General features: G+C 40.2%; 3 protein-coding genes across 5 annotated transcripts; all 3 read right to left on the bottom strand.

Moving 5' to 3' along the window:
• Window positions 1-79,448: 79,448 nt before the first annotated feature.
• rassf8b (Ras association domain family member 8b) lies at window positions 79,449-100,207 on the bottom strand. 3 transcript variants are annotated; one of them, XM_087830640.1, is made up of 9 exons: window positions 99,879-100,207; window positions 87,635-87,791; window positions 83,970-84,320; window positions 83,652-83,857; window positions 83,300-83,503; window positions 83,067-83,141; window positions 82,054-82,176; window positions 81,250-81,376; window positions 79,449-80,714 (listed from the first exon to the last, which is right to left on the bottom strand). In XM_087830640.1, exons 2-9 carry the CDS (start codon window positions 87,744-87,746, stop codon window positions 80,599-80,601), a joined length of 1,314 nt encoding a protein of 437 aa, XP_087686766.1. In that variant the 5' UTR covers window positions 87,747-87,791; window positions 99,879-100,207; the 3' UTR covers window positions 79,449-80,598. The 3 variants fall into 3 exon arrangements, with proteins under 3 accessions (XP_087686766.1, XP_087686767.1, XP_087686768.1); XM_087830641.1 differs by lacking the exon at window positions 99,879-100,207 and adding an exon at window positions 99,352-99,787; XM_087830642.1 differs by lacking the exon at window positions 99,879-100,207 and adding an exon at window positions 89,243-89,398.
• An 11,280-nt stretch (window positions 100,208-111,487) lies between these two features.
• pkp2 (plakophilin 2) lies at window positions 111,488-127,753 on the bottom strand. Its single transcript, XM_087830893.1, has 13 exons — window positions 127,453-127,753; window positions 124,979-125,049; window positions 120,209-120,828; window positions 119,982-120,120; window positions 119,673-119,880; window positions 119,273-119,450; window positions 117,296-117,413; window positions 116,898-117,059; window positions 114,754-114,936; window positions 114,324-114,477; window positions 114,027-114,219; window positions 113,319-113,400; window positions 111,488-112,544 (listed from the first exon to the last, which is right to left on the bottom strand). Exons 1-13 carry the CDS (start codon window positions 127,634-127,636, stop codon window positions 112,485-112,487), a joined length of 2,352 nt encoding a protein of 783 aa, XP_087687019.1. The 5' UTR covers window positions 127,637-127,753; the 3' UTR covers window positions 111,488-112,484.
• Window positions 127,754-129,380: 1,627 nt separating this feature from the next.
• Window positions 129,381-143,925, bottom strand: nudt4b (nudix (nucleoside diphosphate linked moiety X)-type motif 4b). The gene is made up of 5 exons (XM_087830648.1): window positions 143,439-143,925; window positions 134,309-134,419; window positions 133,279-133,323; window positions 133,037-133,124; window positions 129,381-132,333 (listed from the first exon to the last, which is right to left on the bottom strand). The coding sequence occupies exons 1-5, from the start codon at window positions 143,535-143,537 to the stop codon at window positions 132,113-132,115; spliced, it is 564 nt and encodes a 187-aa protein (XP_087686774.1). The 5' UTR covers window positions 143,538-143,925; the 3' UTR covers window positions 129,381-132,112.
• Between the last annotated feature and the right edge of the window lie 254 nt (window positions 143,926-144,179).

Genomic DNA, 144,179 nt, shown 5'->3' with positions numbered 1-144,179 from the left:
CATGGTGCAGCAAAAATGACATCTTTATTTTTTTAATGGGGTTATGGTGTTATACATACATATATATGGCAATTTTGTGCCTTAAAGCAGCTTTAACATACTCTGTTAAACAACACAAGCAATTATGGCAGTAATATGCTGATTAAATGGCACTTACTGGCTCTTTATTGAGCATTTCCATACCTCATATCTATCATTAAACCAATTATTGAAGCATATGTACAGTTAAATGTGCTACTAATGTGCTCCTGATTATTACAGCTCATTGTTGGGCAAATTGTGGACTTAAAGTAGTCTTGAGTCAAGCTTTTAGCGAATCCAGTAAGAAATTAGGAGTTAAATCATCCCATCTTAATAGAAAAGAGCTCTCCAGAAGCTTGCCACACGAAGGATCTAATGCGTGCTTGTGTGTAGATTTGGGCTGAGATTGTGCACAATTTGCAAAACAACACAGAAAAACAAAAAGAGCACGACAGACAAATGAAACGAGAGATATGCGGCAGGTTGAACTGGCGTGATTCATAATTTATTGAGCAGCACTGAGGTTACAACAGGGAACAAATGAAGCACAGAACACAAAAGAGCATTATTTATTACAGGAAAATCAAAGTGTAGCCTGAGGGGGGTGTTGATAAAGTAGAACAACACTCGTACATAACACCTACTGTACACAAACGCACTATATTATTGCAGCTGTCAGATGAAAACCCCATTATGCTGTTGTGGATGATTTTCATGTTTTTTTTTTTACCTGAAACTGGGAATTATGTGACCTTGTATAGGACATATGAAAGCGTTTGCATAATTTAAAGTAAAATGCACGGCTGTCACAATGAAAATTAGGCTGTGCCGTCTTATTTCTCTGATCATTTTGACATTTTTGGAAAGCTGGGGTCTGCACGGCAGCGCAGTCGTAACTGAGCATTGCAGGAAAAGACATACACACCCTTAGGCGAAACAAAGAATGGCAGCAATCTATTCAAACACAACTTCCCCTGCATGCGCCAGTGGTGTTTTAAATAATGCAGACTCTTTCCCATAGATGCCAGGATGGTTGATTCCCACCTTTACATTCCCATGGCCCCCCGCTGGTCTAGGATCAAATCCTCTCTCACCCCCCCCTCAGTCTCCCCTCTACTATTCTCTCAAGCCTCCTCATGTCTCTATAAAGTAAGAGAAAAAGCCAATGTAGGAGTGGGAACCTGAAAAATAAATTACACTGATAATGCAAGCAAAAGAAACTTCCCAACCCACCCACTGAATATTAGATCACAACAACGTACAGTCTTAAATAAATCATTAAACCTCTGCAGACCTCCTCTATTACAATTTCATCTTGAATAATTATCGGCCCCGTTATTGGTGCTGGAGTAATGTCACACAGTTGCAAGCGTCTGCCAAAATCTTGTAATATCGTGGGATTAATAATTCATTATTTTTTGGGGTTCTCAGCAACAACCCATTTGGGTTTTATTCAGATTCTGTCCAGGGGGAGACTGAATGAGAACAGCTCATTGCACAGCAAATACAAACAGAAGGTTGACATTTAAACCCAAGCCCCCACAGCACCCTACTGGACCCAGCAGCAGGATAATTTGAATTTCTTGCTTAATTGGTTGACACTGAGTTCAGCTCAGGCAGAAAGTTACCGCTGATGAATGCCATTATTAGCCATTTTGAGCTGGTGAAAATTTGGACCTAATTTGTGAGCAGACAAGGGGTTCACACTAAGCTGAGTCACTGTTTTCGCGCTGGCGCTTAAGAGTTTAAAGGGGTTCGATTTAAAGAAATACACCCTCACAAAGAGGGGTGGGCTCTGATACAATGTATCAGAATGTGTTCGTGGTAAGAACTCCTCAAGTTTTCAACCATGCTACCTATGTCCAACTACAGATGGTGATGTCATTGAGTCCAGACTTGAGTTTCATTCATGGTTTATGGTTCTCAGATGGAGAATCCTAACACTGGGAGTCTTATTACTTCTCCTCCGGTGCCGTAAATTACTTAACTTTTATGGTTTTTCGAAATATGCTTCCACTTCTACATGATGGATGGGAATTTTGGTGTAGACGTTTGAGACCCCCTCGAGCTGAACTGTAATTACTTTGGTGATCCTCCGATTTCTCATTTAGCTCTATTACTTAGTCAAGAGCAAACTTTTTTTTAAAAAATACTTTGGCTCATGAGCTTCAAAACGAATGACATTCTCATCTCAGTAACATTTACCTGTTAATTACCAAATGTCAGGACGAGCTAAAATAAAGATGAACCAACTAAGAAAATGTTTTTTTTAAATTAAAGGGAACTGGATTTATTAAAAACAAAAGAAACATACAAAAAAGAGCAACTGTTTTACCCTTGTTTTACACAAGCGGAAAATCCTTCTAAGGACATATAAAAGGATTTAAAACATCAGTCCAAAGAGGAAAGATAATAGCAAGTTCTTTTCAAACCTTATGGCCTTGTTTTATTAGATCCTATTATTTTAAAAATGTGTTTTACTTGAATTTTAAAGTAACCTATGAATCTATAGTCAAAAGTTCTTTATTAATCTAAGAAGAAGAAAACAAATGTAGAAAAATGTGTTTGATTGTGGAAGGATTATGTAGAATTAATCACAAGTATTTTCATTTAACTCAAGTTTAACCTAGAGGATTAAATAATATAAAACTTTAAAAGTTAGGACTATTACATTTATTATATTTACTATAATCTCATCTATTTTAATTATATATAAGGCACCTTCATGACTGATGAGGGAGTTACAGCCCACAGTTTTAATTAGTACAGTAATAATATCATTTAACTTTAAAAAATAATGTTTTTTCTTGTTTTTTTGCTTTGTTAGGTTCAGTTTTGAGTATTGACTGTTTGTGTATTTAAAGGTTATTTCACTTACATCAATAAAAATCACTATAACAACTTTAAATGTTCTTTGCCAAAGTACAACTTCACAGCCTCACAGCTTTACTTGGATGGCAATAAACTATTTTAAACTGAAGCCTTTTTCAATTAAAAGTTAAATTAATTTACGTATATATAGTGCCAACTCACACCTTCCTCTCATGGCACTTTATACCATTAAGTAAAATGCAAATCATGTTAGACCTGATGTAAAACGTATTTAGATACAGCAGCCTGTAACAGCTTTTCGTGCATTTTATTTGCATTCAAAGGAGAAAACAGACTACGTCACGTACGCTACCAAAGAATATTGATGACCTACCTCTGCACATTGTTTCACTTAGTTTTCCATCCTCATCTCTATTTCGAGAACTCGGCACAATGACCCCGGGGCATAGGAATGCAGGAATGAGTTTGAAATTCAGGGCACGTGCCAGCATGCAGGTGGAAAAAGTAGGTCTGTTCACAACCAAAGATTGACTCGTCAGCCCTTACTTGCTGAGCGTTCTGCTTAATTGTTTGCAATTAGCTGTTTAATTTTCGATTTTTCCCCCACTAAAACTTTCATCCAGAGTGGTAAACACTCTCGGCAGGGATCACCCATGTTCTATTTATAATGTGTGTGTACATTCTTGATAATAGGCAGGACATTGATGTGAACATGGCAGCTGTCATATCCGCAGGAAGCTCGCTGCATGTGTTGGCCAGCGTGTTGAGCACTCGCCGCGTGTTTAGTGGCTTCTACTCCTACATGAACCCATCTACCATCACGTAGGAATAAAAAGCCATAAGACACAACAGCAATCTCACAGGAGGAAGGAGAAAGAAGGAAGGAAGGAGGGAAGCGTATTAAAAAGGAACTTCACGTAGCCAAAAAAGGAGATAGGTTGTTCTCTCAGCTGGAAGGACGAGGAAAAGGAGGAAAAGTGATTTACAAGTGGGTAAAACACAAGGAGGGTGGGCGAGGAGAAAGTTGATTTTGCAAAGGGATACAAGGAAAGCAACAAGGAGTCATTTAGAAGGCAGAGGTAATCCACAGTTGATAGGTATTCAGAAGGCCATGCTCTCTGTTTGTCTTTCTTTCTGTTTGATTATGTGCTTCTGTGTGCAGCAGATGACTGTACTGCAGGCATTACTAGATTCAGAAATTCCTCTGTGTGTAAACTATATTTGATATGCTGGAAGCTGCTCTGATGAACCTAACCAAACTCCATCTGCTCTGCTTCCAAATACACACATTTTTCTTCAGGCAGCCGCACACGGTTTAATGTGTATTTCAAACGAGAGCCTGTGTTTCTTTAGATGTTTCACAAATAGATATCTGCTTTTTAAAACTAGACATGCTCCTATTAATATCCACTTCACAGTCTCTGTTCGCAGCCCTCTTGCAGTAGAAAACCACTCTCCCTTGGTTGCAAAAGGGGTTACAGTACGAGTGTATGCATGCACAAGTCAGGCAGATAAATATGTATGACTCCACGGCGGTGGGTTTCCTGCTTTGTATGCTAATGATCTTATTCAAGTTTAATAATGCAACGTAGGTGCACTGAGGGTAGGGTGGTGGAGGAGGGCTGACGAACCGAGGAAGGACCTCGTGGATGATCCGTGAGGAGCGAGAAAACTGATTAAATTTTTTCTTAATAATCCGTAGAAAGACTTGGCTTTCTATGGAAACCACAAAGACTGCATTTGATAATCGAGACTACAATGTATGTGATTTGACATTTTTTAATGGCCAGTAATGGTGCTGTTCAAATTAGTGAAAAAAATTCAATTGATTGCAAGGATTCATATGCAGGCTTCTATATGCTGGTTAGATGTTTTGCAACCAAAGGAATCAAAGTGTAAGTGAATTATCTATAGACTGTATATAAAAGATGGACGTGACTACTGTGACACTGCTTGTTTATATATGAAATCCCATTTGGAAATCTTGAGGCGAGTATTTTGTTCATCAGGGCAGCGATAGCTAAGTAGGTAGAGCGGTGGCCCCATGATCAGAAGGTCAGGGGTTCGAATCCACTGAACGGCTACCCTGAGGTGCCCCTGAGCAAGGTACCGTCCCTACACACTGCTCCCCGGTCGCTAGATTGGTGGCTGCTCACTGCTTCACTGAGTGGGTTAAATGGAGAGATGAATTTCCCCACAATCAATAAAGTACATTCTTGTTATCTTGGCTTTTTGAAACCAAAAACTTACCTTGCTTTATTTGATGTCTGTTTCACTTTGAATAACAATTTACAATGTGAACATCATGCTGAATGAAATAAGTGTTGAAACCAGGAAAACATTTACTGAGGTCATAGAGCTAGTGACAAGTAGGCTCATTTGCCTATGAGTTTTTTTATCTTCTTATACAGTCTTTGACTAAAAGAGTGTTATTCAGGGAATTCAAGCTAAAATCTATTATTTATTTAATGTATTTGAAGGTAAACTGACTGTCTTTCTTTTGTTCGAATTTATATTTTTACTTCATTACATTTTATGTCATTCCCATATCATTTAAAATAGGGTGTTTCATCAAATTACCCCACTTTAAAAACTTTCTCATGCCAACCAGCAAAAACACTAAAATGCATCACTCACGTAACATGAAGTTGTTAATAGTTTCATCGGTATATTACAGGTTTATGTGGTTAATATTCTTTTATCTTTAATCGCAGTCTTGCAGCAGATGACAGCGATGGAAACGATTTTCATTAGCAAAACAAAGGGAAGTATGGCGAGCGTCTGTGTTGGTGTACGTGTGTGGAACCATATGTGATTCCCTGCGTCTTTCATCTACACTCAGATGAAGGTAGACGTCAGTGCTCATTCGCAGGTCTCTGCGTGAAATCCTGAAGGACCCTGGCACAGAAACAGAAGAGAAAGAAGAAGAGCGGAGATGAGAGGTGCGCTCAAACAAGAACTCATCCTGAACAGTGAAATCCTTATTAATGCTCTGCAGCTGTTTGGTCTTTTAATAAGTCAATTGTAAGGTTTTAATTATTAAATTAGAGATCATTATGAGTAGCTGCAATGAAAAATGTGCACCCTGGAAGAAGTTTTATGAGTTGTGCGTGTGTGCTTTCAGCTGCCAGTCTGAAAAAGCTGTAAATCTTTAAAAAGTGCTTCTCCCCGAGAAAGAGCTAAAAATGGGATTTTACAGACCCACCGACACAAACAGGCATTAACCACAAACCAATTATGCCAAGTAGGAACCTCTTGGTGATGACTTGTGCAGTTTACGGTGCCTAATGAAAAGTTAATAGCAAGCACACACACGTCGACGTTTCTGCACCTGCTAACACCTCCACTGAAGTAAAAAGTGGGAGATGTCAACAAGGCAGCCATAAAGCGTATCGATAAAACTTTATGTTTTGCTCAAAAGTTTAGAGCGCCTACATGTTTTGTTCATACATGTCTGCGAGGACTGACCATCCCGACGGCCAAAAATAAACGGCTTGCTTTTAATTTATCATCTAAGAGGCGAGGAGAATTGTTTAGGATAACTCTTCACACAATGAGCTGTGACATCTTCATTGAAAAATGATTGATTGGTCTGCCAGGGAGAGGAGCTGTTTGAGAGACAGATCAGTCAAACAGTCAAGCTGTAAAAGCCCAATAATATGATGAATGGTCTATTTACCCAACAGATGAGGGGAGACTTGCATAAAGATTAAACGTGTGGTTTTTGAACGTGTCCTGGTCACAGAATAGATAGAAATTTGAATAATATGTCTGTGTTCTCTGTCAGGCAGTAAGTTGGAAATAAATTTAAGTTGCGAGTGATTTTCAGCTTTGAATAATGCAGCTTGGCTCATTCATCACTTCGGATTGTCTTGCAGCATAAGAAAAATGGATTTATCGATTATGATGCATGCATTTCACACCTGTGTGGATTTCCACCTGCGCAAATCCCACAAACTCGACCCGCCGAGGATCCGAAAGTTGACGGAAAAAGTGTGGTTCTCTCTGATTAATTTCCCCTTCCTATTTCCCCGTGCACAAAGAAAGTTTCAGCCGCATTATCATTGCGGCATAACCATTATTAGTCGTAACATTATTCTCCTTCACCGGAGGCCATTGCATCTATATGCTCGTGTATCATAAATGGACCATTTAACGTGCACAAACTGTATCTAAAGTCGAGCCACTAATCACTTAACTAAACAATGTCTCTGAGGATCGGGAGCAAGTGTTGATAGAGTGACCCAATTTTTTTTATACACGGCATTTATAATTGATGTGCAATAGATGTAGCAGCCTCAGATCTGATAAGGGCTTGGCTCTGATGGATCTCCAGATAGGCTTTCGTGGGGGGAACAGATGTAGAGTCGTGCATCAGAGAGGGATGAGGGTTGCCTGTGATCGTTTCCACCCTGCAGCGAACAAAATAGCCCTCATATATCCCTGTAATCTGCATTAGCGCCAGAGCACAAGCCAGGAGACAGCACAGAGGGGGATGAGTAATGGGGCTACCACTGATTTGGCAGGACTATATTACACCTCAAAACTGAGGCATGCCCAACTGGCAAGAATATGAAATGAGGATGTCATAAATGAACACCATCCCTCCAAACATGATATTCTTCAATCCATATTTTATGCTTTTAGTAGGCAACAGGCAGGTATTGACTTTTTTTGGTGAAATCTACCAGACTTTGAGTGTTTTTATTTTATTTTACTGCTTTATTTCTATTGATTGGCATGTTTCATCACATATTCTGTTTCCGTCCAGAAACCAGTAGGTTGTGAGATGACTAATGACCTCACAATGCTTTGGCAACTTCCGCCGGTATGAAAATTGCAAAACTTGAGCCACAAGTAACTCTCTAACTGGCGAGGGTATGAGCACGAGCCCAGAGCCAGAGGAAGAAATGAATGTTCCTGTCCAGCAGCCACAGTGGAGTGTACATGGTGAAAAAAAAAAAAAAATCATCCAAAATAGTGTATTGCACTCCACACCCAGAGGGGGAAGGCAATTAGTTACATCTACTTTGTGTCTCTCATTTTACTGCTTATTCTGAAGCAGCCTTTAGAGAAGAGAATTAAGCGGTGAAGTTATTTCCAACTGAATATTTTTAATCATGGGAGTAAATTTTGCAAGACAAGAAAGCCTAGCTGGAACCCAAATAGCAGAAATCTTTTCATCGCATCTCAAACAGAGCTAAAACCTAACAAGTGAGGATATAAAATGAGAGCATAACAAACACCATCCCCAACACGGCGCCTGGCATTAAAGCCTTGTAATGGCTTGTAACAGGATATGCTCACTTGGTATCTGAAATTAAAGCGTAGATATTACATCCCTTGAGGCCAATCAAGTAATTCTGTGTATATTCTGCTGGGACGCTAATGCACTACGAACTGTTTGTTTGTGGGCTCAGTCTTAGTTGGTTCTCTGCGAATGAATTTAGTTTAATTTCCTCGTATAATTTATGCTTTCTTGCATTGATAAAGTCTGGTGCATTCCTTTTTCTATTTACAATTAAAATATCTCATAAGCAAAACACACAGCTGAAGGAAAAGAGCTCAGCATCTACAGTCTGCTAATGTTGTTATTTTTGCTCCACTTTGAACAGAAATTTGATTAGCAGGAGGAGACAGATAGCGCGCCGCAACATGACAAATGATGCGAAAACTTTACTTCTTCATCAGATAAAGCCGAATCATTTAATCAACACTGGTGCAGGGAAACATCAGCATATGGTGGTATTAAATTTACATCTTGGTTGATTTGTGGTGCAGGCGCCACACATCAACCCATCAGCCTCTACAGGATATGCACGCAAGCTTCTGCTGCATGGCTTTTCATTATGTGAACGACAAAGCAGCAAAAAAACAAAACAAAACAAAACAAAAAAACTCCAAAAAAATCTGTGAAAAGATGAGAATAAGACGAAAAATGCAAGCAATACAAGCTAAAGTTGTCCCTGAGATAATGAGCGATTGTGTTCGTTTAATCCTTTCTTGCGCCTTTTATGTTTTGTGACGACGACTTTCATTAGAGAGCTTGCTTTCACAACAGGCGAGCCTTTTTCGGCTTTATATAAACCAACTAAAGGTCCAGATCAGGTCATTAGGAGAGCGGGACTTTCATTAGATTATCGTTAAAGTGTGCATGTGTGAAATTCCCTCGTTAGTGACCTTTATACTCCAGCTAATAGCCTCTAAGTTTCTGCTGGAGCTGTTTTTTTCCACTGCAGGGGCATTAGAAGATTGCTTTTTCCATTTCACATGTTTCTACGATAAAAAGTGCTTGTGGAAGCATTTTGGAAGCGAGTAGAAGATTAGCTTTTTGCTCCCTGCAACATCCGGCTGACCTGAGAAGTTGAAAGGTGTTGGTGTTTTTCTGTTGATATGTGTTGCACTGCTTTGGAGGATGCCGATTAATGAGAGTATATAGGAAAAAAATGAAATGAATAAGACCCCCAGGATAAAAGATAAGGTTAGAATGCAGTGTGTTGTGCTTTTATTACTCAAAAATAAAACGTAGCGCGGACACTAAACTTCAGGGAAAAGTCGACTAATCTGATTTTCACCAATTTATTGCGGCTATAAGAACATGCTAATATTTTAGGCTATTAGTGTAATTGTTTTAACTTTGGTTTGATACATCAAAATGCTATACTAAGCACAAGCTTTTGAGATAGCTGTTACATTGTAGCATTGTTGCATTGTTAAAATGCTTTTGTCAAAGCCGAGGCAGAATGAATAAGCACATTTTTCTTAATCAGCATCACAGCATTTGATTTTTTGTTCTCCATATTTCTCTGTTTGGTTTTTTGGAATTTTTGTATTATTTAGTTTTATATTTGTGGGTGTGGATGTATATGCATGTATTTCTGCTATGTTGCTTAGTTGTTTAAATATTTTATGTACTTTAATAGGTTTTTATAGCTGGAAGCCCTTCGAACCTCTGTATGTGATATTTGGCTGTACAAATAAACTGAACTGAATGAATTTTGAAAGGAGAACATTTCTATTCTGGTCAACACTAAGCTCCTGGCAACCAATTGTTTAGTCCTTTTCACAGACAGAAAATAGAAAACCCTGCAGAAAACATTTAAAACGGAGTCAATTTTAAATAGGAAAAGTTAAACTGTGGTTAAAAAAAATATTTCCCATGCAACCGCTAATCAAATGTTGCTGAGTTCTTCAGCACTTTGTACCATGCACAATGTTGCAAACACACTCACATTAGTTTGCAGAGTTTGGCTAACTTTAGCAGTGCTAGCAGCAGTAGCCTTTTCCACGTCCTGGTGAACTATGGTTACTCCTGGCCTCTGTCTCTTGGTTCTTGCCATTTTACTCTGACAAAGCCGGAATACAGCTGCTCCTTTTTTTTCCCTTCTTTTTTTTTTTTTATACTAATGCACTGGAAAAACAGCAGTGGCTAGCATGGCTGTCATCTGTTTCCTTTCCACCTATTCATAAATGGTGAGAGACCTATTTTTCAGGGCTGCACCCTGGGCAGCAGCATTGCATCATTTGTGAACAGAAAGAAGCCATTGCGCATTATTAAAATAAGAGTAATATGTTCAACCAACTAGTGTTTCTGATGCTAACTGCTTGAGAATTTTTGTGATGTGGTAGCTTTAGTTTAAAATCCATTAATGTGCATGCACCCCAGGTGCAGACTTCAGGTGGAATTCAAGGAGGTGTAACAGTAAGGACTGCTCCGGCATCGTTTCCCCATATTTGCAAGTATAATTAACGCTTAACATTTAAAGTGACAGTGACACTCATTAGTGCACAGCCATTCTAAAAAAATTTGAATCTTATTCTAAAAGTAATTTGTTAATGACAAGTTATTAAGACGTGATGAATGATCTTCTGATGCCAAGAAAATTGGTTAGATTTGTTAACGTTGACACTACAATCCAGTGCCTACCCCAAAACGTTGTGGGATTGGCTCACAAAACCCTGCATGAACCCTGCAATACATATATTATGCACAAATGGGTTCATTTGAACTTGGATTTGGTCTACTTCTACTTCTTATTTATTTATTGTCTACTACATGTTATGTTCTCTAATCCTTTTAACAGCTAATTATTATGTTTAATGACCACATTCAATCTTTTTTAGTGAACATTTTACAACGGTTATGATTTCATTTTACAATTTTAGCTGCTAGAAATACTTTTAGCTAAAAAGTCCAACTTTTCATTAGTAACTTAGTAAGCTATTTTAAAAGCATGTTTAGCTAACAGTTTCATTAGTTTACTGTAGTTTATTAGTTTAATGTATTCTTTTACAAGTTTTCATACTATCAGTTAACTGAACTATTCCTCATACTCTTGAGCTATTTTAATGTTTTTTAAAAACGTTCTTATTATTAATTTCTTTTTAAATTATTTATTTTGACCGCTTATTATGCATCATTTTAACTTAATGGTTAACTTTTCTTCTCAAACATGCACAGCTCTACTAAAGTCTTGAATTAAACTATAAGTTTAGTCAAGCTAATTTGTCTATGTACACCCTAGATGTTGCAAAATTACCCCCCAGTCTACACCAGTGACTGGAAACCACCACTGTAGTCTACCTCACATCCGTCAGTGCTGCATTACATGGAGCCACACTTGTTTAAACTCTGTTTAGCTGACTTTAAAAAATAAATTTGTGCAGTTTTTTTTTTGCAAATCATGCACACACAGTATACTGTATACTTGATGTTTATGTGGAGCGACTAAATGAAGAAATTATTAATAGCCTAAAAATCAAAACCGTCCTCCCAAATATGCAACAAATCACCCTTATCTACTCTGTCGTTCCTCTTTCTTTCTCTGCTCCCTCCCCGTTTTCATTACTCACTGAAGGTTTTCTCTCTCCCGTTGACTCTGGACTGAGAACATTTTCATGAAGGCAATAAAACGCTCATCAGCAAAGGCCTGAAATGATTTTTTAATATGACGACATTTTAATGAGGACTGAAGGAGATGGCTGGTTTGGCTGATGGCAGCACCTCTTTATCAATGAGTGGCAGGGAAGAACTAATGGCACTAAAACAGGCAAGCTGCCTCGCCTCCCTCTCTCTCTCTCTCTCTTTGTGTCTTTATGTCCCTCTCTCACACACAACACATACTTTATATTCTTTATTTGCAGGAGCTAAATTAAATTTCAAGCAGCAGAAAGATACGAAACCATTTTTTCCTCCAGCAGGATAGTTATTACTTTCCCGGGGATGCTGTATAAAACCATATTTGACCTTTTTTAGACAGTTACACACAGACTCTCCACTCTCCATCTCACTTTTCACCCAAGTAAGTGTTTACGTGTTAGGCCATTGATTGAAACTTAATCTGAGGACTGCACAGTTTAGCTGCTTGAGAAAACCTGTCAGATGTGAGCTCCGAGATTGATTGTGCTGACAAAAGGTCGTGTTATTGGACTGGAGAGGTTATGATGAAATTACAGATACAGCCCCAGACAGGGTTCAGCATTTGAAGTACACAAGTCACAGGAAGTCCACATCTATCAGCTGGAGGAAAAAAAAAAAATGCTGTCTCACATGCACTGAGATTCAGAGTTTATAAAACTGCTTTCATGCTTTCATGTTCAATGGAAATTGCACAGCCTTTGTAAAAATGACCCAAACCTCAACACCACAATACCGCTGAGACGTGTTGTAAATTAATGTCACAAAAGGTGGAACCACATATATCACTGCCAAGATGTGCTAAATTACTGTCAGAATGCATTTTGAGTATGACTTTTACTTGAAGCCTTAAACCTAATAAGTTGTCGCGCGAGGATAGAAGTCGGTGCTTTGAAACTATAGTAAAGCTATGATAAGCAGCAAATTAATGTCAGAACAGTGTCACTCACAAAGATGCTTTGCTCATTACATGCTGCTTTATAACAGTACGCGATGTAAAGTGCTTACCAGCGTACATTACACCACTACACCACTTCATATTTTTTTAATGAGACTTCCACTTTATGATCTTACTCCAGCTAGTGGCCAGACTTGGCTGACTTTACCGTCCAAGGTCAGGACGAGAGCGCTTTGTGGAGGAGAGCCCCCTGCCCACCAGACGCTAAACAAAACCGCTTTCCCTGCCTCCTTCCTCTTATGCCACACAAGGTCGTCTCATGCTGGCTACGCCTCCGCAATTAGCATGCAGCCTGTGGCGTGGCCTGTCTGGTGGCGAACACGCAAGCATGGCGCTCTGCTCTCCTAATGAGATGCCAGTCAGTGAGGGTGCCTGCGGGACTGTGAAAGTAAAATACTTATATGTGTAAAAAAATAAAAAATAAATAAATTAGAAAACCCTCCTGGGGTGTTAGTGCACCATCTCGTGGGTGGTAGAGGAGGCACAGTGGCCTGGACAGGCAAGTAATTTTACATAACACATATTATTTAGTGGAGGCTGCGCCTTAAATTGCAGAACTCTACTCATGAAGGCAATTGTAGTCACTTCGGGTAACTCCCAAAAAAGGTTTTGTTGTACCAACCTTTGCTTTGCTAAAGCTTTTGTAACACAGGATTATTGGAGGAATAAACCAGTTTCAGGTACAAATGCCAAACTGAAGTCCCACTAAATACTTTTCTTTATGTGAAATCTTAACAATAGCACAGCCTGATCTCTTGATTTGTATATTATATATTAAGATACAGGTTTGAGCGTTGGCATTGACAATCAGACAATAAGATTTATACACAATCCAAAACTAAAGTGATTCAGTTTCATTAAATCTGTAAATATAGACCAGAGTCAAACACACCCTGATCTACAGCCAATTTCCCCCTTTTATAACAGGTTCTACCACTCACCAGTTTAAATTTTAGTGAGACAAGAAGTCATGCATATTTAGGAGCAGAGATGTGTTTGACTGCCAGCCGCCAGCTACACCGAGTCACTGAACTGGACCTCTTAGCCACAATTGTGATGTTGGTGCTTTCTGGTTCACTTTTAATACAATTATCTGACAGTTAGCCTCAGTTGCGATTATATCTCTGCAACAATCTAGTACTGGTGTTTTATTTATGTGCTACGTGTCACTAATTTCCAGATGTGTTCATCTATGCATTCATGTCTCCATCTCTTCTGAATATGGCCCCCTCCAACAAAGACCAAGCTGGCGAAGCGCAGTATTGTCTGTCTCTATAATAAAATCAAGACTTTTACTTGGATGTTTGTAGATTGATTAACAAAACAACTGGGATGCCCAAATCATGTTTTGTGTTGCTGCTGGTCCTTTAATAAAGTCCTTTAATATGGAGAATCTACCCCTGTTTTATATAGTGCCCTAATGGATCTTCTGTAATATCAGTGGATTAGAGTGTGAGTGTAAATCCGCTGTGGAAGGAGGCTTTGGGGGCTTTTCACATGTCTGTGAGGCTTATTTTCTCATGAGCTGCCCACACATATGGTGTTTTTTTAAAAGAGGAAAACCACCAGGAGACTTTTGTTTCAACAAGCCGTATGTGCAGCATGACAAATGCTGTGTGCATGCAGACACAAACTAGTTGAAAAAACTGCTTTTGCCTTCACTTTGACTGTGCGGGAAAGCATAAATCAAAGAGCACGTAAAGGGAATGTTTCTCTCTTTTGGCTAGTATTCCCTTTAACTTTCTGTTTACAATGGACACAATCCCAAAATGTGTCAGGTATATCAAATACATGCTTTCACCTCTAGCTGATGAAAAATCTGCTTAATTACCCAATTTCTTGTCTCCTATTCTGTAAATAGCAGCTACTAATTGCTTCAGTTATCAAGAACAATCCAGTATAATATAACAGAATAAAAATACTGAGAAGGTGACAAATAAAATCATGAGTGAAACCATGAAAATGTTGGTCTAAATCAAGGTATTAACAGACTTCTGTGTCAGATTTTTAAAAATGTATGACTGGTAACGTGACCTTGGGGTATAAATGTGCTTTTTAAAATTCCTAGTGCCTGTGTAGAGTTTTGATATGATGACATCTGGGTGCTATCTGACCGGTCTTTCACCACACAATACAAAGAAGAATAAAGAGGAAACGCCAGTGCACCTAAAAGATATGTTATCGTTGCCGTTTTGCTTCAGTTATCTTTTAAATGCCTATTAATAGTGTGCAGATCTAACTTCTTACATACAGCATGTACTGTTCCTAAACACTGCACGAAGCATAACAAAAAAAATTAAAAAAAATCACAAAGCACATTTTCCTACAGTGAGGAAGTCATTATTATGCCGCTTCAGTCTCTAGCACTGCCTTCAGCAAAGAGAAGCTTTTACGATGGGTGTGCATCTCTTTAAAAATCTTGTGGCAAGAAAATCTGCTCAAAACATGCTATTAGGTGATATTAAACCCTGCATATGGGTAGAATTTTTTGCACCTCTTCATGAAAGAACAGTGTGAAACTATGCTTTTATTAAAAGCAAACAGGACGGTTTTGCTCCTAACTCAGTACCCAGTTCTGGGTCTCATCCTCTGAGGCACTGTGGCTACACAGTGTGCCATGTTTTGACCCAAATTGCTTTATTTTGCAGACGGGTCTGTTGTAACTAGGCCTTCAGAGAGATGTGCACCAGATGTTTTACCTTGTTACATGAAATTTTGTTTAAGTGGTGCATGTTTCATAAATGCCTTATCTATGGATCTATGTATGTATGTCTGGCTCTCTGTAAGGTTTGTCTTAAAAAAGCACGGGGGGGCTAAAGGCATGAACAGACGACACGCCTCACAAAGCCTTGGTGCCTGCTAATGGCCCCCTGTTTGTAATGGCATCCGTATAGCACCGCTTGACGAGCTGCCAAAGCGGGTGTTCTGTTATTGCGGAGCCAATCACCCACTAAGTATTTGCTGGCTCCTATTTCCTTTCTGCTAATGTGCGAGCCTCCCCAATGCCGCAGCTAAATCGACTCTTTACGCCTGACTTGTCACCCTGCAGCGACGCGCGGAGAATCCCAAAGATGCATCGGTGGAGGGCAGCGCAATGTCTCTGTTGCCATGGATACGTTTATGGGCAGGGATGCGGCTGGGTGGGTTATGATGCTTTTACTGCAACCCTAAATCATGGAAAGTGATGGCTTTCGGTGATTAGGATGATGACGCTGACGTGACCTTTGCAAGGGTGTTGTTTGGCGGTGATTGCTCACTTTAATGCGTCTTTGAATCTTCTATGTCAGACGCTGCGTGTGGGCAGAGGATGTGTGTGCGTTAACTGCTTCCATAAGGGCCAGATTCTCTGGATCTTTAAGTGGAAAATGAGAAAAAAAATATGTATGTTAGTCAGATACTGTTATGGATAAAAAGAAAACGAATAGACACAATTGTTACAATTACTGATAAATTGTTTGATTAATAATTTTCCCAGACAAAAAAAAAAAGTGGTTTAGGTTGAAGATTTTTAGGTTTTCTTTGTCTTAAATTGTTATCAAATTAGTCAACCTAAGTGGGAGGTTAATAAATAAGGTTATTTGAACTACTATAAGTAAGGAACTGTGACAGTATAACTTTAACTTTGTTACTAAGGCTTAACTATCAAATATGTCAAAGAGAATTCTGGTCAAATTCTGATCAAATATCCCAAAATATAAATACTAATGGTTGGGTTTAAAAAAAAAAAGACTTAACAAATAAACAAAAACTGAAGTTCACAGGAATGGTTATTCACAAGGAAACTTTACTGCTCACATAGCTGCTCCCTCCTTATTAGAAATCCAAGGTGCGAGTTCATTTGAACGGCCTATCCCAAGAAGCTACATCTTATTTAACATTTGCCTATCATTTGGTGCCCTCAAATATATAACTAGAATTGCGTTAACCACTTAGCATGGCCACGTCAGATGTCTCCTCAAATACTAGTGAGATTAAAGTGCAGCTTGCTAATTGTGTACGCTTTAAAAATTAATCTTAAAGTAATCTTTTAATGGCTTGCTTCACTGTAATGTAGCACCGTGTCTATTATGCTACTTATACCAGCCTCAGCCCCAAAATTCAAACTGATTAAAGCTGAACGTCCCACCTGAAATTGATATATCCATCCATAGGAAATGTAATTAATAACATAAATCTTATACGGCCTTAATTCCTGGTTATAGAATCTTTGGCCAAGGGCAGCCCCTGGTGTGGGCATTAAATTTTTGCAGTTGGGTAACAGTGTCAGACCTGAAAGTCCATCGGCAAAGTAAACAGAGAGGTGACCTGCCGATACGAGCTTTAAAAAGCAAAGCTGTGAAAGTGAGAAGCAAATAAACTCAGAAAGATGTAAGTCCTCAAGAGGTCTGTGTGGGAATGAGTATGTGAAAGCCACGTGACGGCAAGAAAGCCCAGACATTCTTTGCCCCCTGTTATCGGCCTGCACAGATGTGCCTCAGCCTTCTCTGCAGCGCTCCCATTCGCCACATCCATCACAGAAGTGCACCTTGGGAGATTGAGAGGATGGTGCATGCGCCAAACCCACCATCTGCCGTCGTTTAGAAATAAATGACAGGCCCAAACCTAGTGGGAGCCCGTCTCATTCCACTGCCAGCGTCAGCGCGGTGACGGGTCCGCCCAACCTTCCCTTCTCCCTGAAATCGATGTGTGAGACCCCCGCCAGTCATGCTGGAGTGTGCTTGCGAGAGAGACTTGGAGTGGATTTGGTCGGTGAAGCACAGCCCTTTACTCAGGGGAGCGGGCAGGTGGAACAGCGTGGTGAAGCCAGCTGTCTCCCCACTGATTACAGCAGCCAACACGCGGAGTTGGAGAACTCGTGGATTCGAGGTGGATCAGACTGGAAAGCAGCTCAAGCTCCACTTTTATTTGATTAGCAGTTTATTGATGGTCTACAGATAAAGAAACTATCAGTTACAACAATCTGGGACTTTTACAGGTTTTCTTGTATTCAAACGTGTTCCTGCTAATTAATATTTCACACACAAGTAATGTTTGCAAATGTCTGCCCCCACAAAAGTATGCTATTTCGTAGTTTTCCCAAGGTAGAGATTAGAGAAAATTAAGTACTTAACTAAACCAAATGGACAACTCAGCCCCTGTGCAAACGACAAATGAAGCCACAGGAATCATAAAACTAACACACAGTCATAACCCTCGTCAGGGTGAAAAACTGCAGCCCAGATATCGTTTGCCTAAAACACAAAAGTGCTTTTCTCTTGTTCTCTTTAATCTCCTAAAAGGATGATTTCCTATAGCTCCTCCTTGCCAGCTGCATGAATAGGCAATGTGAGGCTACACCAAGTTCTTTTATTTGACAGCAGTTATAAGTTTGGCCCCAGTATTGAGTTGGGAGGTAGACTTTATTAATTTCATGGATTTGGAAATGAGCCGTAGTGATAAGGCTATCACTCTCTTATCTGGGGATGGTGGGGGCGTAATTAAGCCGATAGCCGGCGATGATGAGGAAGTAGTGTGAAAAAAAAAGCAGCCTTGGGGATATGAGGGCGGAATCTTCAGGGCTCGTTTACCAGAGGGATGATTAGATTGGCATTTAATTGCCACCTTTTCTATTTTTAGGGCGAGAGGCGCCTCCATTTTCCCCCCTTTTCTTCGTGGTCAAGGTCAGATTAAAGAATGTTCGATTGTCAGATACGCTGAGGTTAAGTCAAAGTGTTATGTGGCAGGTTAGACTGAAGAGGGTGAATGTGTCCAGCTCCCCTGCCTGCATGGATATATGGGAGATTGGGGTCAGGAGTAGGTGGACTGCAGTGTAATAGCACAAGACAGAGCGTTTGCTTGAAATGGCTAAGTTTCATTTCTTGAACTTTACCAAGAGCCTGAAACTCTGGTAATTGTTTTGCAGCCACAATCCAGGCTTACCAATCAGTTTTTATTGATTCCTCATGTCACTGTCTCGCTGCGACAAAAAATCCCAACTCCAAACCTGGACATCTCATGGATCTTCTGAATCCTATTTCATGGCCAATAATGGCCAATACGTGTCAGAGAAGACTATTCCGTAGGCAGGCGACTGGGATTTAAAAACACAAAAACCAAATGAAATGCACTTGATAATAGTTGGAATCAGAGCTTGAAGAATGAATATGTAAAACTGCTGGCTAATCATGAGGGTAATCGTCAGAGAGACAGACGAAGAGCCCAGAGGCTAGCAAAAGTGGTTGCAATGGATGGATCTGATGCCAAGTCTGAAATCACAACTGGAAGCTGGGGGTCTTCACTAGACTGGTGGTCTGCCAGGCAGACACTTGGTTAAATTAGACAACACATGCTTAAGCTCAAAAGAGCAGTCAAATGTTGGTATTTGCATTTCTGCTAATTCCATATTTCCAGCTGTTTTTCAACTGGATTGATCCATGAAAAGAACTTAAATGTCTACCTTGTGGTAGATCACTGTAACTCTGAATTAATTTTGCCTGTCCAAGACATTATGAAGGTGGTTCTGATGGTAGGTGGGCATACAGCATGTCAGGCTTTCATGTTTGGTTTGGTCTTGCTACATTTACACTCTTTTATTAACTGTATATGCATCGTTTTCAAGTCATTCATTTGAGTAACGTACACATCAACCACAATCAATAACATAAAGTAAAGTTTTAGAATTGTTGGATGAATTATTATAAATTTTTTCCCCAGGAGTTATTCCTAACAGAAAAGAAATGTCTTACAGTAAGGTTGACTTTCACTGTTTTAGTGTTCAACTTTCTATTATTTTTCCTTCCCACTGCAATTGAGGACTATTTTCAGCTGTGGATTGACACAGACTCTTGAGCAGAAGTACTGAAAGCAGCAGGATGTTGCGCGAACTAAGTAAACTGAAATTACAGTGCCCTTGCTCCTTATAATAAAGGAACATGTCATCCAGCGCAATGATGCGACTTACGGTTGGAGTTTTAAGAGTTTATTTTTAATAGGATAATAACTGAGCTCTATGGTACGGAAGATTAGGCTCTCTCTGGCTACTCTTAATTAGCGGGATCAATTTATTGTTGGTCTTTCCATGGGATTTCTTGACAATAAGAAAAGAAACAGACATTTTAAATGTCATGAACCAACATTGCTGGAGCATGATTTGTGCTTTGGTTGTGATGCAGCTCTGCAAGAGGACAAAACAAACTCCTTCAGGTAATTTCTCCAGGAATGTCCTGGGAGTAAACTTTGATAGGGTGACTTTAAATAACCTGTCCACTAGGATATGATTGCACAATGTGAAGCAAAGCTAAAAACTAATAAAGACCTTTGTGTAAGACAGATGTAAGACTATTTCTTTGGTGCCCCGTGACACCCGTGATACCTTCCAGTGTAAACATCCCAGCCTGCAGAAAGGGGCCGCATATCGGCGGAGCCTGCCTGTAAACCCATAATCCCCGCTCCTCCGACAGACGCAGGAGAATAGAGTGTTATCACCCTGGTTGACACACTCCTGTGTTTTCTCCCAGCATTCTCGGGGGTTTATCACTCCTGCATTTCATTCCATTATCCCGAGTACACCGAGGCTGTCCTCGGAGCGCAGGGAACGAGACAACTTGTCAGGGTCGCGGAACAAAGAGGGAGCATGTCGAGCGGCGGATTAGACTCGGAGAAGTAGCGAGGGGCTTCGGGGGGAGGAAATCAAGGAAAAAAGGGGATGCAGGAAGAGAGGAAAGGGAGTGGAGGGAGAGAAGGGAAACAGAAAGGTAGAACTCTTTCTTCCAAAGCTGTAACATTGATTTCCCCCTCTGGTACCTGTTTCCTTTATTTACCTGATGCAAGTTTTGCTGTGAATTAACGAAACCTCCTTTGTTCTTATTCCAAGACACTTTATTATAGAAAACCCTGTGAGGAAAAGTGGCATTTCTTTTTCGTCTGTTGTTTGTAGTGAATACTGCCAGTTCTTTTTATGACATTGTAAAAGAGAAGCAGAGATTGAGTTGTTTTTTTTTTTACTCTAGTTGGAGCTCATTAATCTTTGGCTTTTTAGAAGGCAAACAAAGTCCAATTAATGAACGGTTGATTGACTAGCAATTTTTGTTTAGCTCTATATTTTCTTTAATGGTACAAATTCATAAAGTCGGGCCTTTTCAGCTCTTACAAAGACTATAACAACAGCGTGTTTGAGATTTCTTTTAATGTTGAGCCTGTGATTTGACTTTAAAGAATAAGATTTGGATTCTTGCTTCTATTTTGTTTCCTTTTCATGTGCTTTTTCCTAAACTGTTACAAATATAATCATTGTTTTCTATCTCTGTCTTTGTACGTCTAATGATGTGTTTGATGAATTCAAAAATCGAGAGCTTTCACAGCAGGCTAAACTTTACCATCTGCATGTTATACACACAGGTGACACATCAGCCCACAATACATCCAAAAAGCTATAAGGCGCAGACAAGTGCGCACGGCAACCCCCAGATCCCACACTTCATTACGCGTCCAGCCATCCCTGACTGGAGTAAATCGATGCAGGATAATAGCCACCACCCTCACCCCTCCATCACTTCATCTCCCCCTCCACTATGCCTCCATCCTTCCACCCATTCCTCCCACCTTGCCGTTTCTCCATGTTCTCCTTCTATTTTTCTCCCATCTTTTCGCCCTTTCAACAGTCCAACTCGATACCCTCACTCCATCCCCGTCCTCCACCAGCCTCTCGCTAACTACAACTCTGCCGCTCTTTTCCCTCCATCCATCCATCCCCTCTTTTCTCCCCATCTAACCCGTCTGTTTTCATCACTGCCGTGCATCATTCCTCTTATCAGCCGCGGTGCCTGTAATACCGCTGTCGTATATAACATGTCTGTTGTGATCACTGACAGCTTGGCCATGCAGCATCAACAGTAACGGGGATAATAAGCTCATTTTGCATGCGTTTCTGTGTCACTTTCTGTCTTTCTGGGCTGCTTCCCATAATTTAGGTGTGCTGCATCTCTGGGGAAGGAGGCGTTATTAGTCTGCTGAGGATTGTCTGGGGTGTTTAAAAATTCCATTTCGTTAAGGGTGTCGGTTATCATGCAAGTAGAGAACCTGCCGCTGTTACACTTCGTAATGGCTGCGTTATTTTCATTTAACTAGCCAAATTGATAATGGCTGCCGGCGGAGGGGCATGAAAGCCAAAGTTTTTGCAATTCTTCAAACTAGCTTTGGAAATTATTTATTGTGGTTAATGGCCCACTGCAGGCTTGTTGCATACAATTAAAGGTGCAATCCATTATTGCTAAAAAACAATAAAATGGCCTGTCACGCTTCCTTTATTCACATTCATGAGGCCGGGAAACATTTGAAGTTTGCCCCTGTTGTCGAAATACAATCTGCAAACTGTAAATACTCAGGAGGGAAGAAATTATGTTGAATTTAAAAAAAAAAAAAAACATGCCTAGCAACTTTGCAGCACATGTGGTGACGCTACATTTAATAACTTGTGAACTAAAATCTTAAGCTTTCTTTTAATGTGACAGCAGCGTTGCATATGCATTATACACGAAACAGAGAGCGCTCGCTTCATGCCATCCACAGCAGGAAAGCAACAACTTCACTTTTCTCTGTCAGTCATACCGCACACTCAAAAACACTGAATAATTGATAATTAGGCTTTAAACAAGGACATGAGATGCGATTTTCCAAGATATTCTGGTTGCAAAACAATGAGTGGATTGAAAAAGGAAAAGAAAAAGACATAAAATATTCAGGGGAACTGTGATAAAGTGAGGCTGGAGCAACAGGAGGAAGACAGCTCTCTGAGAAAAATCGGAGATCAAAGACCCCGAACCTCCCCTGCAATATTTCACACGATCGGGCTGCAAACACATTCCTGTGGCCTGAATCAAAAATTACTGCTGACTGAATATAGCACAATACGGAATAGATAATTCCGAACAACAAGCGCACGTTTGCAAATGTTGGCAAACCTGAAAGCAAATGTCAGTGTTGCATTATTAACGACCTTTGCTTTGTGATAATTATGTGGGTGGAATTTAGATTATTGAATGAGCGAGCGAACATATGTGTGCCCAAGAGGTGTTTCTCCAGTTTCATGTAGTTGTACTGTTGGCATCATTTTGACTTTGTAAAAAAAAGATTTTAATGAAGCTGAAAATGATCTTTTAAACATAGAAGATGCACAAAGAATAGCTTGGTTAATTACTCAGAGAAAGACTAGGAGGCCGGGAGATGAGAAAAAGCCCTCGGGCAGGATCAACTTTAGGCTGGAAACAGACATTTTGACTTGTCATACTATGGAACAGCACAGGTGTTGCTGACAATAACGATGGCTCAATTCTATTTGAGCTTTCTAGTAACTCACAACATTGTGTGACAATGAGAGAGCACCCACATCTTTATTATGACTCACAGCAGACATTTTTAGCAGTTTATGGAAAAAGCGCAGGGGTAATAGATAAAATGTAATTTGCCTAGTAGACTGCCTTGCTCACTTAAAGCAGTGAGTTATTCTAAACTTGTTTCACCTGTACTTTCTTGCTGCTGCTGCTGAGGACAAAATGCATGCCAAGTAAAGTCTGATAACAGAAAAATGAAATCTAAAGTAACTAAAATATTAAGTCACAAAAACCAAAAATCACACTGCTCAAGAAATTGGTTTTCTTCTTTGCCGGTTTTGACAAATTGCCAACATTTGGAGGCGTTGGTGGATATGTTTAATGAATATCTAATATTGTATCACATGCTGGCAGTTTAGCCATCAAGAGCCTGTGCGCTCATCTGGACACCTGCTGCAGCCATAAAGTAGATCTCACCGTAAGATGCCGAATCTGAAGCTAACGAGGTATCCTCTACAGGTGAGACGTGTCATTCCCCTAGTTAGCCAGTTCACCTGTGGGAGTTCCCCTCACTGCAGCCAGTGCATCCTCAGGCTAAACAAAGAAAGCGATCAATCTAAAATGGAAGGCTCAGTTCAGCTTGCCAGGCTTTGGGGGATCCACCCAGTTATAAACTATTGTTTGCTCCTTTTAATTAATTAATAAAGAAGACTTCCACAAGAAGACATCAAATCTGAAGTTAATGAAGTTTCCCTGTAGGTGAGATGTGCCACTTCCTCAGCCAGCCAGCCAACTTACCTGTGGGAGTTTCTCCACAAGCCCCATTACCACAGCTGCTATATCCGCTGGCCAAACAAGGAGATTTTAAAATAGCTCAGGTAGCCAGGCCATTGGAGCGTCCAGCAATAAAACCTGCCAAACTGAGGCACTTTCTCAGCCAGCAGGCTTTGGGGCAGCAGAGTCTCCCCATACATTTGTTCCTTTCATTTTTTTCCCATTAATATACTTTTGGATTTCAGTGCTCTTGCAAAATTTTGACTTACCGCCACATTTCTAACTCCTCAAACTTTGGTGATAGGCTTCAGGCGTCAGACCGCACCCTTAGGACAGCAGATTTTAATGACTGATACTTTAAGCAGCAAAAAGGCATTGCTTGCAACTTCAATCTAATTTCAAGTCATGCAAAACATTATAGCCTCTAGACTTCCACATAAGGAAATAATAAGTAAAATTTATGCACAACGGCACTGAGACTGCCACTCTTACTTGGTCTCTGCGTCTCTACCTCTGGTTTTACCTCTCTAAAGCTCGCCTCATTCCCTCTAATGAAGGCGTCTTCTCCATCTACATCACTGCCTTGCCTCAACTTTTGTGCAGCCACTTCTTTGGCTTGCTCTGAGTTGAAGCAGCTCTCCGCTGTGGCTGAGAACAAAACACTGGGGTGTGATATGAAAGGCAGAAGTCCTCAGTGTCCACAGAGGAAGAAGCAGACTCAAACACGTTCACTTTCTGATTTATTTCTGCAGATTCCTTTTAAAATTGTTCCCACATTATTTAAAGCAAAACCTGCATTTTTTTTTTTTATCAACTCATATTTCGACTTATCTAAAAACTTTCACTATGTGCCTCATCGTTTTTTTGCAATCTCATCCATTATAGCAAAACAGAAAAAACACAGAGGGCAGGGGAACAAGAGAATAGTGTTCCAGCACTCACCAGTGCATTGAAAAAGACAAAGTTTTTCCTCTGTGCCTTCCTCACTATCTAAATACTGAATCTTGGCAACCAACCTAAAACCACACACAAGTGTTCCTGAGCAAACTTTGGCTCAAGAGCTTCAACTCCATGCACTGAACTCAAGTTCCTGACTCTCGACATCTTCAACTTTCCACTGTTAAACAGAGAAAGATCTGTTTAATCCAGTCTCACGGCAAAACTATCCATTGTTCATGTCAGTCAGCATGTTTCTGTAACTGATAGGAAGTATGCATATAGTTGTGTCTGCAGAGATATGCTCTGCAAGTTATCAAGTATTCCATAACCAAACCAGTCTTTTGACACCCAAGAAAACAAATCAAAAACGTTTTTCTGAAGCTATTCAGGAATTTTTAAAGCCTAAAAGTGTAACTGAGTACTTTCTAATGACAAGTAACTTGCAATAACACAAATGGAATGTACGTAGCGCTCTAACTGTGGTTAACTAACTGCGTTGCCAACATCCTGCAGCCTTTTTTGCCCTTTAAAAGTGCAATATATGTATTTTGTTTACATGGACACCACAGAATGGAAAATTTGTATCCACAAATATAAATCAGTGGATTAAAAGTTGTGACTATTTTACAAACTGCTGTGCCACTTTGTTGAATTGAACTGAACAGCTAGCAGATCACTAGACCTCACTCAACAAGAATGAAAAATATTTGATTTCATTGATGTAAGGTTAAAGCCTGAAGGTCAGTAGATGTGCTACTAAATGGCCTTTGTGGATAGCAGAGTTTAATGACTGCTGACCAAGGAATGGCATGTGGTGTGAATATGGCACAGACAAAAATGCATAAGAGTCCATGGGAAGGTGGAATGTAAATAGCCCTGCAGAACCCTTGTCCGGTGTTCTCTTTTATAGCGAAACCTCCTCAGCTTCACCCATTAAATCCCGCAGCAGGTGGACATGCACCACCACTGCATACCAGATTACTCTAAGTCCAATATTTCTTTTACTTCTGTCTTTGGTGTTTGCCAGCTCCTGAGGGAAATACTGACTCCTTTGAAGCTGTGATCCACAGCAAGGCTGCGTCTGTGTTTTGGTGCTTAGAAAGGTGGAGCGCATTTGGATTTTAGAATTTTTTGTTTTTGTCGAGAAAAACAGTTGAAAGTGGTGAGAAAGAATAAATAGCTGGGCAGCTACACAAGCTGACAAAGAGCCAAAGAGAGCTCCGTTTTCACGGGAGACAGTCATTACAGAAGTACAGTCATTGCTGTTATAACATTCTGTATCCACATGTTCATTAATACACTGTCAATCATAACAATGCTCTTCTTACTGGATTTTATTGAGACAGATCTGCCAATGATGATGACAAATTTCTGGTGCATGTTGTAAAGATATTTCTTATATCTCTGTGAATGAAAGCATATATAAATTTTCTACATTTTCTACAGAATTCCTTGTATGTATATGCTATGAGCTACAACTGGAGCACTGTGTAACATTCAACATGTTAAAATAAATTTTTAATGGATTCTGTTTGGAAAAAACAAGTAAGATAAGAAATATGAGACTTCGTTGTCATTGTGTCACTGCTCAAAGCATCTCAATGAAATGAATGCTGAAGAAAAAAAGCTGCTAAATAATTCAATTCAATACAATTTTTCTTTATATGGCACAAAATCACAACCACAATCGCCTCAAGGCACTTTATATTGTAAGGTAAAGATAATACAGAGAAAACCCCAACAAACAGACAACCCCCGACTGAACAAACACTTGGCGACAGTGGGAAAGAAAAACTTCCTTTTAACAGGAAGAAACCTGGAGGGAGATGGAGATATATATAATATAAATACAAATACTATATTCTTAAATACTGTGATTTATCAAACAAATTAAGAAAAATACACACATTCAGTTTACTTTCACTTGTTTTAGACTATCGGTAAATGTCCTTCCTTTACCCTTTGTGCATTTACATGTGTCTGCTTTTATCCAAGCACTTTAACAATGTATTAGTTGTTTTATTGTGTAGCTTGAGTGTATGTTGATTTCCAATCCTCTGCTGCAGTTTCACTTTCTAAATCTAAATCTAATTCCACAAATTTAGCTTATCGTGTTAACTGACCTGAACATGGTATACACGACTTATAATTCACGATGCCCTTTCTCAAACGGCCCTTTGCATCATAGTTTTAGTAGGTGTTTTATGGCGGTATAGTGAGCGAAATATGTTGATGTGACTTTACAAAACTTCTCAGCTGGATATGTTTAAAAGATGCTTTCCACTGAGAGTGAATTCATGCCTCAGCTCTTCAAAGGACATGAAAACATCAGTGTTCGGATGAAACAGATCTTGAATCGTTTAAGCTCTTTAGAGGCCCAAGGATTAAATGTAGCATCTGCTCTTTCTGGTTAAAATAAAAACAGGTTACTCATTACTGGAGAAAGAGGTCTTTAAAATAATTTCTTACTTCTTGCTAAATTTTAACCATACCTGTCTTCTGGTTTAAACACACGGGAAGAAGTAAAATAGAGCCAAGTAAATCCTAATGCCACTATAGACACTTGTTTTCTTGTCAAAATAGGCCTCCCCAATAACGACTGATTTGATTATGATCCTTGTTACTTACTTAAAATTAAAATTCAGCTATTTTAAGTACCAGCAGTCGCATATTTACCTCATTCCCTTAGGAAATGTGTGCATGATCTTAAACCTGAGAAACAGCTCAGGAGGATCTCTGTGTGCTTTTGCTTATTCTACGCAACAAGCCAAGCCATGCACATGTGTCAGATCAGCAGTATGGTTTCTGGCAGTCTGAAAAGTCCATTAATTTTCTGCAATCAAGATCATGGATCTTTTCATTGCTTATCAAGAGCAGACATCTTCTTGGATGGAAAAGTTGTCCCCGTTGGTGGATTATTGAGCAACATTTCCCATCAGCTCATCATGTGATGAGCAGCGCACATGTATTACCTCATTTATTGCCTGGAGTCTGCAGCAACAATGCCTTATACAACTACCAGTTATCAGCTACCTCAAATCAGCCAGCGCATTGTACCAAATGTGAGCGCTATTAGCCGTCTGCAGGAGAAGGTTACAGCGGATGTCGGTACAGAACAGCAGCCAGATAAAGTCGAGCAAATCTGGACAAATTGAACCCACAGCAAAATGACTGCATAATGAAGCTTTAAAATGCCCACCTAAAAAAAAGATCATCATATATATATATATATATATATATATGGCCTTCTTGTTAACTCTGAATGAAAAAAGAAAAACTATCTAGGACTCTTCAGAAGTGTAACAGCCTTTAGGGCAGCAAAAATAATACAACTGTAAATGTCAATAAAAATCCAGTCCTTAAAGCACAAACTCATCCCAGAACTTAAAATGAACTTCAAACTTTTGTGGAGTGTGCCTGCAGCGTACTGAAAATCAAATATTCATTATCTCACCATAAGAGAAACCTATGGATCAGTCACACTGATGCTAACAAGGGGGATATGAAGTAGATGTAACAGACGGATGGCGAAGCACAGCAAACACTGCGGCAGCAGCTGCTCTCTGCAGTACAACCATTAAGAGGAGGCGACACTCCTAGGAGGAGGCACGTAATGAATGTGCATTGGTGGCGCGCCTCAACATCTGTGCACCCCAAAGCCCCGCCATGCCTTCATCTACTCGTCTCTGACACCATTTCGTTGTTTTAAACCACACCCTGCTTGTCTGTTTGTTCAATTTTCATCTTTATTCTGTTTGCTCTTAACTGCATTTTCCTGTGCGAAAGTGGCAGCGACAAGGGAAAGGTGGATGTGTTAAAAGGTAAGAGACATAGTGACACAGAGAGAGAGAGAGAGAGAGAGAGAGAGAGAGACCGGGGAATGGAAGGGGAGAGAGGAAACAGGAAGAGCATCCCCATCCCCCCAAAGCCCTCCACCCCTCCTTACAACTTTTCTTTGGGGGCTTCTTATAAACCAACCATCTATCTCCATTATGCCCCCGAAATTGCTATTTGTCGCTTTGCGGGGAAGAAATAATCAATATGTCTTGTGGGGGCAGCGAGCGCATTAGAGGAAGCAAATTGATGTCTCTCGCCCCAGCGCTCCTCACCCAGCACACTGCACCACAGCTAATGGGAAGCCTCGCTGGCTGGCAGACAGGGAGCCACTGTGTGTGTGTGTGTGTGTCTGTGTGTCAGTGCACATGAGTGAATGAATGAGCGAGTGGTCAGGCAATGGGGAATTTGTTCATGCAAAGTGAATGCCAGTGTTGTGGCTGTGTGTTTGTGCATCTGTGTGCGTGTGTGTCGAGGGCAAGTATGGCTGCATCCTGTCTCGGTGTGCGTGTGTGTGTCCTCTCTGTTTGTGTGTGTCCACTGCCGACAGAGCCTTATCTCTCCCAGCCATCCGGTTTTAGGTCTTTGGGCTGTCAGAGGCAGATAGCCCTGTCACTACCGCAGCATCCCCTTTCCCCGAGAGCCTTGAAGGCTTCCTATACCGACTGACACTTCCAGAAAATCCCCACCTGATAAGTGCATTGCAGACGGACGTGACTTGCCCAGTAGTCTATCGCCTCTGCCTGGCTTTTATTTCATTACACTTCTCTATCGTTCTCGATCACAGGCCAAAGAAAGTAAATGTCCTTTTCTCGATTTTGAAAAGACACCCCACCCTCCTCTCCCAAGGTTTCAGCTAAAAGTGCAAATTGTTCAATGTGCTCCGTTAATCTTGCCCATCATCAATATGATCTAATTTAGAAGTTTTGTGCAACGCAGAAGCTTCATTTTTTGCTTTATGTCATATTGTCGCATTATACTTGAATACCTTGAGTTTTATTTGATCGGATGGCTGTTTCACCTTATTTGAGTTTTGTTTCATTTGAATTTTCCTCTTTAGAGAAGGTATAAAGACAAAGTCACTGTTAGACTGAGGGATTTCCCTGGGATCTGCAGAAACCCCTACAGAAACTCACTCTCATGCTAAAATAGTTTTATTTTTATTGGTGTTATATTTAAAACAAACAAACAAATGATTGCATGTTTTCTTTTCTTCCAGTCTTTAATATTCTTAATTAATTAATATTCTGCACCTCAACAATGGATTAAAAAGAACAAAAAATCCAGAAACAAGGAAAAGAAAAAGAAAATAAAGGATCAGATCAATAGGATTTAGAGCAACAACATAATTAATGCACAGAATCTAACTGCTAGTAATGTAATCTGTATATAAAGTTAATAAAAAATTCCAGTTTTAACATTTTAGAGTTGCTGGGCACTGTAAACTGTTTGACTACGATCTGCGTTGCAAGTCTCTAGTTTATTGACTCACTCTATCTAACCATACGATCTTTCCAGTAGTAGTTGTTGGAGCATTCTATCATATTATGCAGTCTTCTTTGGCCAGGCTGGAATTGCACATCTGCAAATTTCCAATTTACCAAAAACCACAAGGGCAATAATACCAACTAGCACTCATTAGCTCCAAGTCCATTCCTGGAGAAGTTTTTCCTTCTCATCGTATCGGTTTGTGTCTGAGCGGGTAAGAGATAACACTGCGAGAGGTCTAAGCTTGACACATGTCCCTGCCTGTTCATCAGAGGTCTGCAGTAAATGCAAAGCCGACAACATGGAGGCAGCAACAGAATAACATTGCTGTCACTGCATTATAATATGAGGAATGAATATGTAAATAGTGTGACTGACACTACAAAACTAGAATAAATTCATCTTTCTGTCACTCTCACGAACACACATGCAAAATCAATCTCTGGCTGTGTCACTGGAGTGCTCAGATGTCTGTGCGTCTCATCTCAGGCGCAGGACGGGGGGCGTCACAACAGGATTCTCGATTATCCATTCATTCGCTGCAGAGGGCATTAGGGGCCTGTCAGTCCTCATTTAGCCAAGGCTGCACTTGCACAGCGCTGGAACCGTGAAACATATTTGGCATTGCTACTTTTAGCGCAAAACCCATGTGTCACTTTCATAAATCAGAGTATTTTGACTTTGACATGGACTGGATAGATAGAGCCAGATAATGCATTAAAAGTACAAATGCATCAACGTTGTGAGTGTGTGCCTGTCTCTCAAGACTTTTTCTGTTATATTTGTGTTTGTAATCCTTAGTTCTTCTCACTTCTGCTCTTTTTCCCTCCAATTTTCTGCACCTAATTAGTTAATCACTCTACCCAGTCCTCTGCTGTATCCTTCTGTCACTTACCAGGGCTTGTGGTAACTCGTGTTCTAATTTCTTGTTTGCATTTGTTGTGTTTTCTTTTCTTTCTTTCTTTTCTTTTGCTGAGCCCCTTTGCTGGTTTGTTGGCATCGTTGACTGCCTACCCGTGCATGACCTCGGCCTGGATTAAAGATTTGAATTTTGAATGTTTACATCTGCCTTCTGTGTCCTGCTTTTGGATTTGCTTTCCTTCTTCACCAGCGCTACTTGCGACACTATTGCACTCAGCCCTAAGCATAAATCTTTTTAAACAACTATAAAAAACCTGGGAAAAAACCTTTAAACAGAAGGAAATATAGCATTTGTTGGACTATTTCAGTCACACACACATTACACTACAGTATTTACAGCCTCAGAAATGACTTTAAATAAAACATGTTCATTATAATGAAGGAACATGTCTCCAAGTGTCACAACAGTGTGATTTATTAATGGCGTTTTATTAGTGTGTACACTACAGTGAAGCTCTTTGGCACAGTGGAGTAAGATAGGGCTGTTTAGTTTAGTTCATTTGGTGGCACATTTTAACAAGCAAATATGAAATTACTTTTGCTGCCATTAGTCGAAATGATTGACTGGAGTGTATTTTTTGCCACCATTAGCTTAGTGACATCTAGCATCTTTCTTTGTTGCAACATCTTTGGTTCTAACCGAGTGCTTTTTGTGCTGTGTGCTCAGTGCACTTCCCAGACATCACCTGTCAGTCACACAGTGCCTCCACTACTGCGGTGTTTTCCTTTGGATTTTCCTTTGATGAACTTTCGGGTGTGAAATGTGTTGCTCTCCTCGCTTTGCTCCAGGTGCTCCAGTTTTCTCCTCACAGTCCAAACACATGCGGGTTGGCTTAATTACACACTCTAAAGCCTGCGAGTGTGAAAAGGCTCCCCCCCCTCCCCCCTCTTTTCCACAGGAGTTGCACAGGTGTTTCTAATAATATTAAGGGTGGTTTCATTCTTTTTAACTTTGTCATGACAGTGCATCCACATACACAGTAACAGGTCCCCGATTTCGGTCCGATTTTCGGTCCCCGAAATGTTTTAAAGTCTGCAGTTTTCTCATGTGTGTGAGCGACACAGCGACAGCAGCGCTGTTATAAAAAACCTCCAGTTATAAAAGGGTAACACGTCCGCTTATTGCTCGGTAACAATGAGGTAATAGTGGGGTAACAAGGCAGAAAGAGGAAGATAATAATATGGACATAGTAAGTTATTACTACTTAATTCCAAAATAGTCAAATAACATTCTGTGGTTGAGCTAATTTTTTAAGCTAGAAGACAGACACTATTGCCAAGAAATGAAACATATATTAAATACAAACATACTTAAATACATTGAGTTAAAGCTGGATTTCACTCTTGGTTATATATCCTAATAACTTCACGATGAATCGCCCTCCCGCTAACAGTTAAGCAAAGATGTCATTAATAGGTTGATTAGAGTAGTGTTGAAGTCTGACTCATTTTCAGAGAACGTTTTCTTTATTAGCCAAAGGCAGCTACTGTAAACTTAAGTACCATGTGGTCAGGAGACACCTTATTTGTGTAAAAACACAATTTTATGCCTGCCAAACTGTATTATGAAAGAGCTAGAGAACTGTTCCCCAAGACCACTTTAAAAAAAGTTGGAAAAAAGTTTGATCTTAGAAGCAAAAATACAAAGAAAAGACTGGGAGTTCAGGACTTTTGCACAATACTGTATTATCCTGATATGTTAAGCTAGTATTTCTTTATTATCATGAAACTACCAGTGCTTTAGAGTCAATACGTAAACATTTTAATCACCAGATGTTACTATTTTAGCGCTTACAGATTATCATACTGTTACCTGTATATTACTATGCTATTACTAATTGGTTTTGCTTCATAGGCAAAAAATAATCAGGAGATATAATCAAGTCTGAAATAAAGTTTTAATGAAGTGAATTAACCACATTTGAGCTTCAGTATGCTTCATTTTTTCTAGCTTACAAAATAAACTCACAAAATATTAGCTGGTTATTACTTATTTATTACGTATATTTGTTACCTTCTCGTCTCCACCTTATTACATCACCATTTCTGCATTAATATCGAGCTGTAACAGAAAGTGCGAAAGTCTGAGACAGTTTTGTTTGTGCTTGGTGGAAGATGTTGGAAACAGTGGGAACGGTGCCAATGGTGTGTTTTGCTTCACTAGTCATTGGATGCATCTGTTTTGTCAATCACAAGTCTACTGATGCCAGTCTAAAGCCAATCCCCAATCCCAGTCCACGAGGGCCGGTGTCCCTGCAGGTTTTAGATCTCACCTTGGGTCAACACACCTAAATCACATGACTAGTTCATTACCAGGCCTCTGGAGAACTTCAAGACACGTTGAGAAGGTAATTTATCCATTTAAATCAGCTGTGATGGATCAAGGACACATCTAAAACCTGCAGGACACCGGCCCTCGTGGACTGGGATTGGGGACCCCTGGTCTAAAGAGTTGCTATTTTGTTGTTTATATCTAGAAGTCTTGTATGGTTTTTTTTTGTTTTGTTTTTTTTGGAATAAGCTCTTTAATGGAGTCCTCTAGGAGTACATGTTGTACACTGGTAAGTATGTGATCAATTCTGTTCACAACAGAGCCACTTGTCTGTGAAGAAGCATGGTTAAAAAGCAAGTATATGTCCTTCCTAATTGCCTTTAGCGGAAACCGCATCGACTTGTTTGTGTACACATGTCTGTCCTATGAGAGACTGATAAGTTATCTAATACTATATATTTTTGCCCTGTGAGAGCCCTGTGTGTTCCCGCGCAACAGTACAACGTTGAGATAATTTAATGATACTGTAGACGAAGCTTTGATCATTTTGTGTGGGTGGATTTGAGTGTGTGTGTGTGTGTGTGTGTGTATGTGTGGAACTTGTTTCTTGTTTCTTCCATTTAGGGCATGTTTTATTGGATACTGTTTCCATATCTCTCTCCCCTAATTTCCTGTCATCTCTCCGCTGACTGCCATTTAATAAGGGCACATAATACAGCCGCGAAAAACACAAAATCTAAATTACTTAGGAGTCATCACTCACTTTTCAATGCAACGTTGCGCTGCAACTAGTGGGCACAAACTCTTTCAATCACTTATGCATTTTTTATTTTTTGGGGAGGTGGAGATGGAAAAACCAAGGGTTTAAAAAAATGTTGCCCACATAATGTGTCAAGTCAGGTGCAAATGTACAAGAGGAAAAACATGAATGCCACCATTGTGTTGTAGGTCATGCATCCCTGGATCTGGATGCTTAATGCATGCTTCAAGAGGCTATTTTCTGTGCTTGCTTTTAGTAAACTTTTGAAATTGATTTATGCAAAATAACTCTTGGAAATGATGCAGTAAACTCCTGTTATTTATCCAAATATAGTGCTCTGTGTGACTCATCTCTGCAACAGGTGACAAGGGCAAAGAGAGCATGACCTGTAAAATAATTATAGCTATATTAATTGTGAAATAAACTTCAATTATGCTTTAAGCGTGTCGCCGTGTTTCGTTTTACCAGTTTGCAATGAAACCTTTCAGCTATTCTGTGCACAGGTGAAGAAAAACCTGCCTATTGTTCCGAATTTCTCCATCTCGCTGTAAAACTCTCAGCAGTGCCTCCCACAATGTAACACTACTGTGTCAGAAAAATAATTCCACTTCCAGCTGCATGTGACGAACAGAACAATTGCGCGGCGCCGCAGGTTAATTCACCGCTTTGATGGATGCTGAATCAAGGCTGTCGCTGCGAGCACAGAAGAAACCATGGCAATTAGGAAAGCCCTGTGTGTGAGAGTTGGCTGCTGCATGCACCGCTGGGCATAAATGAGTCTAGCAGCCCGGGCAACGTAGGCAGGGCTTTAACACAACACCACAGACACGCCTAAGACTCCCATTGTGCCTCTCGCTAATCCATTTCCATCCTAACAAGCTGCTGCCTTCGAACCCAGCCATCCAACCGCAAGCCTGTCCACCGTCTGCTGGGCTTGGTTCAGCGCCAGTATTCTGACTTTCAGCAGCCATTTTAAGCTCTCTTTGGCAACACTCGCCCTCCTCTGTGTTGAGACAAAGCTGCTTTTGCATTGAAGTGCTGTTACTGTACACGTTTAAATGTATGTGAGCAAAGAGGCTGTTGTTACCGTGTGTGTGTGTGTGTATTAATCTGTTTTTAACCTTTGCATGAAAATTGAAATCCTGGCTTCTGAAAGACGAAATCAGATTTATCCTCATGAAATGTACATCTTGAGATCGGCTGCTGTTGGAGAGACTAGAACTGGAAAGACAGCAAGCAGACACTATTATCTACTGACAATACACAGCTGTCCTCTGAATCACCCTGAAGTTTTATTATTTGGGGTGCATGTTGATTGCTTCTGCAACCAGGAGGCATTCGCAGTGTGAACGGAGCTCAAGAGACAGTTTCTTTTTTTTTTTTCACTGACAGAGGAATAAACAGAAGGGAAAAAATGTGCCTTTAGTTCTTTGCTAATAAAGCAGCTTAGACACTGCCGAGAAATCAACAGTGCATTTTCTCTATTGAGCTGAATATTGTAGAGGCACTTGAACAGCACTATTTATCGTCCCCGCAGCCGACGTGGTTTCCTCAGGTGAAAGAGCTGAGTAGCCGACAAACAAACGAAATTAATAAGAGCATCCAAGCCCTTCCTTCGTCTGGCTTTAAATAACGCAAATCTCTGAAGAAATGAAAAACAAGTTTCCCCTATCCCCCTCTCTCTCAGTTTAGCAGCATTAGCAACTTTCTGAACAAAATCTGCTTTCGCCCGAACGCACCTCTTATCCCACCTGTTTTCAAAGTGACAAACGTCCCTGTGAACATGATTACCGACACACACCCACACCGAGACAGTGGGTGTGATGAGATAAAATGATATAGGAGATAATACGGGGTGATTTCACAAGCGTGCAGGGGCGGGCAGCTTCCAGTGAGTCAGCTCCATGAGGTATAAATCCAAAGTCTTGGAAGCAAAAAGTTTTGTTGGTGTGCTTTTCTTTCTCGGGGCTGTTTCCCAGAGATGTTGTGTGCCTTACTAGGCATCTAATAAACTAAATTTAAACAAGATAAGAACTCCTTCGGTTGCGATAATACACATTCTCTTGCATTATAACAGCAAGAGGATGGGTAAAGATTTAAAAGCACAATATAGCTATTATGTGTTTGCTACACCCAGAAATATGACTGAAGATTTCCCAGTAGTCATGACAATGATGTGTTAGTTCCTTTTAAAAATGCTTGTAAAGTCTAGACATGGTCCTAAAACAGCAAGATGTTAGCATGTTACATAAACGGGGGTAAATGGTGCAATCGTTGGACTATATTGATGAGCATATTTGGTGCTTAAGTGGATACGATGACCAGAAGGATGGTATTATTTAAAGCAGTTATCACAAAGGGTGAACCTTCACACTTTGTCATTATAAAAATGTTCATTTAAAATTTTGTCATTAATTTTAACATTTATATAAAACATCAGCTCATCCATTTTCTTATATGCTTATTTAACTTAATGGGAGAATGGAGCCTATCGGAGCTGTAGGGCGAAAGGTGGGCAGATTAAATATTTACATGTTTAAGAACTGATCAGAGGTAATTAAACAAAGCTTGGGATATTAATTACATATTATTCTTTGCTAACTCGATCTATTTTTGATCCAGAGCACACCTTACATTTTGTCACTGATGGGGGAAGTCAAAAATGAGCTGTGCCTGTCAGCTGCCAAGAAGAAGCTGTTAATAAGGAATCAACCAAAGCAAGTAAAACATGGGAGGAGATCAGAAAATTTTCCATTTCAAATTGATTGGCAAGTTTGGCAATACTTTTATTGTACACGTGACTATAGAAGTATTTAATATAAAGAGTAATAAATGTCAGTATAAAAGTCAGTGAAATATAAAGTTGCAAATGTTATCTCTCCCCCCCTCCTCAAGTGGCAGGCATCAGTCCAAACTGATGGGTGAATAGTGTAATAGTAAAAAAAAAATCCACCAGTGGCTTCAGATTTTTACACTGAATGCCTTTCCTGACACAACCCCCCAAGGGAATTATGTCCCTTTTTTTGGAATTTTCACTTATTAAACAAACATATGGCCCACTATGCTATGGAGCCACAAATTTCAGTGTAACAATATGTAGTGTAAATGTCTGTATATGTGCTCAGGTACAGATGACTGTTGTAGTGTTTTAGCTAGAATAACTACACAATAACATTCTATCTGTGTTTAATAATTTCAAATACATTGTTTGCTTCTGCACCACTGTATCAATATAAGCACAAAAGCCTTGAGGCTTAAAATTAAGAGCCATTTGATTGCATTTTGGGTTGCACTTCATCAAAATGTGATTTTGCTGTAAGTAAAAATATAATAAATGAAAAATTAGCTGATAAAAGGAAGCAGGGTGGGGGTTTAAATTGCATTTTTTTTGTGGTTGTACTCATTTCTTAGTGCAGTTGTATCCAAATTAACTCAAAACTATAACTTCCAGAAAATGGAACATGAATAAATTCATTAAGGATTCACTGAGTAGGCACACAGCTGATCAGTGTAAGCTTCTGGGAAGCCGTTAGGTGTTTGCTGGTTTTAAGTCCCCTTTATAATGATTGGGTGTAATGTTCCTTTTCTAGCTGAAAATTCCCCTTTAATTTTGTTCTGTTCCACAAAATAAAGCATTAATATGTATTTGTGTCCTGAAACAATTGCATGAACTAATAAAAATGCTATCAGAGGATTAATGTGATTTCTGCAGCATATTTGTTGCCTGAAATTCCACAGCTGCCTGTGTGTCTCTGAGCCCCTCGGTGTCAGCCTGTTTAAAGTAACTGCTTCTTGGCACAAAGGCAGACACAGTGAATATGAACGGAATAAACTCCAGACAATAATAAGGCAGCACATCAATAACTGCTAGGCTGGGCTTAGCAGGGGGGCTTATTGGTTTAATTCTCAAAATACACCAAGATGGGAGTGTATGTAAGAACAAACAACTGAAGGGGGTTTTTATGTGTGTGAGGGTGTGCTCGAAATCCAACCCACCATATTTTTCAACACGTACAGCCGGCCTAGTGCAAATATTAGCACCACATCTATTGGGAAGCAATCTGGCTGTCACCATATTGTTGGGTGGGTGTTTTTTTTCTGTGCAGAAGAGTTCGCAAACAGCTGAACAGACACTAAATATTGCCTCAGTTGTTTTGCAGCTCCAGGAGAGGTTGTACTGGTAATGAGCAGTAAGTTCAATGGCTTCCATCCTTACCGCCGCAGTGCCTCAGCTGGCTTGTGCAGTGTACTGGAACAATAGCATTGCTTGTGTGCTGTTTCACTTGACTGTCATTTTGTTTACAGTGTTATAACATGAGCAGAACAGCGTATGGGGTGGCATGGCAGAGTTATCCCATTACCTCTGTGTGGCAGCTAGTTGCCTTTTGTGTTGGATTTTTAATTATAATTTAAATTGGACTATTATCGCTTCAACACGGTTTACGTTGAGCAAACAAATAGTATTATTCAGAACATTTGCGTTCAGTGTTAGCTTAGCTTCAAAACTTGGAAATGTTTACTGGTAGAAATGAAAAGGAAAAACTGAGGTTGTTCTTTGCAATTATGTTGCTAATGGGAAAAAAAATACAGTTTAGATTGTCTCATCTTGCATTATTATTGACTGCAATTAAGTATTACATTATAATATTACTATGCACGTAACAGTGGAAGCTATAAAACCGACTGGAAATACAAAGTTACTGAGCAGACATCAATATGAAGACAGTTTAATAAATTAAACCTGTGTTCACGTAACCATCAACCATTCATTTCAGTTTAATTCTGTTTATATAGTGCCATATCACAACAACAGTTGGCTCAAGGAGCTTTAGTTTAAACCATCAGTTTCTTTGATACTGATGATTGGTCCCCAGTGGATGTTACATGCTCTGGTTGCCGAGGTAATCCTCTGATGTATTTACTATCCTGCCATATGTCAGTCATTAGTATCATGCACAGACATTGATAATCACTTCAAAATGAGACAAGTTTATCTCGGGATCTTCCCACTTTAGAGTTGCCAATGGTCTTTTCACTAGTAGTTGCTTGAAAATGCCAAATGGCTTGAACCATTTGCTAAGCAGCTTAAGAAAGAAAATTGTGAAATTTCCCACTTTAGCTAGGTTGGTGGTCATTTTTTGTGTTGGTCTGAATGAGCTTGGATTTATGGTCTTAAAGCAAAAAGGACCTAGGTTCTAAACCAGGCTGGGGTTTTGAACCTCCCAGTGTTCATCCTAAAATTCAAAGACATGCATGGGTTAGGTTAGGTGATCCCAGTTTGGCTAGGATTTGGCGAGGATCAGTTAACTTATTCACTTCTTAAATTGTATATCTGTTGCTACTGGTGGACTGTCATGAAAGGGAAAGGTTTTGTTCCTAAGAGTCCAAAAAAACGTTTTGGTCGAAATGCATTTAAGTTTTTTTTAGAATAATCATGACCACTCCATACTTGAAAACTGACAGAAAGTAAGTGAATAAATTAAAAATAAAACAGAGTTATTTGATGATTTAGCCTATGTAGTTGAATAGCTGAATGTTAAGGCTATTATTTGTCCTCTAATTAGCTGTGCTTAGGCATCCAACACCTACATTGCTCTTTATCAACATTAGTGAATGTCCATCAGCTAGTTGCAAACTGATTGCTAGTTACTTCTGAATATGTAGTGTTAAAACCGAAACAGCAGTGAAGCCAGAAAACCAAAAGTGCACAGGTGATTAGCTGGGTAATAACCAGTTGACGATACATGATGCCTTGAATCGCCCAATGATCTATTGTTGCATTGTATTGTTATATTGTATACAAACAAACTATTTCCGCTCTTAAGATAAGGTATCTGTGCACACGATGTCTTCATGCACTGAAGCATTAGCATGTCACACACACACATACAAACACATGCAGAAACATCTAAGAAGCTGTCTCTGTATTGTTGCCCTCTTGAACGGATGACTTTCCTTCTGTGATAATGTGAAGGCTCTATCTTAGGCGGGAGCGCTGACGACTATTAGATCTATAAATCATGTTAGCTGAGGGGTTGGGGGGGATGGGTGTGAGAGGGGTGCGCAGTGAGAGCTCAGGGTCGTAAATCTCATTACCTGAGACTGCTGCCGACCCCCCCGCCGCCTCACCCTGTCCTCAATCTCTCCCATTATCAGCTGACCTTGACCGCCAACGCAGACACTTGCACTCAATCAGAGCTGCAGAGAGAGAAAGAGCGAGAGTGTGTGTGTGTGTTTACCTGACATATTTCTGTCTGGTGTTTGGAGCTCCACCCAACTCAAATGAGGTACTGGGATTTTTCAAATTAAAATCTCACTTTATTCTTGCGCCTGTCATCTTACCATCGGCTTGTTTTTATCTAGACTGTCTGTCAGTGCTTCTTAAAGGTGAACGCCCACATTTCACTCTACAATGCCTGCATGTTATTGACAACACCTTTAAAACCAAAGAAAATTATTATTTTTTAAATGCAGAAACAACGTACATGTTGAACTTGAGCTGATGAATTTACTCATTGGTCAAATAGCTTCAATATCTCAGGAGAATAGGCGTGAACCTTACATTATAAATCAGATCTGTTTTCTTTCTACAGTGATTAAACAGATTGCTTTGGTCCTTACCTCTGGTTAGCTGAGTCACTTTTGAAATTGCTGTAAAACGGCCAATAAATGCACACCTGTAAGCACATCATGGCTCATTTGAAATCGAAGAATCTAATGTTGAAACACAGACCTGTGGCTATGTAACGCTCGCGCTTTAACGACTACCCATCTGTCAGATATGTGGAGCAGATTATGAGAGGTTTCTTGGAACACAAACATCTCAGGTGATTGGATTTTTATGTGTTGCCAACTGCTGTTAGAGAGGAAAAACAATTCTTATTGAATTACCTGTGTGATTCTACAGATAGCACTCTGGCTCAATCTGCTATTTTGGTTTAGTCTGAATACTATTAAAATTTAATTGTTCACCATGGTGGCTCCCTCATGACTCTGTCAGTCCTCGGATTTGTTCTCTTAACACAGCAATAAAGTTGACATTTGTATTGTTGTTTTGCTTTGTTTGTTTGACAAACAAATTGGACACTAATTGGACAGACAACTTGTTAAATACATTGCAAAAAACCTGCAATAACCTATGCTGCTGGCATCAGGAAGGGCAGGGTGGTTAGCACCCTCATTACAAAGCAATGGTTCAAATCCACTGGCTGGCCTTCCTTTTAAAGTTTGAATATTCTCAAATGCACGTTGAGGTGATTGGTGATTCTAAAATGTCCATAGATGTGACTGTGTACCCATCTGAGTCTGTCTCTCTGTGTTATGGGTCCATTATATTTGCCGGATTGGACGTGTTGCGAGCAAACAACACTGGTCCAAATCAGCGCCGGTATAGGAAGTGAAGAAGTCAAAGCTGAAGGCAAAGAAATTGCTTTTCAAACTGTTGCAACATCTCCCTCTGTATAATCTGATATAAACTGGCAGTAAGAACTGACACAGTCACATACTCATGTCTTTAACCAGGTGGAGGTTTGACCTGCACGAAGGACCAAAACGACACAAAAGCACAGCTCGCATCACGTGTTTGCTGACGTCATATTTGCTGTTCATGACAGCGAGACGAGACCGCTCCTGCCTCTCATCCTAAGACAGCTCACATTGGCCAATATGAATTGGCTAAATGGAATTAAATGGATGGACGATTGCAGCCAAATACCTAACAAATCAAAGATATTCTTATTATCTTTAACTCTGCTTTGTGCTAAAGTGTTAAGACTGCCTGTCAAATACTCTATTAGCATGCCAGCACTGTTCTTGTAAGTATATTAGCTGATGCAAGCCAAAGACTCTTAGTCATGTTGCATTTATTTATGGCATTAAAGGTTATTTATGAAAATAAAAACAGTGATATCAACAGGTCAGTTAATATATTGCAAAGGCACGCATTCATAACACGATACCTGCGCTATTTCCTATATTCTACCAGTTGTCAGCTTTATTCTTATGCATTCTTCTTGTGTAATGCACTTCCATAATGCTTCAGACTCTAAAATAATTGGATTTTTAAGTGAAGAAAAGGAATGAGAGAGGAAACCACATTCACAGAAATGATATAATTACGTGGTTTGTGCTTCGCGAGCTGCGTGGTGCTGTTGTGTCTCGGTTTATTACTGTTGTTTATAAAGGCAATCACTGGGTTGAACTTAGCTATTTTCTGCTCTGCGCAATGCCAAGTAACTCTTGACTCCTCTATAATGACAGACCTCAGTGTCTTTTTGCAGCTTAAGTAAAGTTCAAACTTCATGTACTTGTTGACAGAAGTCGGAGCTGCAATCGACACAGATGCAGCAAGAATAGATGGATGCAGCGGGGGCACAGCGGCCAACATTCACAGCTCGTACTAGCGGAGTTTCCTTTTGGCAGCTGCAACTACATAAACTTGGCAAAACTTTGAGAAACAATGTTAAAGTCCTGTCCAGGTCACATAGGGTGAAATGTCTTTTTGTTGTGTAAATCAAGCCTCTGGCAGTGCCCTTGGTTCCTCTGCTGGCTGGCTGCGATCTCCTACTAAGCTCTGACTAACAGCACCAGTGAAACAGACATAATGAATGTTAGACTTCCAAACAGAGTCTGGCGCTGCATGCAGTCTCCATATTTCTCTGAGTTTGTCTTTTCTATTGCTTTCCGTCTTTTCTTAATGTTTTTCTTTTTCTTTCCTTCTCTCTCTCAAAAGTAAAAATGCATATTACAGCCATTAAAAAAAATCATTCCACATAATTACATCTGTCACTTCAAGAACATGGCAGTATGCCGTTATGTAATCAACATTGGTCTTGGAAAAAAAAAAACCCAGAAATGATTTGACTGCTGACAGAAAAATCGTTTAATTAGAATTAATGATATTAAAGGCAGCCTTGTGTAGAAGTGGTAATAATTCTGTCTGCTGCCTCCTCCTTACATCATTTCTTCAACTTTTCTGCAATGCATCTTAATGGGTTTTCATGCCTGGAGCGGAATCAAGGCCAGAGCGGGAATGTGCTGCATTGTGGTATGTCTGGCTGGTTCAATAATAACTCATATGACAACACTCTCAGCTATCACACAACCCCCAAACTGTCACCGTTCCAACCACTGCGCCTTTGGGTAGACGAGTTCACCCTGAATAATTTCACCACAGAAGCAGTGAGCGAGTTCACCCAGAGGAAGCTCCTGAAAAGTACATCATGTTTACCCCAAGGCACGATTCATGGGATGCTGACAGCTTCAGTCATGTTTGATAGCTGACGACGTGCACAGCACTAATCACTTGTAAATCCAGATATGTCACTCTATAATAGAGGACATGACCTGGGGCATCAGAGTCTAACACTAATAAGGGAGTGGATCCTGAAGTCATCACTCTCCTGCGACAGGACAGTTTGAGTACAGCTGATGGATATATACAGGTTTTATTTTTGACAATATGTTCTCACATTAGGGTGGAACTACAACTCCCACAAACAGATGCAAACGTCTTTGTGGCTCTATAGTGTTATGGATAACTGGGACTGACATTTTCCAAAATTTCAGCCAGGCTGCTTACCATAAACTGTATATAAAAGATTGACATGGCTATTCTTAGCCCCTTAGTTTTTTTGAATCCTGAATTGATTGTATTTGCCTTGAAGCAGGACCAGGACATAATAGAGAGATTATATCTGGCTTGGGAACACCTTGGTGTGCCCCTAGATGAGCTGCAGGAGGTGGCTGGGGAGAGGGGGGGCGCCTCTGCTTAGGCTGCAGAAAGGATGAACCTGACCCTTTATGGACGTGTGCTAGAAAGGCTAATCTAGCAAATGAAATTTACACATATAACTAGGGATGGGTATCGTTTAGGTTTTATCCGATACCGGTGCCAAACCGGTACTTTTGAAACGGTGCCGGTGCTTAAACGGTGCTCAAACCGGTGCTTAAAGAATGGAAAACACAAAATTGGTCCAAAAACCTCTCATGTTCAGCTGTTTTTTTGTAAAAAGATAACAATGTTAGCCCATTCTGCAGCTATGGGGCATATATGGTATCACTCTTGGCTGGAAGCAGTGCTTAATCAATGGAAAAAACACAAACTTTGTCCAAAAACCTCTGATGTTTAGCTGTTTTCCACTTTTTCTTTGGTCATTTTAGCCTTTTTGGCCAGGGTAAAGGGAGTATCTGCCATCAAACAAGAAGACAGCCGCATGTAGCTATGATGGTGTTTGCTGTTCACCTTACATGCATTAATGTAATAACGTGGTTAGCCTACTCAACCTAAATTACACACGAACAACATTAAGCTACTCACGCAGAGAAGAACGGCTGCTGCTGCCATCATCATCCCTCATCATTTCTGCTACACTGGCAGGGCTAGGGGCCAGGACTCTCCTCTTCGGGTTTTTGGGGGATGTTGCTAACTCCGGTCCGATAACAGGCAACCCACAAGCAGTAGATGTACGGTGTGAGGTCTCGCAGCAAGCTATCAAATACGGCGCATTTCTCGGCTTCAAAAAAGAACGCTATGCATCGCCAGGTGTTTCATCAGATTTGAGGTGTTACCTCCTTTGACAGTATCACAGTATCAGCTTAAAGCTCTTGTTGCAGGCTGCTGAGTTTGCATATTTTGCTGTGAAGTACAGCCAGACTTTTGACCGCTTCGCCTTGGGCATTTTTAATCTGTAGCTCTGCTCTAAAAGAACATACGTACCTGGACCCGCCTACTATCCTCGGAAACGTAAAATGATTGGCTAGAATCTAAAGCGTATCATTCCATACCAGTTGGTGGCGGTAATGCACCTTTCAGTTGTTTGCCAACCGCCAATACAAATGTAAGGAAGAAGAAAGTGTATCACAGCTCAGGAAAAAAAGCACCGAAATAAAGCACCGAAATGTGCGCTGCTTTTCGGTCTGGTTACTACCGTTTATGTCAGAACCGGTGCCATGATGGCACCGATACCGGTACCCATCCCTACATATAACGGCTCTTGAATGCTAAGTAATACAAACAAAATACTATAATTTCAGTCAAAAAGCATGAAAAAAATATTATTTTTAATTTTCAAAAGATTAATTTTTCAAAAAATTGCAATAAAATTTGCTGTCGTGCAGCCTAGCGGACTATGTTGTCACCCATCTTTTTCCTCCTCAGCTGCTCCCAATATTTCAGAACTTTATGCCTCAATATTTTTTTGATTGAGGGCCTTTAACAAAAAATTCCCCCTACATAAAGTTGTTATCTGTCATCATGACCAAATATGGTTGTAAACATGATCATGGACTACTCAAGTTGTGCCTTTTAATATAGGAGTCATTGGGGATTGACCTACTCTTGGGAGTCAGCCTCAAGTGGCCAGTTGATGAACTGCAGTTTTTGGCTGCCCCTTGGTTAATTTTTCAGACTAATTTTCCTGCTTGGTCAGGATGCGAGCTTTAATAAAACCCAAAATTACAACCTCCAAAAACTTGCAGATGTATTTTTGCTTGTTTGTCACTCTCTTTGCTTCCATAGCAACTAAATCCTGCCATTACACTCCTTGCAGTTCATAGCTACGTTTGTAGTTGCTTCTTTTACACTTTAAACCACCGTGTGTGGCATTTATATTCTGCTTTCTGTAGCTTGCTTTATGAAATGTGAAATTTTTGAGAACATTAGTAAACTGTAGTTGTTCAGCACAGTGAATCGAATGCACAAAATCATTACAGATCTAATCAATGGCTTTCGAAAGTTGCTGTCAGCTCCGCTGTGATTCAGAGCATTTCAAACAATCACCAAGCCGATGACTCATTTGTAAGTGCTATTTTATGTACAGAGCTTGTAAGTACTGAGGTACCTCTGAATGTGATTTGCAATTTTAGAGTGATGCAATGGTTATGAGGAGGTGGGGGCTGGTTTACTATCTGTTACTTTCTCTGCACATATAGCAAACTCTGCTGTGATGGACTCTTAGGGGCACCTGAGGGTATTACATTGCAGCTTTGTTTTTCCTGTATCTGCTTCATCAGAGAATAGCGGGGCTCATTAGCGTGTGGCCCCTGTAGGGTCCTGAGGCCCCAGAACCCACCCAGCCAACCTCCAGCGGCCCTTGGGCCCTGAGCCACAAACACAACAAATCATTGAAACAAAAACGCGTGCTAGCATCCCTAATGCCCGAATCTTTACACTTCAAAAACACAATTATGCTAATGCCAGGAATCATTTGCCATTCCAACTCTGATTTAATGCGGCCTTTTAGTACGGGAAGCTAATTAGAGGCTTTAATTAACATGTGCGACACAAACTGGAGAGAAGTGTGAAGGAGCCTGTCGATCACGGAGGAGCACAGCGAGAGCGATGAAACGGGGAGAGTGAGGAAGGGAAGTCTGAAAGCTATGCAAATGAGGCGAGGACGCACCGCAGGGAGGCGCGGATCTCTGCCGCTACAACGGTTTCTGTAAATATCACCGTGACCCGTAGACGGAGTGGAGTCATCTCATTAACACAGATTGGAAGGTGTTACCAGAGCTCAGCCCACGAGGGTCAGCGCCGATACGTCGCAACCTGAGCTTAGTGAGGGCACGATCATTAAAAATGTGACAAAACACAGCATTTAAGGCTGTGTCGGTAATGCGGATATTTTGCTCCACTTGCATCATCCTTTCCCGCGTAACTACCTCAGGGAGGATGAGCTCGCCGCACAGCTGGACATTCAGACATTCACTAGTGGCATACTCAGCGTCGAAAGCTGCATATATTCTATAATGCACACAATGACTGCACTGACCATCTTCATACCGGCAGCATGCAGGTTTCTGCAAATTAAACAGCAGCATCTGGGTGCAGGAGTCATCTCATTAACACAGACTGGAAGGTGAACTCTGCATAACGCAGTGTTTTTGTTGCATCTTAAGCTCCAGATATCATCATCATCATTATTGGGAGATACAAACAGATACCGAAAGTAATCACCTCGGCTTTCTACACCGATGCAGCTTCCCCCTGAAAATAGAAGATTGAATCTGAAAATAGAAAAAGTCAAGGAAATGTGGCTATTAACGTGTGAGCTTTCCACTTAGATTCACACCCTCACAAAGTTCTGCTGCACAGCCAGTGCACTTTAGAAAGCAATATAAAGATATTTCAGGACTTATTTCATTTCTCATTTTACTGCTTAAACTACCCTTTAAAGTTTAAAGTGGTTCTTTTTTAGAGTTTCATTAAAACACATTAGGCTGTCTTTTCATGCTTTCTAAAAGCGACAATAGTTCTTGCTAACTCTGTTTTCTCCTGATAAGTAGTTTATTGCTTGGCAAAGACTTCAGCACCATTGCCTTTGCAATACTTTCAATACCTTATAATAGTGTTTCATTATGCAGGGCAGCCACTGAGTCATTTCATTTACTTAATTTGATCATGTAACTTCTCATTTATTTATTTATGCCAGAGTTGGTTTGGTATGGGCACCTATGCACGGATTGTTTTATATATTCTGAGAAAATGTGCACTTTGCAAAAGCTATATGTCGCAGGAAGTAATCATTATTCTTACAGACTTTGTGTCTCTGCAGGCTGAATTCACTTTTTGTTCTCAGGAATAGACCAGATAATGGCTTCAGTGCAGTATGGGCACAACATGTTTTCCTTATGGGAGTGACTGCTGCTGCAGGCGAAGGAAAAGGATAAATGACGCAGCTTCTCTGATGGTTACAAGTGTTTAACTTTAAAATTCATAGAAAGAAGAGTCCAGCTAACTCAAAGAAAAGAATAGTTTGAGTATTGATCTCTGAGACTCGTCTTTTTCACTTATTTGATGTGTTTTTGCCCTGACGCCATGCAGACGTCTGTAAATGGCAAATGCACGATTGATTTTTAAATTTTAATCATGTTTCTGTTCCAGTAGATTACATGGAGGTGAATCAATGTAATAAAAATGTCAGATCCCTTCTGGTATAAAACACTATAAATATTCCGAGGGATTACTTGACTTATCATCCAGGCATTGCTCACACTTCACAATGTCTGATGTTAACGTTGTACTACCATCCATCATTTCAAGGATCCTTGTTATTAGGAGACAGTAAGAACAGTGAGACTCACCTGTGTGTTCAGCACGATCAGTCTTTTCAGGTTCAGTCACAAACACTCTTAGTACATCGTGTATGCTTGACCTGCAAAAAAAAAATTGCAAGAAAATTCAACACCAAGCAGACACTATTCTCATTCTCGTCAAACTAAATTATTATTATTTTTTTGGGTACAAGCTTTTAGCCCGGAGGTTGAAATCTTTGCAAGGCTGGTGTTTCTGTTTAATCATTTTTTAGGAAACAGTCTTCAGAGTTTAAGCAAACATGACAGGAAATCTTTAGGTAGACAGTGAGTTAGGCTTTTGCTACGTTTCTTCTGCGCCTATACAGTGTATGCAGTTCATCTTGGCAAATGAGGTGATGCTTTGAACTATAAAATATGAACTACACAACAACATAAACACAAATTCAAATAGTGTAACATTTTAACAAAAGCAGCTATAAAGAGTGTTTTTATGACAACAAAGAATCAAATCATCCTATCTTGGTTTGCATTTTGGTTGAAGCAGGTAGCCGTTTGCATTGAACAGCTCTGCTAAACCTGGTGTGCATTATTTACAGCAAGAAAACACAAAAGATTAACCTGCATATACACTCTATATTTAGTTTCTTGGGAAACTAGTTTTGTATTACTCACAGTGCAAAATAATCCTTCTTTATCTTGGTGCACTGGGTGTCTGACATGACCATCTATGCAGAAGATCTATCTATCTATCTATCTGCTGACCACATGAGCATCCATCAGTACCCCACATATGTACAATATGTAAGAAAATAAGTATAATGGCTTTAGCTTAAACAACAATATTTTTCACAGAAATTGGTGAAGACCAAGTAATGCCAAAAGAGGGACTTCTGGGCTTACAATAGTCATGTGGCCTGAAAAAATAAAATAAAATAAAATACTGCCACATTCTGCTACATTTTGACAGTTTCTCCTTTAGTTCTCCGATGAAGGCGCACATTAAAGATTAAAAGTCAAAGTCTGAAAGGCCACATTTGCAACATTTTTGCCGTGTTCTGTTAACAAAATATCAACAGATCACCTTACTCGCAGGTCCTAGAAAATGCATGAATAATTACTGATGTGTCCTTGCTTGCTTGTCACTTGTCATTTGATGCCACGCTGAAGCACTTGGACACACATCTGCAATGTGTCAAACAAGGTGCTCTTGTTTAAATGGCGCCTGAATTACCAATGCAGCAGGGAAGCATTCATATGCACTTCGCTTTCAAGGTCAGTGACTGTTAAGTGGTTCTACAATATGTTCTTTACTAATTTAATACAGCAGAAACTTATTTCCTCCGAGGACATCAAGAGGAGTCACAAGTGCTGAAAGTGCTTAAGAAGAGTTCAAACTGAGTGTGCAAAAAAAAAAAAGTAAGAGTAAAAAAGTAAAAAAAAATAAAAAAATATCAAGCATAATCACATTTAGTAGAATTACAATTACTATAAATGCAATTTTGGAGGAATTTCACATCACAAATCATCTGAGAGTGTTTAAAAAGCTTTTCCAGGATTAGGATTTTCTCTTTTATTAAGATTGATCTGTTAGGCACTTTTTCAACTCCATATTTTTTATTCTTGAACTCTACTAGAGTGGACTTACATGGAGGGTAGTTCCAAATTTTTAACTGTGCCTTGGCACAGTTCCTGAACAAGGCTGCTTTGGCTCCCTTCCCTTTGTGGCCTCCCCCTCATTCAACCAAATTTCTTCTAAATGTCTGACTGGTTTGAACAGCAGGTGGGTGGGGCAGTGAAAGCTACGTGCCTGAGATGACCATATAAGGCAGGGGTGGGGAACACCAGGCCTCAAGGCCCAGTGTCCTGCAGGTTTTAGATATCACCCCGGGTCAACACACCTGAATCAGATGATTAGTTCATTACCAAGACTCTGGAGATCTTCGAAACATGTCGAGGAGTTAATTTAGCCATTTAAATCAGCTGTGTTGGATCAACGACACATCTAAAATGTCTTTGATATCCACAGGTAAAAACATCTGTAAACTTGAACATTAAGATCAGCTTTTGGCTCAAATGGTTTACTAGTGCATGCAGTCATTTCATAATTTAAAACATTTGCCCTGTTTATTGAGAGCATCCACCACTGAACCGGTGTATATGTGACAGATAATAAAGAAAAGTATGATAGATCCCCTTTAAAAACACATTAACTCATAAAATTCCATCATTGTAGTGCATTTAAAGTGTTTACATCTTTAATGATTCCACCAAGAAATTCCAAGAGTGATCTCCTCTGTAAACCTCTCAGTTTTAGGCCTGTTATCTGTTTTTTTAAAGAGTTATTTTTAGGCCAACCCGACCACATACAGCAATAAAATGGATACAGCTGCAGTTCTTTCAGTATCTCTTTAATTAACAGTCAAACATTTGCTGGTTTATTTCTGGAAAATCTTTTCCACAGAATATTTTTAGGCTTCAGTAAATTTCAGTAGACTCAAATTTATTCTGCGCTTTTAGACATTTTCAGAAAAGGTAATGAAAATAAGTGCTGCAGACCTTTAAAACTATTTCAAATTTGAAACCATCCAACAGCGCAACACTATTTGCATCTGCCCAGAAAGAGCAATAAACTCTGCAAATTCTCTTTCTGAGGTAAACAGCATTTCATATTGCTCATAAAGAAATCAATGGATGGAGCTGGGAAAAAAAAACAAAAAAAACAAAATGGTAGTGTTGCTCAGGTTGGCATCAGAGGGGCTTTTATAGTGAACTTGATTAAAAGAAAATTGCTTTCAAGTGCTCTCAGCAGGCTGGAGGTTGAGTGGGTGTGCTCTTGTGTGCAGCGACGGTGGTGTTTCACAAACTAGGCTCGCAGGGGGAGGAAACAAGATGAAGAAACGCTCTGAAACTGCCCGAGGACAAAGAATATGGAAGCACTGGTGACATGGTGGCGCAATATTACTTCTATTATCAGTTTCGGTGCGTTGTCATTTACGTGACTCGTCCATGGCCATCGAGATTGAATTCATTTTTCTGTTTCTGTAATGTAGGGACTGTTGTGTTGATGTGCTTTTCTTCAGACACTTAAAACTCATTTTAAATTGCACTTTTGATTACGCTTTAGCATCTGCTACCATAAATCAAAAACGCATTTAAATTGATGCAAGCTTTTGTCAAATAACCAAAGTGTGGGAAAAAAAAATCACCTAATTGTAGATTTTATCTGGATAAGTGACAGGAGATCTGACAGGGAGAGGTGGAGGAATGGGCTTTTTAATTTTGGAATTTGTGTAATTTATTTCCTCTTGAATTCAAAATGACATCAGGAGATCAAATGCTGTCCCCGATTTCCATGAAACCTTCACCTAATTGGCTTTCAAAGAGTGAAAAGAGCGCTGGTGAATATTTTAACTACTTGGTTTTAAAGTAGTTTGACTTTGGTGAGAATACTATCGGAGAGCCGTTGGTATAAAATGTTATTTTTAGGAGCACTGTTCATAAATTGAATTTGCATTTGATTGAACTTTGAAATTTTTCACCACAGCACTCATTGAAACATAATGTCATTCTCACCATGTACGAACTCCCGCAGGGGACATACCAAGAAAATGAAGATGTAGCCACAGCACAGAATCAATGAAGTCAGGGTGTTGCATCACCATGTCAATTTGTTTTAAGGCTTTCTTAGAGCATCATGAGCTTTGTTTACTTGCTTTACAGGTCAAATGGATCACAGAATCGGCACATAATGAGAATCATTCACGGTTTCACCCCTCTGCATCGGGTTCACTTTGATACACACTGTCTCAGCATAACATTCATTGGCGCCTGAACATCATCTGATATGCATTAGCATATGCACTGTAGCATAGTAAACAGTGAATCCACAGGGGCTTTTTACTACAAATAGTTGTCTTAGTGAATAATTAATAGGTTTGCTTCTACAAACATGCTGTAAGTGCGTTCTTTCTTTTGATTTTTGCATATTCATTAATTTCATTGGTGTTTTCATTATTATATAGTTTAGAAACAGTTTTAATGTAGAGAGTTTTTATGGTATCCTTGTTTTAAGTATCAAGTTTTAGTTTGCCAAAGCCGTTGGTTATCTCTTATCTAAGCTACACATCAGTAGGAACCATCACCAAGGAACATTTGATGAAACTTAACTTTGAACTATATCAAGTACTGTCATAAAAAACTCACAAAAACACCTTCTTTCAATTCTAAGGCCATATCAAGACATAATAAAACGCATCCAGTTCTCACCAGGTTTTATATTCGGTAAATACAAAATGATATAGTACACAATATCAATATTTATTTACCAAAAACTTAGGAAAAATTCAGAAGCCGTTTAGGAAATATTAGGTATATCCTATGATTCAAAAGCTGGTAGACTCACCTTTAGCAGTAATAACTTATACTACAGAGCACTATCATTCTCAATGCTTAACATACCAACAATTTGTCACGCCCCTAGGTGTCTCATAGTAAGGCAAAAGGTACCCTTCTACATCCTTATGAAACGCTCTGGGTTATCAATTGAAACCAATAGAAAGCCACTCGTGGCATTAAGACAAGCTTAGAGCAGAGGCTCCAGCCCTAACCTTAACTCTATCAAATAGTGTTTTCCAAAGCGATTCAACATCTGAAAGTGAACAATTTTAACGTACATAATGCTTTGTTAGGTTGATTTTCATGTCACACATAAAACACATTTATAGCTCTCATGCCTCCGAGCACGTAACATACTGACGATTTGAGAATGAGAACGTTTTGTATACTAATAGTAGTCTAACAGTATTTTGTGTTCTGTATAACTCTCTCACATCACTGGGCAGGACTTTTGTTGCTTCAGTTCATTGAGGTTAGCGGGCTATCATTAATGCACGGCTCTCTGGACCTTGACTGGGTCATTGCAGCACCTTGATTATTTACTTTTTCAGCGATTCTCTTGTAGATTTATTGCTGTCTTGTCGTATGAGCCAATTCAGACCAAGCTTTAGCTGTTGGCTAGATGGCGTCACATTTGAATCTTTAATAATTTACTTTGGAGACTTCAAATTGTTTGGAAATGGTCTTTTAACCCTTCCAATATTGGTTGCTTCTTGCAGATACATTGCTGATGTCTTTACCTCCGTGGTGTTGTGTTACACACACCTGAATGCTCTCAGATCTTCTGCTTTTATAGAGCTGCTCACACAGTGATGATGTTGTTGAAGATTGATTAGTGGCACCTGGCTGATACTTAGCTTCCTAAGGTAAGAGTGAACTTAATTTTTCAGATACTGTTTCTGAATTTTGTTTAAGTTTTTCTTAAGTATATAAAGACACGATGTAAAATGTCCTATTTTGTAGTTCATCTAAGGTTGTATTTACATAGTTTTAAGACCAAAAACCAGTAATAATTTTTGATCATGTGCTGATAAATAATTCCTGACAATTGAAACGTGTTGTGTATGTTCTTTTTACCAGGTTTTACATTATCCACACAAAATGAATTAACAAAGTATATTAAAACTTAAAGCTAGGATGAATGTAAACTCCACAGAGATCTTAAGATTAAGCAATAAATGAAGATTAAAACTTAAAAAGGTATATTAACAGTTAAAAATCATTTTTTAAATTAGTTTTGTTGAATTTATCCTAAAAATATCAGGCTATAGCATGAAACTGTTTAGCTTAGCTGAGTTTGGTATAAAGTCTAACACAGTAGGCAGCAACCTTTTTTTTATCTTGTAGTAACAAAAGCTGTTTAATAGCACCTCTAAAGGTCATTAAACAACATGATGTCAATTGCTTGTCCAATACAAAGTCTTGAAATTATTTCCTGAAATCTTGACCAGATGCCTAAAAAATAGTCCCAGCCCAAAGATTTCGGGACACCCATTTCATTTGAATATCATTAAAAAAATTGTTGTTTTAAATAGCATTTTAATATTTTTTTTTCTTTAATTTGAATATTTAAAACAACAAAAAAATAGTAATACATTAAATCTAAATTATTGCTTTGGGAGGAAAATGGAGAAATAAATAAATATTAAATACATACATAAAACGCTGTCATTGTAGCTTGTTTGCCAATCGCTGACTGAAAATATCCAGAGCTTCTTAAATTGGTGGGGTTATAGCTGGCTAGCCGGCCAGTGCAACCCCCTCTGGCTTCTGCTCCATGGCTGCTGGGTGACCCCTCGTCTGGGGCTCTCCTCAGCTCTTCCCAGGAGGGTGGCACGGATGCCCCTCCGGTGGTCCTCCTTGGGCTCTCGCACTCTGGGGCCTGGATCTCCTCCATGCCTGCTTCATGCCCTGGGGGACGGGGCTATGGCTCCCTACACCCTCTAGCAGACCGTTACATGGGGAAACCATTTGAATACAAGCGCGCCGATCCACACAGGTGTGCACACAGGTGTTCACTGTCCATAGACATAAACTACACCTTTCTTGGCTGCTACCTCAAAGCACATTGTGCGCTGTAGGTCCTGCGTGCTGCACCACAACATTCAATATTTAGCATTTACTGCTGTTTACACTTAGCTAGATTAATGCGATGGTGTTGTGTTTATTATGTTGCTCTCTTTTTTTGCCTGTTTTCTCTTCTTTTTCTCTCAACAGGTGATCCAGGAGTTTTTTTTCTCTCTCTTTCTCTTTTTAAGTGCCCTTTCTCACTGTCCCTCTTCCCTCCTGTTTTTCTTTTCCTTCATCTTTCTTTCTCCCTTTCCTATCCCCTACTCATGTCTGTCCCGTCTGTAACAACTGAAAATAAAATAAAATAAATAATAACAACAAAGGTCGATCGAATGGACCAATACGGCAAGGCCGTGATGATCCACTTGGTAAAATAAATCCATTGGGTATCCTTGTTGGCCTTCAGACAACAATTCTGACGGCTAAAGAACCAAATGGGACAGGCAAAAAAATGTTGTTTTTTTTTTAAATTGGTGGGGTTAAAAGCAGAATTGCTTTGCCCAGACATAACAATCAGACATCAGACTAAAGGATAAGATTAAACATAGAGGTACTGCTAAAAACAAACAATATCAAAAATATCTGCAAAATGCACGAAAGCAATCAAAAAAAATACAAAATGATTAGTAAAATACATGTTAAGTGTTAAAGTGCGAAGACTATCAAGGACCACCATTAAACCTCTTAAATATGTAAATTAGCAGCAGAGGAAGGTTCTTCTCTCTATAAAATCTCCCTTAACCACTAACATCAATGGTCAAAATGTCTAAAAGCAGTTTTTGCCACATACCTTTTATATAAGTACTGGTACTAGGCGTGGTATTGCGCATAGTAAAGCTTTCCTAAGATATGAACCTTATATGAAGACGTGACGTTTATAAGTTTTAGAGGTGCCTAAAAACATTCAGGCTAGCTACTGCTAGTTTCCAGTGTATACTATATGCTAAGGCATGCTAATGGACTAACTGCAACCCGTATGTGCAAAATGTATCTACAAATTCAATCAATAATCTTTAACCAGAAAGTGTTTGTGTAGCTGGATTTGTAGTGAGCTTGGGGTGGTGGTGTGGTTAGTACTGTTGCCTTGCAGCTCGGGCCTTTATGTCCTCCTACAGCAATGAAACGCTTGTTAGGTTAACTGGTGATTCAGTGGTCGGTAGGTGTGTATGTGAGAGTGTTTGCTCCTTCTGCCTCTGTTCGCCTTGTGATGGACTGGTGCTCTGTCCAAGGCGTACCCTGCCACCTTCCATATTACAGCTGGGATTGGCTCCAGTGACCCTAAGTTAAATAAACAGTTAACAGATGATCTGAAATTGACCAGTAAACAGTTTGGCAGACAGCTGTGACGTGGCAATCATAAACAGTAACTGAATTATTTTTGTAAGCCCTCACCCTAAGCGGGCGATAATTTAAAAAAAATATAATCTTATTCTTAATATAAACTTATGGTTACACATCACATTAGCCTTCTGTAATATTAAATACACATAAATGGGTAAACACTAAAAACAAATAAAGAAGTTAAAAAAGAAATAAACAGCAAAGCTTTTTTACTTTTTTTTAATCTGATTTCTGTCCACTTATTGCCATTAATGTATGCTATCTAATGCCAATGTAATTTTCCTATTTATTTATTCCTTCACTCCAAGCACTGTCTTGCTTTGCTTGTTTTTTTGTTTGTTGGTTTTCTTTGCAGCCTAACATGATTTCTATCGAGGCTTGCTGCTGCTGGTGGTGATAAGAGTTGCTTTCCAGCCGTTTTAGCCACCGTTAGCAGTTCAGATAACGGGAATAACTGTCCCTCGCATATCTGCCTTTTCATCTGCGTTTCTTATTCTGTTCTCTTGTTGGAGTGGACATCACACGGACATTACATCATCATGTTATTACACAAAGGTCTGCTCCATACAAAACCATTGTGCATAATACATTAATGTTTTTGACATAACATCATAGCAAATGTTTCTTATGCAATCTGCGGAAAGCAATAGGTATATTTGGAAGGCTGCAAACCATTTTAGTGGTCAAATTAAAACCCTTAACACTACTTGTTGTTCTTGCTTTAAACTATTTTTTATTGTATATAAGTTTGGGGCTATTTGAGTCTGAAAGCAGATCAAATAGTTTGCCCCTAGCAGTCTATTGAAGTTTTAACAGACCGAGGAAAATATCTTTAAAAGGTCCAGTCTATAAAGCATTCTAATTTTATCACCCAAAACATCTGTAGTCCTTCTTTTTACTTTGCAGCTCACATTTTGGACCAAAACTGTGCGAGATTCAGCTGACAGGAGCTCGTAATGACTTGGCATTCGACAGAACATGTAGCCCACAGACAGACAGAGACAAGACAGAACACTTCAGTGACCACGCTCAGATGGGTGAAATCCCCCAGTCCGACAAACTCATCCCACACGATCGATAGCTGCTGTGACAACAGCCCTTCCCGTCACAGGCTGGAGAACAAGCTGTTGTGAAGGTCTGAGAATGGGAGATAGGCCCCGGAGGGGAGGCTTGATTTACGACCCCAAGTCAAGATGGAAGCACAGTCGCCCACATACTGTAGACGGCCTTCCTGCTACATCACTCTCCCGCTCCCTGCCTGACTGCCTGCCTGCCTTCCTCTTTACTTGTCCTCCTTCCAGTGTCTATTTGCCCGCCTGCTGACAGCAGGAATGGTCTGAAATGACATACCGCCAAGAAAAACATTTCATTGTGTTCTTTACCTTCACCTGGATTTAGTGGATGGCGAAAATCCTAAATGTCACCTTTGGCTTGTTTTAGTTATTTATCTTTTATACACTTAGCCAGAGAGGGGGCGGGGGAAGATGTTCAGAAGGAGAACGCTGGAGAAGGACCTAATTTTAAAATGCCACGTAGCCATCGATCAGCAGGAGAAACAAAGGAATGACACTCAGGAGGTGCTGCTAGACAAACAACCACCCTGCAGTAAGAAACACAGAGGGAACATGTCACCTGCAGGCAGTGGTACACTGCACAACACAGTGGCATGTGTTGAAGCAACAGCTTTGCACAGGCAGCATGCTTTGGTCCACCACTCCAGCTACTTAGAGATGGATTTTTCATGTTATCTCAAGTAAAGAAAGGCAAAGGAGACTTTTTGGATTTGGTTTTAGATTATATATCTCGCTTGAGTTTTAAACATATATATCATCACTGATTTTTCTGGTGATATATTTGCAGTTCTTGGATTTGGTTGTTTCTATCGTGGGAGTTGTTGTAGGAGTTTAATGTTCTGCTCATTGAAATTCAAGTATTGACGGCTTTAGCGCTGAAACACAGTGAAACAGCAACACGAGCGTTTTACCCATTCTAGGGGAGGTTTGTCGTCAACCTCTTCAGCAGTCGTCCACCTATTCTAGCATGGTTTAAACCCCAAAGCACTTCCGGTGTACATTCGGACCCCCCACTCGCTCCTCCACCCTCTTCTTGTTTTCTTTTTTTTTAAAAAAAAACAACACTTTTCTGGATGCTGTTGAGCAAGGGAAGATACCCTGCCTCCCTCTCTCTCCCTCCTGAGCGGTATCAATATTCATGGGTCTGCCGGGTGCGTTTGTGCGATGGCTTTCTCATTAGCCTTTGATCCCCTTGCGCGAGGCCTGCTGGAGCGTTGCGGCGCCAACAACAGAGCAGCGTTTGAAGTGTAGCGAGAACAGCTGCTTGCATTGATCTCCATATACTTTCTTTGCCATCCACAAGCACGTCCACACATATGCAGATGCTGCCCACGGGCACATGAATACATGCATCTACTGTAGGACTACACTTGCAAGAGCGCGGATAGATGGAGCTGACAGCAATCGATAAGAAAATCAATCGTGAAAGTTGATAAGCCTTTTAAGCTCAGCGTCTTTGAGTTTTAACAGTCGACACAAACCGAGTTATCACCTCGGGTTGTGGAAACTTTAATGCCCATTTTTCAATATTTTATTTCCCACTGTTTAGACCAAAAGATTAATACATTAAGTCAGAAAGAAATTACCAAGTTATAAACATGAGCAAAATTAAAATTGTATTTATTTAGTGGGAAACTCCTATTTAAGGCTTATCAACAGGTATTATGCAATCTTCTCATAGAAGACAAAAGTATTATTTTAAAACTGAGCTGGCATGACGCAGAGAACATTATGATGCTCATTGAAAATTAATAATGAGGTACTTCTTCTAACAAAATAAGGATTCTAAGCCGCTAAATTATACAGCAAGCCGGGGCAAAGCAGCACAAAGCTTGGTGAATAGCTCTTATTTGCTACTGCGAGGCTGGGTAAATTATGATGATTACAGAATTATTTGCTAAAGCCAGGGATGCTTTGTTGGGAAAAAAGAAATGTACACACACAAATAATCAACTGGGGCTCTATTTTAAAGCATAATCCACCTTCTGGCTGTGAAATAGCATCAGCATTTTGCAGCCGAAAATAAATGACATCATCCCACATTAAGCCCTTTAGCACAATTTCTGCCATATCACAATGTCAAAAACACAGGCTCATGTCACAGGCTGTGTGGTCCATGATGAATCTTCAAACTACCACCCACCCCTCTTTTTTTGTTGTTCGACTTCTTTTTTGTTTCATTTTTTTGTTCCCTTTTGTTCATTAATGTGAAAACATGTTCTCCTGTAAAGCCAGGAAGGACAAGGTCCAGCTACTATGACATCATAACATCTGCACAAAGACAATCCCTGCGCTATTGCACTCAATAACTCTCCCCTCTCCTCTGGTATCCGCTGCATAAAAAGCACAGTAAAAGATTAAGACTGGGAGCTCGTCTGGGCTATTGCTCCACTGGGAACGGGTCAGCAGATCAATACAGCCAATGTGTCTGATAACATTAGACCACCCTTAATGGCACTAATGAAGAGAGAGTTAGGTCAGGGAAAGAGTTACAGCAAAGACGGGTTCATTAGATACGATGTGGTTTTGCCACTTTGAGTTGTTTTTTTTTGCACTTTGAATTTTGTTGTTACTTTTTAGCACAAATAAAACATGGCATTATATTAATTAAGTGTGCAAAATGATCAGCGTGACTCTTTTAAACCAATAAAGATTAACGCCTATCAAAAGAATAGCATTTAAAGCAAGCTTCGCAAGAAATAGAGCCAACACGCCTTTTCCCCCAGTTTTTGCTCAGTTGTGTGCCAGTAGAAAGAAGAAAAGATGAAAGCAGAAGCACCATCAGAGTCAAGTTTCTAAACTAACCAACTCTTGTCGGTGTCCTTTGTGACATTAGGTCACAGTGTGCCGAGAATGACTCTGATTGAAGGGAGTGTTATCAGTGTTCAAATGTCAAGAGAAACTACATCTCAGCAGACTCGCCTCTGACATTATAATAAATCACACCCCATTGTGCTCCATATAGTCACACTCACACACAGGCACACACATAGACACATAAAGAGAGAGAGAGCAACCTGCTGCTGAAAAAGCCTTGTACTTGGCAGGATCTCTGCACACACACACACACACACACACACTACTTAACCTCACCAGCGCCTGACTGCTGCTGCTGGCTCACAGTTTTGATAAAGATGAAAGGAGGTGATGCACAAAAGGAGGCAGTGAGAGGCAACGTACCTCACAACGGATGTCTCGGTTTTAACTTCAGGAGCTGCAGGAGACGCACCGGTGAGGCGGGACTGTCGACTTCTCTCTGTCTTCTCCCTCTCTGTCTTCTCTGGGATGGAGGCTCAGGAGGAGAGCTGCTCCTTCACTGCCTCCTCCCTGCCTCTGGCTCACTCTGCTACTGTCTCAACCCCTCTCACTATCATACCTCCCCTCCCTCCCGCCCATGCAGCTGCCCCCACCCCATCCTTTTTCCCCTCCTCTTTCAACTCCTCCCCTTTTCTAACCTGCTCCTTTCTGTCTTTCCTTTCTCCTACACCACCCTCAAACTCAAGGGTGACAAAAGAAATCAGGGCTTTTATCATTACTTTCAGCTTTGCTGCAAAGTATGTTGCCTTGAAATTGCGTCCAAAACTCATCGGCTAAGGTGAGTTTCTGTACTCCAAGGTTAAGAAAATACAATTTCTGAAACTCATGAGGCTGATTTTAACAATCGGATTATTTAAGAACGGACTAATGCTTAAAACTAACTAATAAAATGTTTTAAAAAAGGCACTATGGTTCCCCTGAATCAAACTTTACACAATTTTAAAAAACTCTCCAGTCAATCAAATATATTTAATTTGCAGTATTCACCAAAGAAAGGATAGATCTCAGGAACAGCATTTTTCATTCATTTTCTGCCCATCAACATATCTTTTAATCAATTCAACTCCATATTTTATTGATGCTCCAGTGTAACATCATAGTTGGTGAATGACTTTATCATTTATTGATCGGTATCTTTTTAATAAGGGAAATCAATCCCAGAAGAGACAGGGTAGGATAAAAATTGGTTGAGGGGATATTTAAGGATTCGAGCATGTCTGACTGTGAAGAGAAACTGCTAAAGTAGTGGACTGAAATAAGAAAGGTTGGTACTTATTGCACAAAGAATTTAAAAAATCCAATAAAGATTTGCATCTGGATTTTCCACATCAAAAATACAAACAAGAATCATTTGCTCCCTGCTTTTTATTTGGATATCTGCATCTGAAGACCACTCCTGGATTCCTCAGCACCGACCAGTTCTTAGTCTTTTTTGTCTCCTTTTCCCCTCTCTCACATCGACAGCCCTTCGCTGCCTCGGCCCCTGTTTCCATAGTGACACTTTCCCCGACTCTGGCTCGACATAATCAAGTGAACGGGATGGGGGTGGAGGTGGGGGCTGGGGGTGAGAGAGGGAACCGTGAGCAGGGTGCGGGTGTGAGAGGTTGAAGTAATGGCCAAGATGAAAAAGATTGGAAAAAAGAACATCCCCAAAAAACAGGCAAATAGCGAGAGAGATAAAGGAGCAAATAATGAATTAAGAGAGTGTCAATAAAGAGAGTTTGCCAACGGCAAACAGTGTCTTTGCCTCGAGTCCATCTCCGCCTGATGTTGGGTTCTAATCAGGTGCTTTGCAAAGCCTTGGCATATGGCTAAAATAATTATCATGCTCATCAAACATCTAGATGGCCACTTGTTCTCTGTCACAATGCTCCCACCAGAGCAGAAATGAATTATGGGAGGGTTGATCCATCTGAATTTTAATAGGAGAGGTGCTCAGCAGGGGTTTACTGCATGATGCCAGGGAGAGATAGTGTGAACTCACTTGAATGTCAGAATAAAATTATGTACACCATGCAGACTAAATGTGGCGCTATTGGCCATTGTGCTGCGGAGTTTTAGCCATGCTATCGATGTAGTATAGCAGGGCTAACTCGTGGCACATCAATATTTTTGCTGGCTTTTTTGGACATTCGTGTCGCTGTGACGACAAATCTGGCCAAGTTTGGTTATCCACTAACTTTTCCCGTTGCTCAAAAATGAAGTTAACATTTCTGGTTTTCAGTGAAATGTGTCAGCAAGATAGACTGCCATGAAATGTGGTGCAGACTGGACGAAAATATCCCAGTTTCTACTGGATCACAGACTTAATATAAATATAGATGCTGAGTCACTACTTTCTGTGACTGTGCAAAAGTTAAGGGAGAATTTTGTAGAAACAGGTCATACTTTTCTCGGTCATTTGCAACTGGAGCATTGGTGAAGTAAGCCCATTAGGGCTGCCATGATGACTGGTGTTTTTAAGCCTCTAGTCAAAAATGCTGCCCCTTGTCACCTTTGAATTTTTCAACTGGGCATGACAAGCCTCTGATTGAGGAGACTGTATGCTCATGTGGGGGCCAGACCCTAAATTGTACCCTGATGCCATTGACTTTTTTCTCTAAATGGAACCATTATTTACAAAATAGACTTAACTCTGTTTAAAATAAACATAAAATTATCAATTGGGGTCACAGGAAGTTTCTGGCTCTCACTGGGTGAAATCAGGTGCTGTAGGCCTGGCTGGGGCTTTCTCAGTCATTTTCCCAGTCACCGTCATCAAACTAGCAACCACTCACAACTGGTCAGGGAATATAGTTGTGGGCTCATCTCTAGGCCTTATTCACTTAATCCTATATTGTCACCATGGTTGTCACACATCCACAATGGGGGACAAGTTAACATTACATAGTTAGTCTGCAAAACCTCAGCAGACATCTACATCATTCCAATCAGAGCTTTTTTGGCGAACCAGGAATCACCCCCTGCTGGCCAATACAAAGAATGCACATTTAAGTCACTTGCACATTGCCTGCAAATTTCTGGAGACTGGATGGTGTAGAAAGGTGTACGTCAATGTTTAACTTTGCTTTATGTTTTAGATTGTAAAACAAATGCAGCCACTGTCACTTTGCGTTTTGAAGCCTCGATGTTCGTGTTTCTAGTGCCTCCCATTTTGGTTTTGTGGAGCCAGAAGTGACCTTACATGGAAAAAAGGGTGGCATGATAATTTATCAGCTAGCGCTAGCATGCATGGTCAGCAAGCTGCATTTGTGAACTCCATGAGGACCAAAGCCAGAGACACATATATACTAATTAGTCCTCGGTAACACACCAGTAAAATACAAGAAGGAGAAACAAAATCAGACTGCTTAGATGGGCTGTACCACTCAGGTGTTACTTTCAGAAGGACCAACACCTCAAACACTGAGGAGTTTAATGACTCCAGCTGCCTGTTTCAGGACACCTGTCAATCAGAGGGCCACACTCTTAACTATATTATCCAAATGGATGAGTTAATTAAAAAAATATATGAATTTGTAATTAAAGTTGTTTTTTTTACCATGCTGTAAACACATTTTTTATATCTGTAAGTAATGTTAAAACTGGACTTCATTGGAATAACAGTGCTTTTAGATTCAGCTTTAAGTGGCCACTGTAAGATCCACAGTTTTTGTCAGTTCCACATCATTTTTTACCCTGGATGTTGCAGCTTGGCCCCAACTGCTAATATAAACTGTGGTCTTTACTGTGATTCTGCTCATTGCAGGGACAAATGCTTAACAAATCTGTGCAAATAGCACAAATACACAAGTATATGTGTGCTATAATTACTATTGTTTACTTTAGAAACATCAGTGAAAGTCCCCAAGAGGGATAAGAGAAGATTGTGTCGCTGCAGATTGTCATTTTGCAGGATTAATAACAATTGAAAGGGATTACTGTCAACTGCCATCCTTCCTGTGTGATCAAGGAGCAGAAGCAATATGGCTTGTGAATCTTCTAATTCTCTATCGATCCCCGAGCTGCTGTGTTAATGCCTGCCTCCCCCCACGACGAAGGTCAGGTGGCAGGGTCAGCCACTCATGGACCCAGAACAGATTTAGAGCTGTGATTAAAAGGACACTTCTGCTGGCAGAATGCTAAGGGTCACAGAGATCAAAGGTGAAACTTTATAGCTTACATGATGCTTTTTTTTTTACAGCACAGTTTTTCTGCTGCTGTTTTCCTCATGGGAAACCAGCACTTTGAACACAAAAAGAAAAATAAATTACACTTTATTACTGCTTTGAAAAGCAGAGCTGGTTATTAAGCTACCACTTTGGAGAATATTGTCCTTTAGCAAACAGCCAACCAGAATTTTTTTTAAAATAGAGAAAAAAAAACTTTTTTCCTCACCCTTTTGTAAAAATAAATTACATGTTTATCCACACTTTCATTTAGTAAGCATAACTGTGAGTGTGTCGGCAGAACAAACAAAAGTGAAAATATCTGGGGTATGTTGGTAATATCTTGCTTTTTCTGGGATGACAATTACCTCATAGGGAAGCTAATATTAGCTAATGTTAAGCCAGATACCTGAATTCACAACCATTTATAACAAGTCTTTGTTTCATTACTGTTTGGATTATTATCAAGAATCTTTATGACGATATAATGAAAACAATACATTTTTCCTTTAAAACAAACTCTTTGTTATTAAGCATATTCAAAGTTCCCTTGAGAGTAGAGGGCTTAAGCATTTGTTGATAGCATATTTATTTTAAGAATAAGTATTTTAAATCTTATAGGTTTATGATCTGAGGGTGCTATATATGTTCACTGACCACTTAATCAGGTATGCCTGTTAACTGCTTGTTAACACAAATATCTAATTTGCCAATCATATGGCAGCAGCTCGGTGGATTTACATATGTAGACATGTTCCACATGAGCTACTGAAGTTCTAAAGCATCCGAATGGGGAAGATAGGTGATTCAAGTCACTTTGAATGTTTTGTTCCACTCCTTTATAACTAAGAACAGGAAACTGAGGCAACATCAAAATTTGGAAAAATGTTGCTTTATTTGGATGATAAGGTCAAAATGTGGCATGAACAACATAAAAGCACGACTCCATCTTGCTTTTTATCAGTTGTTCAGTGGTCGGAGTGAGTGGCTCCCCCTTCTGTCCATGAAGCCAGATAACACACACCAATTAGTTAAACTGCAGGAATGTCTTAAAGACATAAAGACCTGGATGGCCACTAACTTTCTGCTTCTTAATTCAGATAAAATCGGCCCTGAAAATCTTAGAAATATGGTATCTAACCAGATTCTTACTCTGGATGGCATTAGCTTGGCCTCCAGTAACGCTGTGAGGAACCTTGGAGTCATTTTTGACCAAGACATGTCCTTCAATGCACATATTAAACAAGTATGTAAGACTGCGTCCTTCCATTTGCGCAACATCTCTAAAATTAGAAATATTCTGTCTCAGAGTGACGCTGAAAAACTAGTTCATGCATTTATTACTTCCAGGCTGGACTACTGTAATTCATTATTATCAGGAAGTCCTAAAAACTCACTGAAAAGCCTTCAGTTAATCCAAAATGCTGCAGCAAGAGTCCTGACAGGGACTAGAAAGAGAGAGCATATTTCTCCTGTTTTGGCTTCCCTTCATTGGCTTCCTGTTAAATCCAGAATTGAATTCAAAATCCTGCTCCTCACATACAAGGTCTTAAATAATCAGGCCCCATCTTATCTTAATGACCTTGTAGTGCCATACCACCCTATTAGAGCACTTTGCTCTCGCACTGCAGGCCTACTTGTTGTTCCTAGAGTATTTAAAAGTAGAATGGGAGGCAGCGCCTTCAGTTTTCAGGCCCCTCTTCTGTGGAACCAGCTTCCAGTTTGGATTCGGGAGACAGACACTATCTCTACTTTTAAGATTAGGCTTAAAACTTTCCTTTTTGGTAAATCATATAGTTAGGGCTGGACCAGGTGACCCTGAATCCTCCCTTAGTTATGCTGCAATAGACGTAGGCTGCCGGGGGATTCCCATGATGCATTGAGTTTTTCCTTTCCAGTCACCTTTCTCACTCACTATGTGTTAATAGACCTCTCTGTATTTAATTGTATCTGTTATTAATCTGTCTCTCTTCCACAGCATGTCTTTATCCTGTCTTCCTTCTCGCACCCCAACCGGTCGCAGCAGACGGCCCCGCCCCTCCCTGAGCCTGGTTCTGCCGGAGGTTTCTTCCTGTTAAAAGGGAGTTTTTCTCTCCCACTGTCACCAAAGTGCTTGCTCATAGGGGGTCATATGATTGATGGGTTTTTCTCTGTATCTATTATTGTACGATCTACTGTACAATATAAAGCACCTTGAAGCTACTGCTGTTGTGATTTGGTGCTATATAAATAAAACTGAGTAAATTGAATTGAACTGAATTGGCGCACTTGTCTTGTGGAGATTTTCCTGGTACAGTGTAGCCATTAGTACCAAATGAGTATGCCATAGCCCACCTGGGTATTGGCCATCCCTTTATAACCACAGGGTACCCATATTCTGATGGCTATTTCCAGAAGCATAACACACCATGTCAAAAAGCTCAGATCATTTCACACTGGTGTCTTGAACATGGCAGTGAGTTCGCTGCACTCAAATTGCTTCCAGTCGAGATCTCAATCCAACAGAGCACCTTTGGGAGGCGGTGGGACAGGAAATTCACATTATAGTTGCTGCCAACAAATCTGCATCAAGTTTTTGATGCTGTCATCTCAATATGGACCAAAATCTCAGAGGAATGTTTCCAACACCTTGTTAAATCTATGACATGAAGAATTAAGGCAGCTCTCAAGGTACTAGGGGTCCAGCCTGTTAGTAACAAGGTGTAAATAAGAATGTGGCTACTGAATGTATCAGATATGTTTGGTTTCTTTTAAATCAGGACACTTTTTATTTTAATGGCTGGTGGAGAAAGTTCAAAAACATGTAACACAAAGTTAGAGTTTGATTTCTATTAATTGGCAGCAACATTTTAATAATGTATTTGGTATATATATATATATATATATATATATATGCTCTATACCAAAAAGGCTGAGACGGAGCTGAAAATGAAGTGTTTATGTAAATATTTAGGCCTCTCTATTGGAGCTAAATGCCCATTCAGTCTTGCTTCAGCTGTCTTGTTGTTGTCGCCTTTACATATTTGTAAAAAGAAAATTGCAAACCCACTCACTGTGAAAAAAAAATTATCTGTTGGGCTTTCCCCTAACGACCATGTTGGCAACATCCGTATCATCTAATTTGGTGATACCTCTGCCTCTAAGAGTGCTACCTGGCCAAGCACAAAGTTGTCGGAAAGATTTATGTCTCTCTAACTCTAAATTCCAATCTCAGCCTGTTAGTTATCCCCGGCTTTAGTTTAGTTGGCAGAATGATTGACAGCCGGCTGATTGGGGAGCTGCGGATTTCTGTGCCCTCAAGTCAGATTCTGGGGGGATTCAACCAATTACCGCTCAAGGGCATCAAGACAAGGTGCAGAGGGTTGACGCCAGTGCAGGTTCTACTCTAACCTCTAATGGCGTATGTGCACGCCAGAGGGTACAGTAGGATGCAGAGAAACGTAGCAGCAGATATTACGGTAACACAATGAGACCTGGCAGGTTATGTTTCTTGTAATTGGAAGAAAGAAATTGTTTCAAGGTTTCTTTCCCAGGCTTTAGAAACAAAGAGGCAAGAGGTGAACGATAAGCATGTGTCGTTGTTGTTTACTGTACAGTGTGCACTGTATCTGCTGGAAGCAAGCAATGAGCAAATGCACGCAAATTTGCAAATTCTTAATCATTTCCTTGTAATTTCAGTGTAAATTGTCCAGGGGGTACCCCGCTAGGGCAGGGCGATATGACCAAAAATATTTATCACAATATACATTTGAAAATTTGCGATAACGATATAACTGACCATATAATTGACACTAGACAAAATACTTTACAACTCCACAACTTTATTAGTGCAAAAAACCCCATCAATGTATTTTCACTTAAACAAGCAGCTGTTTTTTATGTGCATTAAAGTTACATAAAAATGTAACAGTGCAAATTCCTTGCTGACAGTTTAACCAAAAGGCATTTCCAGTGGAAACTGGTCGACATATCCTCAGCATAACCATGTATAATATCCACAAAACTTAAAAAGAGGTTATACACACACAATACCGTAATATTATGTTGAAGCACAGTAGTATCCCTCCGCGAGGTGATACGTACTGTTGGAGCCGTAATGCTCCGACAATCCATCAAGCGGTGTGGCTTCGTAGCTTAGCAAAGTCGTACTGAAACATCTGACAGATTTTCGAGCGCCGTGTACATAAAATCGTTTCGAGGTCAGTAAACACAACCAGAATTCATACATAAGGCACACGGGATTATAAGGGGCACTGTAGATTTTCAGAAAAATCAAAGGATTGATTTTAAGTGTGCCGTATTTTCCAAACAACACGGTAATAACGACGGCCCGCTAGCATGCTCTACCAAAAATAGTGCTTTGTTGTGTATCTGACGGACGAAAGCTAAACCAGTTCCACACCACTGAAGTTGCAGCATTTTAACAAACCAGTTCTGGTTTATCCGTTTCATTTAACGATCCGCTTTCGCTCTTCTCATTCTGCGTCGCCGCCATGTGCGTATGTAAACATAGGCAGTGCGCATGCGCGTTTTACCCATATTCTATCGCGATATTTCATTTTCCTATCGTTGCCCAAAATTACACCGGTATTACCGTGAACGGTATGATATAGCCCAGCCCTATACCTCGCCTTTCTTCCTCATCCGACCTTGAATTGGATAAGCAGAAAAAGATGGATGGATGGTTTGAATATGGGCATAGAGCTGTTTTCAGTTGCTTTTTGGTTGGATCTATTTAATGTGGTTTGGTTTATCAAAATCTCTTGGTTTAAGCTGAAATGAATCCTTTCCCACCAACAACTTTAAACATGCAAAAAGCTTCACCTTCTTTTTCTTTATCACCAGGGTGACATTCCATTACACCCATCCACTCCAACCAACTGATCCTAATATATACTCCTGAAAAGGAGGTACCAATTTTATATGCCATTTTTTTTCACAACTGCAAGAGATCACCAGTATCACTATTGCACATACACTGTGCAATGACTCAAAGACTCTTAATATGCAAGCAATTAATTGGAGGGTAGGTAGCTGAGTAGTCACTGTCCTCAACATCCAAGTAAAGTTCTTTGAAGGAAACTTATTGGGAAAGTTCAAAAGAATCTCAGATATTGCATTACTAATATGTCAGTATGGGAATTTTATAGCAAAATATAAAGACTGTCCTCACTCAGCTAAAATGTTAAATCTCATATTTAGGAAATTTATGAATCTGTTGTAAAAAAGCTACAGCAAAACAGTATAAATATAGAGCATCTATATTATATTAACACCTCTGGAGCAACTATTTAATGGCAGTGTGGACTTCTATGTTCTATTAAAAGGTGTAACTCAGCTTGTGCCAACTTGAGTTATAAGAGCATCTGTCTTTACACCCAGTTAGTACATTTGGCTTTCATGCTGGAGATTTACAATTAAGAATTAACTGCAACAGAAAAGTAAAAAAAAAAAAACATAAATAAAATCAATAAAAATAGCTTTACGAAGGATTCACGTTGATTTAAAGCGACCACAGTAACAAAATGTCACTGAATATGTGACAGAGACTGAAAATTTTCATTCTTTGATATCATCGCGTATTAGAGATGCCGTGGTCTGCTGCTGTATAGGGTGTGTGCACACATGTGTGTGAAAAATGGAGCACAGAGGGAGAGCAGACACCAACTTGTAAATGATGTCTTTCATCTCTTGACTTCAGATGTGGCTGTCATCCACTTCCATTATACGGCAGGATGAAGTGGGACACACACGACAGACTGTAAGACTGGAGTGTGAGAACAAAGGAAGCTGAGATGTGTGTGCATATGTACACACACACACACACCTTCTTGGTTTGGTTATGCGCGTCATAATCACAGAAACTGGAAGGAATTCTTCTTCTTACTTGAACTTGCAATAGAAGATTTCAGGGCAGATAATCTCAGGGATGTCTAGGTGTGGAAAATGAATGAGCAATACTCTCGACACCCTCGGCAAACACCACTGTGGTGCCCTTGAGGAAGCCACTTAAACCCCAAATCGCTCCAGTGGAGCTGCTCAGTGGCCAGCAGCAGCAGACTGTGGCTGCACTGAGCGAATGTCTGCATGAATTTGAAGAAGGCTGAAAAGGAGCCAGCGAAAACCCTCCTAGGATATATATATATATATATATATATTTATATATATATTTTTTATAAGGAATCTCAATTGGGGCATTACTCAGAAATGGCAATTCATTCAAGGCAAAGCCACAAGGTGTAAAATAAAAGTCCCTCTGGGAAATTAAAGTCTGATAAAACAGGACATTCCCATATTACAGTAATACAGCCATCTGTGTTCACCTTAGATATCCCGGATCTCTGGGAAATTCCTTTCACTCTGTGCTATCTGAATATTTTCAGCGGTGGCTTGGACAGCTGTCAGCAGGAACCACCTGGAAACTAGTGTCTTGAAAATCCAATTTACGAGAAAATTTCCATTTGACTGAGTAAACGGCTGCTCTACAGGTGGAAAAATACAGCACAGTATATCCAAATATAACTTTTAACATTGAGTTTTTCCTTTCCAGTCACCTTTCTCACTCACTATGTGTTAATAGACCTCTCTGCATTTAATCATATCTGTTATTAATCTCTGTCTCTCTTCCACAGCATGTCTTTATCCTGTCTTCCTTCTCTCACCCCAACCGGTCGCAGCAGATGGCCCCACCCCTCCCTGAGCCTGGTTCTGCCGGAGGTTTCTTCCTGTTAAAAGGGAGTTTTTCCTTCCCACTGTCGCTAAAGTGCTTGCTCATAGTGGGTCATATGATTGTTGGGTTTTTCTCTGTATCTATTATTGTTTGATCTACTGTACAATATAAAGCACCTTGAAGCTACTGCTGTTGTGATTTGGTGCTATATAAATAAACTTGAATTGAAATTGAATTGAACAAATGTAATAAGTGCTCATGCTGGCAATGTCTTTGATACTTTACCAAGCGTGTGAACTCCTATAATAACAGTCTGACATTTCTCTTCTGATATGTCAGGTCATTGTAGAGATATGTTCCCAAAGACACACATATAATACCTAAAATCAGCACACAAGAAAAACAAAAGTGCAAGAATGACATTGAAAAGCTGACATATTTCCATAATTTTGAAATATGTTTATCAATTAAAAATGATTAAAATTAAGTAAAGAATTAAAAATGTATCCACATAAGAGAGATTACTTATATAAATAAAAAGAACAGGAAGGAACTTCAGTTAGTTATTAACAGTTTCAAATACTTATATTAGTAAAACATTATATTCAAATTCCTAAATTAAAGAATTAGTGACATTAGAGCTCACCTATAGTGCCTGGGTCAAAGTCCAGCAAATCTGGATATTATTGGTTACATAATAAGCTTCATGATACACTACCTCTTGGTTAACACATTGTCATGGCATAAAAAGTTGCTGGTTTGATTAACGTGCTTTGGATGGTTCATGGGTGTAGAAACTATTAGTTGTCTCAAAATAACCAAGATATAACAGATCTGGGTTTATAAGTACGTTAGAAATGTCTTAAAGCCCCTTAATCCAATAATTCAATGGAATTATCTTTCCTCATGTGGTGCATTTTCCATTGTTATACCTCTCTGACCTGTCTTCTCCATGTGATGTTTTGTGTAGTGTATGTATGGTCGGAGGGTAAGATGGCGCCGCCATTGCGTGCAATAGGTCGGCAGCCTTATGAAATTTCCCCTTGTGGGACTAATAAAGGCATATCAAATCAAATCAAATCAAATAATAGTGATATAAGTTGATAGATTTATTTCTTTTATTCTTTTTCTTTAGGAACAGATGAGCGTCCCGTGATCTAATGTGACATTCCGACTAGTTATTTTTTAAATGGATGAGAAGTTTTGGTGCGGGGGGGGGACCTTTTTCTGGGTGTTTGTTCAGCTTTGTTTGATAAAAGACAAATCCTATTTCCTAAGGCAGTCTCTTATTCTGGTTTAATCTGAGCTGAAAACACAATTAGATAAACCTATAGTACTTACAATTTACAGAGCATCAGGGCAACAGTGTTAAATAAGTTTCGTAGACATGAGCTTGAAGAAAGAGACAGAGGAGAAGGGGGCTGCAAAACTGATCTTAATGAGAGCTGCAGAAGAGGATAAGCAGCACTCTTCACCTTACATACCAAGACCCTGGCTGCTGAGACGGCTTCATTAAGCCCACCAGACTATGGACTGTCACTCTTGAAAACGGCCAAGGCGGCTAAAGGAATGGGAAACAACAACACTGTAATAACGTTGACATTTACAATAGGCGTTGGATATCATATCCAATTTCTCCCTGCACACCCTTAATTCCTTTTTAATTGCTTTTCCGTGTTGGTTCCGGGATAAGGCTGTCTCTCTTCATTTGTGAAAGTTGAGAGATGGGGACAGTGGTGTGTATATGAACAGCTGATGATGGTGCGTGCATGTGTGTGCAGTAGTGGGTGAGGGGCTGGGGTATCAGATGCTAAAGCGGGGCTGTTGCAAAGAAAGCAGAGATAATTGCGAGCGGTTTCAAACAAATCAAATACTGTTTAAAAGAGTTTTGATTAAACGCTGCAAATCTAACTCTGTAAAAACGTAAGAATTAAACGATTATCATACAGTCTGCATGATTAATTATCAGGCAGTATGCTACTGAACACTCATCCTTAAAGGATGAATTATGGTGCTAAGGAGAACCAAGAGCCAAATACTTCTTATATTCATAGTATACTCCCAGAACAGAGCCCACAGGACCGTTAATAACCTGCATAAATCAATATAATTTGACCAGAAAGTAAGTCTGGATCTAACAGTGAATTTAAAGTGGTTGAACCCTGCACTTCAAGGAATAGTCCAACATTTTGGGAAATGTGCATTTTCGATTCACACAGCAGGCTCCATGCCACTTTTGTGTTTTTACATTATGAAGCTGGAAGCAGTGGACAGTTAGCTCATATCCACAAACACTGGAGGGAAACAGCTAGCCTGGCTCTGCCTGAGCCAAGTGGAGCAAAGTGTTTGTCAACCAGCAGCTCCACAACTCAACAATGAAACCAGCTTATTTTATGTGTCAAAAATAAATAAATACATAAAGCAAACCAACAAATTTAAAAAATGAATAAAAATGATGTAGTTTTTTTGTGTGATTATCATTTGAAAGTGCGTCTGGCTTTGTCTAGTATGTAAATCTAAACAAGGTGTTATTTACGGTGCTTATGGGAGAGGTTTAAATCTTCTGTTTCAGCAACAAATGCATTTCCCCCAAAACCTATAATAATAATAATAATGTTTTTTTTTTAATCATTCTAATAATTTGGCGGACATATTGTAGTGTTATAACAAAGTCCTCCATAAAACCACAACTTGTTTTTGACAAGAGAAACACAGGTTAACTGTTAGCAGTGAACTTCTTCTTGTACATCCTCACATTTCCTGCACACATATCCGATTTTTCCACCACAGTTAGGTACCTAATTCCACCAAAAAGTGCCTGCAAAGCTCCAGCAAAGGATTGAAACCATCAAAATTTGGAAGTGCATTTCCCCTTGGACAAAACCTAACAGGAAGCATAGTATGAACAAAGCGTCCGTTTTACTTTATGTTCTTTTAAATACTGAACAGTAAACAACATCAATCAAGCATCCGGTCCATCACGCTGCTGAGTGACTGACGGCACAGCCCACTGCACCACATAACTTGGCAACCCTGGAGTTACTTTTATCCAGCAGAGTGTGTGGTGGTTAATCAAAGCCCATAATTTCCATAATTCATGGATGCCCATCTGTTTGCCACCTACTCCCATGCCCAGTGCAGAATAAACAAATTCAGGAGCGGGGCCAGGGGGCTATTTAATGACAGCATCAGCCGTGGCTTGTGCAAATATCCACACATACACACACGGCAGGGAACGCGCGCTCGCCACGCGCACACGCAGCATAGCCTAATCAATCTTCCGGCATGAACTATAATTTATTCTCAACACAACTGTTTAATCTATCTAAGGTGTGATATCTGCATTGTAATTTACAAAGTGAGGTTAAATAATTAGGCTTCACCAGACTACCACTCATCCCATTCACACTGTGCCTTTACAACGTTCTCTCGCAACCGATCTCCGCCCAGACGATTTCTCACAGAAGTCTTGTCATAGTTTGTCACTGTGCAGAGTTTCTTCTGATAAAACACTTGATGTTATTGCAACCCCCTGGAGAGCTCTGCTTTTGAATCCAGAGAGCTCAAGATAGAGAAATACGTCGATGTGGGAAGAGGATTTGTTGTGTGATTTAGAGATAAATACCCCTCTAAGCTGACACGTTAGTGGTAATAAAGCCTGAATCTGACTATATCTGACTATATCTGACTGAGATGATTAAACTTTTCTTATTTTACAACATTTTGTAGAGTGTAATCAGTTTTTTATATTCACTGAGTAGCACTAATAACAAGGCAACATAACATACAAACAGTGGTGTTAGGATAAAACAATGCACCTATTTATATGCTCACTGGCCAGTTTATTAGGTACACCTTCCTAGTACTTAGCAAGGTGTAACCTTTGATCAACTGTACTGCAGCTTAACTCAAGATTCAGCCGACCAGGAAATGTTTTTCCAGTCTTCTGTTCATCAATTTTGCCAACCCACTGTGGTCTTCTGCTGCCTTGGCCCATCTGCTTCAAGGTGTCATGTGTCATGCATTAAGAGACGCTCTTCTGCATACCTTGATTGTAAGGAACAGTTATTGGAGTTGCTGTTGCCTTCTTGTCAGGTCTAGCATCAACAAAACATCTTATTTTATTGTTATCAGACCTTTACCTTCTTTATAAACCTGAGAGGTTGTTGTTTCTGCAGTTTCTGAAATACTCAGATCAGCCTGTGTGGCACCAACAACTGTGCCACATTCAAAGTCACTTAAATCACCTTATTTTCCCCCATTCTCATGCTCATGTTGAACTTCAGGAGGTCTTCTTAACCATGTCTACATGCCTAAATGCACACTGAGCCATGTGATTTGCTGATTACATATTTGCATTAAGAAGCAGTTTAGCAGGTATAGCTAATGCTGTGGCCGGTGAGTGTATGTTTGAGGTATATAAGTTGCAAAATTAAGTAATCTTTGATAATCCCTTTAAATGAAATGTAGGTTTCAGTTAGCACTTACCTTGCACAAAATGTTTACGCTGGACTTTGTGAGCTGCAATCTAAACTCTAATCCCATTTTCTCCTCAAGCGTCCATTAAAAATCACTCACACTAAACATGTTCTAAAAATAGTTTTAACTGAAGAAGATGGTTGTGTTTTAATGGCTGGAGGCTTAGCTGGTGCCTGCGTGCTGAGGGCTGCTGTCATTTACTTATGAGATTTATTCCCTAATGATATATACAGTATGGCACAGTAAAAATAGCAAACTGGTGAATGTAATGATGGTACCTGATAAACAATAGGAGACAAGTGGGGTTTAGAAGTAATCAGGTCAGATAAAGTTAACAGCATTTAAGGCTACAAATCTTCAAGTATCTTCTGGTGTGAGAAGGTCACCAATGTAATCAGAGCCCCTCTGACCCAGCTGTTGAGCTCCATTTGAAGTATTAAAGTTATATTACAGTGGTGAGAGTGGGAGAAAGGACTAAAAACACCTGGTGCGATAACCCAAGTTTGCTAACTTTCAAAACTAAAGTATCAAAAGTATGCCTCCAAAGTTGAAAACAACCCTCTGAAATTGGGTCCTTTTGGAGAAACTTTTATTCCAGTCGATCTCGACTCTCTGTCTCCTCTCCAAAACAAAGCCTGCTGGCCGGAAAGCTCAGAATGATTCTGACAGTTACTCGACTTGTGAAGTGAAAGTGAGGAGGCTGCTGCGGCTGTGCTTCCTGCAATTCAGAAACATATTAAAAATTAAGTTGTTTTTATCCTTCACAGATTTAGAGAAGGTCATCGCACTTGTATCTTATCTTGTTTAACTGCACGAGTTGCCCACGCATCTGCAGCTTGGTCAGGAGGACTTTTTTTCTGCTGGAAAACTGAGTGCTAAATATTCAGAAGTAGACCTGGCACACACAAATGTAAATGTACCATTCCTCAGATGAAAAGTCACTTTGTTTTTGCTTTTTTCATTTCTTTTTAAGCTGATACTACCAGGATTGGGAATGTTGGTTGCTATTTAAACTTTTGGGGATGATGCTAGCAGCACACATTTCTTCTCTCTTAAGTAATCTCTGTCCATCAAATACTGAATTGCCACCTAGGCAGTTGCCCCAGGATGCTACTTCAGCCTCCAACCCCCCCACGTTTGCAGCGTGTCACTTGGGTTTCAGTAATTGACCAGTTGCTGAATCCCTCCCCACATGGCTACAACAGCTGTCGTGTAATGTATTAGATTTCTTCACATGGTGAAGCTGTGTTCACAGGGCTGTATGCAGTAATTCATATGAAGCCTTGTTTTGTGTTTTCACTTTAGAAAACAAAGAATACAGTAAAAGTTTAAAAAATGATTACATTTCCTCTTTTTTCTGCGCTAAAATTCACCTTCAGCAGTTAAAATAGTAAGCTAACAAGCTTGCTAGCTTAGCATTAAAAATGCAATTACATGTGTCATTTTATATGATCTATCCTTTAAAAGAAACCAGTTGGAAATAATAAAAATCTACCAGAAAAACCATTCAAACCAATTCTTGGCAGTAACATGAGCTATATTGATATATTAGCCAATAAACATGTTTGCTTATTGCATTTCTTCTATTGGTCACATGCAACAAAAGATGCAGAAGTGCTTTTTGAGCTTTCTCAGACCAGAGTCCAAGTACCAAATTTGTTTTTTGCAGACCATTGTGTTTCTAAGACGTGGCCTCCACCAGTTTTGATTGGCTGTAATGGACAAAATATTGTAAAAAATTAAAAGTACAATAAATAGTTTACTCCTGCGAGCCTTGGTCTATTTTTTTTTCTCAAGATTGGTGAAAATTGTGCCACCTGTGAACTGGATCCTAATAATATACCATCCTATAGTGCTGTAATCTCATTGTGGTCCAAGTAACACAATGACCCATCATCTTTTAAAAACATTTTTTTTCCCTGTCCACTTCCACGTTCTCATAGACTGGCAGAATGTGAAATTTCCAGCTTTTTCTCGTCTAAAATGAAAAAATGGAGAAAAGTTAGAGGCACAATAGCACAATAGTAGCACGGCATAGAAGTTTATTGATTTCTTGCATCTTGTTACAGTAGATAATAATTTCTTTATATATTCTACATTGTTCTCGATAGTTTTTATTTCTTCCATAAATAGTGGCTTAACAGTGACCCAAAGACTAAAACAGAATCAGTTCTAGTTCTGACAAAAATATTGTTAATGATTTCATAGTTAAAGAATACAAAACCATAACATTTTGAATATACAATTTGTCATGATGTTAGCCAAGCACAGCCCATCCAACACAGTGTTTTGTAAATGCTTTAAGATGTGTTTCAAGAACACGATTGCACTGCAAAATCATCGGCTTGAACGAAACCCCGGATTATGCCTCTTCTGGTGTATGTCTCCATAATACATGAGATACAAATTGCACTAGTTTCCATGTGAATCACCAGGCAACAGAAACACTTCACTTTGAGTACATCTCTTACTTTGGGGATGTGTGTTGTGTCGTATCTAGGACCCCGTGCTACACGTTATACTTGTCAAACAGCTGTTGAAGTCCCCGAGAGACCAAACAACCACTTTAACTTGTCAAATGGCTCGAGACATCGTGAACAGCGTTTATCCATAATTACTTTCAGTCCATTCTTGTCTGGGTAATTCTGTGTATCCCTGAGCCACAACATTTTTTTTTTAAATAGCTTTCAAAACCTCTTGATGGCTGTTTCCATAATGGCTCCATCATCTCATTTGTATATGCACTTTTGATGGCATAATAGACACCAATTATTGGCAATGTCTCTAAACATGAAAAGGAAAAGGAAAAGAAAAAAAGAGCAATGCAGGTAAACGTATTGCCATCTCTCTTTTACATTCATGGATGTTATTATTTGTTTGTTTTTTGCCAAAGTTAAATGAAAAGGCATGAAAATGCAGTTTTTTGACTAAGCTCATTCGTCATCTACGAGGCAGAAGGGACAGTGCAAACCAAAATGAGTCACGGCTTGCTGGGAAACCAGTGAAACCAGTCGCATATTATTGCATGCACACGCTGCCTATTGAGCTACAGCATTATAATCTAACATCTTAAGCACTCTGCATTTATCTGACTTCAATCTACTTTAGAAACAGTCCGTAGATTGATGTGATATGTAGAAATGTACAGTTTTTGTTCTCTTTATAAGGCATGCCATTGTGATTCCTTTCTCAGCAGGTCACAGCGTCTGTGTAACAGCTGGAGTTGCTGATAATGCTGCAATCCTCTGTAAGTGTCCCCGGACAGTTTCAGAAGGCCACGGGTCGCCTTTGCACAGCAAAGCAAACAGTCAAGCGAGGCTCTTCACACCGGAGGGAGGGTTTCACTTTATTATACACCTGCAGCTTCTTCACATGGGTTCAAATAATAGTCGATAAGATTTGGAGCCTGTGAAATGAAGTTAGCTACACAGAGAACACAGCGAGGGAAATTCAGGTTTGTAAATGAGTGGAAAAGATTTGTTGTCGCCCAAATTAAATCAGCTCGAAAAACAGAAGGAACGTGCTTCTTCTGAAGACGGGATTCAAAGCATTAAACTGCGAGTGATATTCGCGGCTCTGAAACTTTTGTTATATTTGCCCACACACTTTTGCAATACGCACCCGCGAGTTGCAAGTGGGAAATTTTGGCTCCCATGTTTGATCTGGGGGAAAAAACACACACAAAAAAAAAAAAACCAGGGCCAATATTGATTTTTTATTTAACATCTGCAATTTTTTGCAGTTTTCTGAGCCCATACTGAGGATTCACAAGCAGTTTGGGTTTCTCCAATTCAGCTGGCAAAGGTTCATACTAACATCTTCTATCTCAGACTTCTAATACTGTCTTTTGTGATATAAATGTCGTCTTTCTGCGTGAAAGAGCTGACCATAAAATATAAAATATGTATGGTGTGCAGCGCAGCCACTATTTGAATGAAGCTGGTATTTTTATTAAGCACAAGCTGCACATACACAAAAAAAAAATACATTCATTTAACCATCTGTTGTGTGACACTAACTTTGGTTCATAGAAGACATCTTAAGTTCGTTAGAAATCATAGGATGGTGTTTTGATATGTGCGTGTGTGTTCCTGGTTAATGAACACAGTACACAGTGAAACATATCAAACACTCTCACCTTAACACAATTAAAGCTAAAGTGCAGAGGCTTTGTTACAACAACAACAACAACAACAGGCATACAGTAAGTGACTCCTAAACACTCACTAATCAGATGACTTAAAGAGCCTTTCGCCTACCTGAATAATAGATGTTTTGCTGCCACCTGGTGGTCACAGTGATAAATTATTTGAGCCTGGATTTACACCCAAGTGTGGAACTTTGTTTGCACCACCGTTTTTTTTTGTTTTTTTGTTTTTTTAATTCTTTTGGTTTTTGCATAAGTCATCTGTAAGAAAAAAAATCTGGTTCTTATCTCAAAACCATAACATGCTTAAACTTCTTAGAAAATAACTCTGAGACAAAAAGCTGAAATTCTGACTTACAGATGGCAAAAAAAAAAAACTTTTTTCAGTGGCAGAAACAAGCTTCCATACTAAAGACATTTTCATTACGAGAAAAACAACAGATGCATGCCTACTGCACAACACATAATACTTAAATTGGACCACATTACAGCCACCATGTTCTACTTAAAATATCACTTCACTGGCCTCTTTAGTCGCCCTCTTTTAACTCTGACATACATTTTATGATAAATGTTTTCAATCGCCGTCTAAACATACACACGAAGCAAACTCACTAGTTAATTAAATCAAAAAATAAGTTCAAACTCTTTTAGAAAAAAAAAAGACTAACCCCACGTGGAGTTGTACTGACATCAGTTGCCGTGACAAGGAGTCACCTGAATTGGCGCATTTTATCAAATTCACACTGCGCACAGTACTCAGTAGCTACCTTGAGTTCTGTTTCAATATTACATTTACTAACATCTAGTTTTAAGGCAATCAGATATGGCTATGCTTATAGCACAGGAGTCACTGTTTGTGCATGCTCATGCATCTGTCTCTTTTTTTGGATGTAGACGAGTACGCGTGTCAAACTACTGCACTGTGAAATTCTCTCATGATTTACTGCACGTGTTACAGTTTTTTTTTGCCGGGAATCGCTTGACTAATAAATGATTGTGTATTCAGAGTGTCCGGAAGTGCTAATAAACCCCAAACAAACAAAAATAAAAACACAGTAGCTGGTATGTAGAGAAAAATGGTGCTGCTGCACTTATCCTTACTCACTCATGGGAGCTCAGACTGTGCATTAAACGGCAGATGATGACATCAGTTTAAGTTTAAGTTCAATTCTAGTGAAGAGGAGGCAGTGCAGTTTTCTTGTCACACTCTTTTTTTTTTTTCTTTTTTTTGGCAAAAACCCTCCATATTGAAGTGCCACTCTGACACTCTGTTGCCTTGTAAGAAAAACATCTATTTGTGGAGTCATTTCTTCGGTTTTCTGTGTGTGGAAATAGTTTCAGTAGCCTAAAGCTGCCTTGCTACCGCCACAAAAGAATATGCCTCCTGGACATTTAGGGTCAAACGTAGATGCCTTCGGGGTTGAGGGTGGACGAGACGGCGCTCTGAAGAGCACGAAGGTCACTGGGTAAGAGACGGGAGGAGCCGAGTCGTTTCAGGGAACCGCACTCCGTCTCTGCAGCACACAAAAAAGAGAAGGTCATTTAGCTGTGAAGGGTATGAACATCACTGATATATGATTCTGATCTGACATCCCACAAGTGATTAAGTATCAACTTTGACTAAAATGACTTCTTTTACAAATGGGGAAAAAACTATAGCATTCTATGTGACAGCAACCCAGAAAGAGGAAGATGCAAGGAAAGAAGACGACGATGCTAAGGAGCAGCCAAAAGAAATAAAGAAGACAAAGAGAATGGAGAAAGTTTTTTATGTAAAAAATGATGTGATTAAAATAAAAACAGAGGATTTTTCTTTGGCTTTATATTGAGTATTCCGTTGCTGGTCCATGTAATGGGGCAGTCCTGCCTCACGTAGTCTAACAGGTCATTCTCAGTATGACCATAAGGTGGCACTGTGTCCATACACATCTAAAAGCAATACAGTATGTAGAATGCCTCAGCTGCAATCAGCATTTACAGTAAAACTAAATGCTTTCAAGAAGGTGGTGATCTTGTAGAGTTTCTGTCAGTGTGTACGTGTATTTATACCGCTGCTGATGTCTTCTGATGGTTCAGCTGGCAGCACAGTGACCTTGGTACCAGTCTGCTGAATGAACTGCTGTAGGTTGACCTGTCGAAGCTCTTTTGTCAGCTGCTCCAGCTCCTGCTCTTTCTCCTATAAAGGAAAAAAAAAAACACCAGGATAATAAAATGAACTGTATGCCTTGTCTGATAAAAGTACTGCACATGAACAAATCCACAGCTTACCAAACTTTTCGAGTGCAGGAAGTTACTCTAACGGAGGTGAATTTATTAGGTCAAAATGAAAAAAAGATCCATGTTCTGCTCAGAATCTCTCCAGAGTCATAGTGTAGTTGAGCCAGCCAAAGAAAAGTATCAGCTCACAGATGATTACACAACTCCGGGCAGGGGATTGCGTACTTATTCAGGCCCCTCTCTAATCAGGCAAAGAATGCTGCTAATTCCCTCCCTCCCATTCCCTTCTCGTTACCTCACGCTTCCCACATCTTGCTGGACTTCACCCTACTTCATACTAGGATGCATGCAGGCAAAGATCCATCGCACATCGCTGTGAGCCAGAGATAAGGCTTTGCTTCACTGCCCACAACTTAATGAGCTTAGATTTCTATGGTTCCACCTGTGTGCTGAGGACTAAATTTTTAAACCAGCGTCAGCGGAGCCAAAGTTTTCCGACTTCTTAATAAGATTTTTTTTAAACACTTTCTTGAAATCTGAATTCTTCAGCCTCTTCCGAAGTTAATGGGAACACAATATTTGAAGCAAAATGCCAGGGGGGGCCTCTAAAATAAACAACTAAACAGTTGAGCTGACCTGTAATCTCTTGCCTGACTGGCTGAGCGAGCGTTCCAATGCCCTGCAGCTGTTCTCCAGCCGTGCTGTTTGTTGGCTCTGCATTTCCAACTCTGCCCTCACTTTCTCCAGCTGGGCTTGTACCTGAAAGCCAGAGTGGAAGGGAAGTCAGGAAGCCAGCGCTCATCGCAATTTTCCAGGAGAAATATGCAAAAGAAACTCAACCATGTAGGAAGACTTTTTCATGCTTTGACATGTTTTGAACTTGAATAAAAAGTTTTTTAGCTCTGCAAAACTATTCATCCAAGTTTAGAACACATGTGTCTGTTTAAAAAAACATTTTTCTCAACACAACTTTATTTAAATAGCATCAAAACACAGCAGCAGTTGCCTCAAGGTGCTTTATATTGTAAGGTAAAGACAATAATACAGGACAAAGATATGGTGTGGAAGGAAGACCGATTAATAAAAACTAATGACTAAATGCAAAGTGGTGTGGTCCCCCAGCAGGCTAGACCAACTGCACCATAAGTAAGAGAGGATTCAGGGTCACCTGATCCAACCCTATATGCTTTATCAAAAAGTTTCAGAGTGACATCTGAGAGTGAAGTGCTCTGTTGGAGTGATACCGTACTATCAGGTCATTAAGATAAGATAGGGCCTGATTATTCAAGACCTGTATGTGAGGAGCAGGGCTTTAAATTCGATTCTGGATTTAACTGGGAGCCAGTAAAGGGGAGCCAATATAGGAGAAATATGCTCTCTCTTTCTAGTCCCCGCGTCAGTACTCTCGCTGAAGCATTTTTCGATCAGCTGAAGACTTTTCAGAGAGTTTTTAAGACATCCTGATAATAACAATAATCCAGCCTAGAAGTAATAAATGCATGAACTAGTTTTGAAGGAAATATCCTGGTAAAAAACCACTGCATGAGTCCTCACAGTGTTACTGGAGGCCAGGGAAATGCCATCCACAGTAAGTATCTGTTTATGTGATCGGTAGAATGTCCCAAATGTTAATTTTTCAATGACTGCACCTCTTCCTCATTGACCCTTTGTTTCAGCTCAGCCTCCTGCTGCAGTCGCTCCTGCTCCACACCTGCCTCCATGCTCTGGAAAGTAAATAAAAATCTCATTTTTTTCCCAGCTTCCTTCTTCAGTTAAAGCAGCGTGTTTGTGTTTTACTGACATTTATAGATAAGAGGTTTAACTCGTAAAACCATCAAAACAGGATCTGGTGAAATCAGTCAGCTCGTGATGCTAAGTTCACCTGTATGCGAGCTAGATACTCCGAAAGCTTGGCTTCACAGTCGCGCACGCGGCCCTGCAGCTCGGCTAGCTGTTGCCGCAGCTGCCACTCGCTCTCCTGCTCTATCTGCAACTCGTTCTGCCAGAATTCCTCCTCCTCCATCTCGGCGTCATTCCTCCTCACCTGCTGCTCTAAAAGCAGCAGCTCTTCCTCCAGGTTTCCTTCCTGTAAGGCATGGGATTAAAATATGATGTAGGGATGTAAAAATAAAGATATTGGAAGACATGAAAGTTTAGGGTGCAGACGATCTGAAGATCAGCACATATGCAATGTTTCTCTCAGTGACTGCACTGGCAGCTGTGGTTTTACTCACATCGCTGGCCTCGCCTGTGGCCTCCTCCCAGTCTCGCAGCTCAGCCTCGCAGCCCAGCAGGCGGCTTTCCAGGGCCTGGAGTTTGTTTCTCTGCAGCTGCACCAGTCGGCTCAGCTCTCTGGCCGGACTCCCAGGTACAGACGCTATTCCACCTCCTCCAACTCTGCTGAGGTTTAAACTCACACCGTGCTGCTGGGACTGTTTGACTAGATGCACAGACAAAAAGGGAATACTAAGATTAAAAGAAGGAAACTGAACCATTGAAGCTAGCAAAGAAATGACTGGTAAGATCATGGCTAATATTTTAGCTATACACACCATCAGTATCTCTGCTTTTTCCAAATATTTCCCGCAGACCCTTGGCGCCTCCTGTGAAGGTCAGAGATTTGCGTTTGGGTTCCTTTCGTTTGAGCGACCTGTCTGTCCCCGATGGGCGGAGCTTGGCCAGAGGTGGAAGGCTCTGGCGGTATAGACCTCGTTCTGGGACACGAGCCAGCCCTTCAGAGGTTGGCCGCTCGCTGACAGACGGGCCGGTCCGCTGGAGGATGAGCTGCACGTCACTGGCATACTGGCCCCACTTGTTCAGGGACACTACAGGGTTTTCATTTGGAGCCAGGTGGCGCTCTGTCTCCCGCCATTTCTCGATCAAAGTGTATCTGCCCGTCCGTCCTGGGACAAAACAAAAAGTAGTTGAAAGGTCCTGACATTTTATGACAGCTTTTCACAATCAGTGGAAGGGAATCCTACATGAAGGGTTTGTTTTTCTGTGCTCTTTTCATTGCAATGGACGGGGTTCTGCTGGAAGAAGGAGATGTGATGTTAATTTACCCCTCCTTCCCTTGATGTCCGACAGGTTTCAGTTGAGACAACCTTTATATGGTGCAAGCATTATAAAAAAAATTTAATTTGTGGGTGAAAATTAAGTTTTACTTGCAGAGTATGTATAATGCATAATGCTGTATATTATTTATTTATATACAGTGTATTGTTTCCTGTATGACTACCAGTCTCTTAGATCACTGTGGAGGAATTTTGCCCCACTCTTCTTTAATTTGAGTCAGTTCTGTCAGGGGCTGGGTGTGTGACCCAGTGCTTTCAGTTGGTTTTGATCACTTTTGTTATATTTTGAAGATCATGTGGCGTTTTGGATTATTATTATTATTAATTGGCTGTGAATTTTAGTCTGTTTCACCCTGGCTTTCTGTTTTAGTTGTTATGTATTTGCTGTCTGCGTGTTTCATGTTGTCAAGTCTGTGTTGTCTACGTCTCACCGTGTTTCCTGTTTTATTTTGAAAGTCTTGTGTTTCTTTGTTCAATGATTTAGTTTAAATCTTCTCCTGTGACGTCGATATTTTCATTTGTGTCAGCTGTTTCCACTTCCCCTGATCACCCCCTGTGTGTATTTAGTCTGTGCGTTTCACTCAGTCGTGGTTAGGTAGACTGTTTACCCTCCCACCATGTCAGTTCCTCGTCCGCCATGAGTCAGCTCAGGCCGTGTTCATATCTCATGTTCTTGCTTCTTCATAGTTTTCTGCACGTTCCTGCTCCGAATCATATTTATGTTAGTTATGACAGTTTTGTCATAGTTATCATTTTTCAGTTTTCCCAGTGTAGGTTTTAGTTTACGCCCTTTATTCTTTATCCATGTTCAACCAGCCTGTAATAAACTGCTCGCTTTTTGTTTAAAACTTCAGTTCCTCTCTTCAGTGTCTGCTTTTGGGTCCTCTTCCTCTCTTCTCACGGTCTGACAGTGCAAACCATGACAAGTTCAATGATGTTTGCAGGCATTTGTTTATGCACCGCTCTCTTAAGGTCGTGCTACAGCATTTCAGTCACCTTGAGATCTGGACTTTGACTGGGTCATTGCAAGGCCTTGATTCTTTTCTTTTTCAGTCATTCTGTTTTAAATTAGCCACAGATTTGCTGCTACGCTCAGGATCATTGTCCTGAGGTATGACCCAGCCCAAGCTTTAGCTGTTGAATAGATGTCCTCACATTTCTCTAGAGTATTTTGATGTACAGATGAGTTCACGCTCGAGTCGGTGATCTCATACACTTGGTATGAGGTGTTTGGGTTTTCTCCAAACATGGAGCTGTGTATTATGGCCAAATATCTCCATTTTGGTCTCATCTGTCTAAGGGACAGAAGTTAAAAGTTACAGAAGTGGTTTTCTCTCGGCAGCCCTCCCAAACAAGCCTAGTTTGTTCTGTAACTTTCTAATTGTGCTGTCATAAATATTTTACATGCTAACCAAGGCCTGTAGAGTCTGAGATGTAGCTCTTAGGTTCTCGCAGCCTCTCTAAAAAAATTGCATGGTCTGACCTTGGGGTGAATATCCTGGGATGTCCACTCCTGAGAACATTAGCATTATCCAAACGCATACCTTTATGCTCAGACCATCAAATTGTCAAATCTTATGCTTTTAAATAAGTGCTCACACTTGCAATTAATCCGTTAATCAAGTGAATTTGATTAGTAGCGCCTGGCTACTACTTGCTTAACTCTTGTGGAACCAATTTCCACGAGACTATAAGAAAGTTTGGTGCAAACTTTCTTTTTGACATGACCACACTAGCTGTGATGTCCCCAAACTAACTTGTTTAAAGATGATAAAAAAAATGAAATGTTGTCTAGTCTTTATGCAAATGTAAATGAACATCAGTTTTCATGTTGACTATTTCTTTTCTGAAGTAAAAACAATCACAGTGTTAACACATTAAAAAAAAACACTTTAAAATCTGTGTTCACATTACTTTAGAGGGAAAACTATTCACTTAAATTCCACAGTGAGTGATAAAGAGAGTCATTGATCTGTGCTCTCTTTAAATTTTTTTTTACCAGATCACAGTTTTGCCTTTGTCGGTGTCATCCCTCAGCTTTAAACATTTGCTCAGTAACATCAACAAGGGCTGAGAATGATTCAGCTCACAGATATCCATTAAACAACCTTCTGTATCTGGTTGTGCGCCCGGAGATGTTTCACAAATCACGTTGCATGCTGTCAGAGTAAACACCCCGTGGAACCTCTGGAAAAAAATCAATCCAGCCTTGTAAAAATGATCAAAATAAAGTTCAATGTGTTTTTGCAAAAAACGACAGACCAAACAATGACAAAAGGCTTTTTCACAGCTCTCCCACAGGCGTGCACCACTGGCAGATATAAAGGACTTTACCACGGTGTCTAATGCAGTGGGAAAATTCAAGTCAACAAACAGTGTTTGTGTTAGCCAAAGAACGGGGTTCAGTGGTTCAGGGCCTTTTGTGTGTGTCTCCTGTATTTGTATCTGTACACATAAAGATAAGAGAAAACACTGCCCACTGCACAGCCAACCCCCTTCTTCCACAGTAAGGGTCCTTATAAAAAGAGGTGCATTCATCACTACAGCCATTCACACTTCAAAGCAGCTTGGCCAGGACAAAAGGCACAGCGAGCACAAAGGACAGTGCCATAACTCTTCCTCTGCTGTCACTGTGAAAGACCCCCACATTTTAACTCTAACCACTGGGGCTACTGAAAAATCAAACATTGAATGTGTTCATCTAAAAAAAAAAAAATGTGTACACATGACTAAATGTCATGATGCCAGTCTTAAATTCACAAATGCAAACGAAGAGGCTGAGCCTGAACTTATTTCTCTGCAACTGTCAACAAAGGAAAGACTGCAGTATGACTCATCGTGTTTCACGGAGTCCCGTTATGGTGAAAATCTATTTGTGCCCTCTAGTCACTTTTCATTTTCAAGCCACTTATTTCCTCAAGTGTCTGCATGTATGCGGCCTGCCAAATACTGGATGCAACCCACATAACAGAATAGCCCAGCATTGATTTATGCAGGACAAAATATAATTTGCACTGCTTTTCCTGGACTTAAGCAGTAACCAATATTATTTTACTTTCTAGAGACCCAGGAAGTAACCTAATGTTTCTAAGCATTTGCTACCTGTGAACAGGTTATGTTGTAGTGAGTAATTTGTAGCTTACCAATGGCTTGTGCCAAAGCGATGACCACTTCCTGGCATGTGGTGAACTCCGTGACCCCGCACACAATGCGCTGCACTCCGTCCACCCACACTTTTAGCTCCATGGCCTTCATTCCTTCACACCACAAGGAGCCGCTAGAGATTCTTTATTTTGCATCCTGGAGAGCGAAAAATTAAAAAGGTCGGTAAAATAAATCGTGTTTAACTGTTAAGCATCACTTAACCAGTATTCACTCTTACACAAGACCCTTAAAGGTTCGATTATAAATATTTTCAGTGGTGAATCCAACCTGATATTACACGCGAAGCGCTTCTCTTAGGTGTGAAATGGACGTGCATGCTTAAGTTGCGGTATATAAGCCAACACTACTGACCAAGGAAAGTATGAAGTACATTCCAGGCTCTTTCTATGCCAGGTAAGATGAAGTTTCTTTAAAAGTTTGACTGTTTTAATGTTTCTTTTAAATAAATTATCACCCTCTGCTGGTACTGCAAGGTAATGCAAGTTAACTATGCGTGTTCACATGCACACGATGGACCTATGTGTCGATTACACGTTTTACCGGGACACTGGGTTGATCAGATTAATAGGTGTGAAGTGTTCTTGCTATAAACAAACTCCATTTTAGTAGAACCTAGCAATCAGCACCATTGTGTGACCGTTTTGTTGACTATTGTGTGTTCACTGTGCAGTAACGCTATTTTGTGAGCTCCTAAATCGAACATAATCTGGTCAAGAGATCGAATTATACTTATACAGACAAGCCAGCCTTTTTCACACGATCATCTAAGATGGAAGCAAATCCCAACTTTGGCTTCAGCTAATGTGGCTAATTTAAAAACCTTTCACTTCTTTTCATTCCAGTTTTCAAAATGCCTTTTCTGCTTCCACAATCTGTTGTCACTGCTAATTATGTATGAATAAATCCATTCTGTTACTGGGAGTATGTCTGTGAAGGTTCTCAGTCATCCAGGTCATCATAGTCTAAGGAGCTTGGGAAGAAAAGTGTCTGGTCTTCTTTTCAAGCAACTTAAAGAAGTCCAGACGCTTTTCTTTCCAAGTTCCTTAGTCTGTTACTGGGAGGCTTTCTGTGGGGATCTGACAGGCCTGGAAGAGCCACTGTAGATCCTCCACTTGGCCTTCCCCAAACTGCAGCTTCTTGTCTAGCTTATCGCTTGTACACATATATATATATTTTATATATAAAAGCTACAACTTAATTTAAGGGCTAAAAATCTAACATAAAAAAAATCCTGTAATAACTCAAGGCCTCTTATGAGTTATCTGCACCAGTCAGCTACCTATATTAAAAATTTGGAAATTCAGACACCAAAAGCCAATTTTCTACAGCTGGGATAACTCAGACATGGAGCCATGTAGGCGCACTATCCAAACCTTAGGCTATTCTTCGTATACATGGGCCAGACTGTCACAGATGTTCCAAAAAATTGAGCAGTAACTGCACTGAATTGGGATGGGAAAGTGACCAACACATCTTCAGCTGTGCAGAACGCAGCACGTAAGTGAATGTCCTGCCGTGCCAACAAAAAGGATTCATACCCTAAAAATGGAAAATCTCAACAGCTAGTTTTGACTTGTCACAAATACCTGAAACACTGGAGCACAGATGAGTTGTTGGGTTGTCAGGGCTTGGAGAAATATTACAGACTACACGCAGAAACAGAGATGCCCTCCTCAGTCACTTCAGCATCCCCGAGGCGTACACCAAATGTGAGTTATACAGCAGCGCTGTGAGAAACAACACCATGCTGCAATTGTAAATGATGCGCAGGCTGCAGGTATTCAGACATACACAAGGCAGTAGCAAAAGTCTTCTGCTTGATATTCATATCAGGCTGGAAAAAGTACAGCTTGAAATATGCAGATGCCACCAGAGTGACAGTTATGACACAGGTGTGCAACCCACACTGCACGGTGCCAGCCACTCACACCAAATGGAGTGTCAAGCACGAGATGGAAGCTTAAAAAGCCACCCTTTGAAGCACAGCTCCCATCACAGAAATCTACAACTTGAACAGTGTGGGGTTTTTTAAATAATTAACATCAGCTCAGAATTCTGAGCCGCTAATGATGGAGTAGCATGTGATTTCTTTCCTTTTAAATACAGAACACGTAGCATCCAGACGTCTGTGGAAACACAAAAAAGAAGTATTTCTGCTTTCAGTTGTGCAATGATGCTCTTGAGGTGCATCATTGAATGATGCATTGTCTCCACACATAAGGATAATTATATATAACCTGTTATGCAGAGATGGATGTAGCCATATAGATGTGTAAGAGAGCCAGAGCCAGAGATTTCTGGCTCTCTTCCACAGCATGTCTCTCATCCTGTCTTCCTTCTCTCACCCCAACCGGTCACAGCAGATGGCTGCCACTCCTGGAGCCTGGTTTAGGGAGGGGGTTCAAGGGAGTTTTCCCTTTCCACTGTCGCCAAAGTGCTTGCTCAAAGGGGGTCATATGATTGTCTCTGAATGTATTATTGTAAGGTCTACCCTACAATATAAAGTGCCTTGAGGCGACTGTTATTATGATTTGGCGCTATATAAATAAATTTGAATTGAATCGAATGTGTAAAAAACCCCAAAAAACTACACTCTTAAAGGCAAGTTCCCGAGCAACATACATTTGGTTGAGTTTACAGAGGTTGCACACTGAGTGAGAAGTGGGGTCATTTCCTCAAACTCCTGTACAGTTTGACTTCTTTTTTTCTTACCTCCTGCTGACAGAAATAATGCAGTTTTCAGGCACTTCTGCATTGGCTTCACTTTTCAAAACCTTCAGGCTTTGTCTGTTTTTTATATAATGTCTATAATTTTAATGGTCTCTCAGGTTATTGATTGACAGAGCCGGCGAATAACTTCAGTGAAATGGCTCCACCAGCTGAATATAATGGAGCGCATAGCAGCTAAAGAGATCTCCCAACATTCATTACATGTACTCTATCAGGTGAACACAACAGTGACTCAGAAGTGGTGCTAATTCTGGAGCTGCACCACCTTTGAGCATTTAACAAATGTGACTAACATTTCTTCTGCAGCAGGTAGATCCAGGTGGAACAACGTGATGTTATGACCAAATTATCCAGTCAACTTAATCACCCTTGTTTTAGTTAAGTGTTTCCTAAATGGGTTAAGGGCCACTAAAGAGCTAAAACCTGATGCTGTCAACAACAACACACAACACTAGTTCTCTGTAAGAGATTTCATGTAACGCTGCTGGTGAAATGTTGTACCATCAAACGCCTGTGGTAATGTAATTGTGGTGTGATCGAACTCTTCCGATATATTTTTCATTTCCTGGTGTTCAGTGCAGAAAAGCTTACAGGCACACAGAATGAGAGTCATTTCAAACTGCTGACACAAGCGCCTCAGCAGCGAGGCAGTCATTATGGCCCTGGCAAGCCTGAGCAACAGAGCAGTGAAAGAGCAGGTGGCTAATACTCAGTCTTGCAACCATACTGGGCAGCATTGCTCCCCGTCTCCTGACTGGGCCATCAGCTCAGCTCTGATCCTTGACTTGCCTATCGCTTGAGGCGATAACAATTTAAGCACCTTGCATCTTCGTCACAGCTGGAATGGGAATCCCATCTCTTCTCCAATTTAACTACTGGCCCCCCTGGAGGCCTTTTTCTACAGAGACCGCATTATGCTGCACACTCCTCTGCGCTGAAGGCATCTGTTATGGGCAAGGTGTGCATTTGGAGTGAAACTGGGCGATTTGTTAAACGAGACAGTATGCATTCGAATTGAGATAGATCCAGCAAATGAGATTATTCTCAAAGGAGCTTAGCAGCTTGGGGAATAGAAAGGAGACAATAAGAAAACAAAGAGGCATAGTGAAGGTGAAAGCGTAGGGGTGCAGATAAATCAACAAAACCAAGCGGGATAAAATTAAAAGGAAAAGGTTGGATCGTTTGAAGAAGGAGTGCAAACCCTTTTGAGATGAATACCTTGCATTCTCCTGAACAGGTCAACTGTTCTGAACTGGATTGACTGCAAAGAGTGTGCTGCACCATTAACCTACGTGTGTTTGCTTTGGTCACCTGGAGATTAAAACAGTCGTAAGACGCCGACTTGTCTGCAAACACCCCAGGAAACCAACCAACTTAAATGAATTCTACTAATTCTGCCAAGAAGACTTGTCAAATATCCGATCAGAATGATACCAGAAGCTTGTTGATTGCTACAAAAAGCATCTGGTTAAGATTCAACATGTTAATGGACATTTAACCAGATATTATTGGAGATGTATGTACATATTTGAACCTGCATTGATTACAGAAAATGAAAAATAAACTTGTGCCCCCAATTATTGTTTTTAAAGTCATTAAAGATGCATGCTGTACAATTCATCCACCGTGGAAAAACATTAAAAAATTTGAATTTAGACATTTGATCACACCTGTATCTTTAATACAAGGTTTAAGACAGAAGCCAGGTGAGGCTGAAATGTTGTTACTAAATTTTTATGATAATGAGTAACATCCACTGAAGTTTAACCCAGGAGGAAACGCCACTTCGACACATATGTGGTAATCTTTCGCACACTTTTATGATACTCTGCTCACACTAATGTGCATACTCACACTTTCTATGAGCACTTCTATGTGAGACATTTGGATTTCATTTACTCCACGGTGATGCATTTATTATAAATATATCAAAACAGAGCAGAGGGTTAACGTTGAGACAGTCGACTTTCTCGTGAGGCTTTACTTGCAATGCTCATATTGAAAGTGAAGGAGTTATTTTGGGACAGTTAATAAACTTGATAAATGTATTTTTATGTAAATGTAAAGATGGGAAATGTTGACATAAAACTGGCACATCAGTGAGTGGTTGCAGCATCTTTTCAGCACTGCAACATGTTTTCCACGAAACTAGCAGTTATGTTCAATTAGAAGATGATTCGCATAAACACTTTAAGACCACATGTGCAGACAGAGTTGTGAAAAATATCAAATAAGATATCAAACAGCCTAAAAAATATTCGATTCAAACCGACCTCGCTAACATGGTTCCCGGGTTTTTTTTCCTTTTGATGAATTTTCATTCCTTTACTCGTAGAGCTCTTACTGTTCCCTTGACACAAACAGCATATGCTGATAGATGTTTGCTTTTATCAGGAGCGACACACAGGACCACAGGAGCAGGCGGCTGTGCAGAAGCAGATGTTCAGATCATTTTCAGTCAAAACTTTATGCCCTATAGTTTTGATCCCAAAACAATCAAATTGCAACAACTTAGATGCTCCAAGTAGGTCAAACTCATTTTACATGCATACTTTTGATCGTAAGTGGCACAGACCAGTGAAGCATGTGTCCAACTTGTGACGGTGGACACTTTCCACCCAAATCACATGCAAAAAATTTTATTTTACTGTTTCTACACTTTGCACAGGCTCACAGTGCTGGATCTTTTTTCCACATGGAAAGTTAATAAAGAATCATTCAGGGAACCAATAAAGAATTAAACCGTATGAAAAGAATCAATAATAGCATTGGTGTCAGTATACTCTCATTAGTCTCTATCCCAAATCACCATCAATCAGTTCTGAGCCGAACTTAACAGGTTATTGAAGGTCTAAACTGGAAACCTGAAGGTCAGAACAACAAACTGTCGACAGAGTCAATAACTAATTGAATTCTCTGCTCAACTGCTCCAACAACATGGCCTGTGAAGCCCGTCACCTTGTGCAAAGTAGCTTTGATTTTCTTTTCTGATAAGTTCCAACAATTCCTCCAGAGACTTACCTCAGCCACACCGATCACTTTCGCTCTCTCCTTTTTTACAGCTATTGCTATTACTGCTCTGAATTTGCATCATGCAATTTCCCTTTCCTCCCTGGTTATGACTTTAATCTAAATCACATTTACTTTGATGCTCCCGCTGCCAGCGTGTGAATTAATAAATCATACAGGCGGGTATAAACTAATTAGTATGCGGCGACACTGGTTTCTATTTTGATTCGGCTTCACTGTAAATGTATACTTCCATATTTAGATGTGTTCAGTGAGCCACAAGTCCGCACAGTCATAGTTTCTAGAAAAGGAAGTGCAGGTGCAGGATATTCTTCTTCTGTTAGTCATTAAAAAAAGACTCAGGGATTCACATTCCAACTTTATGCAGTAATCCATACACAAAAATCCCTCCCACCACTCCAAACCACCACTAAGTACACACAGATTTGACAGGAAATCTCTTTGATGTCACAATTTTTGTCATATATATATTATGTACACTCTTACTGTTTCAATAGGAATTAAAAGGATAAGTAACAGCCAGGAGTTGGTAATCAAATGTGCTTGATTAAGGAATCATCAACAAGTATGAGCACCTCTATCAAAGCAGGAGTTTTGGCACTTTACAGCCCTGGAGCATTCAGGTGTGCGTTAACACAAAGCCAAGGAGGAAAGGCATCAGCTGTGATCTCTCAGAAGTGATTGTTGCTCTGTCTGGGAAAGGTTATAAGGCCATTTCACCCAAAAATTAAGTCCATCATTCCACAGTGAGAAAGATTATTCACAAGCAGAAAATATTCAAGACAACTGCCTTTCTTTCCCAGAATTGATATCCCACCAAATCACCCCTAACGGTGAAGGCTAAGAGCTACATCTCAGATTCCTCAGCTAACATGTTAAATGTTTAAGTTCATGACAGTCAAAATTAGAAAAAGGACTCAACACAGATGACTTGTTTGGAAAAGAAAGACTCTTCTCTCTAAAAAGAACGTGGCAGCATGGCTTAGGTTTACAAAGTGGCATCTAAACAAACCACAAGACTTCTGGAACAATGTCCTGTAGACCAGCGGTCCCCAACCTTTTTTGCGCCACTGACCGGTTTATGTCCAACAATATTTTCATGGACTGGCCTTTAAGGTGTCGTGGATAAATACAACAAAATAAAACCAGTATCGGTACCAAAAAGAAAAAGAAGATTTATTCATAACACACGGGAAAAGACCTAGGGAAACAGAGTTAACGATAAAAAAAAATTATGCTAAAAACCGATAAAAACCATGACAACCATAAATTTCACACCCGAGCCTCAACTCTTGCGACCCAGTACCAAACGACTCATGGAACGGTACCGGTCCATGGCCCGGGGGTTGGGGACCGCTGCTCTATACAGAAGAGATGTCCACGTTTGGAGAAAACGAGACACTAACAACTCATACCCACTGTCAAGCATGGTGGATGATGGCTGATAATTTGGGTGTGTTTTGCAGCCACAGGACCTGGGCACCTTGCAGTCATTGAGTTGACCATGAATGCCAAAGTATTCAAGGGTCTAATGTGAGGCCATCTGGGCAACAGCACAGCAGCAAATCTACAACAGCATAGCTAAGAAGGAATCAAGGTGTTGCAATGCCCAGATCTGAGCCTTATTGAAATGGACCTTAAGAGATTCGTGCATTAGTCACTGTTGTAAAGAAGAGTGGAGCAAAATTCCTCCACAATGATGTGAGCGACTGATAAAGTGAATCAGGAAACAATTACTTCAAGTTAGTGCTAAACCTGCTTCCACAAGCTACTAAATGACGGTGTGTACTTAGTTCTTCCACACACTCGTCATGCATTTATTCCATCCATCTTCTTCCGCTTATCCGGGGCTGGGGTCGCGGGGGCAGAGCCTAAGCACAGAAGCCCAGACCTCCATCTTCTCAGCCACCTCCTCCAGCTTGTCCGGGGGAACTTGAAGGCATTCCCAGTCCAGCCAAGAGATATAATCTCTCCAGCGTGTCCTGAGTCTGCATTTATTTATTTATTTATTTATTCGTAATGATGTCCCGGTATGTAAAACCTTAGAACTGAAAAAGAATGTACGTTTTTACTGTGTCTGTATACTGTTAGAGTTGTGTCACATTAACACGTGATTTTCTACTGTTGGCTCAGAGAAATCCAAAATATGGTTTCTTTCCCTTTTTTTTTTAGCATTTAACTACCGTGGAATTTATTTATTTGACCTGTTTTATGACTAAACACTGAAATAACTGTGCTTTTCTTTAGATCTATTTCTGATGCTACATATAATATGCTTTCTACTTATTGTTAGAGTTTCTAATGTTTTTTTTTTTATCTTAAACAGTTGTATTACTGGAGCTTGCTGTGTTTGCATTCATGGTCATTGTGTTGTTTATATCTGTTTATTCTGTCTCTTATTCTCCTTCAACGAGCAGAAAAAACATGTTGCATAAGAGACAGAATAAACAGATATAAACAACACAATGATCCGAAGGGAGATCGAACCACGAAGACAGAACATGCTCGGCATAGGAGATGTTACACTCGTGCTAGTCATAATCTCAGGAAATGCTTGAAAAGATTGAAAACGACTGCTGTGGGAAGGAAAGGCTGCAGCTATCAGTACAAATCCTTGCTGTCAGACAACTTCTGCCACAGCCATTTGGTTTCAGACATGAAAAATATTGTGTTGTCTGGGCTGTGAACCGTTGAGCTAAACTTAGTTATGACTCCAGTCTACCTCCCCTGAAGTTTCATTCTCAGGATGCCAGAGGAAGGCAGAGTTAGGGAGGGGACACGGCGCGAGAAGTCCAGGCTTCTTATTTATATTTCCTCAAACATGGATAGCAGCTCATGAGAGGGATCAGCACAAAAATGAAACTAAAAGCTCCTTTAATAAGCCGTGGATGAGCATTGAAGGAACAGACTGAGAAATGTTAACTAAAAGCTTTTCATTTCACACCGACTTAAAGGTGGAATTTCAATCCAATATACAAACCTAATAGTTAATCTCCAAAAGTTGATTCTGTTTATCTGGACATAGTGTTTTGTGGGAGAAACGCTTCGTCACTCATCCAAGTGACTTCTTCAGTCTCGATAATAGTTAATAGTTAATAGTTCATTTCCTGCCTTGGTCAGCTCTGTGCCATCTCAGCCTCTTGCTAAATTATAGTTTAACCGACTCAATGCCAATCTTGTTGCTGTGTGTACCCTCAAACATCTGATTAAACCGACACATTTGCTTTGAAAAGTCAAAACTCGATCATATTTTTTTTAAAACACGACTGTCAGTCAAAAATCTAATTACTAACGGAGGCATGGCACTCAGTAGATGAGACTTAAAGCAGTTCAAAAAACCAGATGATGCCAATTTTTTTGATACGCAACAAGGAGGTTGTGGAAGCTGGAGGGGATCCACTGAAAAACAACAAGTGGCGCACAAACAAAAGAGCACGCTGTAATGTGCATGCGTGAGTCCACATGGCCAGCAGCATGACTGGATGCAAACAATCCCTCACCATGGTGACGCAGCTCAGGCTTTGTCCCGACCTTACACAGCTGACCGGAGTGATTGGAGGGTACGGTCTGGGAAAGTAGACCACACAATCGGCAACAATTAAGAAGCAGTCCGTGCTTTCCTGTCACTTCCTCTTTGTTTCCTTTGAATGTGGGCTGCGAGAAAACGTGGAGGTGTGCTCTGCAGTGGGGGTTCTTGTTGGAGATGTAGTGGAGTTTTGCTGGAACATCTCAGAGTTGGCCTTATGGTGGATATTGTCTAGTTTTAGCTGGAGCGGTCATGCCAAACAGATAAACTCTGTCCTCTATGTTCAGAGGTCAATGGCCTGCATACAATTTAAAAAATTACTCCTAATAAAAATGTCCAGGCTCTATGAGCTTGCTAAAATCACTGGATAAAAGATATCTTCTGCTGAGAGTTTTTACTTCACAATTGTGTAAGCTGCCTAAAATGATCCACAATGACTCCCAAACTAGTTGTGAGACTACAAATGTAACTCACAGACACATAGCTTTAGCTCAGATTTTAGGTGTTAGCTATAATCTCATCTAAAGGTCAGATTTTAGCTGTGTTAGTTAGCTCTTTCAAAGCTAAACGTCAGAAGGTTACTAATGTTCAGATGATCAACCCTCTGGCAACTAAAACTTCCCTACTAATATCTTGCCACAGTTGCAAAGACTAAAGCCTGCAGCTGTCATACAGTGACCCACATTTGCATCCAATTTAGCAATTTAGAATGAACAATTAAGCTAATGTGCATGTCTTTGGATTGTTGGAGAAAACCCACGCAATCACGGGTAGAACATGCAAACTTCATGCAAGAAATGTACCAGCCAACCATATTCAAACCCAAGATCTTCTCGCTTTGAACAACAGGAAGGCTAAAATGCTAACGTCAGCAGGTAATCCAAATATAAACCCTAAATGAAATTACATTTCGACCTCTGTGCTCACACAAGATGTCACTGTTCTTGATGGAACATCCTGGAGGTTCACAGGCCCTTCAATACAGCAATATACTCATGACTCTGCTTTTAAGTTGGCACACAGCCTTCATATTATACACCAATTTCCCACTCCCCTTGCCTGTTTCTTTTTACTTATATACTAATATAATGTAATGCTTTTAAGAGTCCATGAGAACACAGCGGTCCTCGTAAAACTGATGATGCATATTGCAATCTATAAATGAAACCTCCACCTTCTAGCCTCCAGTGCTGCTTAATGCTGACATCTTTTAGAGATTACCTCCACATCAAATTTGTCAGCTGAAGACAGTGAGATGGCTGCATATTCAGCAAAAGCTTGCATAAGCTGAGTGAAAAGCTTGAGAACAGCTTTGCCATCAGATACTATCAATCATCTATTGTGTAATAAACAGTGTAAGAGTTCCCTGTTATTAAGCAAGCAGTGGTATTCGCATGAATGCAACATGCAGTCCTTTGTGGGTAACAATTTAAAGCAGCTGCAGGTTTTTGTCACAACTGCTGGTGTCATGGGTAACAAAGCAGTGTACTCACATTCACACTTCAGCTGTATCACTGGATGTTATTATTTTTTACTGTTACAGAAAAAAAAAATCACTATGTTGAAGCAGAGTGACCAAAGTGCCCTCTTGCAGTTTAAAAAGTTAAAACTAATCAGCTTGCTGAAGACAATAAGCCTTTAACCCGGTAAGACCTGCAGCTTAACTGACCGCAAGGTGCTGGGAGGGGGAGTCTGCTGAAAGATAAACTGGACTGATTTACACTGCAAAGTCTGTTACGAGTCTTCCCACTTGGGTAGCATGGTTCTGACATCTGCAGACACAGTGTGAATGAATACCAATAATGCAAAATTATTGGTGCTTAGCTGGCATGGGAACTTGTGTGAACTGGGAGATTTTTTTTTTGTCAGGATTTCTTTGTCTTATGATGGTAAACTGAATCCGTGGACAAAATTGTCGCTTTTAAGTAGATGTGGGCAGATTGATCCAAATATTGATAGTATCCATACCAATGCTGGTATTGGTATTGGATCTATACTAGTCCACTGTTTACATTGCAGGTCTTCAAAAAAGAAAAGAACAAACAGTTTCAAAATACATGAAAAGCTGAAAGGTGTGTTTTGTTAAGTAAGTATAGTGGAAAGTAAAGGTCACAGTAATTTAGTGATCATTAAAATGTATTCAGAATTTGTAAACTGATGATGATTGATCTTATAAATCACGAACCACTACTCTTCCCTATATAAGCTGCCTTTACAGGCTAAAAGTATCGGTATCAGTATAAATACTCGGTATCTGATCATACCAAAATCTGCAATATGGCACTACTTTTTAGAAATAATGACAGGAGTGTTTAAAAATAATAATAATTACTGACACACTGAAAAAGGCTCAAGATTCACTGATAATGAAAATACCTGTAACAGTTTCTCAAAAGGTTTAACCGTTACCTGTTTTTTTCAGAGCAAAGTATTCCTACTACAAACAGTTTACCCTCCGCCACACGTGTGCTTCAAGGACTTCTTCCTGTGTGCTGTAGCTGCATGACTCAGTTGAAGGAACTCTGATTAAAAAACCACTGCTGAGTGCGCGCTTACAGCCCAACTCTATAAATTGCATTGCAGGGCTCAGCAGACAGATCCCACTCACGCACTGACCACTAACTCACTTCCTGGATGCCTCATGGATCTGGTATTTTGTGTCAGGAACACTGACCGAGGATGTGGGTTAGATTTCTTTGAAAGGGAGGACGAGAAGGGCGTGAATAAACCTGTCAAATAAAGTTACGCAACTGCAGTTGATCGGTCATTTTAGAGTCTCTTCTGCGTTTGTCCTCCTCACAGGCTTTAACACAAAACTGCCAACAGTGAACTTATTAACCCATAACAGTCTTGTCTAAAGGGCAGCAGCTTTTAAATGTTGGCGTGACTGACGCATACACTGCGTTCAATCCAGTGCAACAAACGCGACAACATACCTCTTTCCAGCCGAAGCTCACTGTGTCTTAGACGATTGGGAACTCTCCTGTTGTTCTGTAGCCACCGAATTTCTCTCTGTGATAAAATCCAGTACTTTCTTCGTCATGGTATGCGGGCCACTTGAGGGAGATCCCTGTTTATTCTGTGCCGATCGGCGCCTGCATCACAGTTAACGGTGTGCGCGCATCCCCGCCTCTTCTAGAAACCGAGTGGATGTAAACACGAGTCCGTCCAGTCATCGGACATCCTACAAGGGGGCTTTCGACATCTGCTGCTCTGCTATCAGTGAGGGAGACCTCACGTGAAAATCACGATCGGAACAGAACTAGGACACCGCAAGGCATGACGGACCGGTTAAAGCTGCACCGCACTGGCGACGCAAATGGACCGAGACCCACGCAGTTACACGGAGGGTTCTGATGGGAATAACAAGCTTTGCGCGTGTTTATAGTGCTGAACAAACCCTTAGCGTTACACATCTGCAGCATATGTTTACATGAAGCCCCGTATTTGCATGACAACAGCTTGTAAAGCCCAAAACAGACTAAAAATTCCTCAATCAAAATGAAAAGTGGAGTGATTTTACCGTCTACAATGCCATTTAGTAAAGAAAAAATAAATAATAACATAAAATGACAATGAAATATATTTGACAATACACTGAAGAGCAACATGTGCTAGTAACTATGTAGTTTTAATCCTTGGTCCCCTCCAGCAGTACTTGAAGACTTAAAACAGTCCGCTTTTAATGCCTGTGTGACTGATTGTCTTACATTGAAATGTAATGTAGGCTTTCCTGCAGGTTTTAGTGCACTTATTGAATTAAATTCTATTGGACAAGCACAAGGTAGAGTTTTTTGTGTAGGTTTGGTTAATGTATGCCCATACATATTGCCCTTGAACACTGACCTTGATATACCAGGTGCACTGCTCCTGCTTTAGTTGGAACAATTTTCAGAGGCTCAAATGTTCAAGATTAAAAACCACTAAACCAGTACGGCTGCTATGTTTAGCTCCCCATGCAAGTCTTGCCTTTGCTTATCTTTGACGTATAATCGATCTCCACCTTGCCAAAACAACAGCCTGTACGTCATCTCAGGGAAGAAGATGGAGTCACAGCAAGACTAGTGAGTAAGGTGCGTGAAGGTCAAAGGTTGTGTTTGTGTACGGCAAATAAAGGAGGTGGGTGCACAATGGCATGAACTACAGTTCAGACCTTATCTGTTTTCCTTCAGGAGCAGAACTCTGTATTGCATACATTAGCCTGGGTGACAGATTTATGGTGCACAATGAGCGTTAGAAAATAAGCAGAATGCTCCCGACCTTTTGGCTTGGACACTGTGGGCAATTCCACTGAAAACAGTTGTTTGGTCTGTGGTTTGGAGATCTGGCTCTCATGACCACTAAAAATCCTCAGTATGAAGTTCACATCAGCTTGACACTGAAGTCTGTACAAGTTTGACATCCTTTCCTTTCAAATACTTGAATGGGAGTTTGGCCAAATTTAAATTATGTACAATTTTGCTTCTTTTAAGCAGAACTGATAAAACAAACAGCTTTTTAAATCTCAAACTCTGCACATGCACATTGAATGTTATGTGTGTGCAAAAATGCACATGCAGGGGGCTTAACAAAAATGTTTGAGTATCTTAACAAGAATCAACCTCCTTAATGTATCGTTCCCATAATTGTATTAATGTTCTAAACATAACTGATTTGAAGTAAGTTACTACTGAAATTAACTTATTAAATTAAAAAGAGAAACGTCATAATTTCAAAGGACATATTTAAAGCATACTGTTTTTTTAATTGCCAAATAAATGATTGACTTATATATTTTAATCAGTTTAGAGGCTGTCCCACATTGTCACATGATCTGGAATGACTATCTCAAATATCATGTTGCAAATGTCACACATGTATGTAGAAGTAGAAAGGAGGCAGAGCCTACAGGCCCCTCTTCTGTGGGGCCAGCTTCCAGTTTGTCAAAAAGACAAGTTTTAGGCACAATGGTAAAGGCAGAGAGGGTGTCTGTCTCCCCAGTCCAAAGCATATAGTTTGGGATATGCTCCCCCTCCCTCAGCCGGTTTCTGCTGGAGCTTGCTTCCTATTAACAGGGAGTTTTTCCCTTCCCACATGTCGCCAAAGCACTCGCTCATAGGTGGTGGTGATGGTGATCAGGGACAGGTGTAATATGACTGTTGGGGCTGTCTCTGTTTTCTTTGGATAATTGTATGGCAGTACTTTACAACAGAAAGCACCTTCAGGCAACTGTTGTTGTGATTTGCCTCTTTATACACAACACAAGCGCCAGTCTTTCTGCTCACAGTGCACAAACTACAGGCGCAACATTAGAGACAAAGTTCTGGTTGCTCATGACCCCTTTACTCAAGTGTGCTGTGCGTGGCATGTGGAGGAGCTCTGTAAGCTGTGGAACGGGAAAAAAATCCAGTGAAAAGTCCCACATTTATGCATCCCTTCTCAGTTTTCAGTGGGCCAGACTGGAATCTGTGATGGGCCTGTTCTGGCCCCTGGGTCTGATGTTTGACTCTCTGGTCTAACTTGTCATGAATGCGGCAGAGTTTGTTACGCTGCCTTCCCACTGTTGTCAGAAGAACGTCAACTCTCTGAATTTGCTTTTTGTTGTTGTTTTTGTTGTTATGTTTTTGTTTCCTTTGCCTTCTCTTTGCAAACTGTGTGTCTAAGTGTGTGTAAGTGTGTGAGAGGGAGATCAGTGGTTACAATAGGTATTCCCTCACAGGTCACCGTGGCTTTGGAATTACGACAGACTGGGGCACATAGAAGTAGAACATGGTAGACAGCTAACAAGAGGAATGAGATTTCAGATTGACTAAAATCACCAACAACCAAAGGAAGGCAAATACAGTCGGAGCTCAGGAAAACATGGACATGCAGGACACTTCCGATACTTTGGGAGGTCATTTCAGTCCACGCAATCCCATATTTACCTGCAAGGGGAGGAAAGCCCGATAGGGTTGGGTCTCCCGGGCTCCCCCTGCATTTGTGTGTGTGTGTGTGTGTGTGTGTGTTTGCACAGGGATGGATACATTGCATTCACATGGTAGACATCCAGCAGACGGCTTAAGTGACTTTGCAGCCACACGGAGGCGAACCCTGGTACCACTGGAAACCCCTGCACATGAGACCAAGCCCGCGGCCGCGGCTCTCCAAGGCAAGGAGAGAAAAAAAAAGAAGAAAGAAGGATGCTCTACGGAATCCAGTCGATGCCTCATTTGTGTGGTTTGTGACACCCAGTTTTGTGGGATTGCGTGCACTGAAATGACCTTCCAAAGTATTGCAAGTGTCCTGCATGGATGTGTATTCCCGAGTTCCTACACTGAAATTTCCAGATAAAATTCACAAACAACCAATCTGACATTCACATGCTCTCCCCCCACAACTTCTCCTGTTTAAAAAAGGCAATACTTTGAGTACAGTTGAATTAAACTACTTTTTCCGTTTGCTGAAGCCCATTTATAAGAGCACTGATTGTTCTTAACCTCTTAGGACCTGACGTCCACATATGTAGACAACACATTTTGGGTTGTCTTGACCAAAATGCTAAATTTTGCTCTACAAGAGCCTGATTTCCACTTATGATGACGTTATACTGCCACTGTTCTCTAGAAATTTAAAACGAATGTCTTCATTTGTGGATCTCATTTTTCCACAAAACAAAAATCATGTATAAAAAAAAAAATCTGGTAATTCTTAGTTTTTACACTCATCAGGTCCCAGTCAGCTCAAATAGCAAAGAGAAATTAAAAATGCATGCCATGAAAGAGTTTGGGCCTTAGGAGGTTGGAGTAATAGTGCTTCTACTGGAGTAGAATACTTTTGTCTTTCCACCTCTGCTGTTCAGATAAAATGTCCTGAGGCCAAAGGTGATTGAGTGACTGACAGCACGTGAACGACAACAACAGCAAATACACTTCAGGTCAGCAACCACGCAAAGCGCTGAAGCCAAACGCAGCTCTTGCAGTGACAGTTCCGATTGAGGCTCCGATTGACGTGAGGCGATTCGAGTGCCAGAAAGCCATCGGAAGATGTTCACGAGCGTTGACACGACAACAGCCGATGGAGTCCTTTGAGAAAGGTCCAAGTGAGAGTCAGGTGGGCAGAAGGAAGGACCCTGTAGGGCGGCATGGACTCATCTTAGAAGACTGTTTCTGCTCACTCAGTGCAAAACTTGCAGTTGCAAAAAGCGGCCATTGAGAAGAATGGAATAGAATAGAATAGCCCTTTACTGTCCTTGTGCAAGCACAGCAACATTACGGATGGTGCAGTAAAATACAAAGAGTAAGACAGCAGGAATAAATAACAAACAGTATTGATTCAAGGGGACTACTTTCTACTCCAATGTAAATGCATGTGTGTTTTAGCAATGCTATGATGCACAGCAGATGGACTCACTGAAGGTTTGTGGACAAATGTAGAAGATATACCACCAAATGAGTTCTGTTTTCTTTTCAGTATGCACCCTATCAACAGAATTAAAATAATGCAAAAAGGGCATTTATATCACATACATTGCTCCTTGAAATGTTAAATAATTGAAGCATTAAGTGTTATTTTCCCCCTTGTCCTGTCCAGGCAGCAACTTGTTTCATTTACAGAACATTTTCTTTTGAACACTTTGTATGTGTCCTTATTTAAAATTCTACTGAGCACTCAAGTATTCATGTCTCACAGTGTTAATCATGACAGCTGCCTGTTGTGCTGATCAGGCAGAAACACAAATGACCTTCAGTATAGTGTAATTTAATTGTGGTTCTGCTGCTGATGGTCCCAACTGGAAGAAAAGCAGCTTTTTTCTTTTTTTGCTCTTCTTCCTACATAATCTGTATTTCCCCATTCATTTTCTCCACTGTCGTAGTAGGTCTGTATATCCATTTAGAGCCAAACTCTGCAATTAATCCCCAACACGAGCTTCAGCTGTAGCAGTGATTTGTGATTTGTTTTCTTCCAGGCAGTGGTGTCGAGATTTGACAGATGCTTTCAAGATTTAAAGCCCATCTTCAAACACCATGCAGGGTACAGCCAGAGTGCCACTGATAGAGTCATAGCTCTGATTTAGATGCAAACTGGGCTTAGTTAATTAAAGAGTTGGAGCATCCCCTGGCATGAATTTGTTATGAAGAAAAAGGACTTGAGTTAGATTCTGGATAGAGATGTTTAAGCCCAAAAAACCCCGTTTCCATATGGAAGCTTGGTTGTTGCACTGCGTTACATAATGAGATGTTTCTCAGCCCTGTGCTCAGACTGTGCATTGACATTTCTAAGTATATTGTGTGGTGTGGCTGAGACAAACACATTTTTTTCAGTGTTTTAAGTCGACATTTTATTCTTTTCCTTATTTTTCTGTGGTGCATTTTTATCCTGGTGATGCTCACCGCCACAAATGAGGAAAACACGTGTTGATGCAATAATTTCTTCTAAGTAGCTTGTTTCAGATCGGATATAAACAAAGTCTCAAATATAAATTAAGGATTATTTTGAATGTAATCATGTAAAGCTACTACAGTAAAGTCCAAGAATAAAAGCATGGAGGGGGACATGAGGACAGTAGACTCACCCACACACAAGTTCTCGTTTCTCTTCAGCACTCTGACAAATTCTTGAAATTTCTTTCTGGCACAACCAGCTACTTTCTCCAACAGCATCCCCTTCATCAGACCGCTGCCGCTGACCTTCTGTCCTTCCCTATATCTGTGAGGGAGTGCTTTGTTTGCAATCAGGCCAAGAAGCCAGCTCCTGACCCCTCTGCTGTCAGGCCTACATACCAAAATCCAACTCTTTTTCTCAAACTCTTCAGCATGCCTTCTTCTAACCAGCCTTCTGTGTACCAGCCACAACACAACCTCCTTGACCCCAATCAGTTAGGAGTCAAGCAAGCACTCGCACTTGCTGAATTTCAAAAGCGCTCCACTCTTCTCGCACTGCCTCCCTTTTCTTGGTCCTCATCCTTGTTGACCTGTCTGCTGTGTTGCTCAGCCAGCCACCAATTACTTCTTGTTGCAGTGACACATGCATGAAAGCAGACCTTGAGGTTTGAGAACTTAAAAGAATATGGTCTCTCTCTCTACCTGGCTGACTCCTTCTATTGGGTTGGGCTCCCTCAACTGCTCAGTCCTCAGCTCTCCCTCCTGCCCTCGCAGGAGTAGTGAGCTGATCTTTTCTTCTTAGGTAAAAATTTCATATTATGTCTCGGAGTGGAAATGTTTAAACTGACAGATTATACTAGGCCCAGCATATCAGAAAATTCTACGAGATATAAATACCACTGCACGTGTAAAAGTGGCTGAATGTTCAATGAGTAATAATGATTGTGACCGTACCTGCTGCCTCCATAAAAACGCATTTGGATACGTGGCTGTCCTGTAACAATAAGTCTGCCACTATTTGGACGTTACGGTTTGTATCTGGAGTGGAAATGAGATTTTAATAGGATTTAAAAAGACTTTTTAAATCTTAAATTAGGAGTCTGCATAGTTTCAATATGTCCCCATAATTCACTATTATCATTAACCTTTAAAGACTGACGTACACACACTTTCACCTTTATTCTTTGTGTAATTTGAACAAAGCTTACACACAAAGCTTGCGTTCTGGTGGAATCAACAAAGTCACAGATGTAGTTTTCCCCCCTGTTGGCCTCTGCATCTCAAATCTCACATTTTAAGAACATTTTTTGCTCAAGCACCTCTGATTTTCATGAAAATTGTATGGTTTTAAACTTCGACATGTATAATGATTGGTGTGAAACGTTAGCTTTAGATGTCAGAATCTTTTTTAAGGCCCATTCATCCCCTTCCAATTTTAAACTACCTGCATATTTTTTCCATTTCCAGCACCCAGTTTGTAGGCACGCTGATTGTCTAGGTGGAATCTTAAAAGTCAGATTGAGCTTAAAATGTACTGATAGGCATACGAAATGCAACAACCACTGAGATTAAATTTGCTGTACAAGACATAAATATAGAAAAACAGTCAAAGCGAATGAAAAAGGGAAAAGCAGTCTCAGGTGAGTAGTCTGTAAGGCCAAGTTACTGTTTGATACATGACCCTGATTCCCCAACCCTAACATCACGACTACCACAGGCAAACAGGGATTAGGCAATCTGCATGCTGACCACTAGAATGACAGATGCAATACTTTTAAAATGTATACCTGAAATTCATACATTGTTATTGTTATATTTTATCTATATCTACTGATTCATTTTCATATTAAGAAAAGCCAGTGAAAATTTCAGGCTTTTATCTTTAATAGTTTTTGAAATATTCACATTAAAACATTGCCTCAGCAAAAAAAGATGATGGAAGTGAGTTGACAGTATTTGATAAAAGGAGCCAAAATTTTACAACTGCCACATATATATCCACATCTTATACCTTAAAATGTTTAGGCAAACTGGAGATGGTTAAGCAGAAGATCCACAGTGATTTGAGATCGCATATATTTGAAATCAACTCAGGGATATCTTAGAGTAGATTTTGCTTTGGGCTTTATACCTTGGGCCATTGAAGATGATGCAAATGCACCAGTTATACTTAGGTTAGTTGACGAGTTCAACTAAACTGATTTTATTAGTAACTGGATCAATTATCCTCCCCCCCCACAGGAAAAACTGTGATGGGTAAATCTGCAGCTTTACAGCTAAGACCACATTTTCTACATCACACTTTTTTTTATTCCTAGCTTCAATTCAGGTGAGCTGGTGTCTGCACAACCTTGAGAAGCTCTGCTTTGTCTGAGACGTGTCTTTCCCCTTTGCCGGTAAAACCTTTGTACCACTTTTATAAGATCTCTCTGTTCTGCCTCAAGACAAGTGTGTGCACACACAACACACCCTTTCAGCCTAAGAACAAGTGCCCATGTGTTCAAGCAGGATGAAGATCTTTAAAAGCTAAGCACAGCTGCAGGTTATACCACCTAATGAGCAGGTAGTGCCTCCAGCATAGCTTGTTAACAATAGCTGCCTCTAAAACCAACACGAGTTAAGTTTTTGATGAATTACTGCTTTTATACCAGTCGAAACAGGATAAGCTTTCACTCAACAGTCAGATATCATTTAAAATTTAACAGACCAATTATGATCTAAACTAAATTTTACTGTAAACGTGATTAGACATGCCTCGGAAGATCCAATATAACTTTAGTGGTTTCTTAATAAAGGTTACAATTATAGATTTAATTCATAGTTTACTCAAGAGGTCAACGCATAAACTATATGTTGAAAGCAAGATCAGCTCAGATTTCTCATGCTGCTTTGGACACGTGAATTTTTTAAGCTCTGTTGCATCATCTAGCTGTTATTGACGTTTTTCACAGAAGCTGTTTTAACATAAATTAGCAGGCAAACACAGGTGTTACTAATTACAATAATATCTGTTTATGCACAGAGCTTTCATTAATGTGTTTAGCAACACCTGTGTTTACCTGGTATTTGTCAAAACAGCTTCTGTGGAAAACGTCAATAATGGGTAGATTATGCAGAACAGAACTTATAAAATTCACATGTGCATTTACAGAAGATAATCACCTGAACTACATCAATAAAGCAGCCATTAAAACAAAGATTTCCTTTCTGATCAAGAGCAATGACTCCGAACACTTAGGCCATTTATTACTCCACTCCTAAGAGACAACAAGACATAAACAATGCGTGCATATAAAGAAGAAATAATCACTAGAACACCTTTGCATTCACTCATTCCAAATATAGCTTGTCAGATAATTGTTTTGAGGCTAAAATCTGCAGTTACACCCCACAACCTTCGTTACACTTTTTAAGCCAGGGTGTAAGGACTATCCAAACGAAAGACGCTAACATTGATTTCATTTTGTATTTTAAGATCAAAGTCAAACCAGTTTAAATCATGTCAAGGTTATGTTTTGACTTATCTAAAAATTTCAGCTGATCTCAGAATTCTGAGTTGAATTTAGAGTTAACTTTTGAGACTACTTAGTAAGTCAAAATTTAGATATCAACATTTTTAGATAGGCAACTTGGAATTTTGAGTTATTATATAAGAATATTTAGATATTAGCCCCCCAAAAAACAAACGCCAAGCAAAATCAGTATCAGTAACAAGCTTTTATACAACTTCAGCCTAGGTTAAAAAAGACTTCTTTCAGACTTAAAGCAGTGATTCAGTTTGGCACCACATGCTGCTAACCATAGGCAGCTAACGTAACATTTTCATTTCTCTCAAAATTTTAACTTACTTCTGAGTAAGTTAATTTTCTTAAATATTATTACCTAATTCGAAAGTTTCTGTTATTAAGTCTAAAATTTGAGATACTAAAGAGTGAGAAGGAAAAATAGTGGCAAATGTAGCATGCTAATGCCATCAACTGAAGGTGTTAGCATGCCTGCTAATCTAAAACATCTAGCATCAGCATTTACTATAACGCTGCCTTTCTTGCTGTGTACTTTATTCCAGACATTATTAAAACATCTGAGGGGTAAAGAAATATCTAGTTTCAGTAAAGCATGAACTTCTGGGCTGGTTAATTCACGCCAGTGGATAGGAGTTTCCCCTGGGTGCTGACATCCCTGACAATAGCCTCAGTGTAAAGCAAAAGCTGGCCTCTCTTGAGCCTGTTTACCACTGCTGCAGCTCTGTGAATAAATCCTTTCTTTCTCTGTGTATTAAACATGTTCAGTTGAGATGTGTCAGTGTGGCCCACTTCCCCGCTCTACTCCAGCAACAAACAAACCTCATGTTTCTTGGCACCTGTTCCTGTTGGTTATTTGGACATATATTATTTCTCTGCTGGTCTATAAATAACATGGGCTTCTTGTATTATCCATCATTATGACATTATTTTTCTTTAAGTCTGCTCACCATTAGCTAAGGCAGGAGGAAGATCTTCTTGTGATGTAAGAAACTAGACCATTTCTCAAAAGCGCATAAGCTGTGAACAGACAAGGAAGCTATTGTTGAAAGGATCTGGATCTTTCTTAGCTTTTTCAACTCCTGTTAAAACCAGGGCTTGGAAATTGTGGTATTTGTCACCAAAACAGTTCAAAGAGCTGGTGAATTAGGGGTGATTAGCAAAAAGAGACGATAGTTTTAAAATGGATTTAAGATGAGAGCTAATCCATTTTAAAACGTGGATGATGACGAATTTTATATTTATTAAAAGACAAAGTCAACTTGAGTACAGTGTTTGAGCTTTAGCCACGTAACTAAAGCTTTTATGGTACACCACTGCCCCCTGGAGGATAATAGCCTGACTTCATTTTCACGCCCTAAAAGTGGGCTTCTAGCTCTGAAATAAGCATATTGCTATTTGACAAGTAGACTCATTAAATTATTAAGTATGTTTTGAGTTGATGGATTTTCTGTCTTATGTTACATGTTACCAACAAGCTTGGATCATAAGATATGCTCTTTAAATCTGGTCTCTGCTTAAGATATGTAGAACATGTGTACAAAACCTCAGCACTGAACAAGAAAAATACATTCATATTAGTCCTCAAAGCAGCCTTCTGGCATATCGTGCAACATTATATCTTATGCACTTGCAGAAGCACACTATGTGTCTTTTCTTTGCTCTGTCCAGGGTGGTTTTGTAGATGTAGATGGAATCGTTGTCACTGAGCTTTAATTGCTTTGTGGGTTATTGTTAATTAGATTTAAAAAAAAATGTAACCACCGCCTGAAATCACGTGGGGCTTTGATAAATTTCCCAGTGAATCCCTACAGGAATTTTGCTCTCAAATATAGTCTGAGTAAGATCACCATTTCTCTGAAAAAATGTTTTGACAGGGTTTTCTTACCTCTGAGTTTTAACTCTCTCTCTCCCCTATATTTCACTCACCATCTCTTTCTTCTCATTTCTGATCTGTTTCATAAGGCAGAATATTGAGAACTGAATGATGTGCAAAAGCTGTGCACGTACCCCCTGCAGTTTTGACCTTAAAATCCTTGTCCGGGAGGGCTGATGTTGATTGGCACCCAAACCCCCAACTCCTCCCCCCTTTAGCTGTACCGCAGTGCAGCTCGTGCTGGCAGGCCCCTGCAAGGTTACCGCTGCTTCACCGAGAGGGCTGACAAATGAACATAGAAGGCAAACATCTGAGTATTTCCTCCCACTAGCACTTGCCCCATCTTGCACAATTTATTAGCGAATGATGGAGCGGACCATTTACTGTGGTGCTAATCTTCCTTTGTTTACTGTCTGCAGTTTTCTCATAGGGAAATGAAAGCTTAGGGAATACATAGCAGACTGTGGTCATTTGTCATTCTGTAATGCAAAGCTATAGTGAGTCATATAAATATTGTATGAGCTGTAATACTCTGATATGTTCTTAAATAAATGAGGGAGACAACGAGTAGTAGATTTGATATATTTCTGGTGACAACTCAAACCAGTTTTCTTTTCTTTTTGTACATAACAGTTTAAAAGTGGCCCAACCAATCTTATAAGCTGATACTGAAAAATCAAAAATATGTCAGTGTGTGTTGTCTAATATCTACCAAGCTACATGCAAAATTTCTAACACAGCATAATGTAGAAACTACTATAGAACAATCTGCAAAGCAAATTCAAGGCATTTCTTTGTGACCAGTTTCTGACCGTACTCTAAAACACATTCATAAGAAGTTGGTCTCTCATTTTAACTCTAAAATAACCACATATCAGCTCCATAAATTGGTATCAGAATTGGCCTTTAGTGTGAAATATCTTCTTTATGATGTACACCTTGCTAGTACCAGGTTGCCTTCAGAGATGCCCGTGCAGGACAGCATGTGCAAATTGTAGCCTCAGTTTCCTATTCTTAGCTGACAGATGCGGCCTCCTGGTGCAGGTCAAAGCAGTCTGTCTGTTCTCCTCAGACATCAACAAGGCATTTTCACATAGAGAACAGGTTAACAAGCATTTGAGTCCCAGTAATGAGTCTTTGAGCGCATTCTGTATTCTTTAATGTACAGCTTCATTTGGTTTGTCTTAAAAAAGAACTTCTTCATTTCAAAGATTTAATTTGTCTTAAAACATCGACTATTATAAACTGACAAGCTGCCGTTATGGAAAGGAGGGGGAAAAAACCCATACAACATAAACCGAAAGAAATACTTCAAATTTCAATAGGTGTCTTATGATTAGTGCATTTTCTGCTGTAAAAAAACATTCTACATCCATCTGTCATTTTTATCATAAGGCACTACAACAACGATATGCTACACAAGGATTATTAACAACTAAAAGGTGCTTTAAAGGTCACAAAAAGTGTGGTACAGTTCTTCATGAATCAGCAGGTTTACCTCTTTTTTTTAATAAAACATCTCATTCATTTTGTGGTATCAGAAACATACATTTGATAACATGAATCCAACTAATGCGAACATTAGGGCAAATAGCTGGAGAGAGATTTCCAAATATAAAACAAACAACCAAAAAAAGTCCATCATTTAAAAAAGAGTTTCAATGTAGTTTCCAAAGTTTGGTTGTAGCATGACAAAAAACCCCAACAAAACAAAAACAACAGCAATAAAAAAAAAACAGTCGCTACATACAGATGAGATGAAAACTGCGCCGATAGCGTTTATGAATCCACGGCTGAGTTTCATCAGGAGCTCAAAGCTCTTTTTATCTTCGCATTGACGAAATCGTATTTCTTGAACCCCCGCTGTTGAAAAAGTGTAGATTAGCGTGCTGTATTTCAGACATTCAAAAAACATAATGTATGTCTTCGTACTGCACCGAACTAAAGACTCAAATGTCGAAAAGTTATTTAACGAACTGAATGATGCAAATGTGCAGTTTAGTGCTGTGAAATACTACAAATTTTGGTATCGATCTGATACTAATAAATACAGGGGCAGTATTGCCGATATCAATACAGACAGCGATACTTTTAATCTATAATGGCGGCTTATATAAGAGAGAGCATTGTGGCATGAGTTATGAGATGAGTTATGACCAATTTGCCAATTCTGAACACATTTTCACAACCACTAAAAATACTGTGATTTTTCCTTTTCTCAATAATTAGTTAATCGAAACGTTTCAGCATGTTCAACCTAGTGCATGTTTGAGCTATATTTTCCACTTGGCTACATACTTAACATAGAAACAAAGGATCAGTCCTGTCATGCTAGTATTGATCTGACACCAATATCAGCTTTGGTGTCGATACTATGGATATTTAGATCAATCCTCCCACCTCTAGGGTAGTTTTTCTTAAAGACACAGCTGAATAATGTAACATGCAGCAATGTATCAATAACTAGCAGCTCAGTTCTTTGTTTAAATTAAACAACTTAAAGAGGAAAAGAAGCCATTTCAACCCTCTAAGCCTAAAACACATTTTTAAGTTCTGAGACAAACTTAAAGTGCTTATAATGAAGTGTAAAGACATGAAGAAATGATATGATTGAATGTGATGTGTGCAGGAACTCACTTTCTTGAGGGTCTCATGGACTTTATTGTGTTGCCATATTACGTGCAGCAGAAGGCACGCTGCCTTTTGCATACGACTGGGTCTGTAACGAGAAGAAGGAAAAGGTAAAAATAATATCACACATGGTCAAAGGAGCTTGCAAAGAAAAGCGTCTGGACTTCTTTAAGTTGCTTGAAGACGTTTCACCTCTCATCCGAGAAGCTTCTTCAGTTCTAAGGTCAAATGGTGGAGAGTCCCCACTATCTGGGACTCCCCACCATTTGACCTTAGAACTGAAGAAGCTTCTGTGTGTGCCCCTTTTCCACGCTTTTTTAAAAACTTCCAGTTGCATGAATTCTGGGTTTTACCTTTTCCCGCTAGTACGATTCTAGCATTTGTTAGTATGTTAATTAGGCATGTGGAATGTGGCATGCACCCATACAACCTACGAAAGCAGTTCCCTCATAACTTTGCGCTAGCCTGTTCATAACTTTGCATGGCTATAGCATTTACTCACATCAGTTTTTTAATTATTCACTTTTATCTGAAGTACCGAGACTCTGAAGAAGTTACTTTATGTTATTGCTACTTAAAGGAACTAAATACAATGGATTAGGTAAATAATGACATAAAAAGAACAAACAAAATAATGGCACATATATCATTATCTTGCATTGAACATACAACTTCTCAAGTCTTGTATCTGAGTGATTTAGTAAGGTAACTAACCCTTTGTCTGTCTTGCTGATGTTGATGATCTTTGCGATGCCGCGGTTTTCGATTATTGCGTTGGCGTTCTTCGCATCACTCTGGCACAGGTAAGTCAGGATTTCACATAGAGAAATCGTCACCTCACTAGTCTGGTTGACGTCGGTGCTGTCAAAGGGCAGCATTTTCACCATCTCTGGCAACACCTGCTTTGCTTTAGGAGTAAAACAAGTCATGTAAAAGAGCCGTTCAAAAGTGCGGTTTGTGGTCGTGGTGGAACGATAATGGGAAAAGCTTAGAGGAGACATCAAAAGTTACCAATGGCAGGGTGAAGTCGATCGTAGCGTGAGAGGTTTCTGATTAGAGATACAGCAGGTATCTTTAGATTACTACTTTCACCGTTTAAAATTTCCTTAATCTTCTCAAGACCATTTTCCCGCTGAACAATGATAACGGCGATGCCTCTGTTTATCTGCAGACCACAGAACAAACATTTTAAATATGTCTTACATGTATGACTATATAATGCATATACATGTAAATATAAATGTGCTAAACAATACTAAAGCATAATGATCAGGTGGCCAAAAAAAAAGCTGTCAAACAGTATTCCAGACTACTCTACCCTTCATTTGACTCATACATACATCTAATAAAGTGTCAGAGATACAGTAGACACACTTGCCTCTTTTCTGCTTACACATCGAACCTCTAATTAGATTAAGAGCTGAAGTCCTTCCCATCTTACCTCGTGTTTTCCAGCTGTGATGTTCTGCAGAGCACCAAGGGCAGCCTCCTTGATGGTGTCACTTGTACTGCAGGCCATCAGTGATATGTACATCCTGACAGTGATCGTGTCCCACAGCCACTCTATGCCATGGGGGTTGGGGTTGGGCTCGGGCTCCAGCAGGGGGTGCTGATGCACTGCATACTGAGAAGAAGGAGTTTACGAGACAGACTCCAGGTATGTGGGTCCAGTCGGTTCAAATTTACAACAAGAAGCGGGTTAGCAATTGATTTTATTCAGTATGGGCATCTAAAGACTGGTGGTGCATCCATTTTTCCACATTTTCACATTGGAAGTTTAAATTCCTGCAAAAGACATACTTATACAGCTTTAGGGAACCAAATCCATGCATCCAGATTTCATTCTTGTAGAAGGCAGAATAGCAATCACTGTTAGAGCAGCATATTGAAGCCCATAGTTTTCAAAAACTATGCAGTCAGTAGTTACAACTTCTCATTACAGCAAATACCTAACCAACCAGTCACATGGCAGCAACCCTGTATATTTAGGCATATAGACATAGTTTAAATGATGTGCTGAAGTTCAAATTGAGCTTAGGAATGAAGAAGAGAGATGATTTAAATGTCTTTGAACGAGCATAGTTGTAGCTGCCAAACTGGGCTGGTCTGACTACTTCAGCAATTACTGATCTTCTAGGATTTTCCCACACAACCATGGTTTACAGAGAATGGACCAAAATAGAAAAAAATATCCAGTGAGCGGCAGTTCTCGAGGCTAAAATGCCTTGTTGAGCCAGGACTTGTTGACCTCAGAGGAGAATGGACAGACTGCTTCCAGCTGATGGAAAGGCAAAAGTATATTTTTTTTGTAAATTTTAAATAACCGCTCATTACAGCTTAGGGTGCAAAAGAGCATCTCTGAAAACGCAGCATGTTGAATCTCGAAGCAGATGGCTGCAGAAGCCCACACTCCTGCCAGATAGGAACAGGAAACTAAAACTACATTTCACATAGGCTCATTGAGATTGGACAACAAAAGCCTGGAATAATGTTGTCTGGTCTGATGAGTCTGAATTCAACTCAGATTATAGTGGAAGAAATTGGCGCAAGAAACATCTATACTCTCTTGTATCAAAGGTTCAGGCTGCTGGTGGTGAATGTTTCCTGACACACCTCAGATCTCTTAGTAACAACTGAGCATTTTTTTAAATGCCAACATAGACAAAAAGTTAAAGAGGCTTAGTGTTATTTAAGATAACACTAAGTGTTTCCTTAAATAAGGACCAGACACATGTTTTGATTTAGTAATTTTTTTTTATCTGATCAGCAGCCATTAACCCAGTTATTTCCACATTAATGTAGGATTCAGAGCACATAAAAGCTGCCTGAGAGTTCAGATGTCTTATAAAGACTTCTATAACTGTGTAACTGCTACTCATAAGCTGGACCTTGTATGACATTTTTACTCTGACTTGTTTTGTTTTTGCTTTGTTCTGATGTTAAATTTGATTTTGTACCACTAACAGCGTGTCTTTGTGGCCAGGTTTCCCTTGGAAAAGAGATGTTAATCTCAAGGGACTTCCTAACTAAATAAAGGCTCATTAAAAAAAAATGTCAGCAAATATCAACAAGAATTTAACTGATAGCTCAGGATGTGTGTTTTTTAAGCCGCTTTAGCTTGTCTAGCAGATGTAAAGTTGCAATCCACCTCCTCCCCACTTCCTCCTTTAATGCTGCATTTGACTTCATTAATGTGATGTCCATTGTCACTGATGCCTGCTTTGTTGCTACACACATGCAACTGCACGGAGGTGTCAGACCAGAACCGTAGCATCAAATAAAATTACTGCAGATGGAAAAAACAATCATCTTTTGAGAATTGTGCTTCTGATTGTCATGCTATGTAGAGCTATGGCTAACTTACATAGATAATAGCATAACAGCAGCAACACTGGCGCACCTGGTAAAGCAGTAATGTATAATGCATGATTTGTTTGGATGTTTCTCACCACCAATATAATACAAGAGAAAGCTAAATGAGCATGTTCTAGTAAGGATGATTAAAGATGTTCTCTCACACTCAGATATTAAATCATAAGAACGTCTTTTGTGTTGTCAGGGTCCATTAATGTGTAAAGAGATTACCTCTGTGATCTTGGCACTGCGATAAGAAAAACAGCCCGGAGTCTTTGGCTGCGAATCCAAGTCTTGGCGAGACTCTGTGAGAACCTGGTCGTTTTGCTTCGGAAGCTCTGACTCAATCCGATAAGACAGGTTGTGCAGGATACAGACGCAGTTCTCCGTGGGCTTCAGAGTAGATTGAGATGTAGATGAAGAAAGAAAGTAAAGATTGTCTGGCAAACAATTTAATAACATACGGGGACACAACAGAAACATAGAAGGGAATTCTAAGAATTCAGGCAAAGTTTACATCTGTTTGAAAGTACAAGTAGAAATCATTTGTGAACATGTAACAAAAGTGTTGTAAATCAAAGCAGTTTGCCGTGACGCAGACACAGTGAGGACAAATGTTTTCACTTCACCTTGTCATCCATCTTACGGTTAGCTACGGTTCCCCGGATGTAGTAGATCAAAGAATCGATAAGATTGTCACAATTCCTCATTGCTTCCCTGACATTTTGGCCTGCGGAGCTCAGATTTCTAGAAACAAAAATGTGCCAATTAGATAAGCCCATTTTAATAAAGTCAAAAGTGCTATAAAATATTTTTCTGTCATCTACACAATTGTGCAAATTAATGGATGCACTATTTTGGATATCTTTCCAATGGTCGTGGCAATCACAGAAAAATTATATCACAGACTAGTAAGACTAGCCTGTTCTTATGCAGCCCAACCAACAGAGGGAAATAAATATGAAAATTAACATTCAGAATCCCCACAAGAGGCTCTTTGTGCAGCCATGGGGAACTCCCTTATTTAATCTACTGGGTGCTCAAAAGGCTTTAGAACATGATAAGGAGAACTCGATAACACTGGGTCAGAGAGGACTGAATGATTTCAGTTCAGCAAAGCCGGGGAAAGAGAGAGCTCGATGAATAATTGAGTCTTTCACTCTTTTCATCTGGCTATAGTTGCCAGGGGAGCAGTGGCTCTTATATCTCCTGCTTTGCAAACAGAGAGATGATGTGTGTCTAAACAAGTCCAAAGCAGAAGTACGAGGCATAATCTCAGACCCCAGTAGATAAACTGTGGTTTGACATAATCACATGATAGTAAAGAAACTGTATAAAAATGGATGGTAGTTACTCTCTTGCTTATTATAATTTTAGTGACTAGGCAGTTCCAGACACTTTCACAGAGCTGCTAGATGAACCCCAGATGTTTCTTAAATCAACCATCATATAGTTCTTCTGCCCTTTGCACGCTCCTTCAAATTCTTGTACTGTTCACCTTTCTCCATTGGGTTCTCTACACATACCCCTCTAATCTACACCAATGAGAAAATTGACAATAGCATTAGTTCAGGTAGACCAGAGAGCCAAGCCTAGTGTCCTATCCTGGTAGATCAGCAGTCTACTTTGTCTGATGGATCAGCTGATACTCTTTGTTTAGGTTGCTTTTGCATCTTCAGTCATTTCCATCCCACATTGTAAACAAACAGTAAAAAACAGAAAGTGTGCTGGTCATTTTCTGCTAATGCATTACCTATTTTGCTTGTTTGTTTCGCACAGAAATTAATTTTCATATATGGTGAAATGGAAAGAACACTGCATAATGGAAAAAAACCACAACAACCTCTTAGTTGTCATTGATACCCAGGGTCAGTGCCAAAGCTTATAGAGCAGATGGAGAAATAACTTTTATCTGAAGACATTTGGCTCGGTTTACTTTTAGATTTCATGAAGATTGAAGCCAAAAGTACATTGATACTGTTAAATGAGCACAGGTACCCCTGCAATAGCTTACTGGCAATGTGAGAGTTTAGTTCAGATCCAAAAAAAAAGCTGGAAAGCATTTTAAAAACACAATGTAACTATGGGCAGATCTAACAAACACAAGCCCCTGGGGTTACATAACACTACCACACCAGGTTTTCCATTTATGCCGATCCATCTGGAGGCCCCCGATCAAATCTATGTCACACAGTACATAGACTGGTTTCAGTCATTATGCAAATGGAGGAGTTTAAATTACATCGTATATATAAGATTGGGGAAACCTGCAGTCAGCTGAGATTGAAGAAGTCAATTGGATGAATGACAAAACGTTTCTCCCACAAAATGCTACGTCCAGATGAATAGAATCCACTTTTGGAGGGTCACACAGTACAAATCGCTGGAGTTTGAGGATGTAGGTGATAAATTCAGAAGCAGAACTTTTTGTCCTTCAGGAATTAAATGCTATGATCCCAAACAATATCTTCTGATCTGCTGAAATCTTTGACCTCTTCTGTTTATAATCAGCAGATTAAGTAACACCTACAGTAGTTTTTGGTTTATCCCAAAGAAAAACATCCCAGCAAGTACAGTTTTTTCACCGCTAACAAAAGAGAACCTACCGCAGGCAGCTGGTGGCATTGATGAAAGTTTCATCATCCACTAGCAGTTCATCTTTCGGATTCTCGCCTTCAAAAATGCCAGAACTGGGAACAAGAACGGAGCGGCTGAGAGTGGATAAGGCACGTTCTGGAAAAGCCTCCTTCAACATGTCATGAGAGGAGAGGTTCCACAAAAGACCTGTGAGAGAGATTGAGATTTAGTTTTTTGCAATGAGATTAATCACAACAATATAAATAAGCTAGTGCTGCATTGCAAATACGAGTCTCAGAGCATGATTTCATATGTATCAAAGGCAATGTTTATTTAAAGCGAGTAAAACCAGTTTTGGCAAGAGCTTGAAATTTGCAAACCTAATCAGATTAAAATTAGGACATGTAGCGTGTTTAAACACAAACTAACCCGTCAGATGCCGCCTGGTCTCCTTATCACGGCTGCTATTCAGTACAGTAGGAATCAAAGACAAGCCTGCGTTTTCCTTAACTTTAAGCTTATTTTCATTGTTCTCATAAACAGCATTACGCAGCGCCCCGGCAGTGGCATGCTGCACTTCTTCGCTGTCATTGTTAAGAAGACGCATGAGCTTCTCAATCCCATTCACACGGCAAATCTGGAGAAAAAAGAAAAAGCAAGAGTGGACCAACGATTGACAAATTCATGTATCAGGATTTATAACCGCTTAACACATAAAATACCTGTGATTAAACATACCTTGCCTCTAGCAATGGCACTCTTGAAACATTGATTTTGTATGAAACTGGTTGCAAAGATCAGTTTTTCCTCTTCATTCTGGGTCAAAAGCTGCACAGCCCTCTCCACTGTCATCATCTGAGTCTTGCTTACTGACGTCCTGTGTGAAAATCCACAAATGTTTCAAAATGTAGATTATCAATACAGGATCATATTGAAATAATGAATGTGCAGAACAAAGGTCTTACAGTTTTGTGACATTCTGCGCGTGCATCTGCTTAATGGGTAACTGCGTTGCTGCCCGCCTGCCAGCATCCGTCTCCACACTGCTGACAGAGGGCGGGTATGAGTTCACTCTAAGGGATTTATGGTGGCCCCTTTCCGTCTTCTGTTTTAGCCCGAACATGCCATCCTTAGGCTGGATAGAACTAAACATGGTGTCACCATTTCTTCTCTGCATTTTTTTTGTGAAAGTTGGTTTCACAGTACTTTGTCTGTAAGTCCACTGAGAACCATATTCTCCATTCTTCCGAAATGCAGCATTTGCAGGTACAGATTGCAATCCTAAGATCTGTCTAAACGTCCTTTGCTGGACGTTCCCTCGTGCAGGTGTGTATGCACATCTCTGTGTGCTATGAGGTAAATCTGAAAAAACATGGTGGTGAAAGGAAGCCGACTTTGCCAAGTGAGTGCCAACTTTGGGTGAATGACTTGGTCCTGAGGGGGTGGGCATCCCAGAATAAGTACTGCATTTAAAGGTCCTATGAGGTTGCTCTGGGATTGACTGAGGGGACACTTCCAGCCTCTTGGATGGTTTGCGCTCATGGTCGCCAGAGAAGGAGTGACTGGAGAAGGGCGATCTATTTACCTGTGAGAAGGAAAAACAAAAACAGCTTTAATGCACTGGCCTAGTTACCCTGCTCTTTCACTGTATGGGACTTTGTACTTCCATATATATACTTGGATGTCATTATAGTCAGAAATACACAGCACAGCAACTACTTGTGCAAAAGGTCATTATGATGTCTTGGTAACCCCACCCCAATGCATTTATCACTGTGCACGAGTGAACAGAACAAACTTTAGCACAAAGGAATACTGATGTGGTTTAAAATATATGACTTATTCCTTTAATGCGTTATTGTCAGAAACAGCTCCATATTTTGTATATAAAGAGAAACATTATAGTCCACAATTAAAATCTATAGTAACTGCCTATTTACGCAAGCTGCTGCTACATGTTTTTCTTTATAATAGGTTGAAAATACAGAAGTCATAGACCCATATACTTTTGTTAAAATGACCAACTTTAAACAAGACATAAGAATGTTCATAGACTCTTGGATTCATTTATTATTTTAATTTATTTGTTTGTTTGTTTAATTTTAGCTCAGCTTTTTAAATTGTATGAGTGACAAAGTTAGTATTTGGGGTATGGCCTCGATGACTCACAGTGTCACTCATCAGCTAGGATTTATCTCAGTGAATCTGAGTCACTGAACTGGAACTCTGATGTTAGAGTCACACAAGACTCACAAACTAGTACAAGTATAATTGAGACTTTACATTCAGAGTTCAGCTAGAAACTTACAGATCTGAAACAGAAATTTTAAAATTCCTCCACAAATCATGACGTCCATCTGCAACATGACAATCAAACAATTCAACTGGTCTTCTTTTGCTAGTTTCCAAGTCTTTTTAATACCCTGAGCCATAATGCGATTTATGTGATAAGTAATATGTTTTGATGTGCAGTTCATTAAACTAATAGTCTGTTCAGGAAGTCTGTGCTCCAGTTCTGATGAGTAAAATGCTAATATTTTATTTGCATGACACTTAGCATTGGTGTGTAACATAGCACTTGCTCTTGTTCAAATACACTCACTTTTGGCTCCAACAACCAAAGATGCCGATGGCTGTAACGCTTAATGCTTGTCAACAACAGGGCACGTCCATGTTTTTATACATAATCTATCCTTTTACCCTTCTTTTACTTTGTAAGGCAAAAAGAGCTTTTTATTTTTTCAGTATTAAATTGCTTTTTTTTTTTCCTTCAAGCATCCACGCACATAAAGTAACCTAGTAACATAACAACCACCTCCAGCTGAACGTTGGCAAGACCAAGGAGCTGGTGGTGGACTTCAGAAGGAGTCAACACAGAGACTACAAGCCCATTATCATCAATGGAGCTGCAGTGGAGAGGGTGCAGTCCTTCCAGTATCTTTGTGTCCACATCTCCTCAGACCTGACATGGTCTGCCCACATTCAGGTCCGGACCAAAAAGGCTAGGCAGCGCCTGTATCACCTACGACAACTGAGGAAGTTCAGGGTCTCTCCAAAGATCCTCAGGATTTTCTATACAGGCGCTGTGGAGAGCATCCTCACACAGAACATGATAACGTGGTTTGGGAACAGCTGTGTGAAGGACCAAAAAGCTCTCCAGAGAGTGATCCGTACAGCAGAACGCTGCTGCAGGATTGCTCTCCCCCCGCTTCAGGACACCTACACCAGGAGATGCCGGACTAGAGCAGAGCAGATACTGAAGGACCCGTCCCATCCTGGCAACAAACTGTTCTAATTTCTGCAATCCAGAAGGTTCCGCATCATCCGGGCAAGGACAGAGAGACTCAAGAGGAGCTTCTATCCCCAAGCCATCCGGGCCCTAAACACACACACCCGCCCTCTCACATCATCTATAATTGACTGAGACAGGACTCTCTTCCAAACACTCTAAACCCAGGCACAATGTACATTCCAAATTCCTTTAATTTTAAATATGTTTATATTGTCTATTCTGTAAAATAGTCAGATGTCTATTCATATTAATGTACAGAATTCACCTGCTTGCTGCTACTACTGCACATTCACCCAATGTATATACTCTCTCTCTATATATATATACAGTGGGGCAAAAAAGTATTTAGTCAGCCACCGATTGTGCAAGTTCCCCCACTTAAAATGATGACAGAGGTCAGTAATTTGCACCAGAGGTACACTTCAACTATGAGAGACAGAATGTGAAAAAAAAATCCATGAATTCACATGGTAGGATTTGTAAAGAATTTATTCGTAAATCAGGGTGGAAAATAAGTATTTGGTCACCTCAAACAAGGAAAATCCCTGGCTCTCACAGACCTGTAACGTCTTCTGTAAGAAGCTTTTCTGTCCCCCACTCGTTACCTGTATGAATGGCACCTGTTTGACCTCATCATCTGTATAAAAGACACCTGTCCACAGCCTCAACCAGTCAGGCTCCAAACTCCGCCATGGCCAAGACCAAAGAGCTTTCGAAGGACACCAGGAAAAGAATTGTAGACCTGCACCAGACTGGGAAGAGTGAATCTACAATAGGCAAGCAGCTTGGTGTGAAAAAATCAACTGTGGGAGCAATCATCAGAAAATGGAAGACATACAAGACCACTGATAATCTCCCTCGATCTGGGGCTCCACGCAAGATCTCATCCCGTGGGGTCAAAATGATCATGAGAACGGTGAGCAAAGATCCCAGAACCACACGGGGGGACCTGGTGAATGACCTGCAGAGAGCTGGGACCAAAGTAACAAAGGTCACCATCAGTAACACACTACAATGGCAGGGAATCAAATCTCGCAGTGCCAGACGTGTTCCGCTGCTGAAGCCAGTGCATGTCCAGGCCCGTCTGAAGTTTGCCAGAGAGCACATGGATGATACAGCAGAGGATTGGGAGAATGTCATGTGGTCAGATGAAACCAAAGTAGAACTTTTTGGTATAAACTCAACTCGTCGTGTTTGGAGGAAGAAGAATACTGAGTTGCATCCCAAGAACACCATACCTACTGTGAAGCATGGGGGTGGAAACATCATGCTATGGGGCTGTTTTTCTGCCAAGGGGACAGGACGACTGATCCGTGTTAAGGACAGAATGAATGGGGCCAAGTATCGTGAGATTTTGAGCCAAAACCTCCTTCCATCAGTGAGAACTTTGAATATGAAACGAGGCTGGGTCTTCCAACATGACAATGATCCAAAACACACCGCCCGGGCAACAAAGGAGTGGCTCCGTAAGAAGCATTTGAAAGTCCTGGAGTGGCCTAGCCAGTCTCCAGACCTCAACCCCATAGAAAATCTGTGGCGGGAGTTGAAAGTCCGTGTTGCTCGGCGACAGCCCCAAAACATCACTGCTCTTGAGAAGATCTGCATGGAGGAATGGGCCAAAATACCAGCTACTGTGTGTGCAAACCTGGTAAAGACCTAAAGTAAACGTTTGACCTCTGTTATTGCCAACAAAGGTTATGTTACAAAGTATTGAGTTGTATTTTTGTTATTGACCAAATACTTATTTTCCACCCTGATTTACGAATAAATTCTTTACAAATCCTACCATGTGAATTCATGGATTTTTTTTTCACATTCTGTCTCTCACAGTTGAAGTGTACCTCTGGTGCAAATTACTGACCTCTGTCATCATTTTAAGTGGGGGAACTTGCACAATCGGTGGCTGACTAAATACTTTTTTGCCCCACTGTGTATATATATATATATATATATATATATATATATATATCTATACACACATTTCACTGTGTGTTATACTTGTATAACTATGCATGTGACAAATAAAGAAAATTGAACCTTGAACCTTGAAGTAAACACTGTTGCATAACAGATAAGATACGAAAAGAATACAATGATCTATTATTCAATAGACTTGGGTTCTGTGAGCATGCATAAAGCAGCAGCAGGATACCACAGAGAACCATTTGCCTGTATCCAAATTATGGAGTACAATATTTAAAGTGCAGTACAGTATGAGGCCACAAGTTCAAGTAGTTTGTCCTTTTATAATCATTCTGTACAGGGACGACTAAAGCAAGCATGCTGAGCTGAATGCGCTTAATATTTGTGGAGGAATCTGCATACTTCAGATCTGTATTAGCTCTAACAAACAGAAGCGAGATGAATATTCTAGTGATCGATTAGGATAACAAATGTCCCCAAAATGTTTGGGTGCATAGGAATAAATAAAGGAGAGTCTTACCTTCGTGTTCGTTAAAAGTCCATCTGCATCATTTAAGCTCGCTGTTTCATATTTCTGTGAACAGACACCACCTGAAACAAGTCAAAGAGGTTTGGTTAGTCCGTATGATAATTCCCACCATGCCTGTTAGTGTTCTCATATCTGGATCGTGATTCCGACTCTGGTTTCCTCAGCTTTGATAGGACAGTGCACACTCACGGTGCACAGCAGACATCTGTGCAACCTGCAAAATAAATGGCATCTAATTTAAAAAGAAGATGGAAGAGAGATGGCAAAGCAGTGAGATTAAATGGATCGGACATTAAATGCTATCTGTTAAATAATGTTTCATGACACATTAGGCACGTTTGTATTATGTATCATTGAAAAACTCCTTGAACTCTGAGCAGGTGTAACATCTGGTTTCCAGTTGGTGACTATCACAGCAGTAGAGCATGATTCACTTATCATTATCAGTGACCACTTGTGCCCTGTGCATGGGATTATTGTGATTCTGGGAGAGAAAATTCCTAGAAATATTATTACAATGCAGCAGATATGTCAGCAGTACGGTGTACATTTTAGGACATCGTCAGGTCTCAGGAAAAAAGTTGTCAGGTCTCAGGTTTCAGACAAAAAAAATGTCTGAGAACTGAGACCTGACATTTTTTTTGTCTGAGACCTGACAACTTTTTTCCTGAGAACTGAGACCTAACATTTTTTGTCTGATACCTGACGACTTTTTTCCCGAGAACTGAGACCTGACAACTTTTTTACTAATACCTGACGACTTTTTTCCTGAGACCTGACAATGTCCTAAAATGTACACCGTACAGCAGACTTATTATAGGTTTGTATTTTCTAATTTGTTTGTTTTTTATTTCCATTTGGTATCGTTTTTAATTTGGTTTAGTCCAAGTTTTTAATTGTTGGAAAATGTTTAGTTTTAGTTGGGTTTTTTCGTTAAGTATTATTGTAATAAGGGAACATTTTAAAAGCAGTTGACTCTCAGTCTTCTAGACATTCAGAGTAATAGTGAAAACTTTGAAATAATAATATGAAAATTCTGAGCATATTTTAATGATGAATTTACCTTCCACAATACTTAGTTAAAACGCACACACAGACACACACTTTTCATGTATTTTGAAAGTTGTTTTTTGGAGAGCTGGAATGTAAATGTGCCTGTCTCTGAATCACTTTGGATCAACTTCTGTTGTTTAAATATTTTCTAGTCTATAAATAAAATAAACAAGACAGCAGACACAAAACAGTTCAGAGATTTTTCTTTTTTTTAAAAAAATGTAATCCATCCATCTTTCTCTACTTATCAAATTTAGGGTTGTGGTGGTGCTCACCCTGAACCCATCACCAGGCTATCACAGGGCGCATACACAGAGACAACCATTCAGTCACATTAACGCCTGCGGCAAATTTAGAATTGCCTGTTAACCTAACATGAATGTCCGTGGGAACACCTAACACAGCCACAGGGAGAACACACAAACTCGAGAAGAAAGGACTCGGCCGGCCGGTGAATCCAAACCCAGGACCTTTTTGCAGTGAGTTGACAGTGCATTATAACAATGAAATAATTTAGGGGGAAGAAGTCACAAAATAAATAATGCAAATAATAAAAAGTCTTGCAAGCCCCTTTAATAGCGCTCTGCAATCCGTAAAGACTTGAGGGGAAGCCAGTAAAAAAAATTCTTTCATTTTTATTTACAGGGTAGTGTTGACTCATGTGGTTAACCATCCATCTAAACACACCTAACAAACCTTTTAATAGTCAGCGATGCTTCATAAATTCAACCAAACCTGTCCAGATACAGGCAATATTACTTTTAATTTTTTATAGTTGTCAAAATTGAATAGCAGACCTCTTTATTTTTGGCTACCAATACTTAATAAATAAGGTCATCAGTGGATGACATAGTAAACTTAGGTTCTGGCAGTTATCACTTTTAGGGAACTGCAGAAACCTGTTAGACAAGAAGATTAACTAGGAAGTGTGCATTCCACTTACAGAAATGTCTGTGTTTACAATAACTAGACTTCTAGTAAGCTCCCCTTAATGCAGAGCACAGCCTCGGGACAGACAAAAGCAGGGTCTGGCAAAGGAAAAGGGTTTCATAGTTTACTTTAGGGGTTTCCAGCTTGGACCCTTTTGAAAGGGTAACATAGCCACCAAGGTGGGAAAGGAGGAAAAACTCTTATAACTCTAAAAATACTTCTATTATTATTATTCATATTAATATTGTTTGTGGTTATTATTATTCAGTAAAACAGTTGATAGTTCACTAATCTACCTGTACATGTCCCTGACATCCTAAAGTTTAAATATTAGATTTGGAAAGTGGGAGGAAGTTATTTTTGCTACCACTCTCATTCACTTCATTCATTAGTACTACTTCATTAGCTTGGCTTACAGTGCACCCGGTTTCTCCCAAATGCGTCAAAGTATGATGCTGATTCATTTTCAAAATGAACATTACCATTTGACTGAGTCTTTTTAGACTTCCTGGACATTGTGAGCTGAACCTGCCGGTGAACCCGCTGGTTCCGGTCCTCATCGGGCTGCGTTGAGAATCGCAGATAGGCCGGCAAAGCCAGGCTGGTGTCATCCAGCACAGAGGAGTCGTGCGCAGGTAACGCCGACTTAAAAAACGGATCGTCCATTGTGAACAACAAAAGAGAGCAAAAGAAAAAAAACAACTCGCCAAGAGTCGAGAGGTCAGTTTTTCCTTTTAACCATATAAATAGGGCTCCTGGAATAATAGTCGACGCTGCTTTGTTTCTCCCACTTTCCCTCAGCTAGGTACAGCCAGGAGGGCGGGGCTAAAGGCGCACCTGAGGTGTCAGGTGTCACCACGAGGACACGTCAGGTAACAATGTGTGAATGTAGCTGTGTGCTTTAATTATTTACTTTTATTTCCTTGCAGACTTTTTTAAAAAAAAAAGTTTAACGGCCGTTTTGAAATTGTAAACTAAATTACTCAACACCAATCAACATTTTTAAAGATTCAGCTAACAGTAATGGGGAAAACTGATATATTTGTCCAGCAAAAGTTTTGCCTCTGTACACCACCATGATGGATTTTAAATCAGTCGATCAAGATGTGATTATATGACTTTCAGCTTGAACTCAAGAATAAATGTCTGCATTAACTGTGCAGGAAGTGCAGTCATTTTCTTCAGACGTTCGGGAGTAATTCGAGAGACTCAGGTCAAGTGTGTCATATTTGATACCTTTTTGGGTGAGTTTTTATATCTCTACATCATCAGTGTGATAAATTGCACTCTAAATTGCAAGGTTCAATAAACACTTTTTTAAACATAAAATTGGCCATGAAATCATCCTACTTCTTTGCCTTGGCACAAAATTCATCCTGCTTCTTCCATCAGCATTCACATCATCAGCAAACACTAGTGGCCCACTTCTACTTTCATCCATGTCAGTGCCATCAAACTGCTTTCACCATGTTTGACAGATAAGGTGTTATGCTTTGGATCATGAGTTCTCCATACTTTTCTCTGCCCATCCATCCAGTACAAGTCTGTCCTTTATTTTTTTAATCCAGAACTTTGCCGGCTGTTTTAGATTTTTTCTGATTTACTCTATCTAATCCTTCCTTCTTGAGCTTAACCAGTGTTTTGCAGCTTGCTGTAAACCTACATTTCCACCCACGAAGATGTCTTTTTATATTGTACACCTTGGCAATGATACACCTTCCTCCTCAAGAGTATTGTTTACTTGATAAGTTTTTTTTTTTCTTCAAGATGGAAAAAAATCCTGTCACCATCCACTTTTATTAGCTGAAAGAACATAATAAATCTAATGAGGGCCATCTTCTCACGCACAGACATCTCTTTGGGTAACTTATTTAAAAAGCTTTAGAACACAAATTCAGCGGTTTTGTACTTTTGTTAAAACTCTTGAATGAATTTTGACGTATTTTTTTTTTACTCCTCTGTGATAGTGTAGAGTCAAAAAAAACCCCAACAAAACTAACTGTTAGTGCGGTGGGGACTTTGTCAGCAGATCTCTGTGATCTGCACTGCGCTGTTGTGTTCAAAGGAAACTGCCGATGGATACGAGGAACTGGGTCCAGCAGGTGTGCCCTTCCAGACAAAGGAGCCGACGTTTGACTTTCACAAGTTGTAAATTACGGCTACTAAAAAAACTTTTACAGCCTTGACTTTGATCAGTGAGAGCTCCCTCAAAATCATAAAATTTTTCAGCTCCTGTCACTGTGAAAACTGTCCTACTCTAGTATAGAAGCTAGCAAACACACATACATACATGTATAAACACACACACAAACACTATGGATTAATTTGACAAATAATTCTTGCATATAAAAACATTTAAAAAACAGTATATGCTGCAATCAGTTAAATAAATCCTCAACAACTGTTGAAATAAGATTTTTCCTCTTTAATGCACTCTTCTCCAAAGGTCTTTCCTCTCCAGTTCTTTAACCCACTTTCACATGAAACATTGCTGTGCATATTAAGATAAACAATAACAAATCTTTAGTTTGCCTTGTTTACAGTAAGACCAATCACAGATCAACAAAGACCCGAGCATCCAACAGCATCTCAACAAGCGGAGGGAGATGTGAGCTGTAGAACATCAGGATTAATGGATTCAAGTTGGGCTCGCGTTCAGATTGTGGTCTGACTCAGTCGCATGTGTTCAACTTCAAAACGGCGCGAGGTAAAGAATCACCGCCTCATGAGAATCTGAACAATGTAGGGTGCAGTTCGGATTTAGAAAGAGATTTTTCACATTATAAAACAATCATATTCTGAAATAACACAAAGATTTTATCAAACAGTGTTTGAGATGTTTTTTTCCACCCTCTCGCTCTACGATATAGACGATTAAAACACTAACATCAAGTTCTTTTACCTCCCATAAGGATACAAACTGTTTTCCTTTAATTTGGCACATCATATTTCTGTCCAGACACACGTAGAAACAGGCTGAGACTTTACGCGAGGTGAACCGCTGTATTATTTTACGATACTGCAGATAAGGTTTTGTGAAAGAGCAGCATCTACTAGGAAGATAAAGTGAGACGTGGCATGAAATCTGAAGATATGACTGAACTCCTACAAAAGCCAAGAATGAGAAACGCCTGGATTGTACCACCGTTTTCATTTCCAAATGCATTCATCTGATCTTTGATGTTTGCACCACCCTCTGCATGTCTCATGCATCTGCATTAAAAAAAAAAGAAAAAAAAAAGAATAAAAATAAATCCTTGTTTACTCTGGGTCAATACTTGTGTGACGTCTGTGTCTGTTAAAAAGGTTTTCATCTTAAAGTTTCAGATTATCATCCATATAATCTCATTCTCTGCTGTCAGTCATTTTAATACAACTATTACATGATGCACCCCCCTCCATCACCTCAACACAAACACCAGCCGACCTTCACATCCTAAACCTGTGGCACGTCACTATGTTGTGATACAAATACCCTGTAGTGTGCGTACTCAGTGGGGGGGGTCAGGGAGAGTTCCTACAGGTCTTCTTTTTCTGCCATTTGTACATTGTTAAAAAAAATTATAAAACATTAAAGAGAGAAATTACAGCTTCATTTCGGTTAAAAACACATTGTCAGCGGTTCTCCTCAAAGCTATTTACAAACCGGGTGTGTGGTAACTAGTCGTCATTCAGCCGTCAAAGCAGGAGAGAGTGGGAGTCTGTTTTCAGGGAGGAAACGTGACATTTAAAAGCTGGGGTGAGCCACTTTTCTTTGGCTTTTGAAAAGGAAGATGGATTTCATATATCTTTTTGGGCAAAGGTTGTGTTGGCAATGCTAAGAATTATCACAGATTAAAAATGCACCGTTTCTTTCTTTGAATCAAACTATGTCACTGGATCATTTTACCTTTGCTTTGCATCAGTTAACTCACTGATCCAGTAGATATTACCCCCTCCCCCGGCAGCATTGAATAAACCAAGACATTAACAGATCAACAGGAAAAAAAAATAAAAAGTCATTGTCAAGTCATTTGATGCATTAATTGCAGCCCTATGCAAACACAGGACAAAGCAATCATAGTTTATGTGGAAATGTAATTAGTGGACAGGTTCTTCAAACAGCACCACGAGACAAGAGAGAGAAAACTGCTGCTGGTTAAAGGAAAAGCAGACAATCATTCAATTGTTTTCATTCAGCATAAATCACAGCAATGCACTTCCCTCCCTCCAAGCATCTCAAGTTGAGCCCGGCCACACGACCCCAGCAAGGTCGTAATTTGCACTTCTGAATACTTTTCAGTGGGGGAAACACTGAGCACTGATAAAAAGGTATGTGGTCATAAACTGACATCAGAGCAGTGTTTGATCCGTCAAGGTTAGCCGACACTAAACTTCGCAGACACTGGCTCATGTTTAACTATAAACACAGCAGTGCTATCATTCTGTGACATGACCATGGCGATCATCATATCCAGTTTAGGCTCACTGAGGTAGAAACTCTTTTTTTTTTTTTGTTTTACAGGTTAATGGTTAACTGAAATACTCCAGTACCTTCACTCCAGCTGCATTTGTTAACACCAACATCCAAGTTTAAGTGAAAATACTAATTTAGATCAATTAACTGTATTTTGTCATTAGTTAATGGTTAACATGGTGGAAAGGAAATCACGCTTTTACATTAAAATACAACGTGTCAGTCTTTTACCAATTAACACTGTCGACTACGCTTTATTAGAGTTCACGCAGCATATTCGTTCAAATAAAATGACATAAAAAGGACCATCAGTGAAACAAAACAACCCCAATACCACATTCATACAAAGTTTCTGTAAGGCATTCCTTCACGAGGTCACTCGTACCAGCAGAGTCTGCAGCTTCTTCGTCCCAAACTTCAGCTCCTCATTCTGACGTTTGCCAGCAAAAGAAAAGTGTTCGATTTAGCCACAATCGCAGTTTCTCTGCCAGAGTGTTCCCAGCTTCTCCTGCTCAGTCTTTAACACGGCTCTGGCAATGGCTTTGGTCTGTCCTGCAGCTAAGATTAGAAACTATACATACAAGAAGAGCCACAACTCTGAAAAAGTCTTTAGATTCATGCACGAGACTGTACAGACTTTAGGTGAACTGTCTCAGCTAGACAGGACAGGAGGTTGAGTTGCAGTCCTATCTGCAGGAGGAGCCCAGCACGCTGCCCGTCGAGGGTGTGGTGGGTGTAGCGCTGTAATGGGGGTAGTTGTCGTTTGATGAGGGGCTCGGGAGGATGGAGTTCCCATTGGTGGGAGAGCAGCTGAGCTGGAGCCTCCGCAGGTACTCGGCGTGAACGGGTTTGTGGCTCTGCAGCACTTTGATGGCCTCTTCCACGGTGAACCACTCCCGCTTACGACCTGCAGAGGGAGACAGAGAACTGAAGATCAGGTTTTCTTAATCACCAGCAAAGTGCACTGTCACACAAACTGTAACTTTTGTGCAGAACAAGCCGCGTAACCCCTTCTTTCCCTTTTCCACAAGCTGATTTGACTTCATATCAAAAGACAAAATGGACTGTGAGCTTTAATAGCTCCTGCAGGTTACCCCATTTTCACTTGTTAGAAGAAAAAAAATAAAAAACACAGTGACACTGGATTGAAACATGTCACAGAATGTCACAATGAGGCAAACTTGCATACTTAATAAGATGCATTAAAGTAGGGTGAAGATACTATAGATATAGATGGATACTGTATCTTGAAACTCAAATATATACCTGAAAACCTTCAAATATCCATGTACAGACCAAACTAACATCTGCTATAAAGGTTTTCAGAGTTCAAAGCAAGAACAGAGGGGATACATTAAGCTTTGGATTACACAGACTGGATACTGACGTCCGCCGCACTGACAGCTGTAATATACTGCAGCTAAGTACTACTGCAGTAATGATCAGTGGCCTAGATTTATAGGCACCTGTTGTAACTGCCAGTGCCTGTGTGGTTTCTGTGCAGTACTCTAGTCTTCACATAAATAAAAAATACAGAGTACGGTGTAAGCAGCAGCACTCAGAACCGCACGTATCGATGCTTAAGGGGAGGACATGAAGCAAAACTTTACCTATGTTGACAGAGTCTTCCCAGTCTTCTAGGGTTTCCGTCACAGTCAACACGTACACGTACGTTCGGTGCTTACGATCTTGGTTTTGCTTTAAGGATCAGAGACAGATGTAAATTTAATTACAATGCAGCGATGCAAAAAAATCATGCAATTCACACCTACATTTATTTGCCAATTTTAAAGTAAATAATTGCAGATTTTATACAATTTGCACATTTTGTCCTGTCCTGTGAAAAGCTTACCTCAAATACACCAAGCAAGCGTCCTAGTTTGCCCTTCACACCGGCCTGAGGAAAAGATAAAGGAGAAAAGAAAATCATTTATTTCTACTGGCTGTAGTGTTTGGGAAGCAGAGTATACTTCTTTGTTGGAAGGCTCAAGTAGCTATGGCTTCTGTAGAAGGTCAGTCACAGAGATGAATAGAAAGTGAAAACAACAGAAAAGCAGTGTTCTGCATCAACACAGTGGGAACTCTGTGTCACGTTTCAACATTCAGGACAGTCCAACAGATAACTGCCCACAAATAAAGAATACATATATCAGGACTGAACAAATTAAACCCCTATGACGGTTTTTGCAGAAACTAGTAGCAAAGCTACGAGCTACAGAGTCAAAGGTCAACATATAACATTAATATAAAAGATTTCACTGTCATTTATACTGTACTGGGTCATCACCTGGGTAAGAATACAACAACAATAATAATAAAAAGAATCTTGCTTGAATTCTGCAGATTGTTATTACAGTAATATGAGCGAGTCCCTTTCATAACAGTCATTTTATTAATTCAGATGTACGAACTTCTGTTCACAGGCCTCAAATTACTGTTAAGACATATGACATCTGCTCAAGTGTCAGTCTGACCCACCGATGTGTCCAGAAGGAAAGGCTACAGGGTTTGTGAATGCACAGGAATCCAGTGAAGGGCCAAGTTTAGACCACTGACGTTGCTGAGAACACAAGGTTCTCAACCAGGGGGAACTCTGAAATACCATCAGGCTCCTCACTCACCCAGCTGCTGACACTGTACCCCTTCAAAAACCTCTCACCCTTAGCTTACTTGCAGTTTCTAACCATGCAAGTCCAATTCTTTTTTTTTTGTTGTTGGATTTTTACTGATTATTTTTTAACACTACAGATGTAATACAAATGATAACAGTATTAGGTGCCAACTGTGTCTCTCTGCACCAATGCACAAACCTATTTCACTTTATAGACTTCAAACTTGACTTATATCACATTAAAACAAAGTCAGGGCACAGATTTATTTACCTCCTCAAACACTTCTCGCACTGCTGCGCCACATGGCTCCTCTTCTGGCTCCATCCCTCCTCCGGGGACGATCCACTGGTCTGGATGCCGACTGCTGCTGACCAGCAGAACCTGTCAAAGAAAAAGAAAAACTTTAGGAAATGCAGACCGAGTTATTATTTTTACTTTAAACCCCAATAAACCAAAGGAGTTAAAGCACACAGGAGCATGCAGAGTTTCAGTGGCCTATATTGCAACTTGAGGACATGAACCATGACCCTTGGGACTCAAAACATCATAAAAAAATGACTGATGGTTGGAGTTGCCTTAGCGTCGCTCACAAGATGCCAAAGACAGGATTACACGCACTCGCAGAACTGAACGCAGACAGCTGTGGACTGCAGGGAGACACAGGTGGTCTTATTTCACTACTTTCTGATCTCTTTAAGAGGATCCATGCACATTTAATGCTCTTAGCGGAGTGACTCCATGCTCCATGGTGGAGTGTCTCCATGGTGCATGCTTTTTTCTTACGAATGAGAAATACCAGATTCAAGACCACGAGACAACACAAACCAAGGCTCAGGAGCTACAAACTAGTTCATAGATGGAATGATTGCTTTGTACCAAATTAATCAATCCAGTGTGGACTGATCCATTGTGGCCACCATTTAAATAAGGGACCAGGTGAAAGTTCTTTCAGTGTAGTCCATATCCCCTTGACTTTATACAAAAGGTTTTGTTTTAAAGTACATACAGGCTATATGTACTTTTTTTTTTTTTTTTTATTTGTGTCTGTCAATTTGCAGTCTCTTGAACAGTCACCGGGGGGCCATTATAAACTTGTCCTCAGGTCCTATTTATGGCAAAATGATGTTCACTTTGAAGCTAAACATGACAATTTGGAATAAAGAAAGTAAAGAATTGCAAAAAACTAGCAAAATACTGTCTACTGGAGGCATCTCGGTTACCACCGCAACAACTTAGTACTACTATTAGCTTGTCAGCTCCACTTTCTCATTTCAAGAGATCAAGACAGTGCCAGTTAAAACACCAAAACAGTAAACCAGTGGGTGAAGACATGTTGACAATAAGGATGGCATGAAGATATCCACACACAAGCAAGCAAGTACCATCTAATGATGGAATTTACATCACGCAGACAAATTGAGTTGCATAAAGATGCTACATACATTTAGATAAATATATATTCCTTTGAGCAAATAATCCATAGTTTTTACTCCTTTATTTACTCTTTTTTCCCCCACCACTTCATGTGGATGCCCATTCTTGAAAATACTCAACCCTAATTAATACCAGTGTCCATGTGGTCCCGACACAACATGAACTCAGCGGACAATGCTTGTAAACTCAGCTGGGGGCCCCTAAAATTCTGCCAGTGCTCCCGAGTGGCCCGCTGGGGTTTGAATTACACGACAGTTGCAGTGTCCACTGATACGTACAGATCAGATGTGCCTGTGTGTGCGGTTTGCGGCAGTATCCACATAGCAATCGAAAGAAACACGAAAACAGCTGCTATGAGCATTATCGCATTTAGCATGAAGCTGTATCATCATCATTAACACATACAGCCAACAAGTGTGTTTAAAAAAATAAACACAGCAGGATTCTGTCACAGTCTCTGATGGTTCACTTAAGCGTGATTCTAGCACATTTTAGCATTTTTCCTTTTTCTGTCATAATCCAGCATCGACAAACAAGCGGGGGCGCCGGTCAGGGCAAAGGGGCCACACAGTGAACGTCCATGAATTAGTGTGAGAAATCTGTGAAGCAGCATGTGCAACAGATGGTGAACAACGCAACCTAACTGACTTCATATGCAGTAATCTGTGAGAGAAGTCAGCCTGTCGCTTAATCCCGCCTCAGCTTTCGTATGGCTTCCCTTACGTTCTCTAATGGGATTGTGGCCGCGGCTACACGAGGCTTTCTGAGGCTCTTCTAAATTGCCTGGGCTGAAGACCAAACAGACTGTCTGACTGATACGGCACATGACCGGAGCCCTATCTGTCAGTTGCCGGCTGGTGTCTTGCTCACATGCCCGACTCAACCACCTGCTTATTCCCGGATTGCAGGTTAGGGTGGGGGTGAGGGGGAACCGATGTTAAGTGCATGCGTGCAAAGATTTCCCTAGTGATGAAAATGTTAAGAAGAAACATCACACAACAGATGTTTATGTTATGTGACAGGTGTACAGCTTACATAATGGACAGTAAATGACGCGTTAAAAGAAGAGGCATTTACACAAATAGTACAAGCAGCGCTGGCGCAGGGCATGCCGTTCTCTCAGGAGGGTGCAAACTATAAGAAATGTGCAAAGCTGAACCTGTAACCTGCCTCGGTAAGCTCCCTCAACAACAGGAGGGCTTTTGCCAGTGAGATCTTTTATTGTGTTTGTCAGTGTGCAGCAGTGATTTTATTTGTCCTCCTTTATAAATGTGAATGTCACCTGCCAGAAGTCATTACTGTGCCAAGAGGTTCCACGCAGGCTCACCGACTTGGCGACTTCACGGGTGTGCCAAAAGGTCCTCACGTCTTAACAGTGCGTGTGTGCTGAACTGCAGCCGGCGAGGATTAAGGGGAGATCGCTAAGCAGTGAGTGCACAATGTATACAAAACACAGTGTTTCCGGGGCAGCAACAACGAAGCTGATTTTAGCGTTTAGTTGTTGTTGAAGAGGAAATATTATTCATCCACCCTAAGAAAAGAGGGGTTGGGTCAATTTTGGAATGTAGAGACTGGAATCTACATTTTACAAACCATCTTTAATTAAAGAGGTTTGCTTCATCACACTGCTCCATATTTCATACAGAAGTGCAGCAGTGGGGCACAATTTCACCTGTCCAAGGCCAAATATGGACCTGCAACCTCTTTAGGCCATTCACCTACATTCAAGAATTTAGAGAATTTCCCAAACACAAGTCCTTTTGATCACAATAAAAAGAAACCATGTTACATGTAAAAGAACTGGCAAAATACGTCCATTTCCTTTATATAATTATCATTATTACACTTTTATTTGAACTGTTTGTTCATTTATTTTCAGTAACTTTAACAGTCACGTGAACTGGTATTCCCATTATCAACTAGAAAAATAATAATTATAGTATAGATTAACTAAGCTCCGCCTTCTGAGCTGTATAGCAACCCACCGAACAAAAAGACCAGTTAGTACAAAAACAGCCCACAAGCTACAATTTAAAGAGGCCAAAAAACTCAAAAACAAAATAACTCACACCAGGATGGCAGGTCAACAGTCAGCTGATGGTGAACTCTGAGCACTGAAAACCCACTTATGTTTAGAAAGAAGGTCGGGCTAGAGGAGAGGCCTCTGGGCAGAGTTATTACAGCTCCTCCAATTTGATTTTTTTGTAATTATAAAAAATAACAAGCAAAACTAGACTGATTTTTCCAGGGGTAAGAAGTCAAAAACAGGCAGGGTATTTTAAGCCATCAAATGACTATATAAATAAACTTTACTTACTTAAAATGGGTCTTTAGGGGCGGAATAAGCACGTAACCAAGATTGGTCAACATACAGTTCAAGCAGGGAGTCTTTCTTACCTTAGTTAACAGAAGCTGTTATTTTGCATAACATAAAAAACTGCAAGACTAAGACTGAAAACATTTCCTTCATGTTTGTATTTTATTATAGTTTTTTCCACCAATACGTATTTTTACTAACCTTTCCTTACACTGTTTACATTATTTGGTTTATATCTATGTTTACTCTCTAGCCATAAAAACGAAGAGAAAAATTGCCTTGGGGGAGGGACTGTTTACTGCTTTTTTCCTCCTTTGACAACGTAAGACATCATAAAAGCATATTCCAAGTTTTAATTCTTTTATAGGAGAAGGAAGATTGACAAACCTCCTTAAAAGTGGCAGGGCAACATTATTGATAACTGATGTACCACATGCATGTTAGTTTCAAAAGAAAGTATTGTTTGGTAAATATATGCCAATGGTGACACTACAAACTACAACTACAAAACCCTTATGAAACCCTACAGTGTAATCTGCCGTGCATCTACCTGGAAACGTAAATAAATGAAACTGGAACAAATGGAACTATTGTGACTGGCCTATACATTTCCATTTGCTTTTTCGCCACAGTCTTTGATCAATGAGGTACGATTTTCCGCCCTAGCATGAGGAATAATAATTAAGCTTCGATATAAGGACTCACATATGAGGGACATCGCCAAACCAAAATGACTGAAATGGATGTGAGAGAATTTACAAAGAGGCAAAACATGAGGGACAAATCCGTTAGGGAAGGGGGGAAAAAAAGAGAAAGAAACAGAAAAGTCCTAGGATTTTATTTGTTTCTATCGTGGCTGGCATCACATATAAAACAGTGGGATATGACCACAAGGTAATTAACACCATGCACAAGCATGAATGGTTATATAGCTTACGACATAACCCCTACAAAGATTCACCACAGAAATCCAAATCAGCCATAAGACATGAACTGTTTGGGCACTTTGTAACTTTTTGCATGGTGGATGCAAATTTAGCAGTGAGTGAGCAGAGTTTCTACCATGTACATATAACACTACAAGTGCCATACCACTTAGTGTTCCACCAGAGTGAAAAAGGAAACAGGGTGTGCGTCTATAAGTCTTCTCTGGATAGTGAAATACACAAGTCATCTTTAAAGACTTCAATGTAAAGACGTGTTCGCTGTAAAGCCCACAAGTCACTGATTACACAACCTCTCTGAACACTAGTTAACTTCATGAATAGGCAAAAGATTTTCAGAACCACTGTTAGTTAAAAACAGAGTCGGTCTTCTGGCATGGCCTCAAAACGGAGACAGCAGGGAGGAATATTCTGGAGGACATAAACACCTCCTCCCCATGGGGAACCGCCTGTAGCTGTCACATAAAGAAGGCTCCACATGCCAGGCAGGCAGCCGGAGGACGGAATGATGTAGAGTCACAGACACCAAAGAAGAGGAGCGCAGGAGACATGATTGATGGGGCTGAGACATTAATATAGTGGCTGCATTATACGACAACTAATAAGAGTCATAAACAAGCGACTTCGGAGGAAAACAGCACAAAATGCGAACGCAGAGAACACATGCGACTTCATTCTTGATGTTAAGACGTAGCGTCTAGGGCAGGGCGATATGACCAGAAATATTTATCACGATATACATTTGAAAATTTGCGATAACGATATAACTGACCATATAATTGACACTAGACAAAATACTTTACAACTCCACAACTTTATTAGTGCAAAAACCCCATCAATGTATTTTCACTTAAACAAGCAGCTGTTTTTTATGTGCATTAAAGTTACATAAAAATGTAACAGTGCAAATTCCTTGCTGACAGTTTAACCAAAAGGCATTTCCAGTGGAAACTGGTCGACATATCCTCAGCATAACCATGTATAATATCCACAAAACTTAAAAAGAGGTTATAGACACACAATACCGTAATATTATGTTGAAGCACAGTACTATCACTCCGCGAAGTGATACGTACTGTACGAGCCGTAATGCTCCGACAATCCATCAAGCGGTGTGGCTTCGTAGCTTAGCAAAGTCGTACTGAAACATCTGACAGATTTTCGAGCGCCGTGTACATAAAATCGTTTCGAGGTCAGTAAACACAACCAGAATTCATACATAAGGCACACGGGATTATAAGGGGCACTGTCGATTTTCAGAAAAATCAAAGGATTGATTTTAAGTGTGCCGTATTTTCCAAACAACACGGTAATAACGACGGCCCGCTAGCATGCTCTACCAAAAATAGTGCTTTGTTGTGTATCTGACGGACGAAAGCTAAACCAGTTCCACACCACTGAAGTTGCAGCATTTTAACAAACCAGTTCTGGTTTATCCGTTTCATTTAACGATCCGCTTTCGCTATTCTCATTCTGCGTCGCCGCCATGTGCGTATGTAAACATAAGCAGTGCGCATGCGCGTTTTACCCATATTCTATCGCGATATTTCATTTTCCTATCGTTGCCCAAAATTACACCGGTATTACCGTGAACGGTATGATATAGCCCAGCCCTAGTAGCGTCTTCTCAAACTGATAACCGGCCACCACCATTTCCACAATGACAGCATTCGTTACTTGCTGGGATACTTTCAATATCAAACCATGGGGTACAATCTGAGAAACACAGAGGTTACTGCTAAAACTGTTATCCTGATAACACTTATGGCATTAAAATTCACTGTGTTAAAAGCCTCTGACGGCAACTGCTAGATTTGACATGGGGGTGGTGGCTTTCAAGCAAGAATACCATGTGACATCATCACCTTATAAAACTGCTTTGCATTTATATGGAATCATAGTTTGTGACACTCAGGTGACTGCAAGAATATATTCTTTACTCTAAAGCGTTGCTACTACTCCATTGCGCACACCTTTGACTAGCTGTAGCTCAGGGCCAAACAGCCAAGTAGTTATTCCTGTTATATTTCTGAGATGTTAGCTTAAACTTCACCACCTGGGGCGCACTGTAACGTAAATTCTCTGCGAACAAGCCAGCGCGGTCACGGAGAACCCCCAAAACTGCCCGAAGAGACCCTGGTGCTAACCATGAGATAATGGTAGGTCACTGGAACCCAAGAACTGAATTCTGGCTTAGACAAAAGGGTCGACAGAGCAGGTAGCTCCCCTTGTTTGATTCGCCACCAGTTTTACTTCCCGACACAACCCCTGAAGAGATTTTTGTCTGCGTCTGGAAACGAACAAGTGACCCTTCGCTCGCCGAGTGAATGTGTTAAACACTAAACCACTGGAAGCACATTAAGAAGGTAGACAACTAAATTAGCAAATCTGAGCAACTGTTGCTCTAGTAGTTGAAGATTTTATGGCCCAGCTAGAAAGTATTGTACAGGCCTTTCTGTTAGACCAATAGCGGCAGACAAAAGGCTGAAGAAAGAGGGAGGACCAAAGCAAAGCAAAACAATGAAAATTTCAGGCTGGAAAGCCAAAATAGACTGAAGGTGACTGTAAAATAGCCATATTGCAGCTTTGAGGCAGCACGGACATTACATAATTCAGTGAGCACAAAATTTGATTGAATTATACCAAGCGAAAGTAGGGGAAACTGGGGAAAGCAGTGCTGAAATCCTTTTATTATGATGCATCACATTAACCACATATGTTAGCACACTAACATATGTGGCTTTCATATTACTGACATGTTTAGACTTAAAGTAGACACACATAAAAACACTGGCTCTTCTTGCTTAATTATTCGTTTTGACAACTTAGCACTGTTGTGATGAAATGTAATTTCACCAGCTCAACCAACTTGTCTGTCTCTTTGAATTGTCAGCTTCCCATTTTTCACTGTTCGAAGTTAAACTATTGCTATCACAGAATATCTGGCCTTAAGGGCCCTGCTTTCTCCTTTCCCTTCCAAAACAAAAACAGCTGAGCAGATCTAGAGCTCCTGTTCCACCAGAGTTAGGTATCCAATGTCTACATGTCTATATGTAATGTATATGTGTGTTACTACAAAGCCTACACTACATGTGAGTCGTCTTCAAAAATCACCATTAGTGCCAACCCAGTTACAGTAAGAGCATCACATCAGTTCTCTTACTTAAAGCTGAGTCATGTTTGTGGTTGCGAACCCAGACATGCTTGTTAAAGTCCTGAGGGTAGTAGTCACCTACATCCTTCTGTTGTCACAATATTACAGTACACTAATGCAAGTAAAAATGGCCAAACCAAAACAATTCTAAAGAAAGCAAAACTGCATCTCTGCACAGTATCTCTATTTCTTTTATGGCTACGCATTTAAAAGAAATCTTACATAACAACAGCATACCACGTCCACATGTGCAAACAAGCAGATATACTGTTTGCATGCTTGTAAAATTCCTGATATGGTGTGTTTAACAGCCAAACACTGGAGAGCCTAGGCAGAGCTCTTAGTGGCTGTCTAGTGACAGCAGACAGTGATGTCTTTACTGCACATTGTGTAACACTTTGTTTATGCCAGGCCAAAAAAGGGCTATATATAGTCAAGCCAGAATATGCAGGGGACAGCCTTGACTTTTGTCACTTACTGGTGGAACATTCATGCACGTAAACCAGTTAACCAGACCAGTTAGCAGACAGAGAAATTATATAAGGTTCATTTTTACAGCTTTTGACATTTATGGTGTGTGTGTGTGGGGGGGGGGGGGGGGGGTAGTTACAAATAAATATTGCAAAAAAAGGGGGAGGAAACAGTCACCGCACAAAATAAAAAATAAAATAAAATAGAAAACTATGGTAGTTTAAATTCTGGCGGACGTCTCACTGAAGCCCTGCTTTAGGTTACCTTAAATCTCCTTTGAGGTGGGTCTAAAGCACTGCCCATCAGAGCCTGTCACATCCATTCATTATTTACATGTGATGGTCCCTTTAAATCCTAATCAACAGTATTGCTACGCAGCAGCCCGCCCAAGGCCGGCGGGATGCAGCATAACCGTGAATGAAGCTGCTCGGTCATGTACACTTACATTATTGTCATATTAAAATGACCCTACATCTGATGAATATATTTAGCAGTAGACCTGTGGCATATATTGTTACCCCCCGCTCAGCCCACGCTACTGTTAAACCCTCTACTAAAGGAACCGTACAAGTGAGCGCCTCGCCCCCCTTCTGCTCGTTGCTTCAAGCTAGCGAAAAGCTAACAGGAAGTTACTTTCAAAATAAGAGCTTCGCCTTACTTGAGAGGGCAGTTTCACATTGCGCTGCTGCCCGTGTGTTTTAATTTGAAACAAACATACCATTAGTCGTACGATGCTAGGTGAAGGTGGCTCGACAGCACCGCTTTTTCCCCCCTTTTCTCTACGTGCTCCTCAAACTAGCCTAAACTGGATGGCCCAAGGCACATCAGCAGCACGCAAACACAAACCAAAAAGACAGCGGCTTTGCCAGCAAACACGTAACTACACCTAGTAGGCAACACCATAAATCAAAGCCCGTGTGTCTTATTACGGATCGTTGTGCGTTTTGAAAACGAGCATCCCTGTGCACTTTGAATGGCTGCTAGATGCAGATTGATTAGGCCATAAAGTCACAGCACACAAACGCTGCATATTGTTGATAAGATGCAGGAAAACAGCGTCACACTGGGATCCTTTCTTACCTCTTCTTCACGTTCATTCTTGAAACACAGACATGCCGCTCTCTTCTTGAAACCGTCGCCATCGTATGTCCTGGTCTGGTTTGGTTTGAGCTTCATCATTGATTTGGAAATGTGCCTCCTTGAGTAAGAACCGGCAAAAAAAAAAGCAAAATAAAAGAAGAAAAAAAGGTGGAGGGGGTGTCCAATTAGTCAACAGCACAGCCGCCGCATTGTACTGCTCTATGCACCCGATGGGCAGATCAGGAACGGAGGATGTATGAAAGGTCTCGTCAGACAATCCTGGATTTAAGCTTGTCCTTGTGAAAATAAGCACAAATCAGAGCCTCTGATGTGTAAGTCAAGCCCCCAGATGCTACCTGCGATCTCCAGTCGGCAGTATGTGCGCGCAGTCCCGCAGGTTGAGAGCTTATGTAGAGTGCAGCCTACACAGCACAGCCCTCCTCTGGATCCATTTGCGTATGGCCGCTGACTCAGTACAATGAACAAGCAGCCCGGAGTTTCGGAAATACAGATCACTCCTCTGAGGAGGGGATGAGCTAATTGGATGGGCTTGTGTAAAGTGGGCGGGGCTAGGCGTCTACTAAAACATAGATTGATACCTAAGTTTATTATTTTGTTTCCAGTAGTACAAGAGGGAGCTTTTTTTTTTTTCAAACATCCAGTGTGTGGTTCCTGATGAGAATTTTAGCAGGTCCTGGGGATCATTTTGTTGCAGTGAAAAAGAAAAAAATCATGCTGATT

The sequence above is a fragment of the Neolamprologus brichardi genome, chromosome 17, assembly GCF_056152115.1.
Source record: "Neolamprologus brichardi isolate AB-2024 chromosome 17, ASM5615211v1, whole genome shotgun sequence".
NCBI lineage: Eukaryota > Metazoa > Chordata > Actinopteri > Cichliformes > Cichlidae > Neolamprologus > Neolamprologus brichardi.
This window is presented reverse-complemented; position numbering and strand designations above follow the sequence as displayed.

Excerpts from the sequence above, each read along its gene's own strand:
- rassf8b (XM_087830640.1), bottom strand. The coding sequence starts at position 87,746 with ATGAAGGCCATGGAGCTAAAAGTGTGGGTGGACGGAGTGCAGCGCATT. Across the intron at positions 84,321-87,634 it reads CGCTTTGGCACAAGCCATTG|GACGGACGGGCAGATACACT; the intron begins GTAAGCTACAAA and ends GTTTTGTCCCAG. Across the intron at positions 83,858-83,969 it reads AAAAAGCAGAGATACTGATG|TCAAACAGTCCCAGCAGCAC; the intron begins GTGTGTATAGCT and ends CTGTGCATCTAG.
- pkp2 (XM_087830893.1), bottom strand. The coding sequence starts at position 127,636 with ATGGACGATCCGTTTTTTAAGTCGGCGTTACCTGCGCACGACTCCTCT. Across the intron at positions 125,050-127,452 it reads TAAAAAGACTCAGTCAAATG|GTGGTGTCTGTTCACAGAAA; the intron begins GTAATGTTCATT and ends GACTTGTTTCAG. Across the intron at positions 114,937-116,897 it reads GCAGTGCCAAGATCACAGAG|TATGCAGTGCATCAGCACCC; the intron begins GTAATCTCTTTA and ends CCTTCTTCTCAG.
- nudt4b (XM_087830648.1), bottom strand. The coding sequence starts at position 143,537 with ATGATGAAGCTCAAACCAAACCAGACCAGGACATACGATGGCGACGGT. Across the intron at positions 133,324-134,308 it reads TGCGAGAAGTGTTTGAGGAG|GCCGGTGTGAAGGGCAAACT; the intron begins GTAAATAAATCT and ends TCTTTTCCTCAG. Across the intron at positions 132,334-133,036 it reads GGAAGACTCTGTCAACATAG|GTCGTAAGCGGGAGTGGTTC; the intron begins GTAAAGTTTTGC and ends CTCCCTCTGCAG.